The sequence below is a fragment of the Argopecten irradians genome, chromosome 16 (assembly GCF_041381155.1).
Source record: "Argopecten irradians isolate NY chromosome 16, Ai_NY, whole genome shotgun sequence".
NCBI lineage: Eukaryota > Metazoa > Mollusca > Bivalvia > Pectinida > Pectinidae > Argopecten > Argopecten irradians.
This window is the reverse complement of record NC_091149.1, coordinates 3,181,812-3,319,054: the sequence shown is the minus strand read 5'-3', so window position 1 is coordinate 3,319,054 and position 137,243 is coordinate 3,181,812. Positions and strand designations below refer to the sequence as shown.

Below are 137,243 nucleotides of genomic sequence, written 5' to 3'. Positions count from 1 at the left end.
CTAATTTATTAATCAAAATGCATCAACACGATCATTGTGATATTGAAAATGAACTAATTCATATTATACAAGCGGCAAGGACGTGGCCATATAAGGCATATATATAAATCCTTGACTAGATGCTGGAGCACGTATGTTTTCGATATGTATTATTATTTTAAACTCTCTTGATATTCAGCCAGATTTTTGGATAGTATACTATCTAAATATCTGATTCAACGAGACAAACCAAGACACACGCGAATAGGCGACCAATGACAATGACAATGATTTCATGGATTTTATTCTCGTAAACATAAGTTCACAGGACATATACATGGTAAACAGTATTATCGATGAAAGAGAATACATCATAAGAGTTTGACGTTCTGTCAATAATATATAGTATACATATATAAAAAAACCTCTATATAATATATAAAAACACAGTATATAGGGGTAATTTTGATATATGTATACTATATATTATTGGCAGAACGTCAAACTCATGTGAATACATATTACACATCTCCAATACGTATGTCCATCTTGTATAATTATTTTGTAAGTGAAATTGGTACATTGTTGACTACATAATTGAAAAGCCACGGTATCAAATTTAAAAGTATTTGGTCTTTCATAATAGTATCTTGGTGTAAATTTCTTTCTATTTGATAATAAATAATCGTCATTTCAGTTAAATAAACTCATCTCCAATTGCATTTACCACAGACTCTCGTTATCCCGTGCTTTCATGTTAAAACTGGATCGGATAATGTTTATACACAAAATCCGCTAAAAGTTATACGCTGATCGCCAAAATTTCTCCAAAGGATGGGTATAGGGTGTATAATTCCCTACGAATTCCTGTGTTTGCATCATTATTGATATACCAAAATGTTATTACATATTATACGTTTGCGATTATAATTATGGCATTCCATTGTTGTAAATCCAACAGTAGTGTATTGAAATAACTACAGGTATATTGTAGTTATCAATTATATGCAAGTGATTTTGCGACATTTGAGAGATCGTCGATAATTTTTCCTAATGCAACAATTTATGATACACGTAAATCTAGTATTTGAGTTAACTCTCCATAAACCATATTAAATACAAGAAACTTGAAGAAAGTATTATCATATGTCATCATTGTAACAAGACTGTCGCCGCTATCGGGCTTATTAGTAGTGTTAAATTCTCTGTTAACTAGTACAAGGGTTCACAGGTATCATAGAAAAATCAAAGTTAACGGGAATCACGCCTACACACAGAAATAATATAAACGAAAAAAATCCAACTCTACTTTGAAAGTTGCTATACATATCCAAGTTAATTTATGAATGTGCTAAACTTACTTCCAGGTGTTCTGTTTTAAAAACAGTTAAACGTTAATTGTTGGTCAGATTATGCAAAGATATATGTATTAAAAATATTAATATTCAGAATGGTCAATTTCAGTTGATATATATATATAATGAAGCTTAATTCTGATGTTATCTTTCTGTCTTCTTTCAAACACAGGTACATAATGTACCAAGGTGTAATCAAAGCTCCCCTAAACCCTGATTGGCCTTCTCGTATACATATGTACATGTGTTACAGTGTACAAATACTACACTTATATCTACGTCTGTTTCCTTCGTTGGTGGGTGGATCGGAGTTCCCTGATATGGTATAACTAGCTAGGTGACTTCTCATTAGTCCGCCAAACCTGCTTATAGTATTAGCTTTATTTTAATATCATTTTCTTGCCTAATATATAGTCTATATTTTATAAAAAAATAGAAATATAAAGCCTTAGGATCCCTCTTATTTTTGATACAGGTAAAATGATATCTTCTTCATCTTATGTGTTCGGACGTTCAGTTCCTTCATTGCAATTTGCAAAAAAAATCAAGAATGGTCTTAATGCTTGTTAAAAGTAAATATCTTAACCAAAACGCAACCTTTAATTTCTAAAATGTAACTTTAATGTACATATCCTTCAGATACTGACATGGACTCAATAGCCATGCTTTCTAGCATTATCATTATCAGTGTATAATGATAGTACAACACGTGCGGCGATTCTATTGTTACGGGAATAGTCGCTGGCGTAGCAACGTGGGGCCATGACCCCACTTTTGGCGGGAACATATAAATGAATCGATTCTAATCAGCTGTTCAATCGAATTCGTTGACGATGACCTGAGAGAACAAAATATGGGTATTATAATAAAAAATATTCAAATGTTGCGAGTATAATTAAGGAATAGACTTTTATTTTGTTGAGGTTATGAGGTTATAATGATAATGGGGCACGTGTAAATTTAAAGCCGGATTACATGAAATTTACACGGGCTCCATTATCATTAAATACTATCTTATAGTTTGTAACTTTAATTTGCCATTGCTGTTATAATTGTTTAAGTGAACAGTCCTTTTCACTCTTCCTACCAATTAAATGATTTCCGTAGTAGACAATTCATTCAGACATGTACATTGATAATTATTAATTAAGAATTAGAAACTAGAGAGAGTATGCCATTATTTTGTATATGAAGGCGTGTAAGGGTGCGCGTGTGTGCGTTCGTGTGTGTGAGGGTGCGTGTATGCGTGCGTACGTCCGTCCGTGTTAAAATATGTGTGTGTGTATGTGTGTGTGTGAATGTGCAATGTAGTATTAGTGTATGAGCGTTTACATGTTACACTATCAGTGGCGTAGCGCCCGTGCATGCTTGCATGCTCAAGCATGCAGAAAATAGTCTGACTTACATTTTTGAACAGTCAGAAAAAAAACATTTGAATACACGTAACGCTGCAGCATATAAATACATATGATATGCCCAACTGTATGCCTGACATAACTTTGTGCACATTTGAAAGACTTGAAGATTGGCCATTCTGGAAATTTATTAGAATAGTCTATATATTTCCGGTTACCAAGTTGTTAAATATATGTTTGAATTTTGTCGAAGACAATATTAGACTTAAACTAAAGAAGAAGACTTCTTCACCAAAATCCCTCAAGCAATTGTGGATTTTGAATCGGGAAACATTTACGAATACCAAAATAAAGAACATCGCATGAAAAGTTAGAAATATTCTAAAAACATATAATCATCTTAAAAATGATAGCAAAACAACTTAATTAAATCAATTACAACATGTTCTTGGCCTTAGTAACGAAAAAGTGAATTGATCAATTTTGGCTCACTTCCCACCCCGTTAAAACGCGTGTTAATCCGTGATTTCCGATGTCACGAAATAGTTGACTTTTATTTTTGTCGAATATGAACAGATTTTTTATTTAGAAAATAATTTTTGTGGTTGTAATTGTTAGAAATAGAACAGAATATGTAGAAAAATAGGTCATTAATACAATATTTATTTTTTTATTGAGATGGTCGAGGACTGGTCCCTTCTTACACAATTTCCACCATTTTGACAGTGGTCTTTGACTCGCTGTCATAAACAAACCAACACGTAAAACTTAATTTTTATTTTGTTTAAAATATTCTCTATAAGTTTTTCATCAGTTAAAATAACACAAAATTCTCCCATTACTTTCTAATTTAATATTTACAGCCGAAATCCGTTTTTTTGTTCGCGCACTTGTCACGGGAGTCTAGTATGTATACAATGTATATAGTTTTGCATGGTTATCGCCTTAATATCGTGACCTCCATTTAACCATTGGTATATACGTTAAAAGTTACCAAAGAAGTAAAATGGTTACTACATAGTAACAATTTCCCGTCAGCTTCTGGGGGGCTTCGCCCCCCATACCCCCTACCGGGGCTTCGCCCCTGGACCCTGAGCAGGGGGCGACACCCCCCCAGGCATGCAGGCATATCCAAACCTAGCTACGCCGCTGACTATTACATAATATGATAACTGATTTGTGTTCTTAGATACCAGTAATAAGTTGTAAAGCTTAAACTAATAAAGAAATTGAATTGGAATCGATTCATTTACATGTATATGTTTCCCACCTAAAGTGGGGTCATGGCCCCACGTTGCTACGCCAGCGACTATTCCCGTAACAATAGAATCGCCGCACGTGTTGTACTATCATTATACACTGATAATGATATTACTAGAAAGCATGGTTATTGAGTCCATGTCAGTGCAAACTGTAAATATATAATATTCATTTACGTGGAGAACTGTAAATGTAAGGAATAGATTTTTATTTTGTTGAGGTTATGAGGTTATAATGATATTCCTGAATTATCATAAGATATATATTAACCATATCTTATTAAAAGATTTGAAAAATCCTCCTTGCCCACATATGTTTCCCCCATGTATGTCTGCGTATAAAGTATATACATGTATTATTTAGAATACGCCTACTATCATACTTGAAATTTGTATTTATCTCTATTTAAATATAGGCATTTTTAAAGGTGATAAAAACAGAACGGACATGGAAAATGAGATAATACGCTAGAAACATTTGTAATGCCTATCTAAACAAATACCAGTTTGATATTTGCTTACATTTTGTCTCTAAATAGTAAAATTAATGAAAGCAATCTTCACATCTTTTCGACGACAGATTATTTTCTATGACTTACCTCCCTTGAGTTCCGATGAGTTGTGACGTCATCTGAGACAATCAACTACCGGAAGCCGGTGTGCCGATCGCGGAACTGTCAACATGCATGTGTATTTAGCCACATGTCTTAGTACTTACGGAAATACACACGGAGAAAAATATGTGTATATTTCGACTTATTTGGGTAGCGTGATTTATCCCCTACATAATGACACATTATTGACGTCATAACCTATGAAATGACGTCACTACATGTAAATAATGATGTCATTAATGTCGCGGGTACATATGTCATGTGGGCGTATGGTGTGCCAGGGGTTAAACTACGAATGAATAAGTAGTTCTTTCCTATTCAGTCCACCCTGGAGTAATACGACTGTGCATTTATGTAATCTATAAGTTTACACATAAAATTTAACCGAGGAGTTTTGATATACATAGAATCTACTGGTTAATTTTATGTGCGAAATAAGATCGTAGCGAAAATGGACAATTATTGGGGCCCACCTGCTTTAGACCTACGTTTTAATAGTAAAAAACATCTGTTACAAACATACGGCTGAGGTCATTGAAAAAATACATGCAGATTTAAAAAGAAAATAAATCAATAATTTATAAGTTGTGTCTTTTTTGCCCCCCCCATTTTCGTCGACTGAAATGTTCTCTCAAAATGCGCATTAAAAATAAAAGAGGTCTTTAGAACTTGCCACATTTTATCATACTTCATTTTTAAGGAGTGATTTTCATATTTATTTTGGGTAACAACAACTTAGGTGAAACCGGTATGTTCTTATGTTCAGAATAGTCCGCTAAACCTGCCCATATTATTAGGCTTTTTTAATTTTTTTTTTATATGCAAAAAAAATAGCCTAATAACTATAGGTCAGGTTTTAGCGGGACTACGTTTCAGATCGAGCTTAGGGTTGGTATGCATTAATGATATTGACGACATTCACAGTTATTATTATTTAATTGCAGGAATTTTAAATTCGAAAAATTACCATGTTTAAGAACGCTCTAAAAGTCATCCAAAATACATCGTAAAACTCATTTCAGCAATCGTAATATTTTTTCCTTCTCGGGGGAGACCTTAGGGACCCCCATAAAAAACAAAAATCTCTCGCCTTAAGCACAATGCTTGCCAAATTTGGCCAATATTTAGTATTCATTAATTTCCTGTTATATTCTACATAGTACACTTGCGTATATATATAAGTAGACATGCGAATTTTTAACCGATTTTTTTTAATTTTAGACCCCTAGATCGTCTCATAAAGTGGTCAAATAGAGCTATCTAGTGTGCTGTGGTCTGTGCGTATACTTTTAGACTTTACTAAGGTCGACAGGTTTCTTATTTCCAAAACTGCTCACGGTTAGAAAATATAATGAAGCGGTCTTGTAAATGATTTGTGTTTTATAAGAAATATATGTTGTTTCATGGTGTGTATCTTGTCCACGAGTACATGTCATCCATATTAGGTCATTGTATCTAGTATCTGTGTTTTGTGTCCCGTCTTTTTTATCGGGCCGTGCGTGTATTGTTACTACTGTACATGTTATTATATTATCGTACACATCCGTAAAAATCTCATTATAGAACTTTAAGAAATAATTAAGTCTAGCCCTTTCTGTGCGGTGTTCTGTAAGGATTAAGCTTCAAATAGGAAAATATAGAGGTGTGCAGTACGTACATTAAGGCGGGATAGGGGCACGTTTATCGCGGTATGAAAGGGTTTTGGATAGGGTAAGAAGGGTGGCGGTTTTTTTTTTATTTATGTGCATGTAGCATGTAGTCTGAGTTTGTAATTTGGGTCCATTTTCTTGTAAATTTATATTTCTTCTTGTTGGTTTAACTTTAAAGTCTATGTTTTGAGTTTTAAGTTACAGACAAAAGTCAAGCGCAACCCCCTTGAACCCGAGTCAGTGACACACACGTTACACGGTGTCAAATGGCTTTTAAAGATGCTCCACCGCCAACAGAGCATAAATGATATTCATCATTTGAACATAATTGGTGTTTAATCGTGTATATATATTGTCCCGAATCAGAAGTACTGAATAAGTACACAATCAGCGCTACAATCTCTGTAAAACTGTTGTAATCTTCAGCAATAAGCAAAGGTCACTTGATCAGGAAGCAATCTTCAAAATAAAGATGAATTTTGATTACTCATAGCAAAATAAAAAAAAAAATTAATTGTGATGTCAAATTTGATTGACATAAGTATAGCAAGGTCTGATAACAAATCAATGGTATCAAACATATGCCTGACAATAAGTCTATGCCTGATAATGAGCCCATGTGTGATAATAAGTCTTTATCTGACAATAAGTCTATACATGACAATAAATGTAAACCTGAGTATAAGCATATACCCCAGAATAAGTCAATACCTGAGATAAGTCTATAATGACAATAAGTCTATACATGACAATAAGTCTATGCCTGAAAATAAGTCTATGCCTGAAAATAAGTCTATGCATGATAATTAGTCTATACATGACAATAAATTTATGCCTTAGAATAAGTCTATACCTGGCAATATGTCTATCCACGACAAGGATTTATGCCTGAGAATAAACTCTATACCTGACAATAAGTCTAAACCTGACAAAAAGTCTATGTATGATAATTAGTATATACAGGACAATAAGTCTATACCTGACAATAAGTAGATACATGGCAATAAGTCTATACCAAACAATAAGTCTAAAAAGGACAATAAGTCTATCCCTGACAATAGGTCTAAACCTTATAATAAGTCCATGTGTGACAATAAGTCTCAATCTGACAATAAGTCTATACGTTCATTTTTTCTACAATTAATCCCATGCTTTTACACCAATATTAGTATTTGGACAAAAATGAAGAAGTTGATTTTGCAAATAAGTCAAAATTTAAGTCAAAGCAGAAAAATCCTAATTAATTTCCTATCTGTTACCTATGAGAACGCACAACAGACATGTTACATATATAGTGATATCAGTTTTCTTTTGTGATGCACAGGTTGCCATGGAAACCACTGTCATTGATCAGCACAGGTAGATTATCCCGCAATAAGTTCTTATCTACGTCTATAAGGAAATGGAAAGTAGACAAATCAGCACTATCTAATGAGGGACAGCGATTGTACATAATTAAAACTCGATCAATGATCTTTGGTGGAGTATCTCGTAAATCCCAGACATACAACATCAAGGTTTCCATGGCAACCGTTACTATGGTGGTTTATTTTTATTTTCATAAAAATTGTTGTCTATTGAAAGAAAAAAATAATATTGCTACCAGCATCAACTATTTGTCAAGACAAAAAATATGTGCACATTGATTTTTAACGAAAGTTTGATTACTTTTAAATGTTTAAACACAAATTCAGTCTGTCAAGTTATCAGAATGGAGATCTATAGAAATTGAAAAGTTGTCAAATAAAGTGCAATAACTCCATTAATGTAATTAATCTAGAAAATTCATATTATAAAAGGTGATTTTAATAATTATTTAAAGAAGTATCATCATGGACTCAATTAACTATAAAGACATGGGTTAATTTGAGATTTGTAGATATTACAGTAAAATTAACTTTCATGGTTACACCATTAGATAGACATTGGCTGATCAAAGTTTGCAAAGTAACATATAACAAAGCAGAATGAAGAGTATAATTTTATTCAGTAAAATATTTCTCCCATTTCATGAGGCCTGCTATTACCAGTGTTATTTATAATACACCAGATGTTTTTTTTACAACCTGGCAATTTCTAATCTGGTTTATATACAAATCCATAGTAACTGTGAACATCTTCCCTGGCAAAGATGATGAAGAACTTGATAGTCAACAGATGTAACTCCTCAGAAACAATACAGACATATATGATTTGTTGTGTGTGGCCATTTATGACCTAAAATCTAAAAACTAAACACTATTTATTTTGAATCACTTGGAAAACAAGAGCATTTAAATTTCTTATCAAACTGCTTGAAGAGAACTATAGGGACTTGTTTTCAAGAACAAAAGTTTCAATGTTTTTCCTTAAATGATAGTGGAGGAATGGCAACACCTTGGAATACACCTTTATAAGCTTTATAATAGATATGTTTTAACCTTGATCATTGACCAAGGCCAAAATGAATTAATCCAGTTTTGTTTACACAAAATTGGCATATAAGCCAAAGTTTCTCTTTTTGGTTTAGATGTTAAAGTTTAATATGTTTAACATCCAATCACAGGATAAGGGTGTAAGATGACTGTCAGGGTATGTTGTAGGGTAAATAGTATTTATTTATTATAGTTTTCTTGTGATATGGTATAGAACTATTGTCTGCTTTACAGTGCTGTCTTACCGAAACATACTAATGAAATATCATGCAGGAAACACATTCTCTTATGTCACATATTTACAGTCATTATAACATTATAGTACAATGTCATTTAAACATACTGCCAAAGACAATGAGTAGGAAACCCAACCAGCTACATGTTTAACTGAAATTATAGTGTAATCTTACTGAACTATACCACTGAATCATACTCTTGAAGATATCCAGAAGGACGTTTTCCTAATTTAAGCCAAATATTTACTACAATGAATGAATCAGTCATTATAACTCTAAATACTGTGAATACTTGAATACAAAGACAAACACAATTTTATCAGAAATATGAAAGATAATAGATATGTCTGTTCTACATAATACAAGTTTATCAAAATCTGTCTGAGCTCTACTCACTCATGATTTACGGCCGAAATATCGAACAAAAAATCGAAACCAATATAAAACCAAGGTAGTTCCCTAGTCTATGCACCCATAAATAAGAGTAATACTCGGCAAATATCAATACTAATGCTCCTCTGGGTAGTTTTACTTTTGAAAGAGAAACTTTCCTGGATGCTGCATTACGGATGCTGGAAGCGAGCCAGTTTTGATTCGACCGAGGCCGGCCACAACTAATTGACAGGTGCGCTGTCCTACAGAAGATTCAGGTCAAAAAAGGACAAAAACCTGAGCTTGTCGACCTAAAGCTTTAATTAACTTTCCATTACAAGTTTATTGATGGACTATCCAGCTGGGTATATTATATCTGATAGAAGCAGCCCTTTCAGTTCCTTATTGATCTGACATAAGCTTTAATGAAAGATGACAAAAGGTCCAAGAGGCCTGTAGCCATATTCTGTAGGGAATACTCCATGTTATATATGACAGTGGCCTGAAGTCAAATTCTACAGGGAGCACTCAATAAGCTATTAGACAAATGACTGTCAATGAGATTTTTTTAATATCTTCTTTCAGATCTTATATATTTAAGATGACCTTAATTATTTATTATAACAGTAAACAAGACAGATGAAGTTCTTGTACTGTATTCATGTAAATGGTTTGTCTCATAGGAGGCCCCAACAATGTAATGCTTTGTCCCATGGGAGGCCCCAACAAAGCAATTAATTGTCTCATGGGAGGTCCCAACAAAGCAATGGTTGGTCTCATGGGAGGTCCCAACAATATAATGGTTTGTCTCATGGGAGGTCCCATCAAAGCAATTAATTGTATCATGGGTGGTCCCAACAATATAATGGTTTGTCCCATTGGAGGTCCCAACAAAGCAATGCTTTGTCTCATGGGAGGTCCCAACAATGTAATGGTTTGTCCCATTGGAGGTCCCAACAAAGCAATGCTTTGTCTCATGAGAGGTCCCAACAAAGCAATTGATTGTCTCATGAGAGGTCCCAACAAAGCAATAATTTGTTCCATGGGAGGTCCCAACAAAGCAATAATTTGTCTCATGAGAGGTCCCAACAAAGCAATTGTTTGTCTCATGAGAGGTCCCAACAAAGCAATTGTTTGTTCCATGAGAGGTCCCAACAATGTAATGGTTGTCTCATGGGAGGTCCCAACAAGAATGGTTGTCCATGGGAGGTCCCAACAATGTAATTGTTGTCTCATGGGAGGTCCCAACAATGTAATGTTTGTCTCATGGGAGGTCCCAACATGTAATGGTTTGTCTCATGGAGGTCCCAACAAGCAATGCTTTGTCTCATGGAGGCCCCAACAAAGTATTGTTTGTCTCATGGGACGTCCCAACAAAGCAATGAAATGTTTGTCTCATGAGAGGTCCCAACAAAGCAATGCTTTGTCTCATGAGAGGCCCCAACAAAGCAATGCTTTGTCTCATGAGAGGTCCCAACAAAGCAATTGATTGTCTCATGAGAGGTCCCAACAAAGCAATTATTTGTTCCATGGGAGGTCCCAACAAAGCAATAATTTGTTCCATGAGAGGTCCCAACAAAGCAATAATTTGTTCCATGGGAGGTCCCAACAAAGCAATAATTTGTTCCATGGGAGGTCCCAACAAAGCAATAATTTGTTCCATGGGAGGTCCCAACAAAGCAATAATTTGTTCCATGAGAGGTCCCAACAAAGCAATAATTTGTTCCATGGGAGGTCCCAACAAAGCAATAATTTGTTCCATGTGAGGTCCTAACAAAGCAATGCTTTGTCTCATGAGAGGCCCCAAGAAAGCATTTGCTTTACACAAGGGATGCCCTAATAGATCTGTATTTGGTTAACATCGACAGGTGGCTGTTCTTAACTGCATCTTCCACAAAACACCTTGGTTAATCAAGATTTCTTCAAAATCGATGAAAATTAATACAAGTTACGTTTTATCATCTGGCAACATGCAGACGTTCAGCAGCTTTAGAGTTTGTTCTGAGGTGTGGTAATCTACAAAGACCGATTTTCCGAATCACTGCACGTTTCGATCCTACCATCACAGGAAAACCACACTTGAAATAAAACAGCCATCGAGGCTCTTGGGGCACTCTAAAGTAATTCAACTCCCAATACTTTGTTTAAATCAATGGCACTTGAGAAGAATTTAGTTCTCGGCTATTGGTACCCATTGACTGAAACCTCCTCATTGATCAATTTCACGGAGTATAGCGTAATGTTATCAAAATACTATTAGACTGGTTTAGTATTTCTATGCAGATTGTAGACATTGTGAAGGTCACAGGTTTTCTACATCAATCCACAGTGTAAAGTTAGGGTTTATTCTAGACCTTCTTCAGGGTTAATACCACTAAATTAAGGGATTATTCAGGGTATTTTTAGGGATAAAATACTTCAATAAAGAGCTTATTTAGGGCCTTTTTAAGGGTTGTAATTATTCAAATAAGGGCTTATTCAATGCCTTTTCAAAGCTAAAATCACTAAATTAAAGACCATTTTTAGAGTTTAAAATTACCAAATAATGAGCTTATTCAGGGTCATTTTTGGGCTAAAAAACGAAATTAATGGAAATTTTGGAGATTTTTGAAAATATTTTTGAAAATAAAGACTTTCAGTATTCCCTCACTTGGTTTACAATGGGGGAGGATAACTTGATCAAATTGATTAAAGGGGAGATAACTCTAAATGTCAAACATAATTTATAAGATAACAAACCCTTTAACATGATAATAGTAAAATGTCTACGTCAGTTTTAATTCATTTGGCTTCCATTTACTAGTTTTGGATAACGACTCACTGCTTCAAGTCAAAAGGCAATCGGTAAAACACAATTGGCATCGTCAAAATCAAAGCTGTTTCCATGGAAACAGAAGAAAAAGCTACAGATGATCGGTAGATAGCTGTAAATGGGTTATATTTCATTTTGTTCGTTTTGAAGTTGAAAAAATTGTAAAATTTCCCCCTGGGACAAAAATGTATGTGATAAAGTAAATTTGTTACTCGAATGAAATCAAAGCACGTTTTTTTCTGTAAAAGATTCATTTGATTGTCTGCATGATATCTTCCAGGGGAAAACAATCTCTGAACATGATTGTTACATGACTTTCGACGGAATAGACACATGTGAACTTCACAGAAGTAATCTTGTTTTCTTTTTCTTTTGCGGCGGGTAATATTGATCAGAGAACCCTCCTGGTCAATGTGGAAAACATAAAAGAAGGTTCCGACGGCATAAAACACGGCGATGTTTGTACAACTAGATCATAGACTGTCCAGATAGGTTACATTCTTCCGTGAGACATTTATTACTGTCAGTTATTCCAAACCGTTTCTATATATATGGTTTTATTTGTAAACTAGCCAGAATTTTTTAAGCTTATTCACAAAACGTATCTACCAAACAGGAAATTGTAACCAATACTTATCGGAACAGCTCTCTAATTAAATCTTAAATTAATTAATTGAAATATAGAGTGGGCTGAAAATAGCGTAGAGAATTGCTGAAAAATGTACACTTTCTGCATGACCTTTTGACATTGAGGTCAATGTAAAAGCAAATTGTATATGGTACATATGAGCTAGAGGTGATGCAGGTATACTGTAGATTTACTATTTACTGATACACTATCAAGTCTGACATTTAAAACAAAAGAATAAAAAAATTAACAAAGTGATATCAATGACATTAGATCTCCTTCTGCCATAGCTCATTCATTCCTGAAATTTGATAATGGACTGGAAGTCCTGTTATGGCATAACAGACTGGAACTAATCTACCGAAATATTGCTCCCAGTAGCTGACCCTCATAGGAGGCAATGACTATACTCTGACATGTATTTCTTCTAATAGCTGGCGACTATCTGCTTAATTATTTCCCTTGATAACTACATGACCTCCACCAGAAGCAGTGGTTTTATACTCCAAGAGATTTCTTCTGATTGCTGATCCTCATCAGACTGTGGCTATCTACCAAAACAAGAGGCAGTGATTCCACTGAAATATTTCTCTATGATAACTGGCTTTCATCACAGGCGGTGCCTTTCTCCTGAAATATTTCTCTATGATAACTGGCTTTCATCACAGGCAGCGCCTATCTCCTGAAATATTTCTTCTGGTAGCTTGCCTTCATGAGAGGCAGCAACAATATCTATTGAAATCCATATGCTAATAGCTGGCCATCACCAGAGACTGGGTCTATATTCTGAAAGAATTTATTTTATAGCTGACTTCCATGAGACCCTAATTACCTCCCCTTAGGAATCCCTTATTAGAAATTGTGACTGTCATTGATTAACTCCCCCTAGGTAGCCCTTATTAGGTAGCCCTTATTAGAAATTGTGACTTTCCTTGATTATCTCCCCCTTATTTATTAGAAATTGTGACTGTCCTTGATTACCTCCCCCTAGGTAGCCCTTATTAGAAATTATGACTATCCTTTGGATAATAAATTCCTTCACAACAGTCATTAGGAGCTCTCCTTAGAGACTATGGTAACTAATGACCTCATCAGCAGAATTCACCTGACTATTCATTCAAATATTTCTACCCAAAAATTCGCCCTGCTCAGAGACTACAACCATCACCGTGTTGACATAGATCTTGCCATTGTCGGTACTATTTAGCCATATCTGGTCCTAGAGTAGGCCCTGGTTAGAGTCTGTAACTGCCCTCCTGGGACATTTCTCTACAAGAAGCAGCATTAGCAAGGTCCACTAAACCACACAACATCCATGTTTGAGCTATTGTAAACTATCGTACACGACATCTAAACCCCTCCGGGACCATTTGAAGGACATAGCCATATTTTACAGTGTAAACATTAAGAATAATGAGAAGTTCCAGGTAAATCAGTGAATTGTATAGTTCAGACATAAATCTTTCTGATAATATTAACGTAACAGAGAATACCCAGAAGTCTAGTTCATCAAAGTCTGTGTACAGTTAATGTATAATAACAGGCTCGGTAGATAAAAGTACACAGGAAGAAAGTACCTATAACAGGCTAACGACACGATGACCTTCTTATGATATAAAATTTATATTTACCTGTTTAAATGTCATTTTATGTCTCAATTGACACACAGGAGCCTGGGAAATTGTTATAGTCTAAATAAAATCTGGCCTTTTAGGGAGTAGGTTAAAATTTGGTAAAATTTGTGTAGAACGTAAATCAATATATTTTCGCGGTGACTTAATTTTTGTCCCTGTGTCTATATTATGTCTAGCAACTATAATTAATTCTCAGGTACCTGTGAGTATATAAAATCTATATACCGTTACTAATTCTCAGGTCAGTGTTTATAGTATGTCTATGGATCAAAGCTAATTCTAAGGTCCATGTGAGTATAATATGTCTATCAACTATAACTAATTATAAGGTCCCTGTGAGTATATTATGTACATCAACTATAACTAACTATCAGGTCCCTGTGAGTATATTATGTATATACAACAAATAATTCCCAGGTCCCTGTGAGTATATTATGTCTATCAACTATAACTAATTATCAGGTCCCTGTGAGTATATTATGTATATAACTACAATTAATTCCCAGGTCCCTGTAAGTATATTATATCTATATAATATAGATAATTCCCAGGTCCCTGTGAGTATATTATATCTAAATATGATAGATAATTGTCAGGTCCCTGTGAATATATTATATCTATATATTATAGATAATTCCCAGTTCCCTGTGAGTATATTATATTTAATTATTATAGTTAATTCCCAGGACCCTGTGAGTATATCATATCTGTATATTATAGTTAATTCCCAGGACCCTGTGAGTATATTATGTCATTAACACTTCCAGATTCCGTCCATCAAATCCCCATAGAGAATTGACCAGAAATGCTCTATTAAACAAATTAGATAAAGCTGTCCCTTCAGTATAGATAGCGAAAAATAGACAAGCCAGTACTTTAACTAATCAATCAAATATTCATTGAAGTTTTGTTGTTGTTTTTGTTTTATGGAACTGTTTTTAGTGATCAATTAAAATAATTATGGTTTATTGAACATCTAACATTTATCAAGAAAACTAATACGTCTGCTGGCCATAAATGTCCACTACTTCCATATCTCTATACATCAAAGTGGGAGAGGACAGGATGGGATCGATGGATGACAGTATAACACTATCTCCTGTTTTCATGACAGAGGCATAAATGTAATTTCATTGGTAAAGATCTTTTTAAGCCATGAAAATGGTCTGTCATTATGAAAGTTTTAAAAAAGCACACACCATTTCTTCATGTTTTTTCCCATAAAACATAAAAGCAATTTATGCTTTTCTTTTTAGAAACAAGACATTTTCTGGCAATGAAAAGTGCTGATAGTAGCTAAGCCTGCAGGAGTTATCTCCCTTACATATTTCTCAACCAATCAATAATTCTGCGATGCTTTCATACACGTGTGGAGTCACAAAACACACACAGTGGGTATTTGATCAACTCAGGCTAGCACACAACATTAAAGATTTGTGTTTCTCTGGACTTTGTTACTTATTGTTGATAACTGGCATTAAATATTTACTATAACTAGTACTGGTTACTTCTAAAATATGATATGACATCATAACAATCACAGTTGAACCTGTCTATAAAGACCATTCAATGGACAAAGGGACAATTGGTCTTTATAGCCAGGTGGCCTTTATACACAGGTGGTCTTTATATACAAGTTTTAATATATTGGTATGATCAAATAATGCAAGAAACTGATCTGTGTGGTTTGTATACTTGTCAGCTGATACAGCAGGAGTTTTTGGCTCAGTTGGCAGAGACATTGGTAATACCATTGGAGAACTGGGTTTGAATCTAGGCCTCAGGGTCATGGAACAGACTTGAAGTCCAAAACTGTCTTAATTTTAGACTAAGCCAATCAAAGATGATGTTACAAAAAGTTACATCATTTTTGATTGGCTAAGTCAAACTTCAGTCCAAGATTAATTTGTGATTCTGGGGCCTGGTCACACACAGGGTATCATTGCTGTATCCTTTCACCGATGGTCACACACCAGTGTATCAGTGCTAGTAATCCTTTCACACTAGGGCCTGGTCACACACAGGTTATCTTTGCTGTAATCCTCTCGACACTAGGTCCTGTTCAACACACTAGGATAACCATTACTATATACTTGTCTCACACTGAGGCCTGGTCACACTACTGGGTATCATTAGCAGTATCCTTTTTCACACAGGCTCCCTGTCACACACAGGTTATCATTGCTGTATCCTCTCACACTGGCGCCTGGGTCACGCACACAGGGTCATCATTAATGTTATCGCGTTTTAAACTTGGGGCCTGGTCACCACACAGGGTATCATTACTGTATCCTCTTCACCACTAGGGCCTAGGTAACAAACTATGGGTCAACATTGCTGAATCCTTTCACACTTCTGTGAGCATGAGTCACACACAGGGTTTCCTCATTACTGTATCCATGTACACTGGGGCCTGGTCACACACCGGGTAAGCATTATCTGAACTCATCTTCACTACTGAGGGCCTGGTCCCCACACTAGGTTTACTCATTAGCTGTAGACCTGTTACGACTTGGTGCCAGGTTCACACATCACCAGGTAACATGGCTGTATATCCTCTTCACACTGGCGCCTGGTCCCACACAGGGTTATCATTATCCTGTATACCTTTTTATCAAGCTAGGGCATGAGTCACTCACACCCATGGATCTCATTGCTGTAATCCTCTTCTCACACTGGCGGCCTGGTCACACACCAGGGTATCCTTTACTGAATCCTTTCAACATCTCCGGGGCCCCTGGTCACACACAGGGTATCATTACTTGTTATCCACTTTCACAACTGGCGCCTGGTCAACAACAAAGCGGTATCACTTGCTGGTATCCTCTTCACACATGTTCGCCTAGGTCCCAAACATCAAGGGTTCTCATTACTGTAATCCTTCTTACACTGGGGCCACTCGTTCGTCACCACACAGGGTATCTCAATTACTGTATCCTATTCACGACTGGCGCCTTGTGACCACCACACAGCAGGGATTCAATTAACTTGGTATCCATTTCTTACCCACTGGGGACCCTGGTCACAAACCAGGGTATCATCATTTGTGTATCCTTTAAGACACTTGGCGCACTGGTCACACACAGGGGTATCATTTGCTGTAATCCCTTTCCACACTGGGGGCCTTGGTCCACACACAGGGTAGTCATTGCTGGATTCCTACACACACACGGCGTTCTGGTCACACAAGGGTATCATTACTGCTATCCTATTCACATGGGGCCTGGCTCACACACAGGGTATCATTGCTGCATCCTCTCAACACTCGGTGGCCCCCCCCTATCGGACATATACCACCCCCCCCTCCCCCCCCCCCCCCCCCCCCCCTCCCCCCCCCCCCCCCCCCCCCAAACCCCCCCCCCCCCCCCCCCCCCCCACCCCCCCCCCCCCCCCCCCCCACCCCCCCCCCCCCCCCCCAAAATATATATATATTCCCCATTTTTACTTGTCCTCCCCCCCCTGGGGCCTCGTTAAACACAGGGTATTCATTGCTGTAACCTCTCACACATAGGCTCACTCGGTCACACACATGGTAACCATTACTGTACTCCTTTCACAACTGGTGGACCTGGTCACACACTGCGGTATCATTGCACTGTATCCATTCTCACTTCTTTAAGCGGCCTGGTCTCACACTAACGGTATCCCCCCCCCCCCCCCCCTCCCCCCCACATTGTCTGTATCCTCTCACACAGGGGCCTGGATCACACAACAGGAGTATCATTGACTGTAGTCCTTTCCACACTGGGTCCTAGAGTCACACACTGGGTAAACAATGGCTGTATCCTTTTCAACACTGGGGCCCTGGTCACACTCACAGGGTATTCTCATTGCATTTATCCATTTCACGACAGGGGCACTGTGTCAATCACATTGGCCTAATCAATTGCTGTATCCACTCACCACACTGGGGCCAAGGTCACAGCAAACAGGGTATCAATTGCTGTATCCTCTAACCACACTGGGGCCTGGCTCACACTACCAGGGTATCTCATTGCTGTATCCTTTCACACGATGGGCCTGGTCCCACTCACCAGGGTATCATAAGCGTGTATCCACTCACACCACTTGGGCCTGGTCACACACAGGGTATCATTGCTGTATCCTTCACACTGGGGTCCTGGTCACACACAGGGTATCATTGCTGGTATCCTTTCACACTGGGGGCCTGTGTCACACACACAGTATCATTGCTATCAATTGCTGTCACACACAGGGTATCCTGTATCCTCATTCACACAGGGGCCTGGTCATACACAGGGTATCATTGCTGTAACCTATCCCACAGAGGGCCTCACACACGATGGGCCTGGTCACCACGTCAGGGAATGCCTGGATCCACACTGGTTATCATTCTGTATCCTTTCACACAGGGCGCCCCCCCTGGTCACAACAGGTTACTCGAGGGTATCCACTCACACTTGCCTGGTCAACATAGCCGGGTATCCATTGCTGATATCACACTGGGGCCTGGTCACACACACGGGGTATCATTGCTGTATCCTTTCACACTAGGGGCCAGGTATCAACACACATTATCAAATGGTAATCCTCTCACACAGGGGCCTATCACACACATGGTATCATGCTGTATCCTATCATCACATGGGACCTGGTCACACACAGGGGTAATCATTGCTGTATCCTTTCACACTGGAACCTGGTCACACACACAGGGTATCATTGCTGTATCCTTTCACACAGATAGTACATTTTGTGGCAAATCATTTTAGAATGGAACTAGAGAATTTGATAAAAAAAAACTAATTTTATGTCCAGAACATCATTATGAGTACATGTAAGCACCATTTTGAATAAGTTACTCAGGTGCAGAGGGTAGTATTTCAGGCAAATATGCTTCATTGAGAAGATATTGTATAAAGAAGTAATGAAGAATGTCAGGAACAAAACATGTCAGATAGAAAAGTATCCAACAAACCAGTATAAAATGTTAGCATGATTGCCATTGTATATCTAACACTTTTCTCTGTGACATGTTGTTTATTCCTTGTTTATATATAAAACAGATGTTCTAGACACGCGTTATAAACTAAAGCAACCTGTAACAACTAAAGAAGAAAATATTTATCTTAAATTCATTGATAGAGAAATGTGAATTGTGTACCTTACAGTATTTGATTGTGTCTTCCAGCAAACATTGAAAGGCTTTGTTGTATTATTCTGTTTATTAGATTTCAAATGTTTATTTCTGTGTCTGTTAAGGCCAAGATGTTTACATGATTTCTAGATCATCTTCATTTAATTTTTATATGAGAAATAATTCAAGTTTTGTATTATCAAACCAATTATGAACAGTTCTTTTTAAATCTTCATCTTCCAAAAAAGATCATGTTCAAATGAAACATTGATATTCATGATAATCACGTTCAATAAATATCCAAAAAGAACATTCTAAGACACAAGATTTTACACAAATTCAGAGTTATCTCCCTTCGACCAGTCTTAAAACCAATCTATCCCAGTTATCTACAGATCTCCAGTCTGTTGGATGTGTCGGACTGTTTATCATCAGGCAGTACACCATTGAGGGTTCTACGTACTTAAAGCTACATAAACCGGTTCAGAGGGCCTGTTTTGCTATTGAATATATTTCATGCCTGATTAGGCCTCTGGGGCTGTGGTGGCCAAGTGGTTGATGTCCAGATATACTACCACAAGTCCTCTATCTATGGAGTGTGAAGTCTAATCCCATGGGCAGCAGTTGCCACGTGATGATCGCTATGGTCGGTGGTTTTTCTCTGGGTACTCTGTATTTTATCCATCGACAAATCTGACACATCCTTAAATGACGGTTGCTGTTAACAGTTTAGACCTTGAAGAACATTTAACTGTATTAGTAACTGAAGAAAACTAGAGTTCCAAGTGAAAAACCACCAACCAACAGCTAGTATCTGGTACCTATACATGTACCACCTAGCCTTTGGCCTAGACGGCTGATGATAGACACTTGGCCATCAGACTTTTTCTGATGGGTTTGCAAGAGGAAAGGTCTCAGTGACAAACCACCAGCTTACAGCAATATTCCATCTAGCCTGATAGGCCTGGAAGGCTAGTGGTCAGTGCTTGACAATCAGATGTGTTATGACTGGTTTAAAGAGGAAAACTAGAGTTCTCAGTGAAAAACCATCAACCTAATCAGCTAATATCTGGCACCTACATCCCCTAGCCCTAGGCTTTGGAGGTTAATGGTCAGCGCTTGACCATCAGACTTGTTATGATTATGGTGTTAATTTGAACTCCACATGAACTACAGAAAAGTCATCATGGCAATCAGGTAGAGATCTCTATAATGCCAGGAGGCTGACTATTTGTACACCCAAGACCTTTGATAGGAGCTGTATGTATATATGTACAGACAAACATACAGCTATCTTTAACAAAATAATTATACTATATATCATGCTTATCAAGTGATGGACCAGGATGCATTAATAACAATGACCTTCAAAATACGTAAATAGCCATAGAAACTTACAATTAAAAGAGGCCCACAGGGCCTGTTTGTTTTGAACTCAATATCGCCTAAAAGCCGATTATGGACAGGGTAAAGCTCTCGGGAGATTCTGGAAATATAAATCAATATTTCTGTACCTTCTGAATGTTTTTCACAGATTTCTTTTACAAGTATTAAATACTTTTTCAGCACTCTTTTACCCCAATTTTGTGTAAAAGATATCAACCAGGATTGGGGTACAATGACCCTTCTAAATGTCAAATGTAACATTTTATTATTACATTTGTTTTTCATCGTGAGTGCAAATTCAAACACTTTTGAAGAAGATTTCAAGATAATTTTTATGAAATCTTGTCCATGTCAATCCATTTTAAGCACTTTTATCTTGGGGATCAATCATGATAAAATTTCTAGAGTATCCCTTATGAGTGTCTATGAGATATGAGAATTATCAAACGAGTTCAATAATTTTATATGAAATGGGCATTAAGGCGAATGGCATGTCAATCTAGTTAACAATAAATTTTTTATTACATCAACTAATTCACCCCTGATGACGCACTTAGACTATCCTAAATCAAGGACAAGAACAGTCCATTATGGAATTGTAGGGGTGAATGAGTTAAAAGCTATATGAAACGGTAGAAATTCGACACGGATGTCGCATTTGCTATATATGTACGGAGCCAATAGTGCAACGTCATATATTGATTGTGACATCATAACTACTGATGACATCACAATAATAATATACAAGTTTTTTTCACAATATTTATGACAATTGCAATATGATATGACTGAGTTCTCCAATTATGTGATCATTTTTTTCTTTGGATATTCGTGTATTATGTCATAATACCTGTATAAGATTGAAGTTAATCAGGAGAATACAATATCTTTTTAAAGTCTTAGGAAGTTTAGAGTCTTTCATATCAAACAGAGAATACCTGTTGTAATTATACTGGTAACTACAGATTGATATTCCCAGAATCTGTATCCTAATTTCTGAATGACAAACAAAATATAACCGATATCAGTATCCGAACACCCACTGAACTACATAAATCTGTGAGACAAACAAAATATTTACCTGATGTCAGTAATCTGAGTGACAAATGAAATATTAACATAATGTTGGTAGAAAAAAATATTTCTCTGATGTCGGTACAGACAAAATATTTACCTGATGTTGGTAAACTGAGTGACAAATGAAATATTTACCTGATATCGGTACAGACAAAATATTTACCTGATGTTGGTAAACTGAGTGACAAATGAAATATTTACCTGATGTCGGTACAGACAAAATATTTACCTGATGTTGGTAAACTGAGTGACAATGAAATATTTACCTGATGTTGGTAAACTGAGTGACAATGAAATGTTGGTAAACTGAGTGACAATGAAATATTTACCTGATGTTGGTAAACTGAGTGACAATGAAATATTTACCTGATATCGGTATCCAATGAGCCAAAGAAGAACATAAATCTGTTGGTACCAACTCTGGGACAACTGTTCCTCCATCATTGTGACGTCCCACAGCGGCCCTCATTTAATCGTAAACACAACCACTCGACACAGACAACACACATACCCTATAGAATAGGTTCTTCACAGTTTCTTTAGTCTACTGTCTATATCTAAACTAATTCTCTCATTTACACCCAACTAACTACGGCGCTGCACGAGGCGAAATTACTTAAGCTAAAAAAACGTGGAAAGCACTGGATATTTATTGACTCAACACCAATGTGAAACATACATATCCATTTAGGTTCATTTAGTAGGATATTTGGCAAGTTTTCTTTCACCGTTCCCCGACATAACACCATGCTACATGCTCGTAAGTGTAAACTCGTGTCACAAGAGCACTCTGGGACTTTGTTGCTAATTGTAACATCTTTTGTTAATTTTGTTCTTCAATTTGTTTGCCCCATAACTCAATGTTAACTGTCACTTTTAATCTAAAAGCACAATGTCCTGTCTTAAACACTAGGAGATAGTAAAGTCTGAAATTACTACGTTTTATCTGAATTATTCAGACTTTCCTTGTGGAATCAGACTAGTTTTATTATATTCAGACAAATTCTGAAGATTCAGACACGTTTTTTTAAATTCAGATAAGTCGCCTAAAATTCAGACAAATGTAATCTAAAATTCAGACAAATGTCATCTAAAATTCAGAGTTGTCGCTGAAGATATTGGCTCCCTGCCAGCAGTCACCGTCGATTAGGTACTGGCCCCCCTGCCAGGGTCGGTCACGGCTGAGCGCACGGCTTACCTGTGTTTCAGCTAGCCAGAACTGGCCAAGTGCCAGGTCCCAGCATGAGCTACCGGTTACCGAGACATCAATCTGTCATGGTAGTATGTCAGGTGAATGGAGTGAAGCTTGTTAAATTAATCTCAAATTAAATCATTCTGAAACAGATATGTTGTCTTGCTATTGTTTTTTTTTTCCATTACAATTGCAAAATTCCAGTGTGACCTACCGGTTGCAGGGTATAAGTAATGGTACTGTATTTAATCAGGTAAGAGAAGTGAAGTTTTTGTAACTTAATCTGAATAAAATTCATTCCGAAAACTGAAGCATTGTCTTGTTGTTGTTGTTTGTAAATAAATAAAACTGCCAAATCCCAGTGTGAACTACCGATATCCGGGGCATAAATCATGGAAATATATCAGGTAAAAGGAGTGAAGTTTTTGTAAAAGGATCTGAATAAAATTCATTCCGTAATTAAACAGAAGTATTGTCTTGTTGTTGTTTGTAACTAAATAAAACTGTCAAATCCCAGCTTGAACTACCGATTGCCGGGGTATAACTAATGGTAGTATATCAGGTAAGAGAAGTGAAGTTTTTGTAAACGGATCTGAATAAAATTCTTTCCGGAATTAAACGGATGTATTGTGTTGTTGTTTGTAAATAAACTGCCAAATCCCAGCGTGAACTACCGATTGCCGGGGTATAATTAATGGTAGTATATCAGGTAAGAGAAGTGAAGTTTTTGTGAAAGGATCTGAATAAAATTCATTCCGTATTTAAACAGAAGTATTGTCTTGCTGTTGTTTGTAACTAAATAAAAATGCCAAATCCGAACGTGAACTACCGATTGTCGGGATATAAGAAATGGTAGTATATCAGGTAATAGAAGTGAAGTTTTTGGAAAAGAATCTGAATAAAATTAATTCCGGAATGTAATATAAAAATTGTCTTGTTGTTGTTTGTAACTAAACAAAACTGTCAAATCCCAGCGTGAACTACCGATTGCCGGGGTATAATTAATGGTAGTATATCAGGTAAGAGAAGTGAAGTTTTTGTGAAAGGATCTGAATAAAATTCATTCCGTATTTAAACAGAAGTATTGTCTTGCTGTTGTTTGTAACTAAATAAAACTGCCAAATCCCAGTGTGAACTACCGATATCCGGGGCATAAATCATGGAAATATATCAGGTAAGAGAAGTGAAGTTTTTGGAAAAGAATCTGAATAAAATTAATTCCGGAATGTAATATAAAAATTGTCTTGTTGTTGTTTGTAACTAAACAAAACTGTCAAATCCCAGCGTGAACTACCGATTGCCGGGGTATAATTAATGGTAGTATATCAGGTAAGAGAAGTGAAGTTTTTGTAAAAGGATCTGAATAAAATTCTTTCCGGAATTAAACAGAAGTATTGTGTTGTTGTTGTTTGTAACTAAATAAAAATGCCAAATCCCAGCGTGAACTACCGATTGTCGGGATATAAGAAATGGTAGTATATCAGGTAAGAGAAGTGAAGTTTTTGTAAAAGGAATCTGAATAAAATTCATTCCGGAATGTAAACATAAAAATTGTCTTGTTGTTGTTTGTAACTAAAAAAAAACTGTCAAATCCCAGCGTGAACTACCGATTGCCGGGGTATAATTAATGGTAGTATATCAGGTAAGAGAAGTGAAGTTTTTGTGAAAGGATCTGAATAAAATTCATTCCGTATTTAAACAGAAGTATTGTCTTGTCTTGTTGTTTGTAACTAAATAAAAATGCCAAATCCCAGCGTGAACTACCGATTGTCGGGGTATAAGAAATGGTAGTATATCAGGTAAGAGAAGTGAAGTTTTTGTAAAGGATCTGAATAAAATTCATTCCGTAATTAAACGGAAGTATTGTCTTTGTTGTTTGTAACTAATAAACTGCCAAATCCCAGCGTGAACTACCGATTGTCGGGGTATAAGAAATGGTAGTATATCAGGTAAGAGAAGTGAGTAAGTTTTTGTGAAAGGATCTGAATAAAATTCATTCCGTAATTAAACTGAAGTATTGTCTTGTTGTTGTTGTTTGTAACTAAATAAAAATGCCAAATCCCAGCGAGAACTACCGATTGTCGGGGTGTAATTAATGGTAGTATGTCAGGTAAGAGAAGTGAAGTTATTGTAAAAGAATCAGATTAAAATTCATTCCGGAATTAAAGTATTGTCTTGTTGTTGTTGTTGTAACTAAACAAAACTGTCAAATCCCAGCGTGAACTACCGATTGCCGGGGTTATAATTAATGGTAGTATATCAGGTAAGAGAAAAGAAGTTTTTGTGAAAGAATCTGAATAAAATTAATTCCGGAATTAAACAGAAGTATTGTCTTGTTGTTGTTGTTTGTAACTAAATAAAAATGCCAAATCCCAGCGTGAACTACCGATTGCAGGGTATATAAGTAATGGTAATGTATCAGACCTTATTACTGTTCAGATATAGACTTGCTGATCATAGATGTGATAAAAGTGAACATCTGATGGTCCGTGCAAGATTTAGACTATTAGGGTTGATGCATGTCGATCATCATAGAATCATGATGCAGAGTACGTGTTTAAGCATTTTAGCTTCACCTTGTTAAATGAATTCAATATCTGTATACAATACCTGTGACCACCTTGTACCCCCTGCAGAGAGGTGTCCGACTGGTATACACACGTGCCAGGCGACAGGCTTTACCTGACAAAACACAGCGAGTGTTCACAGTCCTCGTGGAGCCTGCGTTATAAAATGAAGTATTACGCCTGCAAAATGCTAACTAACTTTTCAGTACGATAGACCAAATACTAAAAAAAGACAACATGGATTGTACAGGAATATACCTGGTAATAGAGTTTAGAACTTGACTGCGTTTTTATTCCATTCCAAAAGATTTTATTGTCAACAACAAAAGTATTATATTTATTCATACAAGATGGTATATACACTGGGTTGGACATTAGGCTAAGCCTATATTTGTCTTCATTTTTGCTGAGTTATGACGACCCTTCATGCTTATGCAAGTGTATGTTATGTTTCGTCTGATATAACTTTCTACAATACAAACATTTTGATATTACTTTCTACAATACAAGCATTTTGATATTACTTTCTACAATACAAGCATTTTGATATTACTTTCTACAATACAAGAATTTTTAAGATATATTTATAATATGAATCTGCTATAAAATGCTTCTCTTCCGAGATTGGGAGGAATTTTCAGTCGATAAAGCGCCGTTTCAAACCAGACCTACAACGAAGACAAAGCCTGCAGATACCTTTAGCAGATAATTCATTGGATACTCAGTATGTGTGATGTTTTTCTAATATACACAACCTGTCACACCTACCGGTCTGAGGTAATCGGTACATATTTAGGGTTAGGGTTTGATTGATTGATTGATCATATTTAGGGTGAGATGTGATCTAATTATTACTCAGGAGAGGGGTAATTACCGTTGGTAACAATGACAACCTGCAATAGAATGTAAAGGTAATTATATAATTATGGTGATCCGTGTGACCTGACAGAGAAAGCAGTCTATATACACACAGAATATTGTTTCAAAAGTAATCTTACATCGCCGACTATATAAAAAATCAATCAACCCTCCATTCGTCTTGTATTTATCTTGCCACATTCTCCTCTTTTTTGACTAGGTCAATGTTAATAATGACCAATTGAATTGCGTTATATACAATAATATAAATAACCGTTGTAATCTATTCTTCTATCCATCAGTAGTCATTTTGGCCCCGGCGTCATCGCTATACCACGGGACCTCTACACTCTGGAAATAAAAAGAAAACAATAGATGTAAACAAACATGTAGACGAACACGTTGGGTAGTGTTATTTCGGACTGAAGAAGGCCCTATAGTGGCAGAATATATATTCCATAGAAATGATTTTGATTTTACTTTGAATTTATTTTGGCCTTTTATTTCGGATTATTAATATACTAGCTTTATACCGTTTTTCCTCATTATGAAAAAAGAAAACAAAATAATATGAAATGTAAAATTAACATGACTGGTTAATTTCTTATCGTAAAGCCAGCAATACATTATGTATTCTGTTAAGTATCCAACGATAAAGCAGCTTGGTAAAATCACATAGTATTTTCTTATCATATTCGTAAAAATTACGGTTATATTACAAATAGTAAAGTTATGTTACGAGTTGTAAAGTAAATTACGACTTTTTCTCAAGCCTGGCCCGGAGGCTATATTCTTCACCGGGAGGTGTGAAGACTCCTGCTGTGCGACCATGCCTCGCTGGCACAGCTACTTTACCTGTGTCCGGCCGGCTAACTGGTCGGTCAACGTCCCAATATTCTTACTGTGGGCATTTCTTGTTTATTTGTTTATATTCAATAAAGGCATTTTTTCAGAAATATCGAGAAGTTCAAGTCGCATAATATATATTTCGTCTTCATGTCCAGCAAGTTTTCGTTTCAACAAACTTAACGTAAATATGATTGATTTTCAGTAAAACGTTCATATGTTTCATTTAAAATATTAATTTCAACACAAGACGATACATACATCATGAGAATATAGTACCAAACAGGTAGCGAGTTGTCCTAATTTAAAAAAAAAGTGTGTATAACCAGACACATACATTATTTATTTTATCTACGTCTCTGTTATATTATGTCTACGTCTCTGGAATAACTCACGGGGAAAATCACAACCATTGTAAACTAAATCACAACCAGTGTTAACTAAGCAAAGTACCTTGCCGCGGGCAAAACGTTACGAAGACAATGAGGGATCACACATACTGATAGCAGGGAAAGCCCACCTGTGGTTTGATTGACAGCCACAGGTACGCTAATTAGTAATTGATCCATGTCACTGCAACTCACAGGTAAGTGCCCGAGCAATTTTATTCTGATTCTTTTGCAAAAACCTCTTTTCTCTAACCTGATATACTACCATTAATTATACCCCGGCAAACGGTAGTTCACGCTGGGATTTGGCAGTTTTACTTATTTACAAACAACAACAAGACAATACTTCAGTTTAATTTCGAAATGAATTTTATTCAGATTCTTTTACAAAAACTTCACTTCTCTTACATGATATACTACTATTTCTTATACCCCGGTAATCGGTAGTTCACGCATGGATTTGGCAGTTTTATTTAGTTACAAACAACAACAACAAGACAATACTTCAGTTTAATTACGGAATGAATTTTATTCAAATCCTTTTACAAAAACTTCACCCCTTTTACCCGATATACTACCATTTCTTATAACCCGACAATCAGTAGTTCACGCTGGGATTTGGCATTTTTATTTAGTTACCAACAACAAGACAATACTTCTGTTTAAATACGGAATGAATATTATTCAGATCCTTTCACAAAAACTTCTTTTCTCTTTCCTGATATACTACCATTAATTATACCCCGGCAATCGGTAGTTCACGCTGGGATTTAGTAGTTTTACTTATTTACAAACAACAACAACACAATACTTCTGTTTAATTCCGGAATTAATTTTATTCAGATTCTTTTCCAAAAACTTCACTTCTCTTACCTGATATACTACCATTAATTATACCCCGGCAATCGGTAGTTCACGCTGGGATTTAGTAGTTTTACTTATTTACAAACAACAACACAATACTTCTGTTTAATTCCGGAAAGAATTTTATTCAGATCCTTTTACAAAAACTTCACTTCTCTTACCTGATATACTACCATTTCTTATACCACGACAATCGGTAGTTCTCGCTGGGATTTGGCAGTTTTATTTAGTTAAAAACAACAACAACAAGACAATACTTCTGTTTAAATACAGAATGAATTTTATTCAGATCCTTTCACAAAAACTTCACTTCTCTTACCTGATATACTACCATTAATTATACTCCGGCAATCGGTAGTTCACGCTGGGATTTGGCAGTTTTATTTAGTTACCAACAACAAGACAATACTTCTGTTTAAATACGGAATGAATTTTATTCAGATCCTTTCACAAAAACTTCTTTTCTCTTACCTGATATACTACCATTAATTATACCCCGGCAATCGGTAGTTCACGCTGGGAATTGACAGTTTTGTTTAGTTACAAACAACAACAAGACAATTTTTATATTAAATTACGGAATTAATTTTATTCAGATTCTTTTCCAAAAACTTCACTTCTCTTACCTGATATACTACCATTTCTTATATCCCGACAATCGGTAGTTCACGCTGGGATTTGGCATTTTTATTTAGTTACAAACAACAGCAAGACAATACTTCTGTTTAATTCCGGAATGAATTTTATTCAGATCCGTTTACAAAAACTTCACTTCTCTTACCTGATATACTACCATTAATTATACCCCGGCAATCGGTAGTTCACGCTGGGATTTGACAGTTTTGTTTAGTTACAAACAACAACAAGACAATTTTTATATTACATTCCGGAATTAATTTTATTCAGATTCTTTTCCAAAAACTTCACTTCTCTTACCTGATATACTACCATTTCTTATATCCCGACAATCGGTAGTTCACGTTCGGATTTGGCATTTTTATTTAGTTACAAACAACAGCAAGACAATACTTCTGTTTAAATACGGAATGAATTTTATTCAGATCCTTTCACAAAAACTTCACTTCTCTTACCTGATATACTACCATTAATTATACCCCGGCAATCGGTAGTTCACGCTGGGATTTGGCAGTTTATTTACAAACAACAACACAATACATCCGTTTAATTCCGGAAAGAATTTTATTCAGATCCGTTTACAAAAACTTCACTTCTCTTACCTGATATACTACCATTAGTTATACCCCGGCAATCGGTAGTTCAAGCTGGGATTTGACAGTTTTATTTAGTTACAAACAACAACAAGACAATACTTCTGTTTAATTACGGAATGAATTTTATTCAGATCCTTTTACAAAAACTTCACTCCTTTTACCTGATATATTTCCATGATTTATGCCCCGGATATCGGTAGTTCACACTGGGATTTGGCAGTTTTATTTATTTACAAACAACAACAACAAGACAATGCTTCAGTTTTCGGAATGAATTTTATTCAGATTAAGTTACAAAAACTTCACTTCTCTTACCTGATTAAATACAGTACCATTACTTATACCCTGCAACCGGTAGGTCACACTGGAATTTTGCAATTGTAATGGAAAAAAAAACAATAGCAAGACAACATATCTGTTTCAGAATGATTTAATTTGAGATTAATTTAACAAGCTTCACTCCATTCACCTGACATACTACCATGACAGATTGATGTCTCGGTAACCGGTAGCTCATGCTGGGACCTGGCACTTGGCCAGTTCTGGCTAGCTGAAACACAGGTAAGCCGTGCGCTCAGCCGTGACCGACCCTGGCAGGGGGGCCAGTACCTAATCGACGGTGACTGCTGGCAGGGAGCCAATATCTTCAGCGACAACTCTGAATTTTAGATGACATTTGTCTGAATTTTAGATTACATTTGTCTGAATTTTAGGCGACTTATCCTGAATTTAAAAAAAACGTGTCTGAATCTTCAGAATTTGTCTGAATATAATAAAACTAGTCTGATTCCACAAGGAAAGTCTGAATAATTCAGATAAAACGTAGTAATTTCAGACTTTACTATCTCCTAGTGTCTGACATTATTCTGGTTTAAATATATAAACAAGTTCAATTTCAAAATTAATCCTGTATTAATGAAATTTTAAAAATTAAGTCATTTTCAATTATTTTAATAGTATACAACTTGCAAATTTATAACACAATTTGAATATATTTAATTTCTATACAAAGTTTACATGGATTTTAATTCAATTATTTAAATTTGATTAAACTTTTTTAAACAATTTTAATTTAAATTTTAAAACCCAACTTTAACAAACATTACATATTTAATTATTTTTTATTAAGTAAAAACTTCATTTTTGATTAATAATATTGACCAATATTTATAAAAAATTTCAACAGAAACAAATGTTTCACCATCTTATCAATATGAATTTTTGAATCATTACCAAATTAACAAGTTAATATAAATCAATTTCAGACTTAAAATGTAACAAATCACGTTTTTCAGGGGAAACAAATTGGACCAATTAATTTTAACTGTACAATCAAATTTACTATAATCTATTTTATCATTAATATAAAATCACTTCAAAAATGCTTTAATTTGATTTTAATCCTGTTATTATGTAAAAAAATACATAATATTAAAATTATGAAGTAATTTTGAAACATTGTTAATTTTTAGAATGGATTTTTTCATTTACATTGTTTTTTATCAAAACTTATTTACTTAATATTAATGACTCAAAATATTTAATTTTATTTTATTTTTAAATCATTAACAATTTTCAGACTTTTAAAAGTTTTCAAACACTTTTAACATTTAATTTATATACCATATGAAATGTTGACTGAATTTTTTCATATCGGTTAAATGTTCAAATATTTTTCAAATAAAATACTAAATGCATAATAGTCAAGTACAATTTTTCAATCAAAGATTTGCCTGCAATAATAATTTTTTATTTTAACAAAATATAATTATTCAAAGTCATTTTTGAACTTTTAGTAACAAATCTTAATTAATAAATTATATATTTAACAATGAAACTACTTGTAGATTTTAAAGTTTTTGAAAAATCTTTTTTTTCAAAATTAATGGATTTTTTTAAAGCCTTAGTTATATTAAAATTGAAACAATAAAGTAAATTTAAATTCAAATGATCAATACAACAATGAAATGATAGGAAATAAAATTACATTTCATTAAAATTTTATCACTTAACTACAGATTTCATTTAGTTTATATTGTTTAAATGACTAATCATTATGAAAACATTATAAATATTGTACAATCAAAGCTGAAAACATTTTAATAAATTGCCATTAAATTAAAGTAAAAATGGAACGTGGAATTAATACGATTTTTTAAAAAATTAAGATGTTTGTACATAGGTGTTATTATAAAGACTTTTTTATAATCGGACCCAAAAGATTTATAATTTTCAATAAATTATTAAATATCAATGACTTTGTATTAATTTAAGTCATTTTATCTCATATTAAAATTCAACTGCAATATGTGTAGTTTTTGTACATTGACACAATTCATGTCAATTTAAATTAGTGACAATTTATTAAATGGAATTTAATATATTCAAAAATTTTGAAATTATTTTAAAAGCAATCACATGTATAATGGATAAAATTTGAAGTCATAGAAAAAATCAAATCCATAATATAACAAATTCACATCATCGTGTAATTACAATGTTCATTTTATCAAATCATACATACTTAAAATTTATGTAATGAATTTTTTGTAAATCTTATATGTTTTGAAATTTTTAATTATACTTTAATTTTAATGGTATATTTATGAAATTTTCAATTTACAAATTTAAATTTTATTAATATTGAATCAAAACAGGTTAATCAATAGTTTCTAGTAAACTAAAATTTGATTATAATTAAAACATGGGAATATATTAATCATAATATTGTTACACAAGTTTAAAAGTATGATTCATATTATCTAAAAAATTTTTCAAGTATTTTGACTTATTCAAGTTTTTTTGTTAAATATTTTATTTAAAAATAGTTGTGTTTGGAAATTAAATTCAACTTCAATTGCATTCAATCATCAATTTTCAAAAAATAATCATCAAAAATTAATTTCACAATCCAAGAATACTTCTTTTTGGGTTATGTAATAATTTAAAAATGTTGCTTCTAAATTTCAAGGATTTTACAAAATATTACAAATGGTTATTTACATGGATTGTATCTTAAAAATTTTTTTCAAATAATAAGCATATTTTTAAATACAACTTTTTTACAATTTCAAGGTATATTAAAAAAATTTTCTTAATAAATTTAAAGTATTTGGTACTCTAAAAATTGCATGTGAAATAAATTCACAGCTGATTGATTATTTACTTATTGTAAAAATTTATGTTTCATGTAATCCAAAAGAAAAATACTTTCAATTCACAGATCTTTACAATTACTAAAGACAACTTTAATATTAATTTAAATGTGTACACAATGTGATTCAAATCATTTTGAGAATCTTAAACCTTATCAGTTAATCCATTTGTTTAAATATAAAAAAAACTTGTGAAAATATTATTAAAAAAGATTTTAAAATTGTAACTTGACTATTCATGAGATAAATGTTAATGTAATATTTAACCAATCAATAGCCAATGTTTTAAACAATTGGGTGTATTAAGTTATAAACAAATTACTTCGATTTTATAATACATATTTAAAAAAATCATGTCAACAAAATCATTTTTTCAGTATTACCTTTTAAAGTTTTCAAAAAGTATCATGTCTAATTGTCACATGAAATCAAAAGTATTTAATTTGATTATGCATTTCATGAATTATAAAGGTCAAATTTTTTTCCCATAAGGATTTTTTACCCCCTGTACAAATGTTTCATAATCATGGTCCAAAATGTTTCACTGTTTGACATTCCCAAAATTTGTCTATAAACTCAATTGTAAAATTTTTCAAATTGAATATTTTTATGCAACAAAACTTTTGTAATAAATCATTTTATAATGATTTTAATATACATAGACCATCATTAAAAATAAATTTATACACCTTCAAGTTTATCATGTATGTCCTAACAATCTTTATTAACAAATTGAATAAAAATAATCTTGGTAGTTAATGAAATAACAGTTTAAGTGACTTAAATATTGCAGTAATAACTACATTTAAAATTGGTAAAATATTAAATAAATATGCAAAATGTGACATTATTCATGTAAAATGATATACAATGGATAACAATTATACAAGCTTTAGTCAACAGTAAGCCAATTTCATTTGGTAATTTTGTAAGTTTATTCCATAAAAAATTATTACTGTTTAATAATTAAAAATCAATTGATTCAGAAAACAAATGTCAAAGTTTAAACTTTTATCAGATGGGAAATCAATTTTTTAATTTTCTGAAAAATTAATCATTTAATGGATTATAATCAATTTTTAACAAATTGGCATCCTTAATAATGAAAATATTTCATTAATTTTTATAATTGTTCAAAATTTTATATAAACTTTGTATAAATGTAAATTACATTTCAAAAAACTTAATTCAATTCATAGATTAGATTGAAAATCCATTAGCAAAAATGTACAACCTTGTTTTTACAAATGATCTATAAAATTTCACAACCTGATTTTTTTCAAAATTATGGATTAGTAATTTCATAAATCAAATTTCATAAACAAAGGAATTACATTTAAAAAAAATAATTTTAAATTATCTTATACATTTTTTTTTCAAATTAATAATAATTATTCAAGCATTTTAAATTTCATACAAAAGTAATTTTACAATTTAAATCAACATATCAAAATGTTTAATTTCATATGAATAAAAACAATAATATTAAAAGTGAAAGATTCATTGACTTATATTTAATCATTTAATTTTTTCTGATTTTATGCAATTTACATAATCTATTTTTAAATTTAATAGCCAATTTTATGTTGATAACATGATGTATCAATAATGAATGTCAGGTAATAAAAACAAATAAAAATTAATGCAATACAAATTTACTGTATTGAAACCTGTGTGTTTTTCAATAAACATATTTGGAAATTTTCATCAGTCAAAATGTTTTAAATGCAATAAAAGTCCAAGGATATTTAAAGAATATACAATGAAGATTTTTAGAGACAAAATGGTTGTTTTGATTATTTTTTAAAATTTTCAAAAATAATTTCAAAACATGTCATCACAAGGAATGATTTTATAAATTGTTAAAAATCTGTCATATCCATTTTCATGCCCAAAATCAAAGTTTTTGTAAAGTTAACTTTAAACAATGTATGGTCAAAAGGGAGAAAACTAGCATAAATGTTTCAAAAAATTGAATTAACCTTCCTATTACCATTATCATTTACCAGAAGAAACGGTAATGAAAAAAAAATATGTTGATTAAATTATATTAAGTAAATTTGTTTTTTATATTGATCTCCTTAATTACCAATTTTAGTACTTTTAATGTGACATTTCCAGATCATGTTATTTTATTAAAATGCATTAATTTGTAAATTATATTTTCAATGTTTTTGCTTGAAAAAAAGTTAATGCCAGGTAAATTTCAAATGTGTTAAAAACGGGGCTAAAGTCATTAAATAGAATTCTGAACTTTTACATATAAGTTTAGGTTAAATACACATGAAAATTTGAATCATTGAAATTATCAGAATTAATGTTGAATTTCAAAAGAAATTTTTAAATTTTATATATTAAAAAATTTAATTTATAAATATCTTGAAATTCAATGACATTTGATTAATGTTTTTTTGAAAATCAATCAATATCATTTAAAACAATTAAAATTGAAAACTTTCATTTTACCATAACACAGTTTTATATCATCAAATTTTAAACATCACATTATATTTTTGTAAAAAATGTTGGGAAAAAAAAATTCAAATATGTGACAAATAGCTTGATTTTCATACTGTAATTTTTAATTATTTAAAATTAAGTTTTATTTTATAAAATTATCATGTAAAAAAATGCAATTTCCTATTAATTATGTTAAAATATTTTCAAACATTTTAAGAGAAATCACATTCTAATACATATTAATTGATACAACATGTCGGTCACAATAAATGAAAAATTTTTTGTATATATGTAATTAATCAACAATTTTAGATTCATAAATCTGCCAATAGATAAAAAATTACATTGTTAATAAAAAAAGTAAAATATATGTAAACTTATCATATTTATATAAACAATTTTAATACAAAATAATTTCATTAAGTCAAATTACTTTAATTCATACTTTTATAATTTAATATAAAATATTTAATCAATTTATAAATCTAAATTATTATTCTAAAAATGCAATATGATTACATGGTTAAATTGTTTATAATGTCAATCATGGGCATGTAAACATTAATTTTGATTGTATATGATAAAATTATCATCAATAAAATACTCAAATTTTCATATTATTGAAAAATTATTAAATTTTTTTTATTAAAAAAGCATTTACTAAATTTTTATATTGGTAAGTTATACAAACCTTAAAAGTATAAAGAATTTTGTAATTCAATTTCATTCAAAATAAGATATTTTATAAATTATGTTTATGATACAAAAATAATTATATGTAGTTTATAAAAAAATATAAACTTTTTGCCATGTTAAATAGAAATCCTTGAAAATTTTTAATTATACATGCAAAAAACTACATTTGCACATTGACTGGTAAGTTGACATGAATTTATAATAAAAAATGTTAAGCATTGTACATTGACCAAAAATTTAAAAATTGTAAAAAAACTGAAATAAAAAAATAAGGTTTTATGAATAATATCTCACGGTATTATGACAAATTTATGTATAATAATTCAACAATATTTTAATTATAAATCATTTTAATTAAAAATATAATTATTCAATACAATTTTTTATATGGGACATCATACTGACTTATATTTAAAATTGAATAAATGATTATGTAAAAAATTAACATGCCAAAAATATACATTATTTTTTCATTAATTGTTTTGGATCATTTGGATCCAAATTAAACATTTTATCAATATATTAAAAAGAGTTAGATTAAAAAAAAATTTTTTATAGAGTAAAATGTCCATCAATATAATTCTTGACCACTTTTTTCATTCATTTTAACATGTAACCTCAATATATAAATGATTCTATAACACTTCTTTTTGTAAAAAAAATACAAATACTTTTGAATTTTACAATAAATAATTAACAATTTAATTTATTATCATGTATCTTATTAAATCGAAATTTACCTCAGAAATAATTAATAATATGTATTAATTTGTACTAGGAGATAGTAAAGTCTGAAATTTAACTACGTTTTTATCTGAATTATTCAGACTTTCCTTGTGGAATCAGACTAGTTTTATTATATTCAGACAAATTCTGAAGATTCAGACACGATTTTTTTTAAATTCAGATAAGTCACCTAAAATTCAGACAAATGTAATCTAAAATTCAGAGACAAATGTCATCTAAAATTCAGAGTTGTCGCTGAAGATATTGGCTCCCTGTCAGCAGTCACCGTCGATTAGGTACTGGCCCCCTGCCAGGGTCGGTCACGGCTGAGCGCACGGCTTACCTGTGTTTCAGCTAGCCAGAACTGGCCAAGTGCCAGGTCCCAGCATGAGCTACCGGTTACCGAGACATCAATCTGTCATGGTAGTATGTCAGGTGAATGGAGTGAAGCTTGTTAAATTAATCTCAAATAAAATCATTCTGAAACAGATATGTTGTCTTGCTATTGTTTTTTTTTTCCATTACAATTGCAAAATTCCAGTGTGACCTACCGGTTGCAGGGTATAAGTAATGGTACTGTATTTAATCAGGTAAGAGAAGTGAAGTTTTTGTAACTTAATCTGAATAAAATTCATTCCGAAAACTGAAGCATTGTGTTGTTGTTTGTAAATAAATAAAACTGCCAAATCCCAGTGTGAACTACCGATATCCAGGGCATAAATCATGGAAATATATCAGGTAAAAGGAGTGAAGTTTTTGTAAAAGGATCTGAATAAAATTCATTCCGTAATTAAACAGAAGTATTGTCTTGTTGTTGTTTGTAACTAAATAAAACTGTCAAATCCCAGCTTGAACTACCGATTGCCGGGGTATAATTAATGGTAGTAGTAATACAGGTAAGAGAAGTGAAGTTTTTGTAAACGGATCTGAATAAAATTCTTTCCGGAATTAAACGGATGTATTGTGTTGTTGTTTGTAAATAAACTGCCAAATCCCAGCGTGAACTACCGATTGCCGGGGTATAATTAATGGTAGTATATCAGGTAAGAGAAGTGAAGTTTTTGTGAAAGGATCTGAATAAAATTCATTCCGTATTTAAACAGAAGTATTGTCTTGTTGTTGTTGTTTGTAACTAAATAAAACTGCCAAATCCATGCGTGAACTACCGATTGTCGGGGTATAAGAAATGGTAGTATATCAGGTAAGAGAAGTGAAGTTTTTGGAAAAGAATCTGAATAAAATTAATTCCGGAATTAATATAAAAATTGTTGTTGTTGTTGTTTGTAAATAAACAAAACTGCCAAATCCCAGCGTGAACTACCGATTGCCGGGGTATAATTAATGGTAGTATATCAGGTAAGAGAAGTGAAGTTTTTGTGAAAGGATCTGAATAAAATTCATTCCGTAATTAAACAGAAGTATTGTCTTGTTGTTGTTTGTAACTAAATAAAACTGCCAAATCCCAGCGTGAACTACCGATATCCGGGGGTATAAGTAATCATGGTAGTATATCAGGTAAGAGAAGTGAAGTTTTTGTGTAAAAAAGGATCTGAATAAAATTCATTCCGTAATTAAACTGAAGTATTGTCTTGTTGTTGTTGTTTGTAACTAAATAAAACTGCCAAATCCCAGCGTGAACTACCGATTGTCGGGGTATAAGAAATGGTAGTATATCAGGTAAGAGAAGTGAAGTTTTTGTAAAAGGATCAGATGAATAAAATTCATTCCGGAATTAAAAGAAGTATTGTCTTGTGTTGTTGTTGTTTGTAAAAATAAAAATGTCCAAATCCCAGCGTGAACTACCGATTGAACCGAGTATGGTAAGTAAGGTAGTAGTATCAGGTAAGAGAAGTGAAGTTTTTGTAAAAGGATCTGAATAAAATTCATTCCGTATATAAACAGAAGTATTGTCTTGCTGTTGTTTTGGTAACTAAATAAAAATGCCAAATCCCAGCGAGAACTACCGATTGTCGGGGTATAAGAAATGGTAGTATATCAGGTAGAAGTAAAGTGAAGTTTTTGTAAAAGGATCTGAATAAAAATTCATTCCGTATTTAAACAGAAGTATTGTCTTGTTGTTGGTAACTAAATAAAAATGCCAAATCCCCAGCGGCGTGAACTACTGATTGTCGGGTTATAAAAATGGTATTATATCGGGTAAAAGGAGTGAGTTTTGTAAAAAAAGGAATTGAATAAAATTCATTCCGTAATTAAACTGAAGTATTGTCTTGTTGTTGTTGTTTGTAACTAAATAAAAATGCCAAATCCCAGCGAGAACTACCGATTGCCGGGGTGTAATTAATGGTAGTATGTCAGGTAATAGAGAAGTGAATTTTATTGTAAAAGAATCAGATTAAAATTCATTCCGGAATTAAAGTATTATATGTTCTTGTTGTTGTTAGTAACTAAACAAAACTGTCAAATCCCAGCGTGAACTACCGATTATCGGGGTATAATTAAATGGTAGTATATCAGGTAAGAGAAAAGAAGTTTTTGTGAAAGAATCTGAATAAAATTAATTCCGGAATTAAACAGAAGTATTGCCTTGTTGTTGTTGTTTGTAACTAAATAAAAACTGCCAAATCCCAGCGTGAACTACCGATTGCAGGGTATATAAGTAAAGGAAATTGTATCAGACCTTATTACTGTTCAATAAGGTAATAAAATGAAAATTGTGCATCTATTAGGGTTGATGTGGATCATTCCGGAATTAAATGATTACGAAGATTGTATATGATCCACTGGTATTACACATGGAAGTGCATTTTAAGGTTTTCTATGACAAAATTATTCCAGAGTGTTGAAATGATATCAAGCGTAATTAAAATAAATATGTCTCCTGTTTTTAAAAATTAAAAAATTAAAAACTGAACAACCTTTGTACGGGTATATATATGGTATGCAGTTAGTACTTTTCGTTTGTTGAATTTAATTTTTTAAATAGTAAAATATAAAATTTTATAAAATGATACAGTTTAAATGTAAAAATATTTAAATCAGTAATGTTTTATGTTAAATTTTGAAAATAAATGAAACATGAAATAACAGACGATGAAATTATATATTTACGAATTATCTGTTAAATAAATGTATAAATCAGGTAAAAAAATGTTTTTAAAAAGAACTGAGAATATAAATATTCCGATTTAAACAGAAGTTGTAGATTTTGTTTTGTTTTGCATTTTAAATAAAAATTACAAATAAATGAATTATTGTCCAAAAATAGCGGTTGGTATAATTATTAATTAAAAATTAACTACCAATTTGTTTACACACAGAAGATAATTGAATTGATTACCTTGTAAAATAAAATAAATTTAGAATATGAACAAAATCATAGTAATGTATTAAAACCGTAATAGAATCATAGTTTATAGTATAAATGTGATTTGGATGATTTTAGTTTAAATATAACATCTTAAACACCATCATATTATTTTAGAATCATTTAATATAATGAAAATTGAAAAATATTTAAATATTAATGTTAGCATGTAAAAATTTTAATTGTGTATAGCTAATGAACAATACCTTGTAATACCACCTTTACCCCCGGTAGTAGGTGTCCGACTGGTATATACAAAATACAAGGACACAATCTTAACTTGACAAAACACAGCGGGTATGTTAAGAATAATCCCTGTGTTCGTCTTGGATATAACTTTCCTACAATACCAAACATTTTTGATATTACTTTCTACAATACAAGCAATTTTTGATATTACTTTCTACAATACAAGAATTTTTCTAAGAATTTTAAAGATATATTTATAATATGAATCTGCTATAAAATGCTTCTCTTCCGAGATTGGGAGGAATTTTCAGTCGATAAAGCGCCGTTTCAAACCAGACCTACAACGAAGACAAAGCCTGCAGATACCTTTAGCAGATAATTCAATGGATACTCAGTATGTGTGATGTTTTTTCTAATATACACAACCTGTCACACCTACCGGTCTGAGGTAATCGGTACATATTTAGGGTTAGGGTTTTGATTGATTGATTGATCATATTTAGGGTGAGATGTGATCTAATTATTACTCGGGAGAGGGGTAATTACCGTTGGTAACCATGACAACCTGCAATAGAATGTAAAGGTAATTATATAATTATGGTGATCCGTGTGACCTGACAGAGAAAGCAGTCTATATACACACAGAATATTGTTTCAAAAGTAATCTTACATCGCCGACTATATTAAAGATCAATCAACCCTCCATTCGTCTTGTATTTATCTTGCCACATTCTCCTCTTTTTTTGACTAGGTCAATGTTAATAATGACCAATTGAATTGCGTTATATACAATAATATAAATAACCGTTGTAATCTATTCTTCTATCCATCAGTTGTCATTTTGGCCCCGGCGTCATCGCTATATACCACGGGACCTCTACACTCTGGAAATAAAAAGAAAACAATAGATGTAAAAACAAACATGTAGACGAACACGTTGGGTAGTGTTATTTCGGACTGAAGAAGGCCCTATAGTGCCAGAATATATATTCCATAGAAAAGATTTTTGATTTTACTTTGAATTTATTTTGGCCTTTTATTTCGGATTATTAATATACTAGCTTTATACCGTTTTTCCTCATTATGAAAAAAGAAAACAAAATAATATGAAATGTTAAATTAACATGACTGGTTAATTTCTTATCGTAAAGCCAGCAATACATTATGTATTCTGTTAAGTATCCAACGATAAAGCAGCTTGGTAAAATCACATAGTATTTTTCTTATCATATTCGTAAAAATTACGTTATATTACAATAGTAAAGTTATGTTACGACGAGTTGTAAAGTAAATTACGACTTTTTCTTCAAGCCTGGCCCGGAGGCTATATTTCTTCACCGGGAGGTGTGAAGACTCCTGCTGTGCAGAGTGCGACCATGCCTCGCTGGCACAGCTACTTTACCTGTGTCCGGCCGGCTAACTGGTCGGTCAACGTCCCAATATTCTTACTGTGGGCATTTCTTGTTTATTTGTTTATAATCAATCAAAAAGGCATTTTTTCAGAAATATCGAGAAGTTCAAGTCGCATAATATATATTTCGACTTCATGTCCAGCAAGTTTTCGTTTCAACAAACTTAACGTAAATATGATTGATTTTCAGTAAAACGTTCATCTGTTTCATTTAAAATATTAATTTCACACAAGACGATACATACATCATGAGATATAGTACCAAACAGGTAGCAGTTTGTCCTAATTTAAAAAAAAAAGTGTGTATAACCAGACACATACATTATTTATTTTATCTACGTCTCTGTTATATTATGTCTACGTCTCTGTAATAACTCACGGGGAAAATCACAACCATTGTAAACTAAATCACAACCAGTGTTTAACTAAGCAATAAGTACCGTGCCGCTGGCATAACGTTACGAAGACATTGAGGGATCACTCATACTGATAGCAAGGGACAGCCCACCTGTGCGTTGCTTGGGACAGCCACAGGTTACGCTAATTGAGTGATTGATCCTTGTCATCTGCCTAACTCTCAGGTATAGTGCCCACGAGCAATTATTTTCTGATTCTTTTGCAAAAAACTTCTTTTCTCTAACATGTTCTACTTACCATTACAAATGTATACCCCGGCAAACGGTAGTTTACACGCTGGGTTTTGGCATGTTTTACCTTATTTACAAACATCTAACTAGACAATACTTACAATTTTTAATTTCGAACATGAAATTTTATTCAGATTCTTTTACTAAAAACTTCACTTCTCTTACTTGATATTACTGACTATTTCTTATACCACGGTATTACGGTAGTTCACGCATGGATTTGGCAGTTTTATTTTTATTTAGTTACAAACAACAACAACAAGACAATACTTCAGTTTAATTACGGAATGAATTTTATTTCAAATCCTTTTACAAAAAACTTCACCCCTTTTACCCCGAATATACTACCATTTCTTATAACCCGACAATCAGTAGTTCACGCTGGGATTTGGCATTTTTATTTAGTTACCAAACAACAAGACAATACTTCTGTTTAAATTTCGGAATGAATATTATTCAGATCCTTTCACAAAAACTTCTTTTCTCTTTCCTGATATACTGACCATTAATTATACCCCGGCAATCGGTAGTTCACGCTGGGATTTAGTAGTTTTACTTAATTTACAAACAACAACACAATACTTCTGTTTAATTCCGGAATTAATTTTATTCAGATTCTTTTCCAAAAACTTCACTTCTCTTACCTGATATACTACCATTAATTATACCCCGGCAATCGGTAGTTCACGCTGGGATTCAGTAGTTTTACTTATTTTACAAACAACAACACAATACTTCTGTTTAATTCCGGAAAGAATTTTATTCAGATCCTTTTACAAAAACTTCACTTCTCTTACCTGATATACTACCATTTCTTATACCACGACAATCGGGTAGTTCTCGCTGGGATTTGGCAGTTTTATTTTAGTTAAAAACAACAACAACAAGACAATACTTCTGTTTGAATACAGAATGAATTTTATTCAGATCCTTTCACACAAAAACTTCACTTCTCTTACCTTATATACTACCATTAATTATACTCCGGCAATCGGTAGTTCACGCTGGGATTTGGCAGTTTTTATTTAGTTACCAACAACAAGAACAATACTTCTGTTTAAATACGGAATGAATTTTATTCAGATCCTTTCACAAAAACTTCTTTTCTCTTTACCTGATATACTACCATTAATTATACCCCGGCAAATCGGTAGTTCACGCTGGGAATTGGACAGTTTTGTTTAGTTACAAACAACAACAAGACAATTTTTATATTAAATTACGGAATTAATTTTATTCAGATTTTTTTCCAAAAAACTTCACTTCTCTTACCTGATTATACTACCATTTCTTATATCCCGACAATCGGTAGTTCAAGCTGGGATTTGGCATTTTTTTTTAGTTACAAACAACAGCAAGACAATACTTCTGTTTAAATACGGAATGAATTTTATTCAGATCCTTTCACAAAAACTTCACTTCTCTTACCTAATATACTACCATTAATTATACCCCGGCAATCGGTAGTTCACGCTGGGATTTGGCAGTTTATTTACAAACAACACAATACATCCGTTTAAATTCCGGAAAGAATTTTATTCAGATCCGTTTACAAAACCTTCACTTCTCTTACCTGATATACTACCATTAATTATACCCCGGCAATCGGTAGTTCACGCTGGGATTTGACAGTTTTGTTTAGTTACAAACAACAACAAGACAATTTTTATATTACATTCCGGAATTAATTTTATTCAGATTCTTTTCCAAAAACTTCACTTCTCTTACCTGATATACTACCATTTCTTATATCCCGACAATCGGTAGTTCACGTTCGGATTTGGCATTTTTATTTAGTTACAAACAACAGCAAGACAATACTTCTGTTTAATACGGAATGAATTTTATTCAGATCCTTTCACAAAAACTTCACTTCTCTTACCTGATATACTACCATTAATTATACCCCGGCAATCGGTAGTTCACGCTGGGATTTTGGCAGTTTATTTACAAACAACAACACAATACATCCGTTTAATTCCGGAAAGAATTTTATTCAGATCCGTTTACAAAAACTTCACTTCTCTTACCTGATATTCTACCATTAGTTATACCCCGGCAATCGGTAGTTCAAGCTGGGATTTGACAGTTTTTATTTTGTTACAAACAACAACAAGACAATACTTCTGTTTAATTACGGAATGAATTTTATTCAGATCCTTTTACAAAAACTTCACTCCTTTTACCTGATATATTTCCATGATTTATGCCCCGGATATCGGTAGTTCACACTGGGATTTGGCAGTTTTATTTATTTACAAACAACAACAACAAGACAATGCTTCAGTTTTTCGGAATGAATTTTATTCAGATTACGTTACAAAAACTTCACTTCTCTTACCTGATTAAATACAGTACCATTACTTATACCCTGCAACCGGTAGGTCACACTGGAATTTTGCAATTGTAATGGAAAAAAAAACAATAGCAAGACAACATATCTGTTTCAGAATGATTTAATTTGAGATTAATTTAACAAGCTTCACTCCATTCACCTGACATACTACCATGACAGATTGATGTCTCGGTAACCGGTAGCTCATGCTGGGACCTGGCACTTGGCCAGTTCTGGCTAGCTGAAACACAGGTAAGCCGTGCGCTCAGCCGTGACCGACCCTGGCAGGGGGGCCAGTACCTAATCGACGGTGACTGCTGGCAGGGAGCCAATATCTTCAGCGACAACTCTGAATTTTAGATGACATTTGTCTGAATTTTAGATTACATTTGTCTGAATTTTAGGCGACTTATCTGAATTTAAAAAAACGTGTCTGAATCTTCAGAATTTGTCTGAATATAGATAAAAACTAGTCTGATTCCACAAGGAAAGTCTCAGGATAAACAGTTCGTCTGATATTTTTGGCCAACGAAACCTCACTTGTCCTTTGTTGATGTGTTTTGACATGAAGAAAAGGAATAATTCATTCTCATTGTGTCCTCGCCTTCCTTCACCTGAGAAACGTATCAGTCTCCGTCATACTTGCTTGTCACAAACAACCCTAAACTTACATTTTCTTACCATATCTAGTCTGAAACAAATTGCTACAAATGAAACCAAGTTCACTCAAATTAAGGTTTACGTACAAAAGTACAGATCCGTTACCAAATATGACAGGTACGTTACCAAATAAACAGATACGTTATTTCATGTTTATATATCACATTACCGTATGATTAGTATAACAAACATTTTAACAATATCTGGCTATAGAATGTATTTGAATTAGTCGATGTAACACTATTTTTATTAGTTTTACACTAAACATTAGAGTTAACGGTACATCTTTCATCAAACAGATACATGATCTTTTATACCAGATACGTTACTATTTTGATATGTGATTTATACATTTAACAATTAATTATATACCTAATAGCTTAATCAATACAGCTAACTAGTGTTAGAAATCACGTGATCATTATCAGAAATGTATATATATGTTACTATGTACAGGTATATACTAAAGGAAAGTAAAGGTTTTTCTTATTTCGAGTTTCCCAACACTGGCAACACAACGAATCTTCCCGCTTGTAAACTATTGACAAACTCTCGGACACTTGCCACGTGGTTAAGCTAATTTCGAATGTTTTATGACAAGCGTGAGAATTTCTGTCGATATGGGTATTTTTTCCATAACGTATCTGTCGGTAACGTACTGACCGACACTAATCCCTCTCATCATTTAAATGACACAGTGTGACTTGTCGACCAAACCACAAACATTGTAACACTTAGTATTATATACTTTTCAAACTGTGATGTGAATTTATCTCTGTGGGAAAGTGGCATCTTAGGTAATCAAGTACATAGTAGTAACGTATCTGTTGATGTCGTTGCGTAACATGTATATTTTCAAGATTAGATCGCACCTGTCCATTTAATTGTTAATGGATGTGTCCTTGTCATAAAGGTTAAAGTTAGTATACATATATTAAAGTTCATTATCACGAAAAAAAACGTGGACATTTGATAATACATTAATTGTGCACATGATTTTATTTGTTTGTAACGTATCTGCCAGCATAGTTTGTGACAATGATAAAATGAGTTATATAAAAAAATATCTAAGCATTTTGTGTGCCAATACTTGTCTATTCTCATTGCGTATGCTAATATCTATGATATGATAGAAAAAAATGTAACATTTACCCATTTCCTTAGTCACCGTTGATTTATGAAATACATTATAGCTTAAGAGGACAGTCGAAATTCGTCACGAGAGCCATATTTAATGTGATGATGAGAAAAATCTTAATTGGTCAGAGGAACCACACTTGATTATTTTCGAAGATCAATCAATATATTTTACGTGTGAAACAAACATGATATACAAACATTATTTTTTAAGTCCCGATATTGATAGAGGACACTTAATAATGGAATTTGTACATTTAGTGGAGAATGAACGATATACCTATTGTAAAGCCACAGAAATTAAACCTTACCATTTACAATACAACACTTAATCATCATCACTTTCTTAACTATTTAAAGTCCTACTACCATTGCGAAGCAAAAGTTTCTTAAAAACAATTATAATAATATCATACGAAAATGTATATTAAAATTAAATGGCCTAAGAGGACGTACGTTATAATACCAACCAAATGTAAGATTCTCTGCGTAAACTATATGTACACAGTAAAAATTTGTTTCACTGTTTTGCTGTCTAGCGCAGTAATTAATTAACTGGTGCACGGTAATGAGGACGATGGCTAGAAACATAAAACGACCCGCGTTATGAAAATTAGCATTTAATTTATTTAAATCAAATTGTTAAAGATGCTCCACCGCTGACAAATGGTATTTTTTGACTATCAAAAACAGCAGCAGACGATTTAGTATTTTTCTTCAGTTACAAAAGTTACTTACTTTACACCATTACCACCATTGAAAAATTAGAGCTTCTAATTTTACTTCAAGTTAAAAATATGAAAAATAATTAATTGCATCCCGAAAAAATTCCGTGGCACTATATCCTATATGGAATGTAGTACTGATTGCGCATGCACCAAATGCAAAAAAAATTATTTTATAATATTTTTTGTGTTAAAGGGACAATTCAGTCTAAGAGAACATTAAAATTTGTACATATATTAGAAAAAATCCAGTTCTAATGGAAATTAGATCAGTCGGTTTTACTGTGATATGCCAGAAAAGCCCATGGTGGTGAAATGCGTGTGAAATGTGGAAACTCGCTCGCTGTCCGCCATTCTAATTGTGGTCAAACATCTTGTATGCCGAACCCTGTCCCTTGCTCGTAGAGTAATGCTACTTTTGTCTAGAACTGCTCGAATACCTCTGACAGTAGTGTGTTTACCTTATTAGGTGAATTATCTTGCCTAAAAATCATTTTATCACCTCAAACGTGGCTATGTAGTTCATTTGCTTAACGTGCGTGACTTTGGCTTGGATATGGGTACAGCGTACATCTTGTACCTGCTTAATCGTGTTGATCAACGATTTGTAATTACAATGGTATCCATTAAAATACTAAACATTGACGTGGAATTTGTCAATAATTTATGTCATATGTTTCATAAGAAATGTAGAACAATACATTTATGCCATATTTTGCTTCTTGGTTATGTAAAAGAATTAGCCAGTATTAGCCTGAGTGAATTGTCCCTTTAAATGACATATATATACACGATTAAACACAGATTATTGTTCAAATGATGAATATCATTTATGCTCCGTCGGCGATGGAGCATCTTTAATCTTAGGGTATTTTAAGATTGACCATCATTTTATTAGATAAGATTTTTAAGGATGAAAATGTTTAATCAGACCATTTTAGAGATTTCAGATTCATGAACTCATTTTGTCTATTTTGATTTGAATTTTCAGAACAATTTCTGCTGTAATGGAGCATAATTTGGATGTGAAATATCCAGTTATCATTTGAATATTCAACAGAACACACTCAAACTGCAACAGGTAAGAAAGAGCTTTAATTAATGCTTACAAACACCTGTTATTGAAGAAGGTTCAAGGCTTATGAAAAATATTTCAATATGTGAGGTTTGTACTTTCACATAATTTGTATTTCAAAAAATGAGAGTCTAAGACCCGGGCCCCCTCATCTCTGTATACATGTGATAAATGTCTACATCTTTGTGTGGTCATACCTGTATACAGGTGATAAATGTCTACATCTTTGTGTGGTCATACCTGTATACAGGTGATAAATGTCTACATCTTTGTGTGGTCATACCTGTATACAGGTGATAAATGTCTACATCTTTGTGTGGTCATACCTGTATACAGGTGATAAATGTCTACATCTTTGTGAGGTCATACCTGTATACAGGTGATAAATGTCTACATCTTTGTGAGGTCATACCTGTATACAGGTGATAAATGTCTACATCTTTGTGTGGTCATACCTGTATACAGGTTATAAATGTCTACATCTTTGTGTGGTCATACCTGTATACAGGTTATAAATGTCTACATCTTTGTGAGGTCATATCTGTATACAGGTGATAAATGTCTACATCTTTGTGTGGTCATACCTGAATACAGGTGATAAATGTGTATATCTTTGTGAGGTCATACCTGTATACAGGTGATAAATGTCTACATCTTTGTGAGGTCATATCTGTATACAGGTGATAAATGTCTACATCTTTGTGTGGTCATACCTGTATACAGGTGATAAATGTCTACATCTTTGTGTGGTCATACCTGTATACAGGTAATAAATGTCTACATCATTGTGTGATGTCATACCTGTATACAGGTTATAATGTCTACATCTTTGTGTGGTCATACCTGTATACAGGTGATAAATGTCTACATCTTTGTGTGGTCATACCTGAATACAGGTGATAAATGTGTACATCTTTGTGAGGTCATACCTGTATACAGGTGATAAATGTCTACATCTTTGTGAGGTCATACCTGTATACAGGTGATAAATGTCTACATCTTTGTGTGGTCATACCTGTATACAGGTGATAAATGTCTACATCTTTGTGTGGTCATACCTGTATACAGGTAATAAATGTCTACATCATTGTGATGTCATACCTGTATACAGGTTATAATGTCTACATCTTTGTGTGGTCATACCTGCATACAGGTGATAAATGTCTACATCTTTGTGTGGTCATACCTGTATACAGGTTATAATGTCTACATCTTTGTGAGGTCATACCTGTATACAGGTGATAAATGTCTACATCTTTGTGTGGTCATACCTGAATGCAGGTGATAAATGTGAACATCTTTGTGAGGTCATACCTGTATACAGGTGATAAATGTCTACATCTTTGTGTGGTCATACCTGTATACAGGTGATAAAGGTCTACATCTTTGTGTGGTCATACCTGAATATAGGTGTTAAATGTCTACATCTTCGTAGGGCTGAAACGATTAGTAATTTTTGTATTCGATTAATCGGTCACATGTAATCGATTACTAATCGATTAATCGTTTGAATTGAAGGCAACTATATTGTTTCACTACTGACTACTGAAAACGTCCGCCATGTTTTGTTATCAACTAATAATAACACCTACCGTATAATATGACAGAGGACATGCCTTATATAATATAAGCCTACCAACAAATAAGAATAGATTTATTGACAAAACAAACGTATTTTATCCCAAATAAGCTCTGAATTCCGTTCCTGTATTGTCTTCCGTAACATCGTTTAAATCAAGTCTGCTAACCCGCTGTTTTGACGTGACCTTCACACGTACGACTAATCAACCAAATCCGGATCGCCACGGAGCGACATGACCAAATTTTCGTCAATGAACTTTTTTATTTCCGTGATCAAAAAAATAAAATAAATCAACAACTCTTATATTCAATTAGAATATGAACAAAAACATTCTTTTTATATGATAAACACATGCAATAGTAAAATTTAAATGTTCAAGATTACTGCTCCTTCCGCTCCCGAGCATCCCGGCGGCGATTAGGCCTCCGTGACGTAACAACATGGAGTCGATCGCCAGTGAAAATTGGCGAACAGCGTGATGCAAGCTTTCTCATGACATCCACTTTTTCATTGATTAATGACTTTAACTTCCACAGAGATATAATTTAACAAGTATTTCTCACATCATATATGCTTTGTTGAGTTCAAAACATGTACATAAAGAGATGAAACTCCAGTAGAAATGGCTTACTCAGAAATCCATGATCTGTCAACGTGTTTAGTCAGCTTACAATGCACTGGCTATGCATGTTACGATTAACGATTAATAAAATCTTTAATCGATTATCAGCGATTAGCTTCATTAATCTAATCGCCTCCGATTATTCGACTAATCGTTTCAGCCCTACATCTTTGTGAGGTCATACCTGTATACAGGTAATAAATGTCTACATCTTTGTGTGGTCATACCTGTTTACAGGTGATAAATGTGTACAACTTTGTGTCGTCATACCTGTATACAGGTGATAAATGTCTACATCTTTGTGTGGTCATACCTGTATACAGGTGATAAATGTCTACATCTCTGTGTGGTCATACCTGTATACAGGTGATAAATGTCTACGTCTTTGTGTGATCATACCTGTATAGAGGTGATAGATGTCTACATCTTTGTGTGGTCATACCTGTATACAGGTGATAGATGTCTACATCTTTGTGAGGTCATACCTGTATACAGGTGATAAATGTCTACATCTTTGTGTGGTCATACCTGTATACAGGTGATAAATGTCTACATCTTTGTGTGGTCATACCTGAATACAGGTGATAAATGTGTACATCTTTGTGAGGTCATATCTGTATACAGGTGATAAATGTCTACATCTTTGTGTGGTCATACCTGTATACAGGTGATAAATGTCTACATCTTTGTGTGGTCATACCTGTATACAGGTGATAAATGTCTACATCTTTGTGTGGTCATACCTGTATACAGGTGATAAATGTGTACATCTTTGTGAGGTCATACCTGTATACAGGTAATAAATGTGTACATCTTTGTGTGGTCATACCTGTATACAGGTGATGTCTACATGTTTGTGTGGTCATATCTGTACATAGGTGATAGATGTCTATATGTTTGTGTGGTCATACCTGTATACAGGTCATAAATGTCTACATCGTTGTGTGGTCAAACATTTCGTGGAGTCTTTAAACTTTTTTTTTCATGCCTAATTTAACAGGAGAGTTTATATTAAAGAGCTTAAAGTAAACAAACGTTTGTTTGTTTATGCTAACACAGGATCAACACTTCCTCAGATATAACTTAAAGCCATCAATCACACACAATGATAATTCCAGTACACTTAAAAAATTAACTTTGAAAAGAAAATTTATTCTTGTAAAAGTACAAAATTTAGAATTTTTCGTGACAACCTAATGAAAAATTTTGAAGAATATGACAGGTATATGTGATGTGTGGTTCATGTAAATATTGAATTTAGACTATTGAATAACACTTTAGTGATACAGCCGTTAGTAAATCCCTTGTGGTTGTTAATCAGCGCCAGTTTGTTAGTTCAACCTCAGGTATGGTAGGGGCTTATCACATCTTTTGTGGCACCTGTTGTTGATTTCAGTGTGGAACAGGTACTAGTATTTATAACTGGATTTGTCATTCTCGTGGATTAATTAATGAAAACAAGGTTAGTACTGACGAATTGTCTTGTAATTTAACTTTATTGTTCTTCTCATCATCAGATGGTGGGCTATTCAAATCGCTTTTTGTCCGTGGTCCGTCCGTCCTTCCGTCCGTTCCTTCCGTCCGTCCGTCCGTTAACAATTCTTGTTATCGCTATTTCTCAGAAAGCACTGAAGGGATCTTTCTCAAATTTCATATGTAGGTTCCCCTAGGGCCCTAGTTGTGCATATTGCATTTTGGGACCAATCGGTTAACAAGATGGCCGCCAGGCAGCCATCTTGGATTTTGATACTTAAAGTTTGTTATCGCTATTTCTCAGAAAGTACTGAAGAGATCTTTCTCAAATTTCATATGTAGGTTCCCCTAGGGCCCTAGTTGTGCATATTGCATTTTGGGACCAATCGGTTAACAAGATGGCCGCCAGGCAGCCATCTTGGATTTTGATACTTAAAGTTTGTTATCGCTATTTCTCAGAAAGTACTGAAGGGATCTTTCTCAAATTTCATATGTAGGTTCCCCTAGGGCCCTAGTTGTGCATATTGCATTTTGGGACCAATCGGTTAACAAGATGGCCGCCAGGCAGCCATCTTGGATTTTAATACTTAAAGTTTGTTATCGCTATTTCTCAGAAAGTACTGAAGGGATCTTTCTCAAATTTCATATGTAGGTTCCCCTAGGGCCCTAGTTGTGCATATTGCATTTTGGGACCAATCGGTTAACAAGATGGCCGCCAGGCAGCCATCTTGGATTTTGATACTTAAAGTTTGTTATCGCTATTTCTCAGAAAGTACTGAAGGGATCTTTCTCAAATTTCATATGTAGGTTCCCCTAGGGCCCTAGTTGTGCATAATGCGTTTTTGGATCGATCGGTCAACAAAATGGCCACCAGGCAGCCATCTTGGATTTTGATAGTTAAAGATTAATATCGCTATTTCTCACAAAGTACTGAAGGGATCTTTCTCATATTTCATATGTAGGTTTCCCTAGGGCTCTTGTTGTGCATAATGCGTTTTTGGATCGATCGGTCAACAAAATGGCCGCCAGGCTGCCATCTTGGAATTTGATAGTTAAAGTTTGTTATTCGCTATTTCTCACAAAGTACTGAAGGGATCTTTCTCATATTTCATATGTAGGTTTCCCTAGGGCTCTTGTTGTGCATAATGCGTTTTTGGATCGATCGGTCAACAAAAATGGCCGCCAGGCTGCCATCTTGGAATTTGATAGTTAAAGTTTGTTATCACTATTTCTCAGAAAGTATTGAATGAATCTGTCTCAAATTTCATATATAGGTTCCTCTATGGCCCTAGTTGTGCATATTTCGATTTGGGACCGATCGATTTACAAGATGGCCGCCAAGGAGCCATCTTGGATTTTGATAGTTGAAGTTTGTTACTGCTATTTCTCAGAAAGTACTGAAGCGATCTGTCTCAAATTTTATATGTAGTATGTTTGCAAAAGTTTGAAAAGCAGAGAAAAGATCCCTCTTTCCATTGTCAGACATAGATCATTCTTTGGTGGGCGCCAAGATCCCTCTGGGATCTCTTGTTGTTCTTCTCATCAATTCTGTTGAAGGAATACTTCTGAAATTTATAATGCTGGCAGCTGTCATTACACACTTCTCCCCTTCCCATTCTAGATTACCTCTTCTGAAAATTTCTCTGGAGAAAGAGACAGCTAGCATAGCCTATTTTTCCTAAGACAAAAATAACTAGCGTGGATGGAGAAGGCCAGGAAGAATAGGCTATCAGTAAGCCATGCATTTTCTTTCAATTGGAAATAAATCACTTATAGCCAATTGTATTTGAATTTCAGAGAGAAGTAGAAATGGCTTTTACACTCTCCGTCTGCATTACTCTAAACGAAATGACAGAAAACTTAGCTACACTGTCAAAATTACAATGAAACTTAATTACTAAAACCAAACAGCTTTAATTTGTTGCATCATCAGAAATTTCGTTCCCTTGAAGGAGGTTTTGATTTGGGAAAGTCAATCTTCCCGGTTACATTTTCAACTTGAAGTACATGTACAGCATGTATACAGTGTAGCAGGTGTCCAAAACATCAAAAAATCAGCTGATTCCATGAACATTTATACTAACAATAGATGATCATGTAGGGCTTTTCAGGTTTATCAAACTTTCAATGTCCTGTGTATAAAGTTCCTATTGTGTGAGTTATAAAGTTTTTGATAAATCCCTTTTTAATGGAAAACTTTATCGATCTCATGTAACTTCGTTTACATCTGGTCCCCATTACTTTGACAGCCTGGCTTGAAAATGAAAGTTTTTATTTACTACACGTAGATAACTGCCACACTATATTAGATAACTGCCACACTATATTTGAGGAAAGTTGAAGCTGTGATCAGGGACATTTAAAGTATGGATTGGCCTTCAATGCTGAACAATAATTATAGATAGTTACCTGTCTATACTGCATTATCTATTACTATAAACTGCGGCTGTCCCGACATATTACCACAAGCCCTATAAACTGCAGCTGTCCCGACATTTTACCACAAGCCCCCCACCTCTGGGTTTGAGTTCGAATCCCATGTGGGGCAGTTGCCAGGTACTGACCACTGGTCGGTGGTTTTTCTCTGGGAACTCCGGCTTTCTTCCACAAACAAACCTGGCACATCCTTAAATGACCCTGGCTGTTAAACAATGTTAAACAATTAAAACCAACTTTCTTTATGAAATTCTTTTAAAAATGAATATCAAAATGAATTTGGAGTTCTCGATTATCATGGCATTGGTCCCTACAGATTTATTTTCAGATTAAGTACAGGTTTTTTTTCTGTTATCTTGGCCCTATGTCATCTTTGTATACAGACCTAGGAGACTTGCACAGCTGTATCCTGTATAATGTCTGACATTGAGAAGAGTTTTTGAACCGATCCGAGATATTCCCCACCCAGCTTTATTCGAGATGGTTATAATAGTATTACATGCCGGTCGGACACACAACACCTGGAAAAATCTTCACTACCTGTAACGAGATTTTATTGATATCCAGGTGAAAATCAATGTACTTATGTCGCAAATAACACAGGTCACACATGTAAGGTACATTCTTAAGTAGATGCTACATAAACATATGTATAATATGTACATTGTATGTATGCCAAGAGCAAGCTATATATTATAATGTGAAAAGCCAGGCCTGATCAAACCCACGACCCCAGACTTACTGGACCACCGCTCTCCCATCTGGGCTAAAGATAATTTGACCCTCTAGCATGAAGCTAGAAGATCAACAATATATTCCGTCTTTGTATATTACGGAGTTACCTCCCTTATGGGTAGGGTTCAATTGTGATGTCATTATTTTATGAGCAAAACTCACGTCGTTTTCACGACGTCACAATCAATACCTTCCTTAACATGCAAATATAGAATAATTCACAAAACAGGGCGAGAGAATGGCTGAAACTTGCCTGAAATGATCCTGACAAGGTCATGACAAAGTGTTGTTATTTCCGGGTCGATCCGACATCCAAGATGGCAGCCAGAGCCGCCATCTTTAAACACATTTTGAACTTCTTCTCAAATTCTACCGGTGCAATTTGGCTGAAACTTGCCTGAAATGATCCTGACATGATCTCAACAATGTGTTGTTACATCTTGGGTTGATCCCATAGCAAGATGGCCACCATGACACCTATCTGATCAGTTTCCTATTTGACTGCTGCCAAGGTAGTCAGATGACCGTTTTACGGCCATTGGGCCCCTTATTTTGTATTTTAATTTGATTCATAAAAACTGCATGTGGAACAGAAATTTTGGAGGGCAGCGTAGTGTTAAATATTATTTCATATTATATTTTGTTGGTTTCTCCTATAATCACAAGGTATACCTAATATAAACTTGATATCAAGAAATAAACATATCTTTTGTTGGCTCGACCTTTCCATGTTATTTACTTGCGATAGAATCAGAATTGATATTAAGAATCCAACTCATTGTTTGTTGGCTTGGCCTTTCCATATTGTTTACCTGCGGTAGAGTTAGAATTGATATTAAGAATCCAACACATCATTTATTAGTTCTGCCTTTCCGTGTTATTAACCTGTGGTAGAGTTAGAATTGATATTAAGAATTCAACACATGTTTTGTTGGTATGGCCTTTCCACATGGTGGTACCTCTGATGAAGTTTATATTAAGTATTCATGATAAGATTGATTCTGTGACGTGACAGGCGAGTGAGCCCAGATGTTCCTGTTCCTTCTAGGCATGAGTGAGGTACGGGCAAAGGTACGGGCAGGTAAAACAGACTGAAGCAGACCAATCGTAGACCAAAATTACCTTTAATTTTACACAGAGCTACACAGGCTTTAAAAAAGATTATTGGTCTTAAATGTTATACTTATAAAACCATTGACCACAGCTGACCAATCTAGACTGGCCTATAATGTTACATAGAGTTACACAGGCTTTAAAAAAGAATACTGGCCTAAAATGTTATACTTATATAATCATGCATAGACCACAGCAGACCAATCGTAAACCAAAATATTGTCAAATTTGTGTCATTTTCCTTAGTATTTATGGATTTTTATATATTCATATGAAAATAACTCACGTACATGCATCATACATGCATTTTGTATACCTGTATTTTATCCCTGAACAGCATACAATGTTATGTGGTCTAAAATGATTTTCTTGTAAGCATAGACGACATCTGACCAATTGAGACCTGACCTTAAATGTCACATAGAGATACTTAGATTCTTAATGCAGGTTATTGGCTTAAAATGTTACCATCAATCACTTTCCTGTGATTTCCAGACTTAAAAAACTGTAATCATAAATATCATTCATTTATTTGTGAAAAATGGCAGTGAGCCAGTGGTGGAGCTGTTCTGACTGGTCAATTTTAAAACGGTGCAATGAGGAAGTTTTCTGAACTTCGACTGATAAGATTTCCCTCCACATTGATTGTGTACGTACAACAACGTACATCTGAAACGTTTTTAAAACCCTGGGCCTCACATCGAGGTGCTGGAATCGCAGTGTCCTTCTGTCCATCCACAATTGGTTTCCAGATTGTTTTCAAAATGCACGATAAAATTAACCATGGAGGATTTTAATATATTCTCACAATTAGCAGGAGTTATATTGAAACTGATGAGGGAACAATATTTTCATGACATTTATAGCCTGTGCTATGTAAAATACAAGTAATGCTATTTTAACAATTAACCTTGACAACATCTATCAGGAGTAGAAGATATACCACCTGACTTTCAGAAATATATCTTAACGTTTTTTTACCTGTATGACTTATTTATGATTTGGCAGTGCTCGGAACATTATATATATATATAGCTACCTGTAAAACGCATTTCTTCACATGACCAATAGCAGTTAAGTACCAGCTAGGAGCTGAGCAGATATTTCAACATTTCCATATTTGCATTTCTCTTATCATGACAAATTCATCCATGAAATATTCCGGTTCCCTTAAGTGGATTTGATATTCTGTACATGGTGAGGTTACGGAATATACCTGCAGATTCCGTGCTGTTGTACAGGTATTGCTTACTGTATTGATTAACAGTGTAGTTGGGCAAGCCGCCACTTCACGGACAGGATGCATAAATACTAACAGGCGTACAGTCATTTGATGAGTTTGATTTACGTAAGATTCCTACAGAAACATTAACTTATATTGGTCTGGTAATAAGAAGTGATCATACAGGATTTTAAACTACAGAATACTGACCACAGTGTGTGAAAGAATGTATAGATAACGGAGTCTATACTGTGTAGATATCGCAACAGATTTATACTCTTATACCAGAAACACTTGTTCAAGGGATATAAGATTCAATTCCGAAGTTTTCTATTTACGGGATTATGTGTTTTGGTTATCAATCATGCCTGTGTGAGTTGTGTGAATTCATTCATCTGCAGAATTTTTAATAACAAGTGCGTCGTTTCGACATCTGAGAGATTTTTACCGTCCGTGATGTTTTGACATTTGAAGGATATATATTCTGCTGCATTTTGACATCAGAGGGATTTATATTTCTGCTTTGTTTTAATTAACATTTCAGGAATTTATTTTTACACTTGAGAGATTTATATTTCTTCTTCATTTTGACATTAGAGGGATTTATCTGTTATGTTTTGACATTTGAGATAGTTATATATCATGTGTGGAAGATGAATTTTAGTAGTTGCGGAAGAAATATACATTAATATTGAAATCTGACGAAATTCATCAAGGATGAAAACTAAAGTGAAAGGTAAATCATTTACATCTTTTATAATGTATGGTTGTAGTATAAACAGGCTTCTGAAAAAGGCCCCTGAAATTCTATAATGAATTGTTCCAGCTTTAGTTCTGGAAGATTTCAAATCTGTCTTCAGAGGTGAATGAGTTAATTTCTAATGCTGTTCTAATTTACAACCAAACCAAAAAAAAAAAAAAATGAAAAAAAATATACTGTCATTGTATAATCAGTTTAGTGTGAAGGTTAAAAGCCATTTAATATCTTTAAAAAATGTTGAGAAAAGATTTTGCATTCATGCATAATTTTAATTATACCAAAGATAATTGCCTTGCCTATCTCTATCTTGTTCCTGTTTCTTTATGTCATCAATAATTTTATACTTTAGTTCTTACATATACTATGAATGACATTTTGATTAAACCCTGCAATCCCGCTATAATTTAAAATCCTACATTAATGTAGAAAGTTCAAAATTAAAAGATCTGACAAAACTCTTCTGAGAGAAATCTTGGTTGCCATGGTTATAGATGGGGTCTACATTGTAACTGTATAGTATAGTATACATCAACCAGACATTATAACTGAGAGCTCAGCAAGGGCTTGTGATATTCTATCTGTAGATAGATATTCAATATGTCCCATTAAAATTGATGGATACCCCCTTCCCCCACACTTATCGAGATGGAATCCCCTCCATAAGTACCTAACATTCCCGACTCACACCTGCTGTCTATAGATTTTCACTGTCAATTCTCACTTCCTGAATTCTCTGTAGATACCACCAATACCCTTTCTGTTCGTATTTCACCATCATTAAAAAGTACCTAAAGTCTCCTTTCTTTTGGAATGACAGAATCCTAATTCTTAGTTTGGTGTGATTGGTTGAATATTGTCCAATTAACAGCAGGTTCATTAAAGGATATGCCAAGTTTTTAGGTAGAGAAAAGCTGTAGTACACAGAGAAAAATCACCAACCAGATTGAGTATAGTTGGCACCCGAGTCAAATTGCTGATGTTCACCATATAAATTTAGGTCTTTGATGATGTTTGCCATGCAAAAGTAGGTCATATTGATGATGTTGATGCAGTATAAACCGTAAGTCAAATTGATATTGAATACAAATGTAGGTCAATTTGATATTCTTCAAACAAATACAGGTCAAATTGATATTCTCCATACAAATGTAGGTCAAATTGATGTTCTCCATGCAAATGTAGGTTAAAAAGATGTTTTCCATGCAAATGTAGGTCAATTGATGTTTTCCATACAAATGTATAGGTCAATAGATGTTTTCCATACAAATGTATAGGTCAATTGATGTTTTACATACAAATGTTTGTCAAATTGATGACCTTTGCAATATAAATTTGGATAAAATTTAGGTTCAATCTCAAATCAGAGAAGAATTCCAGTAAGTAAAAGGGAATTTAATTGACTTTCTTATTGAATTACTCAAATAAATAACTTCTGAGATTTTGTAATAAATCTAAGTTTTTGTCCATGATCCTCTGCCAATGATACTACAGATGTGTCCATTGTCCTAGACATATAAGACCACCCATGGTATTAAATATTTATACAATCTTCTTTATTAGATATATATGATAATTCACTTTATATACAACACAATGTGTACAGTGAACCATGAATATCGATGACTGAAGTCATAATACGATTGCATATGTTATACGTTTGGCAGTATATTGAATCTGATGTGATGCCATTAGTATATAAGTAGCCATATAAGTTGTGTAGATGAGCTTACGTTAATATACTATTAGATGTTTAACTCTATAAAGTCATATATATATATACATTGGGAGGTGACTGTGCCTTTCAATTCTGTCCTCATAGACTAACATCAATACACTTCCACAAGTAATTTAAATTTAGATAAGGTTGCATTCAACTGAAATGGAATTGGAAAGTGTGTTATTGATTCTAATCAATCGTAGATATGTATAGTTGCATCAGTAAACATGTATGGGGTCTGAGGAATCAATATACACATGAGACGACTTTAATACCTTGGACATGATCATGATAGGCCTGTGTGTTAGCCTCCTTCTATTTGATGATAAAGTCTATAAACAGTTGTAAATCTGACAAATCACGTTCAATGAATAAATCATCGAGGGAAAGTTCCCTTTGTTGGTTAACATCAATGATTGAATTCTTACTAGGATAATCTATAAACTTACGGACATTTAGGGACAGCAATTTTAATATAGGATTTACCTTATTGTGTAATGTCATGTAATATATTGCTCAATAACTTCCCCTGTTGTCAACCTGAGGCTTATATTGCTAAGCGTTTACCTAAGTAATTGAGACATTATAACGATACACTAATAAACCAGGCTCTGACTTCTCGAAGCAAAAATGTAGACTTAAGTCAAAACTTTACTTTATTTTTCTAGAAATTGGGGCCTCCATGGTCTTCATTTACCAATTTTATAATCTTCGCATGTGATAAAATTTTGTGGTCTTTAAAAAACCCATCTGAGAGTGTTTTCCCCTTGAATGTATATGTTTACGTAACGTGATTGTGTAACTTACTGGAGAGTTGTAATCAAATGTGTTGGTGAATTGATCCTTATATAATACAAAGAAATATCTACACTTACTCAATTTTTGGTGTGTTAAAGTTTAGTTTGTGAACTTTTTATTTTTTTCGGAGGATACTTATCAGTATAAAAATTCGTGAAATTTTTAACTGGTGAAAATATCTGGCATTATATTGTATCAAAATTTAATGTAGGTATATAGCTGTTACGAAGTTTGAAAAATTTTAAATGCTAAAGAAAATTGTTTTGATTTTGTCCTTGACAGGTCCGCTGGCTCGTGAGATGCTGCGTTTGTATGACACCTTCAGTAGTGTCATCAAATTTACCGAACTTCCCGACCCGTCGGAGACATGGGAGTTACAGGATCTGGTAGGGGAAGGCACCTACGGAGTGGTCCATTCTGCCAGAAACAAACAAACAGGTTAGTCACAGCTAAAGTAGGGATGCCCTTGTTCACAAACAAACAGGTCAGTCACATTAAAAGAAGGGATGTCATGAATTGGTTTATAGCCAAACAGGTCAGTCGCATCAAAGGTAGGGAGGCCATTCTGTATGGTTCATAGCCAAACAGGTCATACTCCTTAAAGGTAAGGGGACCATACTGTATTCTGTATGACCATTTTGTATGGTTCACAAATAAGCATATCATGCTCATCAATGGTAGAGAGGTCATACACATGTATTCTGTATGACCTTTCTGTGTTGTTTATACAACAAAAATCATGGCCATACATTTATTCCACATAACCTTTCTGTATGGTTCTCAAATAAAATGACTTAGTCTCCTTAAAAGTAGTAAAGCCATACATTTATTATGTATGACTATGATTTTATTTGTTTCACAAATAAAGCATATCATTCTCATACATTTATTATACCCCCTGCATAGAATTTTAGGAGGGGTTATACTGAAATCGAGTTGTCTGTCCGTCTGTCTGCAGACACAACTTTGTTCGGCGAACTCCTTTTAAAATAACTTGACAGAATTTGATAACTCTGACATAAAGGGAAGTTGAGAAAACTATGTAGTGTTCGGTTCAGCAGTATGTGTCCTTTATGAATGGAATTATTAATAAATTTGTGCAGCGGGGGGTATTAGTCGTCCACTCTGGCCACAGTTCTAGTTCCATATAACCTCTCTGTATGGTTTTCAAATAAAATGGCCTAGTCTCTTTAAAAGTAGGGAGGCCAAACATGTAAATTTCTGTATGACCATTGTGTTTTTCACATAACAGCATATCAGTCTCGTGTATTCTGTACGAATGATTGATTTGTATTATATCAAATAAAGAGAGGACATTCACTTTATAATGTATAAATTAATCTTGTGAGATTTGTTAGGACTGAACAGCGAACATGTACCTTGGTTTTGTCCTGAGAAAGAATTCTGCATCACACTTATATGTTAATTATTGATTATTTTGACATGTAATTAATCAATTTCTTATTCTTCATCCGACTTGAGAGGTATAGCTGGCACCAACTAGACTTAACATCTGTTCTGATCCAGGAAAAGGCCCAAGGGGCCAGAAATCTGTTAGCGTTTTTTAAAGCCAAATTACATTTACACCGTGAAATAATTCTATAGACATAATATTCATTAAATGTAATGGAAAATTGTATTGTCCCAGTATTTGTACAGTGATGTGAGGCATCCACTTCATTAAGTTAGAAAAACCGAGGAAATTCTATAACAATATGTATGATTCACAGTAGCTAGTAGTTTTCTGTGAAACCAGATTATTTCTCCTTTAGGTAAACTCAGCGATAGATGATTTTTATGGCTGCATTGTCTTGATTGAATTAGAGGTTACTAGGTTGAGGGAATTGTGTATACATAATAAAAGATTGGTTGATATATTTACTCTGATTTGATTGGTTAATATTTACTGTGATTAGAGTTCCATTAGATTTTCTGAGAGTAAATAATCCGACTGAATACAATCTGTACATGAAAACAGCCTATATAGAGGTCTAAACGACTTTTGCCTGTTATTAAATATCGGGCAATATTTGTTTTACGGATACTTTGTATTATCCGTACAATAAGAAATTCTCACAGCGAATATGTAACTAGGTTTTCTGAATCACTCTTTCATACATTAAATACAGTCATTGGACAGCAGTGGTTAAGGAGTCTGACATTCTACCACTAGCCCTCGATCCACTTCTGGGTCATGGTGGCCGAGTGGTTAAGGTGTCTGACATTCTACTACTAGCCCTCCATCCACTTCTGGGTCATGGTGGCCGAGTGGTTAAGGTGTCTGACATTTCACCACTAGCCCTCCACCTCTGAGTCATGGTGGCTGAGTGGTTAATGTGTCTGACATTCTACCACTAGTCCTCCACCTCTGGGTCACAGTGGCTGATTGGTTAAAGTGTCTGACATTTAACCACTAGCCCTTCACCTCTGGGTCATGGTGGCTGAGTGGTTAAGGTGTCTGACATTCTACCACTAGCCCTTCACCTCTGGGTCATTGTGGCTGAGTGGTTAAGGTGTCTGACATTCTACCACTAGCTCTCGATCCACCTCTGGGTCATGATGGCTGAGCGGTTAAGATGTTTGACATATTCTACCTCTAGCCCGCCACCTCTGATTTATGGTAGCTAAGTGGTTAAGGTGTCTGTCATTCTACCACTAGCGCTCTTGTAACCTATGGGTCACAATGGCAGAGTAATTAAGGTGTCTGACATCTACCACTAGCCCTCCATCTCTGGGTGATGGTGGCGATGGTAGCTGAATAGTTAAGGTGTCTGACATTCTACCACTAGCCCTCCATCTCTGGGTGATGGTGGCGATGGTAGCTGAATAGTTAAGGTGTCTGACATTCTACCACTAGTCCGATCCTCCACCTCTGGGTCATGGTGGCTGAGTGGTTAAGGTGTCTGACATTCTACCACTAGTCATTCCACCTCTGGGTCATGGTGGCTGAGTGTGGTTAAGGTGTCTGACATTCTACCACTAGTCATTCACCTCTGGGTGATGGTGGCTGAGTGGTTAAGGTGTCTGACATTCTACCACTAGCCCTCCACCTCTGGGTCATGGTGGCCGAGTGGATAAGGTGTCTGACATTCTACCACTAGTCCTCCACCTCTGGGTTATGGTGGCTGAGTGGTTAAGGTGTCTGACATTCTACCACTAGCCCTCCACCTCTGGGTCATGGTGGCTGAGTGCATGGTTAAGGTGTCTGACATTCTTCCACTAGTCATTCACCTCTGGGTCATGGTGGCTGAGTGGTTAAGGTGTCTGACATTCTACCACTAGCCCTCCACCTCTGGGTCATGGTGGCCGAGTGGATAAGGTGTCTGACATTCTACCACTAGCCCTCCACCTCTGGGTTATGGTGGCTGAGTGGTTAAGGTGTCTGACATTCTACCACTAGTCCGATCCTCCACCTCTGGGTCATGGTGGCTGAGTGCATGGTTAAGGTGTCTGACATTCTACCACTAGTCATTCACCTCTGGGTTATGGTGGCTGAGTGGTTAAGGTGTCTGACATTCTACCACTAGCCCTCCACCTCTGGGTTATGGTGGCTGAGTGGTTAAGGTGTCTGACATTCTACCACTAGCCCTCCACTTCTGGGTTATGGTGGCTGAGTGGTTAAGGTGTCTGACATTCTACCACTAGTCCTCCACCTAAGGGCTACTGTGGCCTAGTGGTAATACTGTGTCTGACATTCTACTGCTAGATTTTCACCACCTCAGTATTTTGTGTTTAAAGTTTATAATTAAAGTCAGGTGTTTGCTCCAGTTTTCACCTCCAAAAACCTGATATATTCCTAAATTACCTTTGCTGTTATTATACATAGGATTCCTATTTTACAGGTGAGATTGTAGCTGTGAAGATCTTAGAAGCCATCCATGAGCTGATCGAGGAGATCGAGGAGGAATATGTTATCCTCCGTGACCTTGGGAATCACCCCAACATGCCACAGTTCCATGGGCTGTACCTTCATCAGTCTGAGTTCAGGGGCGAGGACCAGCTTTGGATGGCCATGGAGGTGATTATACTGTCTAATTTACATCTGATAAATATTCATGACTCATTTTACTTCATGAATATTTATGCTGCTCTAAATATTTTGAAAGTTTATTTATTACTTGAACATTATGATAAAGTACAATAATGACAATGTAATGTATTAGTTTACAATGAAAGTTCACTACAAAATGTGCATACTATTACAAATTTAAAAGTCTTTATTTCCAAATCTTGGGCTACAGAGTCCCTGTCAAAATAACACGCCTTAGCTTACTCTTCAGGTCACCATCTAAATTGTTTCAACAAAGGCTAAGATAAACATGTTGTGAATGTAACATTACAATAGATAATTATGATATGCATGTGGTATCATTATATGAATATTCATGAGGTTCATAATTGATGAATATTCATGATTACAGCTATGTGGGCGGGGTTCTGTGACACATCTGGTGAGAGAACTGATGAAACAGGAGTCGGGTATGGAGGAGAAACTCATTGCTCACATTCTCAGCGAAACATTAAAGGTTCTCACTCATCTACACAAACATCACATCATTCATCGCGACATCAAAGGTCACAACATCCTCATCACAGACCGAGGGCAGGTCAAATTAATAGACTTTGGTAAGTATAATTACTAATTACCTTTCTTTGTACTTTCTACTTTGCATAATTTTTGCATATTTTGGATGAATTACCTGGTATATAAGTTACTGTCCATAGCAACTAGAACACTAGCTGTTATTGAAATTTTAGCAGGGATTTCATGAATAATTGAAAAACAATTAATTGATTGGTTCACACTAGCTGATACCATTGGAAAATCTACATCATGATATTGTCAAAATTTTTCTAAAATTGAAAATCTGGTTCAAAGTTTATATATAAGATTATATGGCTGATAAATGCAGTGTTCCCGCAAGAAATATAAATGTGTACATAATTTATGCAAAAAAATAGAAAACGAAAAAAAAAATGCACATTAAAATCACTTTTGATATCAAATATGTTGATGCAACATGCAGCATATGAAACATGCATGAAAATAAAATATGCTTTCAGAAATTTTAATTAAGTTCAGTCAAACAATTCTATAATGAATTGCTTTCTAAAAATTCACTGATACATAATCCTAAAGTCACTACTTAAGACGCACATATTCGACACTCGAGTGACCTAATCGAACGCAGCCTAAATGGGTGAATGGATTAAAATGTTCATCCCTGATTAACATCTGTTTAATTAACAGTTAATTATGATGTATTTTTACAGGGGTGTCTACAAGACTGAAGACCACCAATGACCGTCGTCGGACGTCAGTTGGGACTCCGTATTGGATGGCTCCTGAGGTGAGTCTCCAAGGGGTCAAGGCCCTCTGAGGGTCATTGGGGTAAAGGGTCAAAGGTTACAATGATAAATTTACTATTTCTAAAAAAAAATTGACACAGAACTAAAATGTATCTCTCAAACGGTTACATTTATGTATTTCAAAAAGGTTACAATGATGAACTAAATGTATTTCAAAAAGGTTACGATGATGACATAAATGTATTTCATAAAGGTTACAATTATGAACTACTGTATTCGACCTAATAAGCGCCCAGGGCATTTAAAAAAATTGAAAAAAAATGAAAAGGTGTAATAAGACGAAATTATTGCAAATCTAGACAGTTTTTTGTAGTTTTGGTCTTTATTTATGCGTGGACAATTGAAATCGAGGCCTCAAAAAGGGGGAGGGCGCTTATAGGGACATGGGCGCTTATTTGGTCGAATACGGTATATGTAATTCAAAAAGGTTACGATGATGAACTGAATGTATTTCAAAAAGGTTATGATGATAAACTAAATGTATTTCAAAAAGGTTATGATGATGAACTAAATGCATTTTAAAAAGGTTACGATGATGAATTTTATATATCTTTTAAGAAGTTTACTAAATCAAGTCACAAATGTTATATGATGATATAACTTTATATTTATGAAGAAAGTTAAAATGATAACTTTGTATTTCTAACAGGTTACAATGATAAACTGTACCGATTTGGAGAACTTTGTATCTTGATCAACTCGGTTATGATGATGAACTAAGAATTAAGATGATGAATGCTCTAGAATATTATTGCTATTCTTTGATGGTTTCTTAGTGGTACTAGTTGAAGAAAATCACAAGGGACTGTGTCACTTTTCAGTTGACATTTTCACTCAAAGTCCAAGGTTCCATTACTCATCTACCCCGGAAGACACATTTAAGCACTTCTAAATCAAAGACTAGACCAGTCCATTATGAAATTTTAGGAGTAATGTACATGTGTTAAAACTATGGTGCTCCAGATGAATTGTGAAATATTAAATAAAAAACATGTTGGATTCTGCTTTAAGGTCACAATTGAAGGTGACCGTGGGGGGCGTTGACACTTATACTGATCTGAGCCGTATAGACAGTGGATATTTAATGTATAATCGTGACACAGACACCGCGGCTAACTTAGTTCATCTCTTAAACCATGTATGTCTTTCTACTCATAGCCTTAATGTATATGTTTACCTTGCTAACATACGTCTCCAAAAAAAGTCTGATTCATGCACATATAAATTAACCTGCCCTTCCCTCACAGGTTTAGAAATAGAACGACCCACCCATTATGACAACACAGTTCATTATGTTTTATAGGGTCAGCAGGTTGTATTATAAAATGTACCATCTTTAGAACACCAATTTTTGTCAGTTTCTGTCAAGTGTGATATATGCTTATTGAAAAGTTTATCGAATTTTTCAGAGTTATGACCTGGAATATTTCAGTCATTATAATAATAATTTGTTCATTGAAGTTCATTGATGTATGCTAATTGTTTAAGGTTCATGAAAATCGAGGTAAACATTATGGATTGTTGTCAAAACATCTGACAATCTTCTTACATGAAGCTAACTAATCTTTATAATGGCTCATGTTTATTTTCAGGGCTTTTCATCATGACATTTATCTGATGAATGTACCTTGTACAATTTCTGAGTCTTGTCTCATGATGCTTTTTTATGAAAATCATTTTTGGATTGTGATATTTAGGAAGTTTTATCTACGTTATTTATTTGGTTAAGCTAACAATGTCTAAGTTCACAACAATAGAGGATATGAAGAGTTTGAATATGTCTTTATTTGGTATGCTAACAATGCTTTAGCTTGCTGGCTGGTCGTATTTATTTGAAGGCATATTTATTTGAGGGTGTATTACTTGGTATGCTAACAATGCTTTAGTTTGCTGACTGGGTGTATTTATTCATGGGCGTGTGTTTTTTGGTAAACTAACAATACTTTACCTTACTGACTGGGCATTAGGTACATAACAATAGCCGATGATCTACCTGGCCTTATTCTCAGGTGGATACTCTACCTGTAGGTTCAGCAGCGGTCCGACACATCGTTACTGGATCGTCTGATACAGAAGTGAATTGTAATCCTATCACTAGTCAGACTAGTACTTATATATCTACACAAACACAGAATTCTTATAAAGTCTGATATTTCTATGGAAAGGAATGTTTTACGTATATAAGTTTGTGTGGAATTTAAACCAGCTGTGTGCATTTTAATGATGAGGAGTGTTTAGAACTACGTATGGAGACATTTAGGATGTAATTCAGTTCTACAACAGGTAAATTAATATTTCATACACTATAACGTTAACTTAGTCACATTTTAATAAGTTTGTTTATAAATTGTAATTACCGTACAGATGATATTCTTGTTTACATGTTTAACAAAAATGCAACATGTTGAAAAATTATGTGTTAAACCTTCAGATTATAGGTACAATCTACAGGTGTATCTATATACACATGGTCTGTCACAAGAAATGAAGCACACATAACGGTTCAACCCTAATATAACACCAAGCTTCAATTTCTAATTTCATCTCGACAGCTCTTGTTGTTGTATTTTGACTAAGTTTTCATTGTCTGTTATTACACACAGTCATTCTTCACTACATACATGTATAGATATAAAACTAATGCTATCCCTATACTCCTTACTAAATGTTTCCCTCCCCCCCCCCATTTTTGCCTCTTACTCCCCCCACATTCTCTCCTCTTACCCCCCCCCCTTCTCTCCTCTTACCCCCTCCCTCCCCATTCTGGCCTCCTAACCCCCCCCCCCCCCATTCTCTCCTCTTACCCCTCCCCTCCCCATTCTCGCCTCTTCTTCTTACCACAACCCCTTCCTGTTTGTATCAACAAGATTATTATAAGTAATGTTCCTTAACATTGAAAGTTGTACCTTCCCAATTAGATGGTTATATTAAGTTGAATATTATTTGTTGATGATAAACTATACATACGGTATTCGACCCAATAAGCGCCCATGTCCCTATAAGCGCCCCTCCCCCTTTTTGAGGCCTCAATTTCAATTGCCCAGGCACAAATAAGGACCAAAACTACATAAAACGGTATAAATTTGCAATAATTTTGACTTATTAGCACCTTTTCATTTTTATCAATTTTTTAAGCGCCCTGGGCGCTTATTGGGTTGAATACGGTATTTTATATATTATAGTGTTTTTATCTAGACCACAGCAAGCTATCTGATGGTTTTTCATTCTATATGTAGAAAATAGGTAATACGACTCAAAAATGTGAGCCCTAGTGATTTAATTACTATACAGAAACATGATACCAGTGTTAGCTGTATTTAAGTTTCTGTCAAGGACAACTCTGTCAAAAAATGAGTCCGCTTAATCATACCTCTATTTAATGCTACCTTGAACGACCTCGGCTTTTAATTGGACGTAAACAAATACAATTAAACCAACACATTCCATAGAAATGGCAGACTTTTCATTATTTGATATACATAGAAAATAATTTTAGAAATGGTGCAACTCACCCTTAACGGTGTACAAAACAAGCTTTTGTGTATTATGACGACATTTTATGAAATTGTTTAATATACAGAAACATCAGAATAGTGTGTGCCCCTGATGTTTTATTTTACAGTACAGAAACATTATAAATTATGTAGCTCAGATATCTTTATTTTACTTTATAGAAAATGTCAGAATATTATGTACTGCTGACGTTTTTATCTTACAGTACAGAAAATGTCAGAATATTGTGTTACCCAGCTGATGTGAATTATATATGTTGTGAATCCATAGAGACAAAGTGTGAACTTTCTCAAATATCTAATGTGTATATGTAACCATCCACCCGTACCATCTCCTACCCCTCTCCCCACCCTACCCCACCCCTACCATCCCCTTCCCCCACCTTTCCCCACCCCTACGATCCCCTCCCCCACCTCCTTCCCCCCCCCTACCATCCCCTATCCCACCCCCCACCCCCATTACTATAAACCTTTGATAGCTACATCAATATATTACATGATTGTAATGCAGCTCGTATGTCTTCACTCATGAACCGTCTGGATCCTACAGCGATTTTAATTTGTACCAGATCTGAAAAAAAACATCTTCTCCAGTCATGTCATCTCTTAATTACATCTGGTATGGAATCTGAGCTGAGCCTCCATTACAGTAGATCACAGCAGATTGGATGTTTGTTTATTTCACTCTTGCACACAGGGACCTAGCTCAAGCACAATTTTCCAACCAACAATATATTTACATGTATCAAAAAAGAAGAAAACTCGAGACTTTTTCACTCTTGCACACAGGGACCTAGCTCAAGCACAATTTTCCAACCAACAATATATTTACATGTATCAAAAAAGAAGAAAACTCGAGACTTCGTAGCAAGGCCTTTCTGCCTTGACAGGTGTCTACAGTCTATATCATAAATTGAAGAAAAGAGCCATACGGATGAAAAATATATAAGAAATATTAAACAATAATGGCTGAAGCATACCGTTAGCAGTTTCGCTCCATTGAAGGGAACTCTTTAGATATATATATGTATTATAGTATCAAGGGTATGAACTCTACAGAAAAACAGACATATTTTTTAAATATGTGCTTTTAAAATAAGCACGCTATATATATCATTGACACATAACTTATTTTAAAGAGAAATATTTTGTCTTTCAAACGAGTGCTTGCATGATCAATGAAATTGGCCAAGTATATATAATATGAATGGGAAATTAAATAACTGTGAAGATCAATGTGGTTTACGTTAGTGTAAAACTGTATGTATTGATGGCCATATGCTTTATCAAGTGTTTCAGACCTTTACCGTAATGAGATAAAGCTGTATTATGACTGAGGAGGTAAACTCCTACTGTTATAACATTACTGACAGAATATTGATGATAAACCTCTAAACATCCCATAATAATATCTGCTGGAGCCTTCACAACTATACAATATTTACATTTTCTCTGTGATATTGTGAGAGTACGGCCAGTGATAGAACATGGAAATCATTTACTTATTCTTTGATTGGTAAGTTGTTGTCTAAAGCTATCATGTGATATTGATATTGGTTTAGGATTGAAATGACCTGTTGACCTTTGATCTGATTTAGGATTGAAATGACCTGTTGACCTTTGATTTGCTTTAGGATTGAAATGACCAGTTGACCTTTGATCTGATTTAGGATTGAAATGACCTGTTGACCTTTGATCTGATTTAGGATTGAAATGACCTGTTGACATTTGATTTGATTTAGGATTGAAATGACCAGTTGACCTTTGATCTGATTTAGGATTGAAATGACCAGTTGATTTTTGACCTAGCTGGTACCTTGATTTACCATAAAAATCGTCAAAGCAAATTCCTTGTAAAACAAACTAGCTCACAAAATGAGTCAAAATTGCTGATTTTCTATCAAATTTTCGAATACAAATTTTCATTTGGTTTAGGTTACAGTTTGTGAAGGACTTTCTTCTATTTTCTGTGTTATAGGTTATAGCTTGTGAGCGGCAACTGGAGTACAACTTTGTCCTATTTTCTGTGATATAGGTTATATCTTGTGAATGACAACTGGAGTACAACTTTGTCCTATTTTCTGTGTTATAGGTTATAGCTTGTGAACGACAACTGGAGTACAACTTTGTCCTATTTTCTGTGTTATAGGTTATAGCTTGTGAGCGGCAACTGGAGTACAACTTTGTCCTATTTTCTGTGTTATAGGTTATAGCTTGTGAATTGACAACTGGAGTACAACTTTGTCCTATTTTCTGTGTTATAGGTTATAGATTGTGAACGACAACTGGAGTACAACTTTGTCTATTTTTGTGTTATAGTATATTTTCTGTGTTATTTTCTGGTTATAGGTTATAGTTGTGACGAACAACTGGAGTACAACTTTGTCCTATTTTCTGTGTTATAGGTTATAGCTTGTGATTGACAACTGGAGTACAACTTTGTCCTATTTTCTGTGTTATAGGTTATAGCTTGTGATTGACAACTGGAGTACAACTTTGTCCTATTTTCTGTGTTATAGGTTATAGCTTGTGAGCGGCAACTGAAGTACAACTTTGTCCTATTTTCTGTGGTAAAGGTTATAGCTTGTGAGCGACAACTGGAGTACAACTTTGTCCTATTTTCTGTGTTATAGGTTATAGCTTGTGAATGACAACTGGAGTACAACTTTGTCCTATTTTCAGTGTTATAGGTTATAGCTTGTGAATGACAACTGGAGTACAACTTTGTCCTATTTTCTGTGTTATAGGTTATAGCTTGTGAATGACAACTTGAGTACAACTTTGTCCTATTTTCTGTGTTATAGGTTATAGCTTGTGAATGACAACTGGAGTACAACTTTGTCCTATTTTCTGTGTTTTTATAGCGTGTTAACGACAACTGGAGTACAACTTTGTCCTATTTTCTGTGTTATAGGTTTAACATTGTACGACAACAGTACATTTTTGTCCTATTTTCTGTGTTATAGGTTATAGCTTGTGAGCGACAACTGGAGTACAACTATGACCTTCGTTGTGATATCTGGTCTCTGGGAATCACAGCCATTGAGCTAGCTGAGGGAGAGCCTCCATTGGCTGATCTTCATCCAATGAGAGCTCTCTTCAAGATTCCAAGGTCAGTAAATTTTTTGTATATGTCAATTTGTAGATATATAATTTCTATTTTATCATAATCATTATGAGAATAGCTTGATAAATTGCTTGAAAATAGTTGTGGCCGATTTATAGCATATATTCAAAATTCACAATTATGCAAATGAGTTTTTTTCACAGATGTTTGTGGCAACTTTATTGCAAACTTTCTGTTTCCCAAAGGCAGCTGCATTTAATTAATTGGCTTGTTTTGCTATTTCAATGAGATAATTAGTACATTGTTCAGACATCTTGAAAATGTCCACCTTCAATATGTCACAAAACCAAGATATATTATGTTCTGTTTTTAAATTCAAATTTTTCTTTTCAGAAATCCTACACCCACGTTGTCTAAACCTGATCAGTGGTCTAAAGAGTTTCAAGACTTCATCTCAAAGTAAGATTTTATTTGCAGAGTTACCTCCCTTTAATATTAGATAAGCCAGTGTTAGTTTATGCTTATTCAGCTACAGGCTATGGAGTTATTCCCCTTGATTGTATCCTAACTCAGATTTGTTATGTAGGGTTCCCCCCTAAGAGTATTCTTATATACTCATCAAGTTATCTCCCTTGAATTCATTGTAAACTAGACATGATGCTCTTTGGAGTTAACTCCTTCAACTTTATGCTAACTCATTTTATTCTTAATCTTTAATGGTCGGCAGAATTATCTCCCTTGAATTAATGCAGAGCTTAAAACCTATTTAATTGTTATAATATGTACCTTTTGTATAGGTGATAATTTTTGTTTGTCCCAGGTGCCTTATTAAGGATTTTGAACTACGACCCCAAGCTAGTGAGTTACTGAACCATCCATTTATACGAACAGTGGCAGCAGATTCAAGTGTTGTAAGTCTTTTTTGAATGCTATTCAACTTTCTTTTGAATTATTTTCTACATTCACTAAGCTATGTCTATAAGTTCTGTCTTGTATCCTTTTTTCTCACTTATGATGTATTTAAAGATTAAAATTGACTTTGTTTCAAAAGTAGGTCACTGTGATCTATATATTAAAGACTTTATTGGGTTTTGTTATCTAATCTGACAATTAAAGTTCTTTCCTACACTGCTCTTGTTTATTTGTAAAACTTTTACATTCCTCCTTTGAATGTCTATTCTTTGGCATGATCATGACATGTTTTCATCTTCTATTACTTCCTTTTATGTAAGTAAATTTTAATATCATTAAACTAACTTCAAACCCAGGTAAGATTTGCAGTAATTTGTTGATTCCATCCCATTGAACTTGGATGTTTTATCCTAGTCTTGCTGTGTAACAATCTATACCTTGTACTGCAGTATGAAGCAAAGTTACGTGATCTGACCTCCACGATGGACCAGACTGTACACCAGCCAGATGTCACGGTGAAGAAAGGACGCCCCAAATCTCATCGAAAGTCAAAACGGGGAGACGCCGTTAAATCTACTGATGATCTCGCCACGCTAGAAATCCTTGATGAGGTCAGTTTAAAACTGTTTAGCTCAGTCCCCCCTGAATTTTCATAATAAACTGGTCTAGTCCTTGATTTGGAAGGGCCTAAATGTGTCTTCATGGATGATTGAGTTAATATAGGAAGAAAAATCAGAGATCATGTGTATCAGATGTCAGGGGCCGCGGTGGCCGAGTGGTTAAGATGTCCCGACATATTACCACAAGCCCTCCACCTCTGGGATGCGGGTTCGAATCCTATGTGGGGCAGTTGCCAGGTACTGACCGCTGGCCGGTGGTTTTTTCTCCGGGTACTCCGGCTTTCCTCCACCAACAAACCTGGCACGTCCTTACATGACCCTGGCTGTTAATAGGACGTAAAACTAAACAAACCAAAGTATCAGATGTCAAAGGTTAAACAAGGTCAGAGATCAGTTAGTATTTGAGGTCAGAGGGTAAAAAGGTCAGAGAGATTTTAAGGTTAAGAGGTCAGAGGTTAAACGGACAGAGATCAGTTAGTATCTACGCTAGAGGTTTGTAATGACAGAGATCAGTTAGTGGAGTTTGATATTTGCTTACGTAGCGAAAATGGACAATTATTGGGGCCCACCTCTTTAGACCTACGTTTTAATAGTAAAATCATCTGTTACAAACATACGGAGACATGAAAAATACATGCAGATTAAAAGAAAAAAATCAATAATTTATAAGTTGTGTCTTTTTGCCCCCCCCATTTTCGTCGACTGAAATGTTCTCAAAATGCGCATTAAAAATAAAAGAGGTCTTTAGAACTGCACATTTTTCATACTTCATTTTAGGGATTTTCATATTTATTTTGGGTAACACAACAAGGTGAAACCGGTATGTTCAGATCTAGTCCGCTAAACCTGCCCATATTATTAGGCTTTTTTAATTTTTTTTTTATAGGCAAAAAAAAGCCTAATAATATAGGCAGGTTTAGCGGACTAGTTCAGATCGAGCAGGGTTGCATAATGATATGACGACATTCACAGTTATCATTATTTAATTGCAGGAATTTAAATTCGAAAAATTACCATGTTAAGAACGCTCTAAAGTCATCAAAATACATCGTAAAACTCATCTCAGCAATCGTAAATACATTTAGTAATTTTTCCTTCTCGGGGGAGACCTTAGGACCCCCAAAAAACAAAATCTCTCGCCTTAAGCACAATGCTTGCAAATTTGGCCAATTTTAGTATTCATTAATTTCCTGTTATATTCTACATAGTACACTTGCGTATATATATGTAGAATGCGAATTTTACCGATTTTTTTTATTTAGACCCCTAGATCGTCTCATAATGGTCAATAGGCTATCTAGTGTGCTGTGGTCTGTGCGTATACTTTTAAAATTTACTAAGGTCGACAGGTTTCTTATTTCCAAAACTCCGCACGGTTAGAAAATATAATGAAGCGGTCTTGTAAATGATTTGTGTTTTATAAGAAATAGATGTTGTATTACATGTGTATCTTGTCCACGAGTACATGTCATCCATATAAGGTCATTGTATCTAGTATCTGTGTTTTGTGTCCCGTCTTTTTTATCGGCCGTGCGTGTATTGTTACTACTGTACATGTTATTCTATCTCGTACACATCCGTAAAACTCATTATACAACTTTAAGAAAATAAATAAGTCTAGCCCTTTCTGTGCGGTGTTCTGAAGGATTAAGCTTCGAATAGGAAATATAGAGGTGTGCAGTACGTACATAAGGTGGGATAGGGGCACGTTTATCGCGGTATGAAAGGGTTTTGGATAGGGTAAGAAGGGTGGCGGTTTTTTTTTTTATGTGCATGTAGCATGTAGTCTGAGTTTGTAATTTGGGTCCATTTTCTTGTAAATTTATATTTCTTCTTGTTGGTTTAACTTTAAAGTCTATGTTTTGAGTTTTAAGTTACAGACAAAAGTCAAGCGCAACCCCCTTGAACCCGAGTCAGTGACACACACGTACAACCCCGGCTGCTCCCACCATGGCTTTTAAAAGGATTGCAACCCTCACACCGCCAACAGTGCTAAATGATATTCATCCATCTTTGACACAATAAATGGTGTTTAATCGTCTGTATATATTATGTCTAATTAACACAAACCATAAATACTAGATATATTTTATTTCGCATTTGGTTGCATGCGCTATCCAGTACCTTTATTCCATTATAGGAAAATAGCGTGACTCGGATTTTTTCGGGTGATGCTATTAATTATATTTCAAGTTTTTAACTTGACGTAAAATATTAGAAGCTCACAAACTTTTCAATGTGTGGTAATGGTGTAAGTAAGTACTTTTTGTAACTGAAGAAAACTTACTAAATGGTTTGCTCATGTTTTTGTTAGTGAATAATTTAGCCATTTGTCAGCTGTTGGTGCTTCTTTAACATACTGAACATAACAATTTTATAGCCCAAAATATGACGATAAGAATGAGTAAGCTATATCGTTTTTATTATATCATTGTATGTTATAGATTATATATTATATACGGATTCATTTCCACTATTCAATATAGCAACTACACGTAGCACGACTGTTTTAAATATCTATAATCGCCAATACCGCAACACTGCCCCATTGAGTTTCCCGGCTCTTGTCACAGCTGTTGGTCTCAGATGACGTCACGAATCTACGGCCACCTGGTGATATCAGGGGCGATAAGCGATGCGATCGTTCTAGACAAGGGTCGTTGTGGACTTCGTTTCAAACACATTTTATGGAAATTACGTCAAATACAACCTGTATTTTTTGTTGGAAATCATAAAGTGCACCACAATAAACAAATATCAACACAAAAATAGCATATTTAAAATCTGTTTTTATCACCTTTAAGTTGTGAAAACTTTAAAAAATTTAAAAAAAAAATGACATGTTAAGATACATGTACACGTTTCTGGAAATATCAGTGAGAGTTATTCCCCTTTGTTTCTCACATGGGACGTTTAACTGGTTTTACACGCTAGATGTCGCTGACTTGGGATATCCTGAAAGTGTTGACAGGTGAGGTTACACCAGGTAAATATTGCCCGAACTGGCCTCTAGTGGACGGAGGATAACAGGTAAGCACGTGAGGTGTCAAACTGACCACATTGACTGACTACGTGTGTGTTGAGCCATGTGTGCTGGTCAAGAGTCGTCTGAAGAAGCTATTTATACACGTACACAAACTTAGTAAACAGGTTTCTGGTCTATTTTTGTAACAGTGAAAATTACACTGCCCTCCAAAAGTTCTGTTATGATACATCAAATTTTGCCGAAACGTTTTCTTTAAAATGCATGAAATGAGAAATGAAATCACCAGAAATATGTTATTGTCAACTGTGATTGTTAATTAATTTAATAATTTAACACGTGATGGAAATCGCCCACTTAGGCCTAATATTACATTCATTAAATACATGTGTAACAAGATTCGTATAGAGGATGGTGTGCATTCACATAAAACAATACATGGTTGTCAACTTGACCAATTTATTGATTCAGGTGCATGCCTATATCTTATTGAAACAGCTTTTAACTGGTGAAATATGAATGTAAAATGATCGATTTTGATATATCGTTCATTCTAGTGTTGGACCGATTCTCGATTTTAATCGATGATCGATCGATTATGATTTTTCCAAAGACTATCGATTATGAAAGGTAATAATCGATTATTAAAATGGGAGATAACTCATGCTTATCTTATACTGTTCTGAACCTTTATTATGTTATATATCAGTGTAAAATCACATATCAAAATATTTTAAACATCATAGATACTCAAGAATTTGAATTAAAAAAAATACTTCTTCATGACTGTTGGTTCAGTGGATATCTTTCTAAAATTCTTCAGAAAAACTAAAAGGTGAAATATATAAATATAGTAGAGCTTTCTATAAATAGTATCCGATTATAAAATCGATAATTAGTAAATTGTCCTAAACCGATGATCGATTACCTAGTACCGATTCACGCTGTTTCTAGCAATCACTAGTACGTTCATTCTCCACTAATTTGCATGTTTTCAGAAATGAAAACATAAAATATGAAAATTGAAAACAAAGGTCTTATGTATTGTCATTTGTTTGGCAAATATCTCTACTTTTTAAATCCAAAAGGGCTGGCTCCTATCTTTACTCAAAGAAAAGTTATAATTGTTACAGTCAACCATCATATTTTGGTAAAGAACAGATACGTGACTTTGTTAAAATGAACTAAATTGAGGTTTGTCATTAGAAATGCCACAAAATATACACTTTAACTGAATTTTTGCTTTGGTTTTGGACTTTTCTTTCCATTCAAAGCCATTTGTCCGTCTCGAAAGCAACTTGTCTTTATCAATTGCAGTTATGAAAAGTTCATTTGTGAATATTGGTTTGTATGATTCATAAGTGTGCTCGAATAGTTTCATATAAAAATAGTACCAAAGTATTTTGTTTCTATATTTTTCCTTATTATCAAACTGTATCTTTATCTGCATCAGTACATGTCAGTAATTTTGTATTTGTATAAATCACAAATTACTGTATATGACATTAAAATCCTGCTTTAAGCAGTAACGTATATGTTACAATATACTTAATATATGACTGTAGAAATCTGACAGGATTGTTATGTTTTTCTGTTTTATAAATTCCTCAAAATGCATCAAAGAAAACGTACTTTTCAGCGATTTCACTTCTCTGCAATACTTTAGATGATTTTTGCGTAAATTAGCAGCGATAACGTATCTGTTCTCTTGGTATATATGTCTTTATGAAGTATTAGAAAAAAAAACGAATTCAATAACAAGAATCTGCTTCAAAACTTGTAGTCAAAACTACAACATCGAAATTATCAAACGATAGATCAAAACTATTGAAAGCGGCGTCGATGAAGAGATGATTATGTTTGTACCATATTGGTAACGTATCTGTCTACATCGATTCCCATTGACTGCGGATGGTTTCAGCGTTCTTGTCATTTAATTGGGAAAAAACGACCCGCACGGCTGACAGGTAGATGTGATAACTCAGGATAAACAGTTCGTCTGATATTTTTGGCCAACGAAACCTCACTTGTCCTTTGTTGATGTTTTTTGACATGAAGAAAAGGAATAATTCATTCTCATTGTGTCCTCGCCTTCCTTCACCTGAGAAACGTATCAGTCTCCGTCATACTTGATTGTCACAAACAACCCTAAACTTACATTTTCTTACCATATCTAGTCTGAAACAAATTGCTACAAATGAAACCAAGTTCACTCAAATTAAGGTTTACGTACAAAAGTACAGATCCGTTACCAAATATGACAGGTACGTTACCAAATAAACAGATACGTTATTTCATGTTTATATATCACATTACCGTATCATTAGTACTTGTAAACAAACATTTTAACAATATCTGGCTATAGAATGTATTTGAATTAGTCGATGTAACACTATTTTTATTAGTTTTTACACTAAACATTAGAGTTAAGTTAATATAGGAAGAAAAATCAGAGATCATGTGTATCAGATGTCAGGGGCCGCGGTGGCCGAGTGGTTAAGATGTCCCGACATATTACCACAAGCCCTCCACCTCTGGGATGCGGGTTCGAATCCTATGTGGGGCAGTTGCCAGGTACTGACCGCTGGCCGGTGGTTTTTTCTCCGGGTACTCCGGCTTTCCTCCACCAACAAACCTGGCACGTCCTTACATGACCCTGGCTGTTAATAGGACGTAAAACTAAACAAACCAAAGTATCAGATGTCAAAGGTTAAACAAGGTCAGAGATCAGTTAGTATTTGAGGTCAGAGGGTAAAAAGGTCAGAGATCAGTTAGAGGTCAGAGGTTAAACAGGACAGAGATCAGTTAGTATCTGAGGGCAGAGGTTAAACAGGACAGAGATCAGTTAGTATCTGAGGTCAGAGGGTAAACAAGGTCAGAGATCAGTTAGTATCTGAAGTCAGAGGTTAAACAGGTCAGAGATCAGTTAGTATCTGAAGTCAGAGGTTAAACAGGTCAGAGATCAGTTAGTATCTGAGGTCAGAGGGTAAACAAGGTCAGAGATCAGTTAGTATCTGAGGTCAGAGGGTAAACAAGGTCAGAGATCAGTTTGTATCTGAGGTCAGAGAAGATCAAAGCCGACTTAATTGATGACAAAAATCTGAGTTTTGCAAGGTCAGAGGTAATTTAATGTTAATAAATTAAGAATAGTTTGAGAAAAGTCCAAGTGCAACTAATGTCAAAAGCTGCAAGCAAAAATAGTCAGAGTGAAATACAATTAATTTATTAATGTCCACAGGGAGTGATTGTGTCTCAGCTCCGTACTCGTTATGAGGATGAAGACATCTACACCTACATCGGTGATATCTTGTTGGCAGTGAATCCATTTCAGCCAATCAACATCTACAACGATGAGGTAAATTATATTGAGAAAAACAAGGAGTAATGTGCTTATTGGAAAGAAAAACATTGATAAATATAAAGTAGAGGTTTCAGAGAAGAAAAATATTAGCTCTTTCAGGATGGATTTATGATTATACATATACTACATCACAAAAGATTTTTAAAGATCACAAAAGATACAAAACCCTTTACAATGCAAGCCGTGAGTTTAAAAACATTTTGTGATCGTACTAATATCATTTATGTTAACTTCTGTCATTATAACTTGACGTACTTTATAAAAGATGATAAATACTATTATTATTGTAATTACAATTGCAATATTTGAAGACAGAGAGATGTTTTTATCGCTACTTAGAGTTCCATTGTGGTATTGTTTTAGGAAAGAGCAGTGGTTTTACTAGATAGGGTTTGAAATGTCAAAGAATGACAGTGATGTGACTGACAGACAGATGTAACGTTAATTTACATGTACCACATACAGAACTGTGTCTTTATTATTCACCCTTCTTGTTGTAGTATTCTAAGATGTACATGAACGCGGCCAAAGATGAGAATCCTCCTCATATCTACGCTGTGGCCGATCAATCCTTTCAGATGATGATGCACTACAAAAAACACCAGGTCAGTTATCTCCCCTGATTTGGAAATCTTTTATAGACAAAATCAGAAAAAAAATTCCATGCAGGCAAGATAAGATATCTGAAACAAGTTGTTACAGTGAAATGAAAACCTATAATGACTGAAGATTAGATTAGATTGCTCTCCCTTTACAAGAAATATTTGTTTAAAATGAAAGGAGTATTTTAACTCTTTCATTCATGAATCTTTATAATATAATTGGTTTTAAATTTTATGTTTCGAAGAATCGCAGAGAATGTGTTTTAATATACAAAATTAATATATATATCCTTTCCATTGATGTATTAAAATGAGGCCTGTTAATTATAACCTGTGTCTGCACTTTCTCTCTCACAGTGCATTGTTATTAGTGGAGAATCAGGAGCAGGAAAAACAGAGAGTGCCAACCTGATGGTGCAACAGCTCACACAGCTCGGAAAGGTGACAACTCTATAACAATTTACACTGGAGTATTCTTACAAAACTGTCTTTTTCTCAACAAATGGAAATTGAATGAATGATGAAGATAAAAGTTCTGTAACTGAAGCTCCCTGCTAAACTCCTTCTAGAATTACAATATGGCCATCTTTGTTGTCAACATGGATATGATAATGATAATACAATAACAGCGTATTTTGTTTTTTTGCTGTAACAGGCTGGTAATAGAACCCTGGAGGAGAGAATACTACAAGTTAATCCTTTAATGGAAGCCTTCGGAAACGCCAAGACGGTGATCAACGACAACTCGAGTCGGTTCGGGAAATACCTGGAGATGTTCTTCACGATCAGTGGTACAGTGGTTGGAGGTATGAAGATAATAACTTCATTCTGTAATTCTTTAATTCAATTCTCTTACGTGTTAAATTTGTTGAAATTAAATAAATTCATAACTCTATAGTCATTCTATAGAGCTGAATAACTGCCTATAATTTATTTGTAATGGCTCTGCATCAGAGATGTGGGAACTCTATTGCAATCACTCTGTTTGTCTGTCCGTCTGTCCACATTTGGTTCCCAGAGATTTCCTTATGCATATTTTTTTTTGTTCCAGCCAAAATCACAGAGTATCTATTGGAGAAATCCAGGGTTATATCACAGGCAAGGTATGTTAATATATTGTATTTAAAATCATATTAATGGTCATGGTATCTTAATGATAAATTAGACATCAGGATAAAAAGGATAAAAACAAGCCTTTAGGCTTCAAGTGAGTCTTGTTTTAGGAATTGTGGCTCAATTTGATCCTATGACTTTTTTTCCTTCCAGTATTGCTAAGAGTAACAAAAACCAAACTACATTGTATACCATTAGCTCATTCAATTATAAAAGAATACGCAAAATATGAAAAACAGAACAAATTAAACAAAAAGATGAAATAGAAGCATGAGATAGAAAAAGAAGAAAAATATGATGATATGGAAAATTTAGGAATTATTTTCCTTGTTTGCAGGGGAGAACAAAACTTCCATATATTTTACTATATACACGATGGCCTGAGTTCTGAGGAAAAAAGAACACAGTTTTACCTGAAGGAAAACGTCCCATACAGGTTAGGATGATACTGCTTACCTCAAATATACAAGACTCAGATAAAATTGAAGATATCAACAAGATTTAACTGACCTAAAATGAAATACATACTGAAAATATGAAGACTCTTCATCAGCCGATTTCTGTTGTAAATTGATTGATGGCTTACTTTATGCAACAATTTTATGAAAGGATTTGTAGATGCTGTTTCGGTCTGGCATGCTTCAGACAGTTACCTGACCAAATGTTCTGTAAGAAATTCTTTATTTCACATGGACTGGTTCTAAGCATCCACATCCCTTAATTGTTTCAACTGAGCGCGCATTGGGTCGAATACTGTACGTCAATATATATATTAGTGAAAAATTGGGAAGGAACCAAAATAATAGTTTAGGATATTCCAGTTATATGACTTCATGTTAAGTTGTTAACAAGGTTAAACTAATACAAAGTTTTCTCTCATTTGTATCATGTTTCTACAAGTATATGAACAAGAGTTGTCTCCCCTAAAAGTAGGTCAGAATTTGGCAATAAGCTTTTGGTTGTCTGATATAGAATTGTTTTTACAGGTATATTGAGGAATATACGAGTAAAGGCATAGACATTGCTGCCATGGCGATCAACAGGGTCAAGTTCAAGGCCATTCAGCACTGCTTTGATATCATTGGCTTTAAACCCAAGGTAGGTCAAAGGTCAACTTGACACTTAAACTGAAATTTATATTTGATTAAGTTGTCTTACAGTTAATTTTAACACCACTTCTGCTGTCTCATGTGTTCAATAATAATATTTTAAAATATTTATATGTACACATATAACATATCGTGTATTCACACATATATGTAATCAAATGATCTTATGGCTTTTAATAACGATCAATATTTGGTATTTATAGATATACACATCAGAAATAAATCAAATTTTGTGTACAACTCGGTTTCACCTTCATTCATTACCTACATTGTATACTTTTTGACCTTCACTTAATCACTTCTTCTCTTTTTAAACTTGAACTTGATGTACTGTCCTCTTTTTAACCTTGACCTTGCCTATATCAACAGGAAGTGTCTTCTGTCAGTGGAATAATCGCCTCCATATTAAATCTGGGAAATGTGAACTTTGAGGAGAAAGAGACTGGCCACGGTGGGAATGCCTGTGGTATCACCAACATGCCGCTGGTTGAGGCAGGTGTGTAGAACTTCTTTTGTGTTGTAAATACTATAAACAATTTTATGAAATTTTTAACAGTTCTCGATTCCCCTTCTACAACCTTATTTAATGAGACATTATTTTGACTTTTGTTCGGTATTTGTTAATTTCGAAGTTCATGATATTATTTTAACTCCTTGTTCGATAGGTATTAGTTTTGAAGTTTGATGATATTTTTTTTTACTTTTGTTTGAGGGTTGTTATTTTAATTTGTTATTTTTAATTAGTTTGATGACATGAATTTGACTTTATTCCGTAGTTATTATTTTAGAAGTTTGATACCATTATTCTAAATCTTTGTTCGCTATAGTTTCCACATCACTAGGAATTCCTAATGTAGAGCTGGTCGAGGCTTTAACGACGACAGGTATGGTGGCTCGAGGGGAGCTTATTGTTCGTGGAAACTCCGTCCCGGAGGCGCTGGATGCCAGGGACGCCATGGCCAAGGCGCTGTACGGACGATTGTTCAGCTGGATTGTCAATCGTATCAACATTCTCCTCAAACCTCAGACAATAGTCACAAAAAAGTGAGTGGATGGTCATACAGTATAACTTGTCTAAACCGACCCTTGTCTTATCCGGACCCCTGTGTGTTCTGGCATAATTGTATTGTATTTACCTGCTGTATTTAATGTTATTTAAACTTGTATAATCCAGAAATCTGACATATAATTCAGCCAAATATGTCGGTTTTAGTAACATCCGTTTAGACAAGTTGAACTGTCAGTACTTTTTCCTTAGGGAAATATACAAAAAAAACACCAGAAAGTTCAAGTAGACACGGTTTAAATTTTGCTTCTCCTAAATAACCACATGTGCGAATGTCGCTATAGTCATTTAACACATTCACCCCTGAAAATTGATAATGAACTATTCCAGTCTTAGAAATAGAAGAGTCCAAATTTGTCTCTAGGGGTGACTGACTTAAAGACATTAGTGGAAAAATTGAAATAAAAATGAGCAAATAACAATGACATGAAAAGTTACACATATGTGTAACATGTTACGGGAAAGGGAAGTCATTAATAAAATACTTATTTCCTAATGCAACTCTATTTAAATAATCTACGAAAATATTGATATTTGAAATGCAATCATTTATTGTTGCTCCACTGGAATAATTTGAAAGAGAGATAAATGCTGTTTGTATGAGAAAGGAGAAAGATACGATGCAATGATAAAGTTATGATGTATTAAAAAGTTACAATGTATGAAAAAATTACAATGTATGAGAAAAGTACGTTGTATGAGAAAATTGCGTTGTATGAAAAATTACTGTTATTTTATTGTTTTTCATGTGTTAATCAACAGGGAGGAAGAGAACCATATTATTGGAATCTTGGACATTTTTGGTTTTGAGCACATTCCTAATAACTCATTTGAGCAGTTGTGTATCAACATTGCTAATGAGCAGATCCAGTACTACTTCAACCAGCACATCTTCGCATGGGAAATGGTGAGTACAATTATACAGTACTACTTCAACCAGCATATCTTAGCATGGGAAATGGTGAGTACAATTATACAGTACTACTTCAACCAGCATGTCTTCGCCTGGGAAATGGTGAGTACAATTATACAGTACTACTTCAACCAGCACATCTTCGCATGGGAAATGGTGAGTACAATTATACAGTACTACTTCAACCAGCATATCTTCGCATGGGAAATGGTGAGTACAATTATACAGTACTACTTCAACCAGCACATCTTCGCATGGGAAATGGTGAGTACAATTATACAGTACTACTTCAACCAGCATATCTTCGCATGGGAAATGGTGAGTACAATTATACAGTACTACTTCAACCAGCATATCTTCGCATGGGAAATGGTGAGTACAATTATACAGTACTACTTCAACCAGCATATCTTCGCATGGGAAATGGTGAGTACAATTATACAGTACTACTTCAACCAGCATATCTTCGCATGGGAAATGGTGAGTACAATTATACAGTACTACTTCAACCAGCATATCTTCGCATGGGAAATGGTGAGTACAATTATACAGTACTACTTCAACCAGCACATCTTCGCATGGGAAATGGTGAGTACAGTTATAACTAAACACTTTAAATAAAGCTAAGAAATACTTAGTTTTACATGTATTGCCAAAAAAGTTATTTATTGATAACTTATACCAATCACATGCACTTTCAAATGCTTTGATCTCAGTGCGTAAGGGGTCCTAGAGCGGGAGGGAATCTGAGTGGCCTGTCAGAAACCTCATGTGATCAAGCAGATGACTCCTGGCCAGTTTTCACGTCTGTGCCAGAAATAATTCATGATAGGCTTGGTTTAAATGAGGGATAGTTTTATAGGACTACTTTTCAATACAAAATTTTGGTGAGGTGAATTCACATACCGTATTCGACCTAATAAGCGCCCATGTCCCTTTAAGCACCCCTCCCCCTTTTTGAAGCCTTGATTTCAATTGCCCAGGCAAAAATAAAGACCAAAACTACACAAAAATGTATAGATTTCCAATAAAATTTCATCCTATTAGCACCTTTTCATTCTTTTCAATTTTTATACGCCTTGGGCGCTTATTGGGTTGAATACAGTATGTTGTATAACAAATGTAAAAAGTCAGTATGATCTGCATTTTGACCTTTAGATAAGTTGGGAACAGTAATTTGACATGTTTTAATGTTATGCATTCACTGTAAGATTTGGGTGGCAAGTACATTGTACCAATGTGTAAACTAATAAAATAGATCAAAGGTCACCTATATGTAAAAATATCAAATAGGTCAAAGGTCACCTATATGTAAAAATATCAAATAGGTCAAAGGTCAATCATGTGTAAAAAAGGTCAAAGCTCACTCTAGTGTAATATAGTCAAATAGTTCAAAGGTCATTTTATATTTGATTTTTTTAGCAAGAATACAAAAATGAGGGTCTAGAGGTGCTGGACATCTCGTTTGTGGACAATCGACCGTTACTTGACATGTTTCTGATGAAGCCCCTCGGTCTACTGGCCCTACTAGACGAGGAAAGCCACTTCCCTAAGGCCACGGACAGTTCCCTTGTTGGTAAGTTCTTCATAACATTTAACTTATTCATCCCTAAAAATTCATAATAAACTGTTCCCAGTCTTTGAATGAGAAGAATTCAAATGTGTCTTTAGGGATGAATGAGTTAAGTTAAGAAATATAGTTGTCACCAGTGTTAAAAACTTTGTATACTATACATATATATATTGTTCCAACTTTAGATTGGTTCCCTCTCTATAATAGTTGTCTACTCTCTACCAGGCTCCTCACTAAGAACCGCAGTAGTGGGTAAACATGATTGGTAAATCCCTTTATCCAGTTAATTCTAAATTAAAAAACCCCTTTACTCATATAATGTAGAAAAGACGCACACTCGGTTACAAAGGGAGGTAACTGAGATGGCAATCAGTCTACATCAACTTCACTTTGTTGTAACCTTCATTAAAAAGCTACACTTTAAAACAGATAACCACTGTATAAGTGTTATCTTCTGATCCATGTTGCATTTTACATGTCCCGATTCTACATTTATATTAAGTTCTATTCTATTACAGAGAAGTTCCACAGAAACATCAACAACAAGTACTACCGCCGTCCCAAAGGCAATACCCTTGTGTTCAGTATCGACCACTATGCAGGCAGAGTAAGTATATAGGACTGTTACACTGCTAATTGTCCTCTATATCTATATACAAATCAGTATAGTACAGGCTCTTGGATCATGAAACAAGCTATGATTAAGTTTTTGCTTAGCCTAATTTTTTGTGAAGTGATCGGTGATTGGCCAAGTTTAAACTTTAATAGGATTAAGACTATTTTGTGTTCTCTAAAGAGGTTTATCTACAGAATTCCTCCATGTTGTCTGTTGCTGAAGTACATGTTTATATACCAGTACTTTGTGACTTTCTGATCACAAAGTAACGAATAGGAGTGGATAACTATAATAAGGGGAGGCAATCTCAACAGGCAGGAGGCAGATTCGTGTATATGTCAGTTGATATTGTCTCTACTTGTTATAGTTTTCTCTACTTTTTCAGTTGCCTGCATACCGTTGTGTATCCAAACAGAAGTTGGATGAACACTTTTATTCACCAATTGAAACAATGACAGTGTTGACCCTATATCCTAGATATATGAATATGAAAAACAGTGGAATTACATCTTCAACAAAATTAATGTGTTCCTTTCAAAACTTTTAAAAATGCCATTCTTGTTCTTATGGAAAGAGCAGTAATACTACGATTTCTTTTAAGTTTCCTGAAGTTGCCATTTTTATATTTAGAGAATTTTTATGCCTATGATAGTGATACCAATGTCTGTTCCATCATTTTAAACAATACACCATCGTATCTTTAAACTATCCAGGTGGAGTATGATGCTTCAGGCTTCCTAGAAAAGAACCGTGATCGTCTTCCCGGTGATGTGTTAAACATGCTTCGTGCTTCCAATAATGAAGTGGTTCGGGCTCTATTTCAAACTCCACTTACCAAAACAGGTATGTATGTGTATGTTCCGAAGCTTTACCAAACCTGTAAAATCAAAACTTGACAAAAAATTACATTTTTTATTGAGTATAGATTATTTGTTTATGATGTCATCAAAACGTTATTTCATTTTTCTGAATCAGTATTTTAACCAATGAATCAAATTGTTTCACCTTGTCTGTCTGACCTTGACTTACAGGTAACCTGGCCTCCGGCAGCATAGCGTCTTCGTTACGGAGCACACCGAGCTCCAGCGCCATAAGCTCCCCAGCGAGTACAAGCTCTTATGTGAGCGTGATGAGCTACAACAAGCACCAACAGATCTCCGGCATGGGGGGCAGTCGGGTAGGTAGAACAGCTGGACAATTTCTGTAATGAAGGGAGGGGGTAGTCGGGTAGGTAGACAGTTAAATGTGTGTCATGGAGGATAGGGGGGGGCAGTTGGGTAGATAGAACAGCTGGTTAATGTCTGTCATGGATGTGAGGGGGAAATCAGATAGATAGAATAGCTGGTTAATGTCAGTCTTGAGGGTCATTGCATGGACAGTCAGATTGGTAGAATAGCTAGTTAATTTCTGTCATGGAGATGAGGGGGCAGCCTGGTAGATTAAAAAGCTGGTTAAATTCGGTCATGGGGGTGAGAAGCGCAGTCAGTAGGTAGAATAGCTGGTTAACTTCTGTCTTAAGGGGCAGTTGGAAGGGTTGGGTAGCTGGCATAGTTTCTGGATCTGGGATGCAGGAAGGGGTTAGCTGGAAGTTGGAATGACATTTTAATGTGTGTATTTGATGCAAGGGTGTAAATAGGTGGAAAAAACTTTGTGAAAAAATGTTGTGAAAAAGACGAGATATAGCATGATTTTAAAGTGAAAAACTGCAATCTTTAATTACTTAAACAAATTCAGAAATCATTGTTTAGCACAATCCTCTCTGTAAGCACATTCTCACAATTCTAACGTCCTCAATCCATTATATATGTCAATATCATTATTTATTGATTTATATTTAATAATAAGTCTTATGCCCTCTTAAATTTGTCTCTATACTCATCCCTCATTATGTCTGACCTATCACTCAATCCTGTATGTCCCATGATCTATTTCTCTGTCCATCTCTCCATTTTGTATGTTCCCTGATCTTTCTCTCAGTCTATCTCTCCATCCTTTCTGTTCCTCTGGTCTTTGTTAGTCCATCTCTTCATCTTGTATGTTCCCTGATGTATTTCTCAGTCCATTTCTCCATCCTATACTTCTCCTTCCGATATGCCTTTGTCTTATTTTGTTCTGTCACCCCATCCTTAAGCTCACTACCACTCTACTCTCATGCTTTTCCTACCATTTCCCACAACAATAACATTCTACCCCCTGTCCTATAATCCTCTCCTCTACCCCTCTTGTTTTGTTCTGTCACCCCATCCTTAAGCTCACTACCACTCTACTCTCATGCTTTTCCTACCATTTCCCACAACGATAACATTCTACCCCCTGTCCTATAATCCTCTCCTCTACCCCTCTTATTTTGTTCTGTCACCTCATCCTTAAGCTCACTACCACTCTACTCTCATGCTTTTCCTACCGTTTCCCTCAACGATAACATTCTACCCCCTGTCCTATTATCCTCTCCTCTACCCCTCTTGTTTTGTTCTGTCACCCCATCCTTAAGCTCACTACCACTCTACTCTCATGCTTTTCCTACCATTTCCCACAACAATAACATTCTACCCCCTGTCCTATAATCCTCTCCTCTACCCCTCTTATTTTGTTCTGTCACCTCATCCTTAAGCTCACTACCACTCTACTCTCATGCTTTTCCTACCGTTTCCCACAACAATAACATTCTACCCCCTGTCCTATAATCCTCTCCTCTACCCCTCTTGTTTTGTTCTGTCACCTCATCCTTAAGCTCACTACCACTCTACTCTCATGCTTTTCCTACCGTTTCCCACAACGATAACATTCTACCCCCTGTCCTATAATCCTCTCCTCTACCCCTCTTGTTTTGTTCTGTCACCCCATCCTTAAGCTCACTACCACTCTACTCTCATGCTTTTCCTACCATTTCCCACAACGATAACATTCTACCCCCTGTCCTATAATCCTCTCCTCTACCCCTCTTATTTTGTTCTGTCACCCCATCCTTAAGCTCACTACCACTCTACTCTCATGCTTTTCCTACCATTTCCCACAACGATAACATTCTACCCCCTGTCCTATTATCCTCTCCTCTACCCCTCTTGTTTTGTTCTGTCACCCCATCCTTAAGCTCACTACCACTCTACTCTCATGCTTTTCCTACCATTTCCCTCAACAATAACATTCTACCCCCTGTCCTATATCCTCTCCTCTACCCCTCTTGTTTTGTTCTGTCACCCCATCCTTAAGCTCACTACCACTCTACTCTCATGCTTTTCCTACCATTTCCCACAACGATAACATTCTACCCCCTGTCCTATAATCCTCTCCTCTACCCCTCTTGTTTTGTTCTGTCACCCCATCCTTAAGCTCACTACCACTCTACTCTCATGCTTTTCCTACCATTTCCCACAACAATAACATTCTACCCCCTGTCCTATTATCCTCTCCTCTACCCCTCTTGTTTTGTTCTGTCACCCCATCCTTAAGCTCACTACCACTCTACTCTCATGCTTTTCCTACCATTTCCCACAACGATAACATTCTACCCCCTGTCCTATAATCCTCTCCTCTACCCCTCTTGTTTTGTTCTGTCACCCCATCCTTAAGCTCACTACCACTCTACTCTCATGCTTTTCCTACCATTTCCCACAACAATAACATTCTACCCCCTGTCCTATTATCCTCTCCTCTACCCCTCTTGTTTTGTTCTGTCACCCCATCCTTAAGCTCACTACCACTCTACTCTCATGCTTTTCCTACCATTTCCCTCAACAATAACATTCTACCCCCTGTCCTATAATCCTCTCCTCTACCCCTCTTGTTTTGTTCTGTCACCCCATCCTTAAGCTCACTACCACTCTACTCTCATGCTTTTCCTACCATTTCCCACAACAATAACATTCTACCCCCCCCTGTCCTATAATCCTCTCCTCTACCCCTCTTGTTTTGTTCTGTCACCCCATCCTTAAGCTCACTACCACTCTACTCTCATGCTTTTCCTACCATTTCCCACAACAATAACATTCTACCCCCTGTCCTATAATCCTCTCCTCTACCCCTCTTGTTTTGTTCTGTCACCCCATCCTTAAGCTCACTACCACTCTACTCTCATGCTTTTCCTACCGTTTCCCACAACGATAACATTCTACCCCCCTGTCCTATTATCCTCTCCTCTACCCCTCTTGTTTTGTTCTGTCACCCCATCCTTAAGCTCACTACCACTCTACTCTCATGCTTTTCCTACCATTTCCCTCAATAATAACATTCTACCCCCTGTCCTATTATCCTCTCCTCTACCCCTCTTGTTTTGTTCTGTCACCCCATCCTTAAGCTCACTACCACTCTACTCTCATGCTTTTCCTACCATTTCCCTCAACAATAACATTCTACCCCCTGTCCTATTATCCTCTCCTCTACCCCTCTTATTTTTTGTTCTGTCACCCCATCCTTAAGCTCACTACCACTCTACTCTCATGCTTTTCCTACCATTTCCCTCAACAATAACATTCTACCCCCTGTCCTATTATCCTCTCCTCTACCCCTCTTATTTTGTTCTGTCACCCCATCCTTAAGCTCACTACCACTCTACTCTCATGCTTTTCCTACCATTTCCCTCAACAATAACATTCTACCCCCTGTCCTATTATCCTCTCCTCTACCCCTCTTGTTTTGTTCTGTCACCCCATCCTTAAGCTCACTACCACTCTACTCTCATGCTTTTCCTACCATTTCCCTCAACAATAACATTCTACCCCCTGTCCTATTATCCTCTCCTCTACCCCTCTTGTTTTGTTCTGTCACCCCATCCTTAAGCTCACTACCACTCTACTCTCATGCTTTTCCTACCATTTCCCACAACAATAACATTCTACCCCCTGTCCTATTATCCTCTCCTCTACCCCTCTTGTTTTGTTCTGTCACCCCCATCCTTAAGCTCACTACCACTCTACTCTCATGCTTTTCCTACCATTTCCCACAACAATAACATTCTACCCCCTGTCCTATTATCCTCTCCTCTACCCCTCTTGTTTTGTTCTGTCACCCCATCCTTAAGCTCACTACCACTCTACTCTCATGCTTTTCCTACCATTTCCCTCAACAATACATTCTACATGTCTATTCCTCCCTCTACCTGTCCTATCTATCCTCTCCTCCCCTCCTGTCCTATATCCTCTCCTCTACCCCCCTGTCCTATTAATCCTCTCCTCTACCCCCCCCTGTCCTATAATCCTACCTCTACCTCATGCTTTCCTCCTTTCCTATGATCCTCTCCTCTACCCCCTGTCCTATGTATCCTCTCCTCTACCCCCTGTCCTATTTATCCTCTCCTCTACCCCCCTGTCCTATTATCCTCTCCTCTACCCCCTGTCCTATTATCCTCTCCTCTACCCCCATCCTATTATCCTCTCCTCTTCCCCCTGTCCTATAATCCTCTCCTCTACCCCCTGTCCTATTATCCTCTCCTCTACCCCCTGTCCTATTATCCTCTCCTCTACCCCCTGTCCTATTATCCTCTCCTCTACCCCCTGTCCTATTATCCTCTCCTCTACCCCTGTCCTATTATCCTCTCCTCTACCCCCTGTCCTATAATCCTCTCCTCTACCCCCTGTCCTCATCTTTTCCTCTCCTCTACCCCCTGTCCTATATCCTCATTCTACCCCCTGTCCTATTATCCTCTCCTCTACCCCCTTGTCCAATTCCTGTTTCCTCACCCCATCAATTAAGCTCCTATATCCTCCTCTACTCCTGCTTTTCCTACCTTTCCCTCAACAATAACATTCTACCTCCCCCTGTCCTATAATCCTCTCCTCTACCCCCCTGTCCTATTTCCTCTCCTCTACCCCCTGTCCCTATAATCCTCTCCTCTACCCCCTGTCCTATGATCCTCTCCTCTCCTCTACCCCTCTCTACTGTCCTAAATCCTCTCCTCTACCCCCTGTCCTATTATCCTCTCCTCTACCCCCTGTCCTATTATCCTCTCCTCTACCCCCTGTCCTATTATCCTCTCCTCTACCCCCTGTCCTATATCCTCTCCTCTACCCCCTGTCCTATTATCCTCTCCTCTACCCCCTGTCCTATTATCCTCTCCTCTACCCCCCTGTCCTATAATCCTCTCCTCTACCCCCTGTCCTATAATCCTCTCCTCTACCCCCTGTCCTATGAATCCTCTCCTCTACCCCCTGTCCTATAATCCTCTCCTCTACCCCCTGTCCTATGATCCTCCTCTCCTCTACCCCTGTCCTATAATCCTCTCCTCTACCCCCTGTCCTATATCCTCTCCTCTACCCCCTGTCCTATATCCTCTCCTCTACCCCCTGTCCTATAATCCTCTCCTCTACCCCCTGTCCTATAATCCTCTCCTCTACCCCCCTGTCCTATAATCCTCTCCTCTACCCCCTGTCCTATAATCCTCTCCTCTACCCCCTGTCCTATGATCCTCTCCTCTACCCCCTGTCCTATAATCCTCTCCTCTACCCTCCTAATACCCCCTGTCCTATAATCCTCTCCTCTACCCCCTGTCCTATAATCCTCTCCTCTACCCCCTGTCCTATAATCCTCTCCTCTACCCCCTGTCCTATAATCCTCTCCTCTACCCCCTGTCCTATAATCCTCTCCTCTACCCCCTGTCCTATAATCCTCTCCTCTACCCCCCCTGTCCTATAATCCTCTCCTCTACCCCCTGTCCTATAATCCTCTCCTCTACCCCCTGTCCTATAATCCTCTCCTCTACCCCCTGTCCTATAATCCTCTCCTCTACCCCCTGTCCTATGATCCTCTCCTCTACCCCCTGTCCTATAATCCTCTCCTCTACCCCCTGTCCTATTATCCTCTCCTCTACCCCCTGTCCTATAATCCTCTCCTCTACCCCCTGTCCTATAATCCTCTCCTCTACCCCCTGTCCTATAATCCTCTCCTCTACCCCCTGTCCTATAATCCTCTCCTCTACCCCCTGTCCTATTATCCTCTCCTCTACCCCCTGTCCTATAATCCTCTCCTTAACTCTACTACCCTCTACCTCATGCTTTTCCTACCTTCCCTCAATAATAACATTCTACCCCCTGTCCTATAATCCTCTCCTCTACCCCCTGTCCTATGATCCTCTCCTCTACCCCCTGTCCTATAATCCTCTCCTCTACCCCCTGTCCTATAATCCTCTCCTCTACCCCCTGTCCTATAATCCTCTCCTCTACCCCCCTGTCCTATCATCCCTCCTCTACCCCCTGTCCTATTATCCTACTCCTCTACCCCCTGTCCTATAATCCTCTCCTCTACCCCCTGTCCTATAATCCTCTCCTCTACCCCCTGTCCTATAATCCTCTCCTCTACCCCCTGTCCTATAATCCTCTCCTCTACCCCCTGTCCTATAATCCTCTCCTCTACCCCCTGTCCTATTATCCTCTCCTCTACCCCCTGTCCTATAATCCTCTCCTCTACCCCCTGTCCTATTATCCTCTCCTCTACCCCCTGTCCTATTATCCTCTCCTCTACCCCCTGTCCTATTATCCTCTCCTCTACCCCCTGTCCTATTATCCTCTCCTCTACCCCCTGTCTTAATCCTCTCCTCTACCTCCCTGTCCTATAATCCTCTCCTCTACCCCTTCCTATATCCTCTCCTCTACCCCTGTCCTATCCTATCCTCCATCTATCCCCTGTCCTATATCCCCCTCTACCCCCTATCCTTTATAATCCTCTCCTCTACCCTCTTTCCTCTCTTCTACTCTCCTGCCCTCTATACCCTTCTATTCTCTACCCTTCCCCCTATCTCCCTCTACCCCTCCCTCTACCTACCCTTCCCTACCCTACCCTCTCCCCCCCTCTACCCCTACTCTCTACCCTCTCCCCCTCTACCTACCCTCTACCCCTACACTCTACCCCTACTCTCTACCCTCTCCCCTCCCCCTCTCTACCCCTACCCTCTCCCTCTCTACCCCTACCCTCTACCCCTACTCTCTACCCTCTCCCCTCTCCCCCTCTACCCCTACCCTCTACCCCTACTCTATACCCTCTCCCTCTCTACCCCTACCCTCTACCCCTACTCTCTACCCTCTCCCCTCTCCCCCTCTACCCCCTACCCTCTACCCCTACTCTATACCCTCTCCCTCTCTACCCCTACCCTCTACCCCTACTCTCTACCCTCTCCCCTCTCCCCCTCTACCCCCTACCCTCTCACTCTACCCTCTGCCCCTACTCTCTACCTGCTCACCCTTCCCAATTTAGCTATACACATGAAGCCCACAGTACATGATTGCATGATAATTATGCACCTGTACACACGCTATAGCACCCCCTACCCCCAGATACACCATACATGATAATATAAGCACCTTTACACCTGCTGTATCCCCAAGCCACACCACACTGTATCCCTGTACTACACCAGACAGCCACACATTGCCTAATGCTTCTGTTACAGATACAAATTTTGCGTCACGAAGTGAAATAATATATTTGGGAGCATCAACATAAAAAAGCAATCTGTTAAGAATATTCTCTATTGAAAAGATTGTCTGAAATATTTAATATTGTACAATAGACTAGTTTCTGTTTCCTTTGCCAGTTAAAGTGTATTGTTTTTTATTGAAATTTAAAAGATTATAAGGACAATAATTGTTCCAGAAAATATTTACCATAAAAATGTCTGATTTTGAATTTTTTTAAAAGAACGCACAAAAAAAAAAAAAAAAAAAAATCATAGAATTGTAAACTTTTGTAAATAATGAAAAATGGATATATAAATATGGAAATGTAAATTTTCATAAATTTTGCAGTAGATCGCAAGAATTTATTGCCGGTAATTACCCATCATGCACCGTTGTACATGCTTTTGATACGTGTATGCTGCATTGCATTCCAGATCTACAGTGCACTTGTAAGTAAAAGCATATAATATGCCTTGCATTTCAACCACTCTAATAATACTGATTTGTTTTTCATGTTATCGTTGTCATGGTAACTGATCACATATTCTGCTTGGTTTCGTTTGGGCTTTGACTGTTACTCTATTTTAATTGTTTACTTGTTGTGGTTCTATCTGACAAATTGACGCTTTATTCAATAAATACCTGAACTGTTATCTTCTCTTGATGATGGATTTATCTTCTTTTTCTTTTGTAATAAAACTTGGTTATGGAGTTACCTCCCCTTGTAAACAGAGTTACCTTCTCTTGTTAACAGAGTTATCTTCTCTTGTTAACAGAGTTATCTTCTCTTGTTAACAGAGTTATCTTCTCTTGTTAACAGAGTTATCTTCTACCTTAACTTTGTACTTTTCATTGTGAAATCTTCTTTCATAATAACCAGAATACATTACTTTTTCGCATTTAAAGTTTAGATTAGATTTATCATTAGTGCAATTAATATTATTTTTAGATAGCTATTTATATTTAAACAGTACATTTATATAATTGTCTGTGTACATCCAGCATAAAATATGTATTCATGTAGCTACCTAGATTAAAATGTATATTTAAATTGCAGCACCACAGGACAAAAGACACCCATATAGAAGTAGCATACAATTTTGTACTAGGCAATATGTAGAACAGAATGATTAGCTTTGTTTTACAGAGTTATCTGTCCTTGAGAGTATGTATTGATTATGACAATGTGTTTGCTAGTGTAACAATCATACTTTTAAAAGAAAACAATGAAAGTTTCGTGTTCACAATATAATGATGTCACAATGGATACCTACCTACTCACAAGGGAGGCAACTCTGTAATAGGCAAAGATGAAACATTTAGAACAATAGTTTTATTGTTTTCTTAAAGACTAGTAATAAAGGAATCCAAGGTTCAAATGATTTCATAATTATACATTTTTTCATTACCTCAATCACCCCTGAAATTTCATAATGGACTGGTCTAGTCTTTGATTTAGAAGAGTCTAAATGTGTCTTCAGGGGTGAACGAATTAAACATCAACACCACTTTCCTAGCTTCTTCCAACCAATCTATATTTGTCAATTAGAATTGTTTTAAATTAATTTTATCAGTGAAATTGAATTATATCAACAGAGATTTCGCTTCAGGGTAAGAATTGATACATGTATATAGAAATTATACAGACTGAGGCAATTTTATGGAATAATTCAGCTTCCCAAAGTAAACCATATTAGCCAAGTAAAATAGAGCTGGCTGAAAATGATTACAAAGAGGCTTCAGTAAAACCAGGCTGGCAATGATAGCTAAAAAAACATATATGGGCTATTCACTGGTAATAATGATAATCAGAATAAACCACTAATTCTAAATTGTATGCTGTTGGCATGGAATATTTTTATGCTGTTGCCATGGAGTATTTTTATGCTGTTGCCATGGAATATTTTTATCAATGCCCATTTAATGCTTGATATCAGGTAGCTAAGGAAACAAATGAAAAAATCAAATAAGTAATGGAAGAAAAATTTAAATGTTATGCCTTAAGTTTTTCTAAGAATGCATGATTAAGTGAAAAAATATGTATTGAATATTCTTGTATTGGGGTCTGTGGTTTTTCTGTGAGTACTCCAGCTTTACTGTCACATAAATTATAAGAACATTATCCTATATAACCATCATTTTGCTAGGTTGTTAACATTGAGAAATGAGAAGTTTATAATGACATCAAAATGATTATAATAATTAAAATATGGTAAACAAAAGTAATCTCATTAATTAACTTTTGGTACTTTGTCACTTCCATAAACTTTATTTATACTCAATGCTTTGTTTTAAGGAACGATTTATACTTGTAGATTAAAAAAAATCTATAAAAGAAATTTTCATCGATATTCATTTTGTACATCTGATTTTCATATGGAGTTATGCCCCCTGACTACCTAAATGGATTATATGGAGTTATGCCCCTTGACTACCCTACTTGCTGTCTGTTAATCCCTGTAACCTGTTCATAATTTGTCTGAATTTCATAACTTTTCAGAGTGTCTTTTTATTGTCTAGACTTAAATGTTGTAGTCTGATGGATCAGATTTGAAAACTCTTTAGTCATAAGAACATCAATGGGTGAATAATATGCGATACCGAAAATCACCTGAAAAATCTTTATCTTGAATCATTTTTTATTTCTGATTTATTTTGAAATACATCTCAAACTACTCTTTAAAGTACAATTTTATCAAAAACATTTTTTACAAGAATTGGACACTTTCACCCTTGATAACAGTAAATGAGCAATGTATTGATTGTTGTCTTTTAGAAATATTGTGTAAATATTTTGTGTCAATATTGGTGTTTTTTTTTTGGATATTTTCATTATTATTATTGTGTAAATATATTGTATGGATATCATTATTATTGTGTGTATATTAGTACCATTGTTTGGATATTACATTTATGTTATTAACAGGGATCGGCATCAGCAAGCATGACCAGAATTCAGCAGACGGTAGCGACCTATTTTCGATTTTCTCTCATGGATCTTCTAGCAAAGATGGTGGCTGGCACACCTCACTTTGTCAGGTAAAGTTATCTCCCTTTGTTAGATAATTATTCCACTTTGCAAGGCAGAGTTGCTTCCCTTTTACAGGTAGAATGATTCCCCTTTGTCAGGTAGAGAAATGTACTACAAAACTGCGGAAATATCAACCCTGTGAAATTTAAACGGCTATATCGTAATTTCACTTAATTATATAGCGTTATTTCCCTTTTTCAAACAGATTTATTCCCCTCTTTGTAAAACAGATACTTTTACTTGTAGTCATGCACCTGTCATGTTGAGAGAGAATTTTGTGTAAAATCCCATTCTACTTTAATTACCTACAGATGTATACGACCGAACTCAAACAAACGTCCTGAAGAATTTGATTCTGAGAAGGTGACGCTACAACTGCGGTATACAGGCGTTTTGGAGACAACGCGGATACGCAGGGAAGGTTACTCTCACCGGATACCATTTGCTGATTTCCTACGCAGGTAATGTGTTTCAATACCGGTAAGAAATTTAGCTTTGAATATGATTTAAATAATTAGCATTTTAAAGACAGAATGAAAAGCTGTAAAAACTACCTCTAAAGTATGTGTATTTAATGTATTTAAAGTAAGGTCATCCACTGGTCTAAAGTCAATATAAAAAAACAAATACAAACTCCATAATTATAAATAAATTCAGTAACTTCGTATTTAGTGTGTTTAATTTTCCATTATTTTAACTCTTTTCCCTATAAATTAAAAATATTTTATGATACACAGGTACCACATGTTGTCGTTTCGTTGGGATGAGCGCGTGCCCCACACACGGGACAGTTGTTATACACTCCTGGATAGACTTGGAATGGACCACTTCGCTCTCGGTAAAACCAAGGTAACTTCTGGATTACTTCCCTTGATCTTCTTAAAGGGTCAATATACTGTAAACAAACTTTATTTCGAATATGATTTACTTTCGCAAATGTCACAATCCAAGTAAATTTGTGAAAGTTTATCTCTGCAAATTAATATCTACATCATCTATATTGATAGAAATTATCATTCAGTTGTTAAATCCGCAAACTTGTTTTGAAATGGATACCACAAAGTTTAATACCTGCAAAATAAAGTTGAAAAAACATTAGTGGTCAATGAGCTTTATGTATGTGGCTGACCTGAGTCGTTGAGTGACTACATTGGGCCCTATTTTACAGGTGTTTTTGAAGTATTACCATATTGAACAGTTAGCCAGGAAGTATGAAGCCTATCATCTCAAAGTCATCACCATTCAGTCCGTGATTCGTCGCTGGCACGCTCGTAATTTATTCTACAAAGAAAAATGGAAACGTGAGAAAGCCGTAACTCTCATCCAGTCAAGTAAGTCATGTGATGAACCGTAAAACATGTTTCTTACATATACGATTACAGCAAATTCATGGTTATAACGTAGTAATTTTTAGCCCGAAGGGCCGGTGAGCTTATGTCATGGCACGGCGTCCAGACGGATGGACAGCGCCAACATTTCCTTTAAATCGCTACTAGTCATGGAGTTCTGCATGGATTGTAACCAAATTTGGCCACAAACATCCTTGGGGGAAGGGGAACAGAACTTGTATAAATTTTGGCTCTGACCCCCCAGGTGCAGGAGGGATGGTGCCCAATATGGGAAATAGAGGTAAATCCTATAAATTGCTACTAGTCCTAGAGTTCTGCATGGATTGTAACCAAATTTGACCACAAACATCCTTGGGGGAAGGGGAACAGAACTTGTATAAATTTTGGCTCTGACCCCCCGGGTGCAGGAGGGATGGTGCCCAATATGGGAAATAGAGGTAAATCCTATAAATTGCTACTTGTCCTACAGTTCTGCATGGATTGTAACCAAATTTGGTCAGAAACATCCTTGGGGGAAGGAGAACAGAACTTCTATAAATTTTGACTCTGACCCCCCGGGGGATGAAGGGGCGGGTCCCAATAGGGGAAATAGAGGTAAATCCTATAAATCGCTACTTGTCCTACAGTTCTGCATGGATTGTAACCAAATTTGGCCACAAATATTCTAGGGGGAAGGGGAACAGAACTTGCATAAATTTTGGCTCTGACCCCTGCGGGCAGGAGGGGCGAGGCCCAATAGGGGAAATAGAGATAAATCCTATGATTCGCTACTTGTCCCAGAGTTCTGCATGGATTGTAACCAAATTTGGTCACAAACATCCTTGGGGGAAGGGGAACAGAACTTGTATAAATTTTGGCTCTGACCCCCCCGGGGGCAGGAGGGGTGCGGCCCAATAGGGGAATTAGAGGTATATATTCAAATTCCTTCAGAAAAGAAACAATGAACCAATATTCACAACAGTACTTGGCATTACAAACCAGGTGAGTGATACAGGCCCTCTGGGCCTCTTGTTGTTCTTCATCGAAGTTCTAATAAGATGTCTGTAATTTGTGCATAACGTCGAGCAATACTTATTATGAAGTGATTTTGTTGGTCCCCAGAGATTCGTTATAACTGTATTACAGTATCATCCAGTCAAGTAAGACATTGTGAAGCTTGGCTGTAAATATGTTGCATAAAGAAGTCTTCAAACAATGGCAAAAACTACATATACATGATGTATGGAATAAGTAATGAAAATGAGTTTTCTTTGTTGAAATAAAATATATTAAAAACCCAGCTAGTAAAATTTCCTTTGTTGTATATGACCATTATATTACATAATGGACACCTCGGAGTCCATTATGTAACTCACTGTCCATTATTATAGGGCCACTGTCCATTATTCCCCAAAATAATGGACAGTCTATTTTGAACAAAGGAAAAAAACGCTTCTGTAAGGAAAACCAAACGTATTTATTTGACTATCCAAAATTTTACATTTATGTTCACTCCTCCATTGAAATTATTACTCCCCTTCCTAGCTGTTACTGTTCTGAAAATTAAAAAAAATATAATTTATAGAGTCTTGTATTATTATTTGTTACATATTTTTAAAACTTGTAATTGACGAGGAATAGGAATTCTAGATTCTTGACCGAGCTGGGATAATACGCTGTCTTTTAGCTCAGATATCTCACAATCCTTATAACATATAATCTGATGATTATGGTTAAACATAATATACTTAAGAGCGAAACCTGTCTAATCTGACACCTGCTTTCCCTATATCCTATCTGTAACTGTTCCGTATTCAACAATAGCAACAATAGTATACAATGGTATCTGACTTTCCTACACCCTGAATAATCTGACCAAACAAGTTGCTCCCACGCGGTGTCGGATTAGACAGGTTTCACAGTATACCAGTGCAATGCTATCATAGCAATCAGATATGTTTTATCATATCTATAACATGCGTATGGTCGATTTTTTTTTAGGAAAAACAGTTTAAATTGTAGGGAAAACTCACCTTGCTTATATGTATTTGATGTAAAGTTAGACAATGCACCTGTCCTTGTGCGAATAAATTGGTCACTTTAAACACGCACACCATTACTCCAGTTAGAACGTTATATCATCTGAATCACAGCTGCGTACATCCCTAAATGATGGCCGGGCAAGGTAATATCACTATCCGACATGTTCAAAAACACTGTTGTACCTCCAAAGGTGTAAAACTAAATGATTGTGCATGCATCTCAACACTGTTAGTCCCATTATTTGTCACAGGTGAGTGAACACCTGTGCTATTCCTGAAATGGGATGTCCCATTTCTCAAACAGGGTACGCAAGGTAGTGAGTAGTGGTATGATGGGTTTTAAGTAGGATAAATTCCTCAAACTGTCTATTATTAGAGAGAATGGATTGTACCTCGCTCTGCGGGCTCGGTACTATCCATTCTCTCTAATAATGGACAGGTTTTCGGAAATTATCCATTACTTATCGTGCTTTCGGTTTAGTTTAATTACCAATTCACCATTTTGTGTTTCAGATTTCCGTGGTTTTGGTTGCCAGAAGAAAATATCAGAAACAGTTTAAACTTCGTAAGGGAGCTGCAGTAGCCATTCAAACAGGTTGGTATGCTACAGAACTAGGTCATCGTAAAATAAGTCAGTTAAATAGGTCACTGTATCTTGTAATACTTTATAATAATAGAAATTGTCACAATTGCATGTTGCATTATTATCTATAAAACTACGCCACTTTCATGTGGACCAGTCCATATTATAAATCTGAAGTAATTGTCATGCATGTGTAAATGTATGTAACTTTAATTTCTAAACTAGGTCACATAGACCAGTCCATATCATTAATCTAAGTCATAGTGCATGTAATATTCTACTATAGACATACACAATCCATGATTATTTTTTGCATTTTTGAAATTCAGTACTTTTCAACAATATTTTTCCTTTTTTTTGTTATTTTTTAATTTTCCACCTTTTTCATTATGTTTTTCGTTATTTGCCCTTGCACTCGTTATATTCCCCAAATCACCTCTATTTTCAGCTGTAAAGGGCTTCCTAGTCCGTAGAAAAACTCGTCCAGTTATAGAAAAACGACGAAAGGCGACAGTACTAATACAATCGCAAATCCGAGGTCATTTGGTACGGAAATCCTTACAAGAGAAAAAATCTCTTCAACAGAAAGAAGAGAAGAGTGCTGTTGCCATACAGAAAGGTAGGCACTAGTGATTGGTGGAGGTGTTTGGTTTGTGAAGATTTTCTGTGGAGTGGTTTGGGGGGCCTAAAGGAGTGGTTCTACTGGTCTTTATGGAGTGGTTTAGGGGAGTAGGGAGTGGGATAAAGGGAGAAGTTTTAAGGTATTTTAGGATGTATGGTCTGATGGGATGAAGGGAGTGGATCTGTTTTAATAGGTATATTAACTATAGAGGGTTGGTCTAGGGACCTTTAAGGGATGGGACTTCAGGAAGTTTTGAATGATGACAAGCAAAGGATGGTGTATAGCAAGCTAAGAGAGAAATTAAGAGAAAAACATTATGTATTCATAAGTTATGATCATATTTATTTGTGTTAATGTGTCTTGTTTTCCTTTCTTTGCAGGCAATAATATATGATTACTTATTTTAGCAGTAGTTTTATTTTAGCAATTTTTGTACTTTCTTTGAAGAGCTCATTCACGTATAGTGCTTCATTTTGGAAAATGGTATATCCAGTATTGAACCACTGTTAAGCAGAAATTTATATCTGTGGCGCTAATAAATTATAATTGACATTTTTTGCATCTGAGCTAAAATTTGATAGCACTAAAATAAGTATTAGATTCTATTGTATTACTAAATGTCTTAATAAGAAAAGGATTAAAGGTTAGTCGTTAAGGATTAAACAATAGAAGGATTAGATACGTTAACAGGTATCTCTGATTTATTTCTTTTGTCAGATTTCTTTTTTACAGGTTTCAAAAAATCAAAATGTTACTTAATTAGCACTCAGAAACTCAAATTAAATTGAGTTTTAAAACATGAAAAATATTTTGTATATGTCCTGAAGATTGATTTATTTACTATTCATAAGAAAATTCTCTAGTTTTGAAAAATTACATTTGAAGGGATTCATTAAAACAAACTGATTGCATGAACTTTGATCTTTAAAAAAAACATTACAAGAAGAAAATTTTCTTTTTCGTAGTTGTTAAAGGTTTTCTGGTTCGTAAATGGTCGCGACCTTTGATTGAAGAAAAGGTATCAGCTGCCATCGTAATCCAGAGACGTATTCGTTATTGGTTAATGGTACTGAAGGGGAGACGATTGAGAGACACCAGTGCTGTTATTATTCAGAAGGGTGAGGTCTTGAGCAATGCAGTCTAAAACATCAAAGTTCTGAGAGTACTGCTGAATGAATTAGCAATGATGTCAAAAACATCAAAGTTCTGAGAGTACTGCCAAATACATTGGCAATGAGATCTAAATATCAAAGTTCTGGGAGTACTGCTGAATGCATTGACAAGGAGATTTAAGCATTAAAGTTTTGAGAGTACTATAGTGGTTGTATAAGCAATGAGGTCCAAACGTCTTATTTCTGAGAGCACTGCTCATTGAATGGTCAAGGAGAAATAAACGTCAATGTTCTGAGAGTACTGCTGAATGTAATGTGGTCCAAAATATCTGAACTTGTGGCTATTGTGTTCAGATTATTTGAACATTTGAAAAAAATACTTTTTGGAATTTTGAATTGTATATTTTTTGTCATAAGTTGTGTTTTTGCATGGCTTGAAATGGTGTTTGTTCCGATTCAGCTCTTATGTAACATCAATCATAGCCTACGATCATGATTCAGAATCATTGATGAAAAATATTGCTCACAATCATGGCCCATTGTAAAAATGGCCAACAATAAAGGCATGCAATCATAGCACCAATTATAATGTGGCTGGTGGTTCCTGTAAAAGCATGTGCTTTAAATGTCAAATGGTTTTCCATTTAATCGCATTTGATTCCTGAGAATGCAATGTTAAGATATTTAAACAGCCATAATAAAGCCTACTAGTTAGATTCTTGCAATGAACAGAAATTGTTATAATTTGGGCTCTGGTCCACCTGGGGGCAGGAGGCGGCGGCCCAATAGGGGGAACTAGAGGTATATCCTTTTAAATCGCTACTAGTCATAGTGTCTGATGGCAATGTAACCAAATTTGCATTGTGACAATAGTTACTAGAATCTGGTAGAGTTCTGAATGGATGTAACCAAATTTTGCCACAAACATCCTTGGGGGAAGGGGAACAGAAATTGTGTTCAATTTTGCACAGATAATCAAGGGGCCTCATAGAGATAAATCCATTAAATCGCTTACTAGTTTGAAACACATCCTTTGGGGGAAAACATTGTTTATATTTTGGCTATGGTCCCCCGGGGCAAGGGGCGGGGCCATAGCGGAAAATAGAGGATAGTTAGCAAACATATGGAGGTAAAAACCAAAATATACAGGTTAGATTTTGCAAACAGATGGAGGTAAAAACCATAATATACAGAGGAAAAAGGATAAAACTGACGCCATGTCAAAATGAGAATCACAAATATGTTTTTCTTTAAAATATGACAAAACATCAAAAGCAAAGAAAGCAGAGGAAGGAACAAAAACAAAAAAGATGAATGAAACAAAGGAAGAAATAACATGCAATGCTGAAGAAACATCAAAACAAACGACAGACAACAAAAGATATTGTTATACCCCTATAAAATAGTTTCTATATAAACTCTACGGACAAAAATGCCAATAAATGAACTGTTCCTTCGAGCAGTCCAAAGCACAAAGCACTGTTAAAATCGACTGTTAAAATGTGCTGTTGGACCGGAGTGACGTCACAATGGGATATAACAAAACAGTTATCGACTGGGCTTTCGGATAACAGATGATTTGTTGGACCCTCACACAAACTGTTGCCCGAGGCCGTGTCTTCGGGTCCAACAAATCATCTGTTACCCTGAACCCCAGTCAACAACTGTATACTGAGGAGACACTGAACTTATAAGGAACCGAAGAAATGTTAAAACAAAACGAAACACAACAATTAGAACAAAGGGGGAGACAATTACAACAGGAATTTAGGACACACTAAAGCAAAATGAAAGTCAATCAACAGAAACATAGATTGACATGAGGACAATTGTTGTATTGTGTATGAAATGTTGTGTGTAGTCGTGCTATTGTCACATGTTGTGATCAGGTCAGCTCTCATTTTTTGATTTGCATGAACAGATCAATTCAAAATTCCTAAAAACCACAAAAGAGAAAGAAAAAGCAACTGCATCAGATAATGATTCTTCACATGTCTCAGTCTTTACAAATGTAAATTTGAGGAAGATTAATCTTCCAAATCTGTTTTACTGCTACAACTTTCTCTTATTTCCTGCTGCCAGATGATGTTTAGGTGTAAATGTTTTGAAAGCCATGGGAGTCGGTCTTTCGAGAGAGGGGATGATAGAAAGTTAGATTATTAACTAAAACTTTCTTAAAGCATTGCTTCTCAGTTCCTTCAACTGATAAAATTGTGGTTAAGAGTTTTCAGTATGTGAGATTTTCTTTACTTGTAATGAACTACTCTTATACCCAAACAGAACTTAAGGTAGGGGCAGGTTTACAAGAATGAAAAGGTTCAAGGAATTCAGAACTTGGTGACCCTCGCCTATTTAAACAATTTCACAACATATTTTTGATTATTTTTAAATAATTTTAATAGATAAAATGACAGATGTCAATTAAATTGGTGAAAATGTCTTAAAACCTTTTGATTGGTTGGATGTACGGAACGTCTCGAGACTTCTCATCTTATGATTTTAGTGGTTCGTGGATTTCTTATTCGTAAACGCATCCATCCTGTTTTGATAAAGAGAAGGGCAGCCATCTTAATGATGCAGTCTTTGTTACGGGGATGTTTAGCACGTAGAAGAGTACAGGAAATGATAAGAAATAATCAGAAGAAAGAGAACTCTGCAATTATCATTCAGAAAGGTAACATCAGATTTCAGTTAAGGGGTGAATACAAATCTTGTAAGATGTCATAAAATTATTTCAAGAAAACCATCAAGTATGAATTGTATTTGTTGGCTACGTTAACCTGAACTGAGATATCAGAAGTCAACAATGTTTATTTCTAACTTTCAAACATATAATCCAAGGTGATTTCAATAATTCCAAACATGAAGCACAAAAGGCAACACATCCACTTTTTAACACATAAAAAATGACATCTTTATGTTCTTCTTAACTGCATCTGCTGATTTTTCAGTAAGTCTTGATTTTCTTTTTTATTCTGTCTGTGACTCCCAGCTTTTCGCCAGTTTTTGGCACGAAAACAGATAGAAGATGAACGTCGAGATGATGCTGCTGTAGTTATTCAGCAATTTATAAGAGCTTGGCTCTGGAGAAGACAGTGCGAAAAAGCTGAGTCATCTCTTAAAGTAAAAGGTATACTTCTCGAAGGACCAATATACAAACAAACTTTTGTCTTTTCCTGGTTTTCTTTCTGACAGTTTTCAAGTTAATAAATCTCCTTAAACATTGCATTTTGTTTCAAAGAATAGAATATGAAAGTAGTCACTATTTCAATAAATCTAACTCGAAAATTTTGATAGTTTTATAAACTAACATAGTAAGGCTATATGCTATCATTGTCTCAATGAGAAGAACTTCATGTATTAATAGCAACTCCAAAACAAGTCCGCAAATTCCGGTGGAAGAAAGTGTTAAAACTACGAACTGGTTTGCGAGGTTTTATGGGTCAAAGGTCAATAGAGAAGAAAAAGATTGGTAAACGAGAACATTCAATGGTAACACAGGAAGGTAAGGCAGGCTGTGTAGCTGTTGTTTTGTGGAACAAAAAGAAAGTATGTAAATAGGTAGACAGAAAGTTAAATATTTCAGTTGTTTGGACTCTATAGATAAACCTTTGTTTTGCTTGAAGATCTTCTTTGAACTTTTGTGTATGTGAATTTCTTATAGCAGTTGTGAAATATTTTAATTCACATCTTTTCTGAATTGGGTAGTATAATGTTCTTATGATGCTTCATTGCATGTTTTTAGTTGTTCACTTCTCTTCACTACATGGTTTGAGGTGAGACCATTTGTGGTATTTTGTTGTGGGAACAGTTAAAGCAGTAGTATATAGGACCAGATTTGCAAGAATATAGTAACCCAAATTTTGGCCTGAAAGCAGATTATTGCTGCAGAAATTATCTAAATATATTTTTCAGAAACATTGTCATTTCTATAGGCTTTTAGATGGACTCGTTTTAATTTTCTGTTCTAGCTATGAAAGGTTACATTATATGTAAACAAATGTTTGATATCCATCATCACATGGAGCGAAGATGGAAGGCAGTCATTGTAATACAGACAGCCTGGAGAAACTATCTCAAACGAAAGGGCATCACAAAACAAATGTTAGAACCAGAGTCTTCTGAAATGGATGGTGAGGACCTACAAAGGATTTAGGGGTTTAGCTATGATAAGACCTCCATTGCCCCTCTCAAAAAGATTTTCAGAAAGAAAAAAAATTTGAAATAAGAAACAAGAAAAAATAAAATCAGAAACAGCTATAGAGAGATTCTTCTTATACAATAACACTACCTGCCCTGGCCTCTCCAAAAAAAATTAAAACATAAAATCAGAAACAAGAAAAATTTAATTTACTGGAAACATTACCACCAAGTATCTTCTAATACAGTAATGATAGCTCAGATATTTTAGGAATGGATGTTTGTGTTGTCATAGTGTGGAGAAACCAGGCTGACCATATTTAATTTTTTTTTTTTTTTTTGAAAAATATGAAAGAAAAAACAAGAACAAAAATCACTTGAACCAAAAACGACAAGGATCTATAGAGAGATTCTTATACAATTACAGTATGTGTCCCTGGCTTTTCCAAAAAAAATTTAGATGAAGAGACAAGAGCAGAAATCAATTTACCAGAAACATCAGTAACAATATTCTGTAGAGATATCCTTCCAATACAATAATGGTACAATATTGATGATACCTCACGGATATTAAAGGAATGGATGTTTGTGTTGCCATAGTGATGAGAAACGTGACTCTGGTGACGGGTGTAGATGGACAGGCTGACAAGATAAGGGACGCTGCAGTTGTGATACAGTCACACTGGCGAGGATTTTCAGCTCGTCATAACCTATCACAATCTGGGCCTTCTGTAAGGCCAGACACTTCTCCCACAGGTAAACACACCTGATGATCTTCTCAAATCACAGTTTATTATACCAACCGCAACAAAGATAAGGTGGGGGGGAGTATACTGGAATCGGGTTGTCCGTTTGTCTGTCCGTCTGTCTGTAGACACAACTTTGTCCGGCGAACTCCTCCTGAACTACTTGACAGATTTTGATAAAATATGGTACAAAGAACCCTGATATTAAGGGGAATTGAGTAAACTTAATGTATCTAGAGTTCTACAATGTCCCCTATTGATGGAGTTATTACTAAATTTGTGCAATGGGGGAATTAGTCATCTACTTTGGCGACATTTCTAGTTTTCTCTGGAGTTTAAGTATTACACAGGAAAGTTATATTTTATTTTCTCTGGGTTTTAAATATTACACGGGTTCTGTGCCATTTGTATTTCTGTAATTTATACATTTAGATTAATAATGTTTTCTTGTTATTTATTTGGGCTAAGGGGTAATAAAGGTCATAGCTATCATGAAGGTTTATCCTGGAAAAATTCTGTCGATGATTGGTTAGTGCTAAAGGTTTAAGAGGTCATTTCTGACCACTGAAATAAATCTAGTACAAGTTGAGTCGGCTCGAAAAAAACCATTGAATACACGTGTTTTCCTTTTAGACATGGAAAACCCTTTACTAAGTAAACAACTTCATGATAAACATGAAACTGTGAAAAAGCGATGGAAGTCTGTCCTTGCTCTTCAGTCAGGGGTTCGTGGGTTTGTGGGAAGACGATCATTATCAGAATTAAGCATCCTGGAACGTGGAGATGAGAGTGATGAGGTGATGCCTACAGGTATACAAGGATGACAAGTAACTTACATGGAAAATATATATCATACACACAATGCATACGCTGAATGATACACACAATGCATAGGAGAATACGCTGCATGTTTGACACAATTTACAGACAGAAGAATATATTGCATGGTTAATGCAAAGCAATACAATGAAGATATAATTACGGATGTGATGTATTACATTGTTTTGTTGCATTGTATTGAATAAAACAAAATATTTATCTTGTTTTGAAGACAACATCTTGTATTTTTTTCTATTTCTGGTTTAATGTAGGCAAATTATGTTAATATGGAGCTAAACTATTGGATTGCAGTGTATTAGGATGGTTGATAAATTACTTTGGTGTTACTTCATACTACAGTGTACAATGCCTCACTAAATTATTAAATTATACAATACAATGGTTTAATGTACTGGAGATTACTTCATTTTATATATAAATATGTTACAATGTATTTCAAAAGGCAACATTGTATAAAAAATGACAAATTCTTACTTAGTTTAACAGAATATTTTGGTGTGTTATATGCTGTGTACATGACAACTTTTATAGCAAAATTAAAGATAAAAAATGTATCATATTCACTATGTGTTGTTGATCCAAAGATTTAATTTGACAATTTCCACAGTGATCATGTCAGCATATTGAACTGACTATCACTTTGTCATAGAAACATCCTTTTTTGGGGATGTGGATGTGGCGCAGTAGTAGAAGCGCAGATATGTTTGGCTAGGCGATTGGGTCGCGTAGATCATGAGTTCGAGGCCCGGATAGGGCACGAGTCTTCTTCACTCAACAGGTTGAGACACTCAAGTCCTCTTCTTCACTTAACAGGTGAGACACCCAAATTATCTTCACTACAAAAACAGGTGAGACACCCAAATCCTCTTCTTCACTCAACAGGTGAGACACCCAAATCCTCTTCTTTCAATCAACAGGTGAGGAATAACAAAAATCCCCTTCTTCACTCAACAGGTGAGACACAGCATATCCTCGTTCTTCACTTAACAGGTGAGACACACATATCCTCTTCTTTCACTTAACAGGTGAGACCACACAAAGTCCTCTTCTTTCACTCAACAGGATGAGACACACAAGTCCTCTTCTTCACTCAACAGGTGAGACACACACAAGTCCTCTTCTTCACTCAACAGGTGAGACACACAAATCCTCTTTTCACTCAACAGGTGAGACACACAAATCCTCTTCTTCACTCAACAGGTTGAGACACACAAGTCCTCTTCTCTTCACTCAACAGGTGAGACACACAAATCCTCTTCTTCACTCAACAGGTGAGACACACAAGTCCCTCTTCTTCACTCAACAGGTGAGACACACAAGTCCTCTTCTTCACTCAACAAGTGAGAGACACACCAAAATCACTCTTCACTCAACAGGTGAGAACACACAAGTCCTCTTCTTCACTCAACAGGTGAGACACACCAAATCCTCTTCTTTCACTCAACAGGTGAGACACACAAATCTCTCTTCTTCCACTCAACTGGTGAGACACACAAGTCCTCTTCTTTCACTCAACAGGTGAGACACACAAATCCTCTTCTTCACTTAACAGGTGAGACACACAAATCCTCTTCATCACTTAACAGGTGAGACACACAAGTCCTCTTCTTCACTCAACAGGTGAGACACACAAATCCTCTTCTTCACTTAACATGGTGAGGACACACAAATCCTCTCTTCACTATAACAGGTGAGACACACAAAGTCCTCTTCTTCACTCAACAGGTGAGACACACAAATCCTCTCTTCACTCAACAGGTGAGACACACAAGGTCCTCTTCTTCACTCAACAGGTGAGACACACAAATCCTCTTCTTCACTCAACAGGTGAGACACACAAGTCCTCTTCTTTCACTCAACAGGTGAGACACACAAGTCCTCTTCTTCAAATCAACAGGTGAGACACCCAAATCCTCTTCATCACTTAACAGGTGAGACACCCAAATCCTCTTCTTCACTCAACAGGTGAGACACACAAGTCCTCTTCTTCACTCACAGTGAGACACACAATCCTTTTCTATCACTCAACAGGTGAGACACCAAATCCTCTTCACTCAACAGGTGAGACATCACAACGGACCTACCATTCTTCTTCACTCAACAGGTGAGACACACAAATCCTCTTCTTCACTCAACAGGTGAGACACACAAATCCTCTTCTTCACTCAACAGGTGAGACACACAAATCCTTTTCTTCACTCAACAGTGAGACACACAAATCCTCTTCTTCACTCAACAGGTGAGACACACAAATCCTCTTCTTCACTCAACAGGTGAGACACACAAAATCCTCTTCTTCACTTCAACAGGTGAGACACACAAAACTTTCTTCTTCTTCACTCAACAGGTGAGACACACAAATCCTCTTCTTCACTCAACAGGTGAGACACACAAGTCCTCTTCTTCACTCATTAGGTGAGACACACAAATTATCTTCTTCACTCAACAGGTGAGACACACAAATCATCTTCTTCACTCAACAGGTGAGACACACAAATCCTCTTCTTCACTCAACAGGTGAGACACACAAATCCTCTTCTTCACTCAACAGGTGAGACACACAAATCCTCTTCTTCACTCAACAGGTGAGACACACAAGTCCTCTTCTTCACTCAACAGGTGAGACACACAAATCCTCTTCTTCACTCAACAGGTGAGACACACAAATCCTCTTCTTCACTCAACAGGTGAGACACACAAATCCCTTCTTCACTCAACAGGTGAGACACACAAATCCTCTTCTTCACTCAACAGGTGAGACACACAAATCCTCTTCTTCACTCAACAGGTGAGACACACAAATCCTTTTCTTCACTCATCAGGTGAGACACACAAATCTTCTTCACTCAACAGGTGAGACACACAAATCATCTTCTTCACTCAACAGGTAAGACACACAAATCATTTTCTTCACTCAACAGGTGAGACACACACAAATCCTCTTCTTCACTCAACAGGTGAGACACACAAATCATCTTCTTCACTCAACAGGTGAGACACACAAATCCTTTTCTTCACTCAACAGGTGAGACACACAAATCCTTTTCTTCACTCAACAGGTGAGACACACAAAATCCTCTTCTTCACTCAACAGGTGAGACACACAAATCCTTTTCTTCACTCAACAGGTGAGACACCCAAATCCTCTTCTTCACTCAACAGGTGAGACACACAAGTCCTCTTCTTCACTCAACAGGTGAGACATACAAATCCTCTTCTTCTTCACTCAACAGGTGAGACACACAAGTCCTCTTCTTCACTCAACAGGTGAGACACACAAATCCTCTTCTTCACTCAACAGGTGAGACACACAAATCCTCTTCTTCACTCAACAGGTGAGACACCCAAATCCTCTTCTTCACTCAACAGGTGAGACACACAAATCCTCTTCTTCACTCAACAGGTGAGACACCCAAATCCTCTTCTTCACTCAACAGGTGAGACACACAAATCCTCTTCTTCACTCAACAAGTGAGACACACAAATCCTCTTCACCTTTTCATCAGAGGGGGTGTTTGGCTTCAAATTTTGGTACTTGATACATAGTTCAAAAAGGTGGAAAAGATTGCTATTCAGTTTTAATTTCGTTTTATAAATTTCCAGGTGGAAATGTACAGCAAGGATATGTTCCAGAATTTAATGAAAAATATTCAACCAAGGAAAATGGAGCCAAAGATTGAAGCACAGTCGAATCGTAAGAAATCTGTTGCCCCTTCACCACCTGTCAATGCCAAATCAAGCCCGACCACTGTTAGAAAATCAGAGGCTCCACTCCCGCCTGGCACAAAACGTGAGGCTCCACCCCCTCCCGCAGAAATTATCTACGCTAAAGTTGTTAAGCCAGTGCAGAAGAAACCGGATGTTACAGAGGAGAGACTGGATCAGATGTCCAAGATGAACGACGTTAAGTCGGTGATGCCACCCAAAGAAACCAAATATTATGATGAGGTAAAATCGATTGTCATTCTTATACTGTAAACCAATCTTCTTTCACATGCAATTAATACTGTCGCAAATTTCAAAATCCAAGTAAATTCGTGAAATTTTATCACAAATATGTCTGTCCTTTATAGACAGGTGTCCTTTATATAGAGGTGTCCTTATTAGTAGGTTTTACTACTTCTGAATACTGAATTTATTAAAGAATGCAGATAATGATATTCATACAATTTCAATATTTCTAGTTAAACAACTTCGTACCCATACCGGACTACCCAACGAAGGAGGAGGAGCCTGCAGTAACCGTGGTAACGGCAGATATCCACCCGCCACCTCCTCCTATCCCAGAACACCTGGCGCGGAAAAGGTTAGTGAATTAACATGAAGAGCAATAATTATGATTAAGGACTGTAACAGTTCATATAATTATTGAGGATAAAATACTGAAATTACAGACCAAAGTTAATAGCAAGTCTGTGAAGATAAAGCTTTTAAATCTTTGTGGTCTATTTTACTCATTAAGTCATTTAACCCTGAAAATTTATAATGGACTGTTCCAGTCTTTGAACTGGAATAATTTAAATGTGTCTACAGGGGTGAAGGAAGTATATTCTGAAAGCAGATTTGAAGTTGAAGCACCATTCCTGCTATAAGGTTAATTCGGTAAAGTTAGATTAGCAATGAAAACAGTTTAGAGTGCTTTGATAAGAGGCAAAACAGTAACAAATATGTACGGTGATAAGATTCTATAAGGTGCGGGATTGACTTAACAGACATCAAATAGACACAACTTTTAATGTTGCTTTCTAAAACAGTGAGATGAAATCCCTGATGAAACCAGAAAATGAGTCATATTACCAGGATATCACTCAGGACAACTCTTTCTACAGAGGAAATGTAAGTACTCCACGGTCATCAAATGTCAATCATTACCCAAGGTCAAGGTTAATCATTACCCAAGGTCAAGGTTAATCATTACCCAAGGTCAGGGTTTCATTACTCCCCCAATTAATTTGCCTGAGGATGTTGTCTCCCAGCAAGAGGATACTGGTTGCATTTGAACAAGGTCATGGTTAGTCTTTACCAAGGTCAAGGTCAATCATTAATCAAGGTCATGGCCAATAATTTTCCGATGTGAAGATCAGTTCTGTCTTTAGGTAAGGTTATGTGAGCTGACTCATTTGTTGTTTAGAACTTAAGTGTGATGAATAGTTTTATTATGTTCTTTAGTGTCTCATTAAATCAGGCTTCAATAACATCTCACTAGTTCATATATCAAATGTTACCATTAAAATTACTGATATGCATTTATATATCTTAACTGTAAATTTAAACAAAACTTAATTCTTAACTAATTCTATATATGATTATAGATATATGTAACATGTATATTTGTGATAATAACAAGGTATTATTTGCATCAATCATAATTAATTATTTTGTTTATCATTTGTGTTAATCAATTGTTTGGTTTTTATTGGATCATAAAAATATCAGTGCTTCTTTTAATGCTGCAGTGCCAAGCTATCAGACATATTTATTTTACTGAATACGACATAAAATTTTATATGTTAGCATTTGAAAACTATCTATAAATTATGAGATTTGCTACTAAATATTTGTCAGCTTTAAGTGAGTAGATTTTGTATAATGTACAGTATATGGGAACATATATAAGCATATTGTCCTGTTATTGTTCATAAAAATCTAAGAATACAGAAATATGATATCATACACATTATGGGTACATGTACTTTGTATTTCCACACGATGACCGAGTGGTTAGGATATTCCGACATATTACCACAAGCTCTCCACCTCTGCATTTCGTGAATTTGAATCCCATTTGGGGTGCTGGTAGTTGCCAGGTACTGACTGCTGGTCAGTGGTTTTCCTCCGAGTACTCCGGCTCACCTCCACCTATAAACCAGTCAGACATCCTTAGATAACTGTGGCTGTTGATTAAAATAAGACATTAAACTAATTTAAAAAAAAATCCATTTTATTTAGAAAAACTGCACTGTAGTAGATATTGTTAGATGTTGTGTAAGATATATGTTATAAACCAATGATAAAGTATACCAGTAATTAAAATTTTTATAATAGTTTTGCTTACATTACACTGATTTCACAGCTATAGTGCTTATTGGAATATATTTTTTTAATTTTTTTTTTTTTTTTTTTTTTTGCTAGAGATTTTTTCAGACTTTCTTGTGACCATGACTGAATAAACGTGGCATGCCAGATCATAAATTGCAGTAAATTTCATTTTTTCTCAAATTCCCATTGGGAACGGGCTAAGCTTCAATTTGCTTTGATTACAAACTTCGTCTAAATATAATGACTTCTCAATCCACCACCAAGTATACTGATTGGTCTATTTGGTTTTGCTTCATCTAGTTCTCTATAAACTCTTGTGAAAGTCTTCCATATTTCAAAATCACGACCAGCTTTGCATGATATGAAACAAACTATGAATATTCCAGAATAGCAAGTCAATTTAATTTCCAAGGTATACATATTGTCAATTTTACAAATACATTATTTCATAAATCAAAAGACTTCTATTTTATGAGCTTATTGGACACATTCCTTGCTTGGAGCCTTTCCCTACTCAATGGGCTGCAATAGTACCTGGATTTAAGTGTGGCTAGAGTTTTATGCTAATTTTGTCCAGATTACCCCCGGGGTCTGACTCCACCTATCATGTACCCTCGGACCAAATTGTAGACTGGGACGTCCCACTGCTCCAAGCTAAACATAACGCTCTCTCGCTCATGTAAGTATACTATGATGTATGATATAATCAGATTCCTCAGTGGCTTAACACCCCCCCCTCCTTCCTTTTAAGCATCATGTTGTTCCATGTTAAATTGTCTCCCCTGTTTCCTTGCATATCCATGTTAAATTGTCTCCCTGCTTCTTCAGATATTCATGTTAAATTACCTCCCCTGTTACCTTACATGTTAAATTGTCTCCCCTTTATCCTTAAGTTGCAGCTGCAGCATTTTTTCCAATGTGAATATAACACCCCCCACCCCCACCCCCCCCATAATGTTGTATTGTCATAAAGACACTAAAAGTTATTTCCCTTAATTCAAAAAGTGCATTAGTTAGCTCCCTTTATATCGGAGTTATCTACCTTTACTGTTTTTATGCATGATAGTTCTCCCCCATACATGTATGTACAATAATATACTGTTGTGCTTTGAATACATTCAATATCATACTCAAGAAGATTTGGGACTATAAATAAAACTATCCAAGACTATTAATCCGGTAGTGCTGGACTGACTAGCCTTCATACACGCAGATAAAACTCAGTTATATAGATGTTCTGTTTTAGAGAATCCTTTTAAAGATATCCCCATTCAATACACAGCTAGAGGATCATGCATGAATGGCTATGAAAATCGTGTTATCTTCCTATAGAATTCAATTTAAGAAGCAAAAGATTAAAGATAACCTTGGTACTATATGTTTTCCTTTTACTTAATTTTCATTTGTTGTACAATAAAACTGATGAATTAATGACACAGTAAGAAAAGAAAAGGTACCTCCCATCTACCTGTCGACGATACCGAGAGCATTGACGACCCTGAGAGAACAAAATTGGCACGATCCATCGCAGAAGCTATTTTGAACAAGTCAGTGTTGTGACACAGATGCATAGAAAACCAATGTTCTTTCGCGTACAATTCAACTTTGAGAATTTTGTGATCTAAGTCAATTCGCGAAAGCTAATATATCAGCGAATTAATATTTATCCTCATCATTTAAATTGAAATATAATATTTAATAATGTTTATATAATATTTTAATCCACATATCTCAATCTAAGGAATTTCCATTAAATATTTTAATCTATGAATGTGAATCTTCACAAACTCGTTTTGAAATAAAAATCGTGAAATTTAGACGACGCGAAAGATAGTTGGTTTCCAGTAGTTAACTAGCTGTTTGAGCTTGCTTGTGATTTCGGTGGTGGTCATGGGGCTTTGTTGATGGTATATTGTAATGGTACACGTATTGCTTGCTCAATGTTCATCCTGGTATATGCTTGCTACACTTACTGAGTACTGATCATTTGTCATTCTAAAATACTGCGAATATAGTCCTAAGGTTAGCTTAGATCATACTAATATATTTTTAAAAAAATGCATGTGTCTTTATATTTTACAGATTGTCAATGTGACAGTTCTTTGATGTTGTAGACACAGACATTTATCATTGAGTCATTTGTCTAAACAAAGCAAAATCTTATACAAGAAATTATGTTAAGATAAACCTGTTCTTTTTACATAATTTGAATATCTGTTTTGAATATTTATTAGCTGTATATAGGTGTGTCCTAATATTCTAGTTTGAGAAAATGATAAAATAACCTAAACAGTTAAAGCTACAAAATACTCATTTTGTAGATGAATTGATATTCTGTTCTGTCATATTTTACTATTTCCATCTTTGTGTATTACTGAGTTACCCCCCTTGTGGATAGGGTTACCTCCCTTGGGATAGGTTATACTCCCTGGGATTACCTCCCTTGTGGATAGGGTTACCTCCCTTGTGGATACTTGGGTACCCTTGTGGATAGGGTTACCTCCCTTGTGGATAGGTATATATCCATTGTAACGTTGTTATATAAATGCTGTGAGCCAAATTCGCTTTGTTGTCTCTGAAAAGTGTGATTTCACAAACACATGAGGTCACAATCAACACCAACCCACAAGGACAGATAACTCTGTAATATTCAAACACAGACTACAGATTGTGTCATCTTTTGTGTTATTATTTTTAGAAAGCTTGTGTTATTCTGTTTTATCACAGCCAATTGTATATGTTTTGTTTAAGCACTTTAAAGCATGGTATATTTCTTTTCTTTAAGTCCACAGTTATCAGATAAATATTTTGACATCAACTGAATGTCAGCCATACAACCATTACAGGTTGCTAAGCAACAGACATACCTTTTAATGGCAATTAACGGACATTTGTTAATTACTGATAATTCAGATGACTGAACCTGAATTATGGGACAACGTGAACCAACATACTGATTTAATAATCATTTCAGTTAGCTCAAATTTTACAGGTTTTATTTAATTCATGTTAATTATAATAAATCACTATTTCTTATCAAAACTCTAAGTTTTAAATATGTCTATATGACTGTAGTATCAATTTTGTAGTCTTTATGTGATCATGGACGGATTTCGAAAATGTAGCTCTGTTTTTGATTGGTCAATCAAACAATCAAGTTTAGAATTACTTCCTGATTGGAAGCCAGATTTCCACCATATGGAAATTAATGTGTGAGTGTTATATAATTTCAGTGGTGACTCCTCCATTCCTTTAACGAACGGCCATAATTTCATAGAGGAAGATCCCGCCCCCATCCATGACGACCTCCAATCAGAATCCAGTAAACAGGAGCTTGCGAAACGATTGGAAAATGAATGTGCGGGAAGTGTAGTGTCTTTGTGGCAACAACGCCAGCGGAAACCAACCGAGAATGGTGTTAATGGGACCAACACACCCCAGCCCCCTCCACCTCCCTCCCATCCCCCTCCCAGCATCCCCCGTAACAGGATGGCAGCTCCTGTATTAACTATACCTCCCCCACCCTCGTCACCCCCTCCCCCCACTCCGCCCCGTAAGTCTCCGTCCCCCGGGGCCATCAAAACCACATCACCAAAGGTTGATATCAACGGCAATGAGAACAGGAGCACACCGCCGTCAGCCAGCAAGGTCAAATTTGCTTTGTAAGTAGATCTCTTATATGTTTGTCATAGAGACGACATGTCCAGCTTGAATTTTATATCTAAAAATTCTATATAAACGGGGAACTGCAAGTACGAGACGTTTAGGCTGAATTGAATGTTGACGAGTTTTTCTTGCTTTTGAATCATATAAAGTCTTTGTACATATTTCCTATGATTCATTGTAACAAGAGATTCTTTATCAGATCTGTGGAGACCAAATGTGCTGTATGTTTGTTTGATAACAAATACAGTTTAAATTTAAAATTAACTAAAGATTGGGTTCCCTTTCAAAATGGAGATTTTGCTCATTGCAGTCAAACCTGTATATAATGACCACCCAAAGGACAATGGGAAGTGGTCTTTATACACTTGGTATGAATGAATAAGAAACCCTAGGGAAATGGCCTAAATAAGCAAGTGCTCTTTTAGAGGTGGTCACTAAGACAGGTTTCACTGTACTATGTAATTCATTTTGCCTTCCAAAATTTTTAAATTATATTTGGTCATGTGACATTGCAATTGTCCAATCAGAATTGACTTTTGATTATTTACTTTTCCAGGACACCGTCCATAATACCTCAGTCCAATATGAATGGCCACGGAAGCACTGAAAGTATTGACCCGCCAGCAAACTTCAGAACGAGGCTTCGCAAAACAAATATTGACTTATCCCAGGACGATATATTCAAAGCTTCCAGCAACTCAACCGAGCCAAAACATTTTGATTTCCGGTCACGTTTAAAGAAAACGGGCAGAATACCGGAGACGTGAACGATTTCTGGTGTTCATTTATTGTGATATATTTATATAAACTGTATGTGGCAATAATTTCAATCGGGTTATTAATATATCAATACTTTTTTTATATTTCACAAATACAAAGTGATATAGATTCAGACTTAAGTTATTATGTAATTTGATTATTTTTAATCCTTGAAATGACTTTCCTAATTAAGTCATTATAACATCTACTGATTATGAAAATCATTTTACTCCTTAGATGCATACAATGCATGCTAAAATGGAATGTTTATGCAGGAATTTTAACTTTAAAGTGATTCATCACAAAAAGTACAGCAATAATTGGTACCTGTTGACCTGATTATAATTATGATTTGTTTATCTGGTGCAGCATATGATGAAGTCACATTCCATTTAATTTTCATGAAATTAAAAATAAAATTATTAAATATCTGTCATGGTCCAGGATTTCAACACTATGAGTGTTATTGTCGTTAACATCGAATTATTAAACATTCCAAGATTACTGTGATGTTTATACTTGTGGCATCTATTTATAGTAACACCAATTTCTGTCTGTGTTCAATAGATCTATTTATGGTAACGGCATTCTATTTATAGTGATGCTATATTTATCCATGTTCTGTACAAATCTATTTATAGTGTTGTTGATGTTTACCTGTAATTGGTATAAATCTATTTAATATTCACGTTATTGTGTTAAATACATGTATGTTCTGAACAATGTATGTTAAAATTATCCTGTTGTATTTAACTGTGCTTCATATCTATTTTTAGCACAATACTGGTTATTAATAAATTTTGTATTTTATAAATCTATTTATAGAAGCTCTCCACATAAATGTTTGTGTAAAGCATGTATATAGAATATATTTTTTATTTTATTTGACTCACACAAGACCAACTTTTTATGATCTCTACGTAACCAAATGATTTACCAAACAATTTCCATACGGAGGTCTTACTGGCCCAGTTATTAAGGCAGGTTGATGATTTTTCTCTGGAGCCTTTCCTCGATCACCAATAACTCGCTCATCTTGATCACCAATTATGTTTAACACCTGTATTATTGAAATAGATAATCACTAGTTTGATGTCTATGCAAGATCATTGCCAAAATTGTCTGATTTCCTTAACTCATGCACACCTCAAATTTCATAATGGACTGGTCTAGTCTTTGATTTAGAAGAGTCTAATTGTGTCTTCAGGGATGAATGAGTTAATGATGTATTAATCCTCAAGAATTTGTTCATTTTGTGCTTTTGATACATTTTGTTGTTTCATATTTTATTTCATAGTAATTTTGAATTATACATTACTGTACAATTGAATATTTCTAGTGTGTAATGTATCATTACGTCAGTTTCTAAACAGTTTATGATGTTTGTGCTGTTGTAAGTGATCATTCTACAAGTTGTCCGAAATGTCATCAGGAGAAAGGAAAATTCCTATTGAGAGAGAGAGAAGGGGGGGGGAGAAAGAGATGAGAGAGAGAGTAAGATAAGAAGAAGAAAAGACTGGGAAAGAATTAGAGAGAGAGGGTGAGGTAAAGATGACAAGGAAAGAAAGAGTGAGAAAGAAAAAGACAGATAGAAAGATAAGTAAAAAGGGCAGGGAGAAAGAGCAGAGAATGGAAGAGAAAGATAGATATATAGTTAGAGCTACAATGTAGCAGATGATAGATTGATGTTAAGCTTTACTTTATAGCATTTCAGATTAGTTCAGGAACAGAGAATTTCTTATTAAGTTTGATTCACAAATTTAGTTTTTAGTGCACAATTTAAAATTTTAGTTCATTTCACATTTAGATGTTTCCTAGCTAGTATTTAGTTTGGCAAAGATTTTCAGAATTTAGATTTAGCTAAATTGCTATTTCATGTTTAATTTGTTTCAACAAAATTTTCATTTAACAAATTCAGATTTGGTTTGATTACATATTTAAAGTCTCAGTTTAACTTGGTTCAACACTTTAGTTATAGGGAATTTCAGTTTTAGTAGATTATGAACTAATGTACATGTAAAAATGTAATACCTATGATATACCTGTTGTATGAGTGAAATGTTACAACATGTCAGCTGTTATATATCCTATGTTTTGTTACAGATGTGTGGAACCTATAGCTTTAATGTATTACCGGTATAACTTGTGATATCTGTCTTGTTTATATATATTTTATAGAAATGTCGTTGACAAATGTATGTAACATTTAGAGAACACTTGTTTGTGACATCGGATCAAATTTTACATTGAAATCAGACAAATCTATTTGTGGTGAACATGACACTGTTTTGTCAGCAGATGTCTGTAAAATGAGATTTTGTGCCCCTGTCCTAATGAGTGAGAGATGATTGTGTTACAACAGTTAATGTTTCTATACTTACGGGGAGCTACAAAACTCGCTGGTTAAAGTTACCTATTCAAATTGGTGCTCAACGGTAATATAAAGCCTGTGTCAATGCAACCAGATAAATATACAAAATCACACTTTTTTGTCGTCAGAAATGTATGAAAATGTAGAAGAATAGTGGGTGCTGCAAGTGTTAAGACAATTTGCACACACTAGACAATACATGTCATTGTCGATGACGTCATCAATTTTGACCCATAGCGACGTTCTTGTGATGAAAAAGCTTGAAAGCAACTGAAATTTCATGATTTCCCCACAAGGTATGGTAGAAAAATGATCTTTTATGGGTCTGTCAACTGGATATCCCAACCCTAGTGAAAGATTTTGGCCATAAACTTTCGGCAAACAGCTGGCTGACTAGCCAAAATCTTTCATCGGGTTGAGATATTCCTGTCCACTTGACGACCTCTTGAAGATTCTATTATCATACAGGAGATAGGTATATTATTATTTGTCTACTCAGTACATACCCGGTATCGTGTAGGTCGTTAGCACCTTGTAGGGTAGTATAACCTGGCTAATCGTGTAGGTCGTTAGCACCTTGTAGGGTAGTATACCTGGCTAACTACCATAAACATACTAATCATACAATTAAGACATGAGTAATGTGATGCATAATAACATTTCTTTGGTTGTATTAGCAGATCTTTAACGGGAATAAACACACAAAATAATATCATTCAAGAAAATCACTGGTTTGTTTTATGTTTACTTACTAGTCTACAAGTCAAACCTTTTTTCGCTCAAAGTTGATGGAATGGCGGTAAATTCTCAAATAACAATTAATTATCCGAATATTTATGACATGACTAAAATTTAGTTGCAAAAAGCAAAGAAATTGGTAATTCTGTTATAGAAGTTTGAGTAAAGGAGGTTTCACGGCATCCCGTCGTCTTTTGTGACTTTCATGTTTTAAGAGCGCATCATTTCACGAAACTGTTCTTTGGTCCTCCCAGTCCTGTTAGTATCGTAAAATGCATGTCTTGCTTCATAAACAAAATGTTTCACGAAATACTTAACCGGATTGATCAAAGAATTGTTTTGTGAAATGCATAGATGCTGCAAATTTGACCTTTCAGCTGTCACAGATTAATTCCACTCTCAACTGTATTTCTGGATAAAGCTGAAGACTATCCTTTAATTGAAGCTTTAATATTTTCTCGGAATAAACGTACCCTAGTAACTGGATTGGACCATTCATCTCTATCATTTATATATCCACACTGGTAATTTACGACGTGGACCACGCCGTATCTACTTCCCCAATCCCGTGACTGGAATTTACGACTGACCTCGGACCACACGTTTGAAAACATACGATCGATCTCTGATGAAGTACATGTACGTATACGGTAATGATTATCGATTGATTAGAATAACTAAAACTGTCTGTAAACTTAATGGAAATAAATAACAAATAACACTCACAATGATGAAAATATCTTGAGTAAAAGTGGATTTGGTCATGTTTCTGTTTGTTGTTTACTCTGCCATTACGTAAGCCTATGTTTCTGTTTGTTGTTTACTCTGCCATTACGTAAGCCTACTTGTGTGTAAACAAACATGGCGGCCGTACGAATCTCAGTAAGCCGGTTAAAATACAGTCTTCAATATGAATAGGATTGTATTGTATCACTATTTTGACATAGTTTGTGTATCAAACATATTGTTGTGTAATAGTTTAATGTATTATCAAGATTAGCATCGTAACCTAAATTTGACTTCGTTTAGAGTGAAGGCGTATCGCATAATGCATTAACGTAGCCTTATTTTTGCAAACTTCCGGATATGACCTCGTGGTGTTTGCCACTGCAGAGATCAATTACATTATGTTTTATACGACAGTGTGAATGTCTATAATGTCGGTATTATGTTAAATATTACACGTTATTTCCGTTTATAAAGTTGATTGGAGTATTTCATTAAAATCATGGCGACAGGATTCCAGGAAATAAACATATGTGTAACACATTTGCAAGTTCGAATTCATGCTTACTCTTGCTAACATTTCAATACGCCGGTTAAGATACTGTCTTCAGTACGCATATGAGTGTATTATATCTTTATTTTGATATATTATGTGTATTTGATATGTCTTTGTGTAAAGAGTTACTGTACTATCGACTTTGTTTAGAGTGTAGGCGTATCCTATAATCCCAAGCTTTATTTTTGTAAACTTCCAGATATGACCTCGTGGGGTTTGATGCTGCAGAGATCGATTACAAGATGTTTTATACGACAGTGAGATGCTTATAAAAATTGGTATTATGTTCTATATTACATGTCATGGTCCAGGATTTCAACACTATGAGTGTTATTGTCGTTAACATCGAATTATTAAACATTCCAAGATTACTGTGATGTTTATACTTGTGGCATCTATTTATAGTAACACCAATTTCTGTCTGTGTTCAATAGATCTATTTGTGGTAACGGCATTCTATTTATAGTGATGTTATATTTATCCGTGTTCTGTACAAATCTATTTATAGTGTTGTTGATGTTTACCTGTAATTGGTAAAAATCTATTTAATATTCACGTTATTGTGTTAAATACATGTATGTTCTGAACAATGTATGTTAAAATTATCCTGTTGTATTTAACTGTGTTTCATATCTATTTTTAGCACAATACTGGTTATTAATAAATTTTGTATTTTATAAATCTATTTATAGAAGCTCTCCACATAAATGTTTGTGTAAAGCATGTATATAGAATATATTTTTTATTTTATTTGACTCACACAAGACCAACTTTTTATGATCTCTACGTAACCAAATGATTTACCAAACAGTTTCCATACGGAGGTCTTACTGGCCCAGTTATTAAGGCAGGTTGATGATTTTTCTCTGGAGCCTTTCCTCGATCACCAATAACTTGCTCATCTTGATCACCAATTATGTTTAACACCTGTATTATTGAAATAGATCATCACTAGTTTGATGTCTATGCAAGATCATTGCCAAAATTGTCTGATTTCCTTAACTCATGCACCCCTGAAATTTCATAATGGACTGGTCTAGTCTTTGATTTAGAAGAGTCTAATTGTGTCTTCAGGGGTGAATGAGTTCATGATGTATTAATCCTCAAGAATTTGTTCATTTTGTGTTTTTGATACATTTTGTTGTTGCATATTTTATTTCATAGTAATTTTGAATTATACATTACTGTACAATTGAATATTTCTAGTGTGTAATGTATCATTACGTCAGTTTCTAAACAGGTTATGATGTTTGTGCTGTTGTACGTGATCATTCTACAAGTTGTCCGAAATGTCATCAGGAGAAAGGAAAACTCCTATTGAGAGAGAGAGAAAGGGGGAGAAAGAGATGAGAGAGAGAGTAAGAAGAAGAAAAGACTGGGAAAGAATTAGAGAGAGAGGGTGAGGTAAAGATGACAAGGACAAAGAGTGAGAAAGAAAAAGACAGATGGAAAGATAAGTAAAAAGGGCAGGGAGAAAGAGCAGAGAATGGAAGAGAAAGATAGATATATAGTTAGAGCTACAATGTAGCAGATGTTAGATAGATTTATGTTAGGCTTTACTTTATAGCATTTCAGAGTAGTTCAGGAACAGAGAATTTCTTATTAAGTTTGATTCACAAATTAAGTTTTTAGTGCACAATTTAAAATTTTAGTTCATTTCACATTTAGATGTTTCCTAGCTAGTATTTAGTTTGGCAAAGATTTTCAGAATTTAGATTTAGCTAAATTGCTATTTCATGTTTAATTTGTTTCAACAAAATTTTCATTTAACAAATTCACATTTGGTTTGATTACATATTTAAAGTCTCAGTTTAACTTGGTTCAACACTTTAGTTATAGGGAATTTCAGTTTTAGTAGATTATGAACTAATGTACATGTAAAAATGTAATACCTATGATATACCTGTTGTATGAGTGAAATGTTACAACATGTCAGCTGTTATATATCCTATGTTTTGTTACAGATGTGTGGAACCTATAGCTTTAATGTATTACCGGTATAACTTGTGATATCTGTCTTGTTTATATATATTTTATAGAAATGGCGTTGACAAATGTATGTAACATTTAGAGAACACTTGTTTGTGACATCAGATCAAATTTTACATTGAGATCAGACAAATCTATTTGTGGTGAACATGACACTGTTTTGTCAGCAGATGTCTGTAAAATGAGATTTTGTGCCCCTGTCCTAATGAGTGAGAGATGATTGTGTTACAACAGTTAATGTTTCTATACTTACGGGGAAGCTACAAAACTCGCTGGTTAAAGTTACCTATTCAAATTGGTGCTCAACGGTAATATAAAGCCTGTGTCAATGCAACCAGATAAATATACAAAATCACACTTTTTTGTCGTCAGAAATGTATGAAAATGTAGAAGAATAGTGGGTGCTGCAAGTGTTAAGACAATTTGCACACACTAGACAATACATGTCATTGTCGATGACGTCATCAATTTTGACCCATAGCGACGTTCTTGTGATGAAAAAGCTTGAAAGCAACTGAAATTTCATGATTTCCCCACAAGGTATGGTAGAAAAATGATCTTTTATGGGTCTGTCAACTGGATATCCCAACCCTAGTGAAAGATTTTGGTCATAAACTTTCGGCAAACAGCTGGCTGACTGGCCAAAATCTTTCATCGAGTTGAGATATTCCTGTCCACTTGACGACCTCTTGAAGATTCTATTATCATACGGGAGATAGGTATATTATTATTTGTCTACTCAGTACATACCCGGTATCGTGTAGTTCGTTAGCACCTTGTAGGGTAGTATTACCTGGCTAATCGTGTAGGTCGTTAGCACCTTGTAGGTAGTATAACCTGGCTAACTACCATAAACATACTAATCATACAATTAAGACATGAGTAATGTGATGCATAATAACATTTCTTTGGTTGTATTAGCAGATCTTTAACGGGAATAAACACACAAAATAATATCATTCAAGGAAATCACTGGTTTGTTTTATGTTTACTTACTAGTCTACAAGTCAAACTTTTTTCGCTCAAAGTTGATGGAATGGCGGTAAATTCTCAAATAACAATTAATTATCCGAATATTTAATTTTAAGACATGACTAAAATTGAGTTGCAAAAAGCAAAGAAATTGGTAATTCTGTTTTAGAAGTTTGAGTAAAGGAGGTTTCACAGGAGGTTACTGTCGTCTTTTGTGACTTTCATGTTTTAAGAGCGCATCATTTCACGAAACTGTTCTTTGGTCCTCCCAGTCCTGTTAGTATCGTAAAATGCATGTCTTGCTTCATAAACAAAATGTTTCACGAAATACTTAATCGGATTGATAAAATAATTGTTTCGTGAAATGCATAGATGCTGCAACTATGTCTCCGTCTCCCTGGAAACAGTGATAATATTTTTTTTCTAAATCAACAGATTCAAGATACTTTCACAAAGTCGTAAGTGATTTCAAAATCCATTGGAACAGCACTTATTTTAAATGATGAAGCCATATCACACAATACCATTTTAAAACAGCGCTTAACGTCATGTAACCCAGATTTGCACACATTTTTCTTATTTTTAAGCATCTATTTTTCAGATTGCAATATAATTCCAATTTTTGTATCAATCTTACAAATAGAGCCTATCATCTGTCTGTTGGTTTATGTTTGGAATTCTTTCTGCACGTGTTTCCATAAATAGCATCCTTGGATACAGGTCTAGAACGCACCTGCTATCAACCAGGTGCGGGTACCCAGATTGGCACACCCAGGTAAAAACAGTGAGCATAGGAAATATCGGAATATTTCAAATATGATTTGACTTATATTGAAACTACAATACAAAAATCAACAATTAATGCCATTGAACACTTTTCTCCATATGTATTATTTGGATGATTTACGTGAAAATCAATGCAGTCATTACGCAGGTAAAATTTCATCTTTATGGTTATCACTTACCTTTCTTACATAATTTTTACGATAATATTTAAGCATATTTTGCCCTTTTAAGCTTTGTGTGTGTTTTACTGTTAAATAAACATATAAATGGCATAAGGGAAGTAACTCTTGGATGTATAAGTGCTATTCGAGCGCACCTTTGTTTCATTTCGCATGCGCACATTATCGCAGATGAAAAATCTTCATACTAGAAAATCAATATTTACTGAGGCTAAACAGCTCTGAACTATGAAACTACCAAGTAACTGACAACTAAATTGATTAAATTTGTGTTCTAGACATAGTTTATACCATTTCCACACTTTTTAGAGCAGACTAATGAGCAAAAAGTGGAAAACTAGAGTCATCGCACGGGGCAATATTTACCGTAACACTTGATTTTAGGTATTTTCTTAAGTTTATAGCTGAACAAAATCCCTCCTAGCTATGGTCATGTGGAAATATCACCATTAAAGTATTTCATGATGATCAGGGAATAATTATAGCAACAGCTGAAAGAAAATTTCCAAAGTGAATTTAAAACGGAACAATATTATCAAAAAGTGTGCCATTTTGGGTAGCGTGCCAATTTGGGTAACATGACGTTAGTCATCTTGATTCGTCCGTCGTCGTCCGGCGTGCGTAAACTTTTCCCTTTAAAACGCTACTCCTCCTTAACCGATAAGCAGATTTCATTCATATTTGTTGTGAAACATCATTGGGGAAGGACAATCATATTTTATGTAAATGAGCCTGGTCCGACCCCTAGGGGCTGAGGGACGGGGCCCCAAAAGGGCAAATTTTCTTATTTTAAGCTTTAATATTCTACTCCTCCTTCATCCTTGGGTTGATTTCATCCATATTTGGTGTGAAACATCATTAGGGAAGGACATTCATATTTTATATAAATGAGCCTGGTCCGACCCCAAGGGACCGAGGGATGGGCCCCCAAAAGTGTTAATTTTAGCTTTAAAATCCTTCTCCTCCTTCATCCTTAAAGAGACAATTCACTCAGGCTAATTATTTTACATAACCAAGAAGCCAAATATAGCATAAATGTATTGTTCTACATTTCTTATGAAACATATAACGTAAAACATTGACAAATTCCTTGACATTGTTAAGTATTTTAATTAATATCATTGAAATATCAAATCGTTGATCAATACGATTAAGCAGGTACAATATGGACGCTGTACCCATACCCGAGCCAAAGTCATGCACGTTAAACAAATGAAGTACATAACCACTGAGATGGTGGTAAAATGATTTTTAGGCAAGACAATTCACCTAATAATGTAAACACACTACTGTTTGAGCGATTTGAGCAGTTCTAGACAAAAGTTGCATTACTCTTCGAGTAAGGGACAGGGTTCGGCATACAAGAAGTTTGACCACAGTGTGTAATGGCGGACAGCGAGCGAGTTTGAACATTTCACACACATGTCACCACCATGGGCTTTTCATACTTATCACAGTAAAACCGACTGATCTAATTTCCATTAGAACTGGGGGTTTTCCGATATATGTACAAATTTTAATGTTCTCTTAGCCTGAATTGTCCCTTTAAATTGATTTCATCCATATTTGGTGTAAAATATCATTGGGGAAGGACAATTATGTTTTATAGAAATGAACCTGGTCCAACCCCTAGGGGCTGAAGGATGGCGCCCCAAAAGGGCAAATTTTCTTAATTTTAGCTTTAAAATCCTACTCCTCCTTCATCCTTGAATGGATTTCATCCATATTTGGCTTAAGATATCATTGGGGAAGGACAATTATATTTTATATAAATGAGCCTGCTCCAACCCCTAGGGTCTGAAGGGTGGGGCCCCAAAAGGGCAAATTTTCTTAATTTTAGCTGGCCTATTTCCTGTTTTAGGTTTCGGTCTCCGATCTCAATGAAAATTGGTCTATAGGGGTTTTAATTAATGCCGAACAACATGCAAACATTTTCGTAAAGATTTTGGTATTTCAAGATGGCCACTGGCCCACTTCCTGTTTTCAGGTTTAGGTCTTCGATCTCAATGAAAATGGTCTGTAAGGGTTTTAATTGATGCCGAACAACATGCAAACATTTTCATAAAGATTTTGGTATTCCAAGATGGCCGCGGGCCAACTTCCTGTTTTCATGTTTCAGTCTCCGATCCAATGAAAATTGGTCTATAGGGGTTTTAATTGATTCAGAAGGAGGAACTTTAGGTGAGGATAATCATATTTTATAAAGGACCGAGCTAAGACTCATGGGGATGGTACGGGGGAGGTCCAAAATGGGAGCTTTGTTGAAATTTGGCTTTAAAATCTGACTCCTCCTTATATTAATCCTTGAATGGGTTACAACCATATATGGATGAAGGGCTACCAAGTTTGTTCAACGAATGACATTTACCTATTTCAGAAACTTAAATATTCAACTAAGGAGTTCCTTGTATTGTTTATATTAATTGTTAACCAATACTTTATACTGTGACATTGTTGTACAGATGACCGTTTAGGCCCATGGGCCTCTTGTCTTTTACATTTACAAGATACATGTAATTACCACGTTCTCCCTGCATAAAAAGTTAACTAAAGCCAGGTAAGATGTTACTGAAACCACCGGTGAAGTTTAGAAAAAATATATTAAGAAAAATAATTAATGTGGCCCACAATAAACACAAACCGAAACGACACGGAAACTCGATTTCCGGAAAATATCATGATCGATATAGGCTTTATACGCCTATACGAAACGCTTCCGTAATTGTCGTGATCCGATTGACTTCGCACGGGAAAAGTGGATGTAGAAAATGTTTATGCCTATACACAGGGACCTGTCACAATTTTCTAACCAACAGTATATATGTATTATTGTATCAATTATTTCTCTTTAAGGTAAGATATGCGTCACTGATGTGTAGAGCCCGATTATTTAAAAAAAAAAAAACTCGGTTTAAAATATATGTCCGTTTTTCTCTACCGTAGAGTTCATACTCTTGATACTAGTATATCATTGTACATGAAATTATGTTACATTGCTACATTAATCTTTTTCAATATCACTTAGAGAACAAATTGAAAAACAATATTTCCACTTTCTTAGATTAACAATAAGCGTATTATTTGATATAACTACGGTACAGTGTCAGTAAAGCACTGTTTACCATTATTGACATAACCGGTATCTGAATTATCGTTGGTAAAAATGAAATATCCAATACAGTCCCCGTAGTTTGTGGGTTAATTTTATATTGTTTTGTAGTCCATGGGCTAGGAGGGTCCTACACCCCCCCCCCCCCCCCCCCCCCGAAACCTCTGAACCAATATTTTCCTGAACCCTTATGACCCACTGATCACAAATCAAAATGTTAACATTGCATAACTTGGGATGAACTTCCGGTTATGACGTCATTAAGATGGCCGCCATCTCGAATTTGACTGAGAATTGAAAAATAGTCATAACACTTACATTTTTCAACCGAAGTAGACAAATGAGGTATCAAAATGACCACAATAGAACAACAAATGCATATCAGGACCAAAAAAATCCAATATATGTAGTGATTTCTACGCAGGAAATGAAAAAATCTGATTTCAACCTCAAAAATGGAGATTTTTCAACAATTTTTTTCATATTTAGCTTTACGCAGCAAAAATGTTTCCCAACAGCAAAAATTTTATATTGTTTTGTAGTCCATGGGCTAGGAGGGTCCTACATCCAACCCCCCCCCCCCCCCCCCCCCCCCCCCCCCCCCCCCCCGAAACCTCCGAACCAATATTTTCCTGAACCCTTATGACCCACTGATCACAAATCAAAATGTTAACATTGCATAAGTTGGGATGAACTTCCGGTTATGACGTCATCAAGATGGCCGTCATCTCGAATTTGACTAAAAATTGAAAAATAGTCATAACATTGACATTTTTCAACCGAAGTAGACAAATGAGGTATCAAAATGACCATATTTGATCAACAAATACATATCAGGACCAAAAAATCCAATATATGTAGTGATTTCTACGCAGGAAATGAAAAAATCTGATTTTAACCTCAAAAATGGAGATTTTTCAGCAAATTTTTAGGTCATCTGACCGAAGGTCAGGATGACCTATTGTCATCGTGTTTCGTCCGTCGTCGTGCGCCGTCCGCCGTGCGCCGTGCGCCGTCCGCCGTCCGCCGTCCGCCGTGCGTCGTGCGTAAGACTATTTATACAAAAGCCTACTCCTCCTTCATCCTTTGATGGATTTCATCCATATTTGGTTTGAAATATCATTTGGGAAGGACAATCATATTTTATATAAATGAGCCTGGTCCGACCCCTAGGGGCTGAGGGGTGGGGCACCAAAGGGGCAAATTTTCTTATTTTAATTTAAACTTTAAAATCTTTAGAAGGACAAATTTTAAAATCCACCCCAGATAACTTTAGACATATTCAATGTAAATCTATAAATTCCTTCATCCTTGGATAGATTTCATCCATATTTGGTGTGAAACTTTATTAGGGAAGGACAATCATATTTTATATAAATGAGCTTGGTCCGACCCCTAGGGTCAGAGGGGCAGGGCCTCAAAAGGGCAAATTTTCTTAATTTTAGCTTTAAAATCCTACTCCTCCTTCATCCTTGGATGGATTTCATCCATATTTGGTGTGAAACTTCATTAGGGAAGGACAATCATATTTTATATAAATGAGTCTGGTCCGACCCCTAGGGTCAGAGGGGCGGGGCCCCAAAAGGGCAAATTTTCTTATTTTAGCTTTAAAATCCTACTCCTCCTTCATCCTTGGATGGATTTCATCCATATTTAGTGTGAAACATCATTAGGTAAGGACATTCATATTTTATATATTTGAGATAGGTCTGACCCCTAGGGGCTGAGGGGTGGGGCCCCAAAAGGGCAAATTTTCTTAATTTAAGCTTTTAAATCCTACTCCTCCTTCATACTTGGATGAATTTCATTCATATTTGGTGTGAAACGTTATTGGGGAAGGACAATCATATTTTATATAAATGAGTCTGGTCCGACCCCTAGGGGCTGAGGGGTGGGGCCCTAAAAAGGGCAAATTTTCTTATTTTAGCTTTAAAATCCTACTCCTCCTTCATCCTTGGATGGATTTCATCCATATTTATTGTGAAACATCATTAGGTAAGGACATTCATATTTTATATATTTGAGATAGGTCTGACCCCTAGGGGCTGAGGGGTGGGGCCCCAAAAGGGCAAATTTTCTTAATTTAAGCTTTTAAATCCTACTCCTCCTTCATCCTTAGATGAATTTCATTCATATTTGGTGTGAAACGTTATTGGGGAAGGACAATCATATTTTATATAAATGAGTCTGGTCCGACCCCTAGGGGCTGAGGGGTGGGGCCCCAAAAGGGCAAATTTTCTTATTTTAGCTTTAAAATCCTACTCCTCCTTCATCCTTGGATGGATTTCATCCATATTTAGTGTGAAACATCATTAGGTAAGGACATTCATATTTTATATATTTGAGATAGGTCTGACCCCTAGGGGCTGAGGGGTGGGGCCCCAAAAGGGCAAATTTTCTTAATTTAAGCTTTTAAATCCTACTCCTCCTTCATCCTTGGATGAATTTCATTCATATTTGGTGTGAAACGTTATTGGGGAAGGACAATCATATTTTATATAAATGAGTCTGGTCCGACCCCTAGGGGCTGAGGGGTGGGGCCCCAAAAGGGCAAATTTTCTTAATTTTAGCTTGCGCACTTCCTGTTTTCAGGTTTCGGTCTCTGTTCTCAATGAAAATTATTCTTTAGGGGTTTAAATTGATGCCGAACAACATGCAAACATTTTCGTAAAGATTTTGGTATTCCAAGATGGCCGCTGACCCACTTCCTGTTTTCAGGTTTCAGTCTCCGATCTCAAGGAAAATTGGTCTATAGGGGTTTTAATTGATTCAGAAGGGGGAACTTCAGGTGAGGACAATCATATTTTATAAAGGACCGAGCTAAGACCCTTGGGGATAGTACGGCGGACGTCCAAAATGGAAGCTTTGCTGAAATTTGGCTTTAAAATCTGACTCCTCCTTATATTAATCCATGAATGGGTTACAACCATATATGGATGAAGGGCTACCAAGTTTGTTCAACAAATGACATTTACCTATTTCAGAAACTTACATATTCAACTAAGGAGTTCCTCGTATTGTTTATATTAATCTTTAACCAATACTTTATACTGTGAATTTGTTGTTTTGTGCAATGAGTCAGATGACCGTTAAGGCCCATGGGCCTCTTGTTCATATTTGGCTTGACGCAGCAAAAATGTTTCCCAACAGCAAACTATTATTTCTAATAAGTTTTTTGACCACTTATCAATCAGTTTAAGCAACGAAAACAACAAAAACCAATGTTAACATCGATCGTATAAAAATCCGGTTATGACGTCATCAAAATGGCCACCATCTCGAAATTCACTGAAAAAGGAAAAATAGTCATAACATTGACATTTTTCGACTGAAGTAGACAAATGAGGTATCAAAATGACCACAATAGAACAACAAATACATGTCAGGACCAAATAATCCAATATATGTAGTGATTTGAACGCAGGAAATGAAAAAAAATATTATTTTTAAGCTCAAAAATGATAATTTTTCAGCATTTTTTTTTTTCATATTTGGCTTGACGCAGCAATATTGTTTCCCAACAACAAATTATTATTCGTAATCAGTTATTTGACCTCTTATCAATCAGTTAAAACAACAACAACAACAACAACAAAAATATATAGAAATGCAAAAGAGAATTGTTGTTATACCATCATTTGGTTTACAAAACATCACCGGATGCGGCATATGATTGTTATTTTTTTCCAAACCACTGACACTACAGTTTCCTGGTGTCTTGGAATTTCCTGAATATAACATTGGCTATTAACGATTTATATCTTAACAAATTTGAATTTAAAGTTGGCTGAATATCTAAGTAGGACTTCAAAATCATTCATTTTCATGTTCGAAATATTGTAGACTAGTAGCCTCTCAAACTGAATTATTACAGCAAAATGCCAACTAATAGCTATAGGGTATCAAATTAAAATTCCGCAAATACCATGACACTTTTCGAAACGTGTTGTGTCTTTTAGAATGAGCACATCCATTATTTACTTCCTGTGTATAACGTTAGGAAATATAAGATGGTTACTACAGTGTCACATATTTCTTTCACTAGTTCTTAATGATAATCATTTTCGTTGTGCGTGCTTTCTCGCCAGAGTGTCGTCTTCGACCTCGATGACCTGATGTGACATTACATTATCGGGTTACCATCGTGGTTCTAACTTGTCAACCGTCCATGACATAACATCAGAAACATCGGCTTCAGGGATGTTGGAGCTCTTCCTCTTTCCTACCTTGTTTCACCTAGATTCACATATCGTATATGATGTTCCAGACTTCCCCGGCATTATGGAAAAGACACCAGATCCACATTCTGCGGAGGGTTGGGTTGGTTCTCCTTAATTCGTATGAAGCACAATTCCTCATTCTTGTGAACCTCAGTAACCATAGTTGGCACAGATGGATTCTTTGAGGTCATAGTATAGATGAGGTCTGCAGTGAAGTTTCACTCTTTGCCAAGTCTGGAAAGCACTGTAGAGAACTTTTTACTTGAGAGTCTTCAATGTTCTCTTTACGCATACACCAGATGTGACAAAACCAGCACCTTCAAGGGAGTGGGAAAAGTCAGACCAATGAAAAGCATTTAACATTTATGGCCTCATTAATGACCTCGATGATATCACCTGTGCCATTTATGGTTGCACGAGGGTCCACACGATTGATGAATAGTACTTCATACGAATTATGGAGCTATGTGCTAAGGAGAACAAATGAATGTGGATCTGGTGTAATTCCCATCATGCCGGAGAAGTCTGAAACAGCATATATGTACGATATGTTAGAATCTGAAAGAGATCCCACATCTCTGAACCTGTTGTTCCTGATATGAACTCTTGCCATGGATGGGTCATAAAAGAAGACAGGCTAGAACAACACTGGCAATGTAGTGTCACATCAGCT

The 137,243-nt window shown here is 35.4% G+C and overlaps 3 protein-coding genes across 7 annotated transcripts; all 3 read left to right on the top strand.

Annotated features, from left to right (window-relative positions):
- Positions 1–48,270: 48,270 nt before the first annotated feature.
- On the top strand, positions 48,271–103,585 carry LOC138310495 (myosin-IIIb-like). 3 transcript variants are annotated; one of them, XM_069251737.1, is made up of 31 exons: positions 48,271–48,363; positions 61,098–61,253; positions 64,658–64,833; positions 65,237–65,441; positions 66,090–66,166; positions 72,664–72,809; positions 73,158–73,223; positions 73,585–73,675; positions 74,126–74,287; positions 80,518–80,634; positions 81,141–81,245; positions 81,600–81,683; positions 81,898–82,048; positions 82,294–82,345; positions 82,693–82,791; positions 83,342–83,453; positions 83,834–83,960; positions 84,292–84,508; positions 85,293–85,437; positions 86,866–87,019; positions 87,535–87,623; positions 88,346–88,475; positions 88,664–88,809; positions 96,451–96,465; positions 97,613–97,627; positions 98,943–99,055; positions 99,359–99,508; positions 99,785–99,896; positions 100,216–100,378; positions 102,931–103,012; positions 103,449–103,585. In XM_069251737.1, exons 2-30 carry the CDS (start codon positions 61,115–61,117, stop codon positions 102,975–102,977), a joined length of 3,405 nt encoding a protein of 1,134 aa, XP_069107838.1. In that variant the 5' UTR covers positions 48,271–48,363; positions 61,098–61,114; the 3' UTR covers positions 102,978–103,012; positions 103,449–103,585. The 3 variants fall into 3 exon arrangements, with proteins under 3 accessions (XP_069107838.1, XP_069107836.1, XP_069107837.1); XM_069251735.1 differs by lacking the exon at positions 48,271–48,363 and adding an exon at positions 57,462–58,276; XM_069251736.1 differs by lacking the exons at positions 48,271–48,363; positions 97,613–97,627 and adding an exon at positions 57,464–58,276.
- A 3,723-nt stretch (positions 103,586–107,308) lies between these two features.
- Positions 107,309–110,444, top strand: LOC138310841 (abnormal spindle-like microcephaly-associated protein homolog). The gene is made up of 6 exons (XM_069252165.1): positions 107,309–107,408; positions 107,727–107,864; positions 108,102–108,239; positions 108,706–108,867; positions 109,451–109,630; positions 110,254–110,444. Exons 1-6 carry the CDS (start codon positions 107,309–107,311, stop codon positions 110,442–110,444), a joined length of 909 nt encoding a protein of 302 aa, XP_069108266.1.
- A 797-nt stretch (positions 110,445–111,241) lies between these two features.
- Positions 111,242–124,020, top strand: LOC138310497 (polycomb group protein Psc-like). Of its 3 annotated transcripts, none has more exons than XR_011206439.1 (6): positions 111,242–111,273; positions 114,064–114,408; positions 114,645–114,766; positions 115,215–115,296; positions 117,077–117,178; positions 117,939–118,046. XR_011206439.1 is itself a non-coding variant. In XM_069251738.1 (6 exons), exons 2-6 carry the CDS (start codon positions 115,244–115,246, stop codon positions 120,930–120,932), a joined length of 903 nt encoding a protein of 300 aa, XP_069107839.1. In that variant the 5' UTR covers positions 114,645–114,766; positions 115,215–115,243; the 3' UTR covers positions 120,933–124,020. The 3 variants fall into 3 exon arrangements, 2 of the variants coding, with proteins under 2 accessions (XP_069107839.1, XP_069107840.1); XM_069251738.1 differs by lacking the exons at positions 111,242–111,273; positions 114,064–114,408 and adding exons at positions 119,733–120,161; positions 120,722–124,020; XM_069251739.1 differs by lacking the exons at positions 111,242–111,273; positions 114,064–114,408; positions 117,939–118,046 and adding exons at positions 119,733–120,161; positions 120,722–124,020.
- Positions 124,021–137,243: the final 13,223 nt, after the last annotated feature.

Bases quoted from the DNA above. Each gene is read 5' to 3' on its own strand.
- LOC138310497 (XM_069251738.1), top strand. From the start codon at position 115,244: ATGAGTCATATTACCAGGATATCACTCAGGACAACTCTTTCTACAGAG. The intron at 117,179-117,938 runs GTAAGTATACTA...TTAATGACACAG, and splicing joins CATAACGCTCTCTCGCTCAT to TAAGAAAAGAAAAGGTACCT. The intron at 118,047-119,732 runs GTCAGTGTTGTG...ATATAATTTCAG, and splicing joins GCAGAAGCTATTTTGAACAA to TGGTGACTCCTCCATTCCTT.
- LOC138310495 (XM_069251735.1), top strand. The intron at 66,167-72,663 runs GTGAGTCTCCAA...TCTGTGTTATAG, and splicing joins CGTATTGGATGGCTCCTGAG to GTTATAGCTTGTGAGCGACA. The intron at 74,288-80,517 runs GTCAGTTTAAAA...TAATGTCCACAG, and splicing joins CGCTAGAAATCCTTGATGAG to GGAGTGATTGTGTCTCAGCT.
- LOC138310841 (XM_069252165.1), top strand. From the start codon at position 107,309: ATGCAGTCTTTGTTACGGGGATGTTTAGCACGTAGAAGAGTACAGGAA. The intron at 107,865-108,101 runs GTATACTTCTCG...ATGTATTAATAG, and splicing joins GTCATCTCTTAAAGTAAAAG to CAACTCCAAAACAAGTCCGC. The intron at 108,868-109,450 runs GTGAGGACCTAC...CGGATATTAAAG, and splicing joins AGAGTCTTCTGAAATGGATG to GAATGGATGTTTGTGTTGCC.